This window comes from Drosophila santomea, chromosome 2L (assembly GCF_016746245.2).
Source record: "Drosophila santomea strain STO CAGO 1482 chromosome 2L, Prin_Dsan_1.1, whole genome shotgun sequence".
Classification (NCBI taxonomy): Eukaryota; Metazoa; Arthropoda; class Insecta; order Diptera; family Drosophilidae; genus Drosophila; species Drosophila santomea.
Window position 1 is genome coordinate 1558244 of NC_053016.2, and position 122285 is coordinate 1680528.

Below are 122285 nucleotides of genomic sequence, written 5' to 3' on the forward strand. Positions count from 1 at the left end.
TGTGGCACTTTTTTTAAGCCATTTACCTTCCACTTTCTAAATATAATTGGCACAATGTGTAATTTTAATGGCCAACTACTGTGTGAATATTTTTGCGGTTTGTTTAATTATATTTGCATTTCAACGGAAAATTTCCGACGTCATCTACGCAAATGTCAAATTGCTGTGTGGCCGGGAAAAATGCGAGGTAAATCAGAATTACTGCGGAAATGGCGCTAAAAAGTTCTCTGTTCAAATATGGTTTCACATTTTTATGCTCTCAACTGTGACAATACAAAGTGGAGTAAACAGCCAGGAAAAATACATTAAATAAAGCTGGTTAAGGCAAATAGATTTATAATGTTGAGGGTGCTTTGAATGCGGCGAATTCCATGGTTTTGGTTTTCTGCATCAATCATAATCATCATCGCTCGCTTTTGTTTGTTACCCATAACCACATAGCCACATACAACCAATGATTCCTTTACAACGGTCAGCTCTCGAAGGACTCTGGCTGTTTTTCATTTCCAGAGTCCTTCCTTTGCGGCCGCCGACAAATGATGCCTGTAAATGCAAGTATCCGTTGGTGCGTCCTGCAACACAGCGGCAGGACCTTGATGCATGCCACTCAGTTCGCTGTGAGTCGCATGACATCGATATGCCTAATGAAGTGATGCATGCACGTCCTTACATCTCAGTGGCAATCCTCCTGTTTTCGGCACTAATCCTACAATGGAGTCGCCAGACCAAAACTCAATCTAAGGCCGCGTGGATATTTGTATGCTTTGCTTTCAAGCCCCGCCAATCTTGCGTAATTCCAATGAGCTCGTTGCAGCAAGTACACTGTCACAAAAATAAATAAACAAATAAATGGGATTTAAGAAATATAAACACTTTTGTGAAATATAAGCGACCATTTGACAAAGCTATTTTGTGATAATTTTAGTGGATCTTTATTAAAGAGACCCGTTGCATTTCTCACAGTGTAGCTGTGGACATGGTCCAGGATAATGAAATCGACCACAACATTATTCGGCCGAGTGTTGCATGCGGCAGGTGGCAGTTGCAGGGGGTGGGGGGAACTCGGATGTAGGATTTCAGCAGGTGTAAGTGTAAGCTTATTGTGGGCGTCACCGGTGTGAGTGTGCGGGAAAGGGGGCGTGGCTGGGTGGAATTCAAAACATGTTAAGTGCACGACGGTATTTGGGTCCTATGCTCGACGGAGTTAACAATTTAATTGTCATGAAATATTCATTTTGCGGGAGTTGCGGTCGGTCCCCTAATACTGAAATAGTTTTTGCATGAAACGTCAACCTCTTTCGCAAAAGGGGTGGATACATTTGTATTTCCTAAAACTAAGCCATGTTAATATGAAGTACATATTTAGAAATTTACAAATAAAGTTTCACTTCATTACTGCAATGTAAAAGCGTTGAAAACGTGTTTTCCGACCGTAAGCTTAATGGTAAGGAAGAAACTTGGCCGAAAACAAAAGGACAGAAAACCCAGGAACTTCTAAATCTCCCCTCTGGCTGGCATTACTTCCCATTAACTATTTAAGGCGTGACAATGAAGGGGATACGCCATGTCCATAGCTGAATAGCCGAGGAGTCTTTAAAGTCACTTCGGGTCGCCATTTAAAACTTAGGACAGGCATTATCTTCCCCTTCCCACCACTTTCCTCTATTGTTGTTATTGCTGTTTATGGGGGCGTGGGCGGGGGCGTGGCGTCTGCTTTGTTTGTCAAGCGATTAAGTTGTAATTATGCGATGGTACGTGTCCAAAGACCTGGAATGAGCCTTGGTTTCTGAATGTTCTTTCGTTCGTCTTTTATTTGATGGTTGGATTTCCGTAAATAAAGGGATGGGATTATGGATAGCAGGACCTAATGAGTTGTCATTAATAGGTGTGGCGCTCGAATTTTATTCCAGATGGGCAGAAAAATGTTAATGGCAAAGGAAAGATAGTTCTCAAGAGTTCCTCAAGAGCCGAACAGTGTAGAAGGATTTTAGGGACAAAGGACGAAAGTAAGAATTGTTAAATGCCAATTAAAATGGATGGACGGCGAAAAAAGGAGTGAAAAGTGGAAAATGCCACTGACGACATCCATAAGTCAAAAATGTAGAGAAGAACAAAAAACTGCAGGACAAGATACATGAAATCGAGCCAAGATATACAATGAACAGAAAAGAGCCGAAAAGAAAAAATAAAAGAACGAAGGAAAACAAACTAAAATTGTTAGATCCAAAGCGTAAACGATGAGGCAAGAATGGTATCCTAACTAACCAAAGGGGCAAGTGAAAATGTAACCAAGAAAAGAAATGCAGAACTTACGTTTCAACTTTATTTTCCGATTTGAAGGCTGTGCAATTCGAAATTAAAAGTCACAATTAAAAGTATGAATCAGAAGCATGTCAACAAATTAATTCTAATGGACTAAGCGCAAAAGCGTAAGAGAGAAAAACAGAATGGCACATTTACCTTGCAAATTAATGAGAATTAAAAAATCATAGCATATCGTTTGGGTCTTCTGGGGATTGCTGTGAATTTCGTATGGCATTTTCAACAAATAACAAATTATCCAACCAACAGCCTTGTTGTAAATATTTATTATTTAAATCAACGCTGAAACCCGATTATCAATTATCCAAATTATTCACTTTTAAAACGATAAAATGCCGACTAAATAAATACGAGCATTTGCACCTAAATCAAATCAACCTGTCTCCTGTGCTTTAGATTAGATGCTAAATAAATAATCCACCAGCTAATTAACATATGAAAATTTCCCTGATTATAGCAAGTATGATGATAATTTTAATGGTAGCCTGAAAGCCGGACTTTCAAGCTTTAAATTTTCGAGTAAACAATTTGCGCAATTAAATATGAAATGTAAATATGAAATCAGCTTAATGTTGGCAGATTAGGGAAATTATTTAGGTCTTTGGGAGTGAGTGTTTCTGTCTGCGTCACGTTCGCCATATTAAGATATCGCCCCAGTCGTTTACATACATATTTAATGCGCTAATTTTTCAGCCATAATTTCGCAGAAAGAGAAGCAGCGACTGCGAGCAACTGAGATGGCAACACACGTGCTGTTGGCATTTCCTGCTGCCGCTGCTCCTTCAGGCGGATATCCTTTTGTTGTCGAGCGCCTCCGACTTTTATCGCCGCTAATAGGCCACGTCACCTGCGAGGGAGCGGAAAGCAAAGATGAGCCCGAAGAGCGGGCAAAGGCCAAAAAGACAATAAAAAGCGAAATGCAGCCTGGAGGCCTTGAGGCCTTGAGGCCTCCACTCAACGGCAGCCACAACTCACTCAGCCCAAAATAAGATAATCCAAGGCACAACAGCAGCAAAAACACACATTGTGACTACTCTGTTTATAAATTAAAAACTCAACAAATGTGAGAAAATATGATATTAATTTTAGATCGAATTTTTGGATTCCAATATACTCTGCAACTTAAGGATATGTGTACGTATAAAAAATCTGCGTATGCATGGAAACTGCGAGTTATGATTGGCATATTTGAAAAGTTTGAAAGTAAGACCATGTAAAGGAGGTAGCAAGGTGGTGAACTGTAGTTTATGGAAAAACGCATTCGCATAACTTGCAAATTCTCCGAAACTTGCCAAATCTTTGAAGCCCAACTCGAGCTGGTAACTGGTAACTGGAAACTGAAAACTGAAAACTGGGAACGGGCGATTATTTCAGGTATTTCAGGGACTTTTCTTAACACTCAACTATTTAAAGCCCCACATAATTAGTTATGCTTAAAGTTTGGTGCGTCGTTCCTGTTTTTTGTTGCCCTTTTAGTGGGTGCTCAATCCTCGATAGGATGAGGGTATATATACATGTAGGTCAGGGGGTAAGTAACGGTCTGTTTTTGATTTTACTTTTTATCTTGTTCCTGCGGTGCGTGGTCTCTGTTAGGAGTCGGGCTTAGCAGCTCTGCAAACACAAGCCGGTTGTTGCAGTCCTCTGTTACTCACGATATTCGCTTGTGGTTTATGTTAGTCAGCAGTTTACTGTTGCTGTGTTTTACGTTTACATACGATATTTCACAAAATAAGTAAGTAAGTCTGTTCTGTTACAGCTCGTAATCAGCTCCAATAATTATTTATTTAGGAAAATTAAATATTATTTTTTTAAATATTCAGTTAATAAGCTGACACCTGATAAAACATATTTTCCAGGTAAATAATTTAAAAATCCACAAATCGTGAAAATTATATTATTTTACATCCGCGACTTAGCAATTTCTGAATTAACCATACAGCTTATTGGCTAATGACATGGTTTGTGTTCATTCTGCATACTTTTGCTTCCTCTAACCAAACTATTACCACTTTGGTAATTTTGTTAGCTAATTGGAAGCCAATAAATTGGCCTGCATGTCTGGCCAGTGAAGCAAAGCGAAAACGTAGTTTAAGCAAGGGTTTAATGCACCCCCGAAAAAAAGCCGAAAAAATAACCAACTATTAGCTTGGCATGCAAGCAATGCCAGTTAGCCAAGTTAGCAGAGGGTTAAAAGCCGGTTAACACTCGAAGAGCCGAAGTGCCTCTGCTGCGTCGCTGCTTTCGCTTCGTTCGACGTCGCTGTTAAGCGCTAACATGGGCTGGAGCTCGATTCCGGAGCCCCGATTCTTGGCTTTCAGTCACCTGTTAAGGCCCAAGCGCTACGAACGTCGACGGAGTTTTTCCGGGAAATCGCCAGAGGAAAATCACGAGAGTGCGTGTGTGTGATCTTATGTGTTGCTTGTGCTTGTGTTGATTTCTGCATGCTTTTCCGCTTATCATTTGCACTTGCGAGCATGCATTCTATGCCACCAAGAAAAGAGAAAAACCACATCATTCCTGTTCGAAAACCACTTTTGTATTATTTTGGCTTTGATTTGGCGTCATCGACGACGGCGACTGCGAACGACGACTGCGAACAACGGTTTCCAGCTGGTCCAGAATTCCTGAACGCGCGCTATATGTACTCCATGCTCCATGCTACATGCTCCATGCTGCACGGTGTGGATTCGGCCAAGAAGCGACAGCGACTTTGGCCAAGTGGCTCGCCTCTATCAATAGAGCTTTTCATTTGGTTTACCGTTAGGCGGCGGGTCTAGCTGGTCGCCGTGGTTGTTGTTGCCATTATTGTTGTTGTTGCTCTCGAGTGGGCAGCGCCAGCGGAGCGTGCATCATCGGGGGGTTTAGTTTAGAAAGCCGGAGAACCCGAACCCATGGCATAGCACCTGGTCTCCCCATCTCCATCTCCATCTTTGGATCTCGAGTAAATCAAGAAAAGTTGGGGGAGCCAGAGGCGTGCAAGAAAAGCAAACCAGTAAGGCAGAATAAGGCAGAAGGCTTAATTAAATTTAAAGGCACACACACTTATGGCCAGACTTTCAGACTTTCAGACTTTAGAGATTGACCGACTTCTGCTGCTGCCAACAAAAGTGTATGAAATCCGTTAATTGATTTTTTTATTTGCTGTTTAAATTGTTGCGCAAAATTGGATAAATACTTCTGCCCCAAACGTAAATAAATCGAAATAACTTTGGCGGCTTGTGTGCATATAATTATGTGGCACAAACGATTTTCACTTCTTCGTAATTGAATGTTAATTGGAAAAATAATTTGGAGTGTGGAAACAGTAAAAACTTTTCAAGAACTTTAAAATTATATAAAAAAAGGTGAAATTTATTTATGTTTTCAATGTAGCTTGCACTGAATTAAAAAATCATTATATAATCCATTTACCTTTCCATATGAAGTTAAATAAACGAGGTCGCTTTGCATCTGAAAATTTTCCCCATGACCAAGGAATTTCCTTTGATTGGATAAATGCGAGCCACAAATAAATAATTGTGTTCAAACATAAAAGGCCAAAAAACTGGACCGGAAATTACAAAGATTTTCGAATGCAATCATAATTATTATTCGTGGCATTCCAGCCGAATTTTCATTCTTTGGGAAAACCACACGAAAACATTCCAATGGCAAACAGGTTGCCACAAAGCCGAGAGCAGCAGCAACAACAACATGGCCAAGAGGGAAAATCAAACACGTGCACAGGCACAGAACGGAAAAGGTTAACAACACAACAAAAGTAAAAACAGCAAACAACAAACAGCAGCGGTAACAGCATTACGTTATTCCTTCATTTTTATTTTGACCAAACACAGCGAAATAAACCAAATTTTAAAACCGCGCGCTAACTGAAAAAAAAGAAGATTCGAATATAAAACGGGGGAAAATAAAAACGGATATAAAGGAATTTCAAGCGTTTGGCATTTTGTCAACCAGTAAAGGGCCAAGTGACGAGCAACAAAAAAAAAACGAAAAAAACGAAAAAAATCGAGGGAGAGGCGCACAAGTGGCTGCAACAAAGGGGCCCGAACCACCGAACGCCCGCGACCTCTGACACCCCGAAAAAAACAACAAAATATAAGAATATCTACCTTTTGGCCGGAAAACGCTTGTTTCAGCACGCGAGCAAGGGAGACGGGACGACTGCGCGGGAGGGAGACAGGGGCAGGAACAACAGCAACAAAAACAACACAACAAACAGGTGAGAAAGGAGACTTGCATGAATGAATGAATGAATGCCTGGGTGAGGGGATGGGGTATTGCGGGGGGCGAGTATGGCGAAGTGGATGAATAAAAGCCACAACTGAAAGACGGAGGCCAGTACAGTGGTACCTCAAAGAACGCCAAATTTTTATTAATTAAGTTATGACAACAATAAATCTTGTAGGTTTGAATGTTTTGAGTATATGTTTATAATCTAACATATTTCTTAAATTGTACTATCCAAAACTATGAAACTTTCTTTGGTTGCCATTAAAACCGAAATCACCTAAGGAGCACAGTAACTGTACATCCTCTTTTAGCTACAAATTCAACTGGGCGAGTGCCCACTGTTTGCCAGTGCCGGTTGCGATACAGTGATTGAAACTGATAAAGAATAATAAAAAAGGCTTTCCTCATGCGCGAGGATTTTCCCAAACAATTCTTTCGCGCCGCGTTGCTTGTTCGTTTCATTTTGGAGGGCTGAGCAGGCTGCTCAATAAGCAATTAATATGCACAAGTGTCTGCCCTGCGAGTTTCCACCAAAATCTCGGAGAGGAAATGGGCGCGAGTCTCGACCGTGTGAAAATGGGGAAAGAAAGAAAAGCCGAGCCCAGCGTGGCACATTGTTTCGATTTCCACGCAGTGTTAAGAGCTTAATTTAATTCCGAAAAGGTTTTTCCACTTGATGAAAATTGAGTTTGGTTTCGTTTTGTCGAGGGTAAAATCTTTGTAAAAAATACAGCACTGCCCTCTGCTGCAATAATTAAATATATATATTTTTTTCGTTATTTTGTTAGTTCAAATTAATAAGCATTTTTTCTGCAGTTTCTGAATATGGTTAACACGAACCTTTTACCGAACATTTCAATGCAAATCAGGTTCTATTATCTCAATTGAAAGTTCCCTTTGAGTAATTTGAAACCAAATTTGATTCTCTGCTCGCAGGAGACATCCATTTTCCGCTGATATTTCTCCATTCTGCAGCTTGGCCCAGTCACGATTGCAACTTTAATCTATGGCAATTTATATTTGCCTTTGCTGGTACTAAGCAAATTCACCCCGGAACACACACAGAACTATTTTGGCGAAAAGGGACGTAGTCGGTGCATTTTGCGGAGGGGGTCTATCGGAATCAGCCATAAAACTATGACATAAATCAGAATATGCACAGCAATGATTTATCATTATTTGGTTTCTGCAAATGCAATTTGGCTCCCTTTTTCCTCGAGCCCCTGACCTTGGTGGAAACCCTGCGTGAAGTTGCAAAGTAAAAATAACCAGGAAAAGTTGCAAAAAGCAGCAGAAGGAATGCCAAAAATACGCAAAACAAAAGAACAACCAGTTTCGAAAGAAAAACACTCCCTCAGAAGTACAACGTATTGTTGTACTCAACTCGATTCCGGCGAGACTCTTGTGAAATATCGCACTTTGCTTATAGAAATGGTTATCTACGCTCGAAAAAGAAAAAAAGAAATTCAGGAAAAGTCCGAGTAAACAAAAACACAAACAGCGAGCAACAAAACGCATGGCAAACAAACTCGCACAGACAAAAGTAATGTGAAACACAATAAAAGTGTCTAACTGTAGGAAGAAATGAAAGTCAAATGCTGGTGCGTTTCCAAGAAGGGGGCTAATATTTATGTATATATATAGATATATATATTGAGGAGAGGTAAGGCCCCCATTTCCGCCTTACTTCTCACAGCATCTTCGGCGGCTTTATTAGCGGCCATACAGTTGGTATTCTCTTTCGTTGATCTTGAGCGTGATCTCGAAAATATTTAGAAAATGTGTTAGAGCCATGGCCAAGAATTCGAGAAAGGCGTGCGGGGGGATCGAGGGGGATTTCGAGACTCGTGTCTGGGTTTTGAGAAGAAAGCGTGCAAATTATGGAATTATGGTTTCTAGGAAACTGGGTGCCTGACTGAAGAAGACGGCCTAACACCACCACCTGTTCCATCATTTTCCGCAGGTACAGTGGTTGATATAGCAATTAATGGTTGAAATCAGTTTTGATTGCTCGGTAATTATCATTTCTTTATAAAGTCTACAGATCACTTCTTTATAATTTGGATGGCTGAGGCGAAAACCACCAATTTGCACACACTTGTTTCTTGATAGTAAATCTATAATTTTACACTTTAAAAGTAAGCCAGCTTTAGAACGATGATGATTCAAAAAATATAGTTTCTTGATAATAACTCACTTACGGCAAGAATTGATCCCATAACAAATGCATGTTCCTCATCTACTGTGGAATCAGTAGTAATTTATAGTTGTAACTAAAGCATTGTAATAGCTATTTTATTTTCTTTGAGCACCTTAATTTCCAACAATCCATCATGAGGCTCCCCAGCACTGCAAGAACCTAACAATCCACCTATCTGCGAGTCAAGCTGTTTCGCCCCAAAAGTCGTAAACCATTTCCTTTGGCCAACTTGGTGCTGGTGTTTGGGCCATCAAAGCCGCACAACCACTTCCTCGGATTCTTCCCACTGTCAGAGAGAGGGGTTCCCTCGCAGATAATTGAATTATGATCGAGGAGTGGGGCTTACTGGGCTAATGAACACAAGCTGAAGGGTAGTCGAGTGAGCCGAGCAGACAGGGCCCACATTGAGGTGATAATGATCCCAATGTTCATTATGATAATGCTGACTATGCTGCCACTCAGTGGCGAATGGAAAATGTTTGTGAGAGATGCACGGTGGAGAGGAAAATAAGAATGAGTCGCGGCAATGAACTCGAAAGAAGCACTGCAGACAAACTAACAAAAATATGTGGTGGCAGAGGCATGTGGCAGAGGCATGCATAACTAAGTTACTGCCACAAACAGAGTAAGAGAGAGACGGCAAGCGGCCGAGTGAGAGAGACAGCAGCTGGGCGAGCGACTGAGATGGCAGGACACGCAGCATGCAGTTGCAGTTGTCAGTGCATCATTATCCAGCTGAGATTTTTGTTGGCCTATTAGAAGGATGGCCAGTGGCAAAAACTTTTCGAGTCTGCAGCTGCATAATAATGCTGGCTTACACTGGGGGAAATGTATATCAAGAATACAGCTGCTTTCCATTAATTCTTCCTTGTCTGGGGGAAACAATCTCGAATCCTTAGTTTCTTTTATTTAACTATACTTTTTCCCTCTGTGTGCCTTTAAGATCCATCGCCGTCATCTGTTTTTGACTCAAAACGTTGTTGGCAGGAGGAAAAAGCAGAGTGCTATATAAAGAGAGAGGTCATTCATCCAGCGTTTATCACGTTATGCTATGCCTAACCCCCACCCCCCGGAGTTTATTAACATATTATTCTTTCCCTTTCTAACCACCTGTTTTTTTTTTTGTTTGTTTGTTACCAAGTGTGGCTTTGGCCTTAGTGGCTGTGTATTTGTGTGAAATTCTACTTTTTTTGTTGGTTCTTGGCTATCTACCTTCTTCTGAGACTGTCTAGCAATTCATTTTTTTTCAGATTTAAGGCTATTATTTATTGTACTTAGCTTAGTTAAGATCCCAGAGATTATTCATAATGCTTAGCTTAGTTTTCTGTCTTTTGGTACTTTATTATAATTGTTACCTGGAATCTTCGAACTTACGGGGAAAGACTTTCCCATTTGTAGTTTCTGTCGTACTGTGAAGCGTAGTTTATGTGTAGTTTACAAGGGTATTCCCCTGGCCATTCCAGCAGTTTTGCTCCTTTATTCTGCGGCCTTTTTTGTGCCCTCATTTCCTTAGCTGCGCCCACCATTTGGTGGCGGTTTGAAGAGTGGAAAAGTGGCAGGAGAGGTGGAAGCTGTCGGGAAAAGACCCCAACTTGGGTCCAGAATATCCCCTGACCACTGTCGTTCTCACTGTCGTTCCACGCTTCTTTTACTGCTGCCAGTGACGCCAGCTTTTATGCATGCCTGTTTTTCCTGCCTTTTCGTATTATTTTTTGCCTTTTTTGGCCTACGGTTTTGGCCAACAGGAAATAGCCGACATTAGACTGGGCTGGCACGTGTTTATGTTGCTTTGCTGTTATTTTATGCTTCACGCTGGGGCAGGAAATGCGACAGAAAAATGCATTTTCAGTTGCCATGGAATTTTCGCTCTTTCATTCGGGAAAAAACTGTTGGCAGTTTCGCATCTGCTTCTGCTTTTGCTTCTGCTCCTAGTTGCCTGGATGCTTTTTTTCTTCACCCAGGGTTTTTTAAGCGATCTGTGTTTGGGTTGCTTTAGATTTCATTTCCATTTCGGTTTAATCCCGTGCAGAAATACATCTTTTATATGTGAACAGAGCTGGAGGAAATTACGTTTTTATGCCTGCACTCTAAAGCCAAAACAAACGAACGATTTAACTTATTTTTTTTATTATTTTTCGAGCGAAATTGAAATTTTTATGGCCACTGCCACTATAAACCCGATCTAAACGGTAATATTTCCCAAATAATCTTAAATGCATGTGAACAGTTCACTTAAATGCATTGAAGTCTAATAAGCAATGCAGTTTTATGTGTGCGAAAATAGTTTAAGAGTTTAGGAATAGGAAAGAAATGTTTAATAAATGTTTTATTACTCTAACTAAAACTAAATTCGTTTTCGACTATTGGAGTAATTGTTTTCTTAATGGCTTCCTAATGGAGAACCTTATACGAAATTTTGTCCAATCTTTTTACCATATTTCTAACCACTCTGTCGCCGGGGGCGCCTTCAAAAGTCATTCTCCCGAAAAAGTGCAGCTGCATAGTCCACTTATCCGAGCATCCATCTAAAATGCTGCAGGGCATTTTCCTTCATCGAGGTGAAGAAACGAGAAAGAAGAGGCAAATGAAAAACTTTGTAGCTTTGTTATCTGGTATCTGCCTTCTGGTTTCAAGCCACACTTTGTTTGTATTGTGGCTCATTTGCATTATTTTAATTCATTCCATTCGGGTAATCCCCAAAAGAAACTAGATAAAAGTTCAAATTGATGTTCTGTATTAATAGATGAAAATGAAAATTGGGATGGTGATGGTTATGGTGATGGGGAAATTGTTACGGTTCTTGGAAGCAACCGTTATGCTGACTGCATACACTTAATTAATTTCCAAATAAAACGAAAAATAAAACCCACAAATTGAAGAGGAGCCAGCAGCAATCCATATGGCAAAACTTTCAACTTACAATTCAATTTATTTTTCAACAAGAATACAAGAAATCGCAAAAAAAATAACTGAAAGTAGAACAAGAAATAGGGAAGTGCAACAAAGACGGCGATAGAGCAAAGGTAGAAAGACAAATTGCAACTTTTTGAGGCACAAAAATCACAGTTAGCAGATAGTTTCACCCATTCAACCGCCCACCCACTTCCTCCAAGGACACAAAAGCATGAGGAGAAACTTTGTCCTGCCGCCAGGACACTTGAAACAAATTGCAATTTGTGCCTTTGCCTACGAAGCGGGGTTAAATGGTTTTCCTTTAGCTTTTTGCAGAAGGACGTGGGAAGTTCGTCGGGGTCTCCAGTGTTGCCTATAAGTTAAGTGCAGCAATTAATAAATAAAAAAGCGTGTTAATTAGAGAGCCACACACAGGAACCAATGGAAAAGGGGGTGATGGTGGAGAAAGACAGCACCGATGGAGCTCAAAATGTTTCGGCTAATTGCGATTTCAATTAGCCGTATTTCGAAAATCCTTTTGGGCCACTCTATACAATCCAAATCGGGTTTTAATGGCATTTTAAAGGTGGAAAATCGGTGAAATTACTTACAAATTCTTTTAGCTCTGGTAACTAAAGTTTTAAATTCATTTACCAATAAATTAGATACGTTAGCCAACCTAAACTCTAAGCCATCCTGGTATGAAAATCGTGTGAATAAATTGAGCTTGTCACATCAGCAGAACTAACTGCCTTTGTTATGCTTACTTATCCATGTTCATTGCTTTGTCTACCCGCAAAACAGTCTGTGCCATAAGTCCCTCCTCACTGGCAATGCTCTGCAGCATTGGCGGAAGGTGGTTGGTAACTTTTGGCCAGCACTGTGCTGGGTGTTCTGTCATTAAGGTGGCCATTCGGCTTCCGTTCGGTTAGTTTCCCCCCCCTTTTGCGCGCCATTTCATCTCCAAAAACATTTTTCGCTGACAATTCGCTTGGCCAAGTTAACTGGGGGAATCCCCGTGCTCATATTTCATTTCATTGTGCTCCATTTCTCTGGATATGAATGCACGCAGAGAGAGAAATGGCGACTGCTGACTGCTTAATATTTCACCGGACTTGGCCAAATCTTTTATTACATAACTCGGCTTAGATATGGTCAGTAGCGGTAGTAGAACCAATTCCCTACATATTTCTACATATTTGCACATACGCCATCGGAAATCTGAAATGCCCCTCACGTTCGCGGCATTTGCCTAATTTAGTTATGCATCCAGCCACTATATCTGTGTCCGCCCCCCGATTCATAACCGTCCACCCATTGATTATTCACAATCAATCAGCGTATTGAGTCAGCCTATTCCCGTTACTATCCAATTTCCCGTTGCGCCTCCGATTCTATTTCCATTGCCATATATATTGGAGACCTCAATTAGTCGGCCACGGATATTGTGTTCTTCGATTCGCCGAATTGCAATTGAATTTGGTTGTGCCAATTAGTTAATTAGCAGATAAGTGAAATATAGCAGCCAAGTGATGGGAATGGGCAATGAATAAAGGAGGGCTTATAAAGTAACCCATACAAGTCAGGGGATGTACCATGTCCTGAGATAAAAGTTGCAGGATTGAATATACAAACGGTTCTGTTGATCCATTTTACTTACTAAAAGGGGGCTCCTAATTAAATTGGTTAGAGTGGCTTTAGGTAAGCAATAGCGCGCTCTTAGCATCAAACTAATCAGCTTAGGCAAATAATTATTTTCAATTATTATGTGCGAAATTGCTTTGCAAATTGCAGATTTGTTCAACAACCGTGTGGACCCGCCATCAACTCAAGCTGCATGTTGTATTCATAAATCGAACCAACGACATTTAATCGACAGCCAGAACACAACAATGCCCAAAGCAAATCGAAACAATAGCCACTGTATTGGCTCAAACCGATTTCGATTCACACACCGACACGCAAAATAAAACAAAGGCTAAGCGGCTTTGGTTGAACTCCGGCCTGAAGTGCGTTGTGCAACGCTGCGTATGCGCAACAATTAAGTCAGCAATTCTCTGCGGCTTTTCGTATTTAATTTATTTCCTGGCTCACCTTGCCACAAACTAGAGTCGAGCTAAAACCGAAAAAACCTAGCGATTTTAATGAAGTACACATACCGAAAAGTTAGCAAATAAAACAAACGCAGTCTCAGAACTAAACCAATTTAAATGAGTTTCAAATAAAAAAAACCCACTGCCAGGAAAAATATGCGAGTCCAAATGACCCAAATGGAAAATCGCTAAAGGCAGCAGCCGCAGTAGCAGCAGCGAAAATGCCACAAAACATAGTTTCTAATGAGCCAAATTAAGCAAACGTCAAACAATTAAAGCGAACCCAGCGAATGAGCGTGTAATTATCTTATAATTAAATTCCATTTAGCCAAGACTCATGTCTCCGCGACCACGACAGTTGGCCCATGCTGGCCTGAAAATTTGTGTAAACTCCTGTATTTGCCAAGCGTTTGCAGCAGGTGCAACAGGTGTAAGTTACGACAGAGGCGAAAATCAAGAAAAAAAGGGTGACAGCCAGTAATCGTTGCAATCAACTTGGAAAACAACAGCGAAAACAAAAAAACAAAAGCAACTTTAAATCCGTTTCCGCCACTCAAAATTAGTGAATTTGTCAGCGGCAGTGGGTCAACAAAACGCCTTTTGGCCAGCACCTCAGACAAGGGTCAGTAGCTGGAAAAAACACCAACGAGTTGGCTGGAAAGCAAAGTTATGAAACGGAAATATTAGCAGGACAAGGAATTTATATAGAAACTATATAACCATTGATTTCCCCGTAAGCTCAATCGTGCTCAAAATATTCACGACGGGAAAAATAACACCACATCTTAAAGTCAAGGATCACAGGTGATCGTGAATTCAAAGATGGCCACGATTGTGTTGCTGATATAAAGTGTATGGAAAATTCCAAATCGAAGTGCTTTCCGCAAATAGCGTAGCACAAGGTAGGCAGCCCGATGCACTTGTTGTTTTCCCTCCGCCGTCTTTATTCTGAGTTGGCAAGACAAAGTTATAATTTGAGGTATTGTTATTCGCCGACTGGCTGCCTTTGTTGTTGCAATCGAAGCTGGCTCAAATTGGAGAAAGTCAGTCGAGTAATTTGGTCTTTTCGCAGTCGCTCGCATGCGTGCAGCGATTTTAGTTTTATTTTATTTCAGATATTTGCCGACTGTTTTATTTGCACAGCTTTTTTGTTTTTCTCTTTAGCTTATGCCTTGTGGGAGGTGCTGGCACTCGATTGAGCCTTCTAGAGTGTAGTGAACTAGTTTCCATTTAATAGTTATAGCCCAAGAGCCACTGGCAAAGAGAGCATGAAATGTGCAACGAATTGTGGCAGCAGCACAAAAAGATTTATTGAAGCCGTTGCTGCTGGTGCAGCTATTAACAAAATTACTTAACAAGCGGCCGAAAAACTGGAGAAAAATACCACATTCAGCTCACAGCAGCAGCAGCAGCAGGAACTCCCTGAGTTATTGCCAGTCGGCTGAGTTTCGGTTTTGGCCAGTCTAAAAAGGCCCAAAGGGTGGGCATTCTGCAGCCACAGGAAGCGGGCGACAGGCAGCAGGCGACCTTGTGAGGCAGCGATATATTCTATTTAATTGCATTCGCGGTCCAGACCAAAGAAGCCCGCAGAGCCCGGGACTCTAAGCCGCTGTCAGCATTTTGGGGGCTGGAAGCTCGGATTCGCCTTCACATGTGCCCGAATTGTGAATTGCAAACTGCAAACTGCGAACTGCGAACTGCGAATAGCAAATGGCGAACTGCAAGGCACAACTCGCAGCACAATGTGGAGAATGTTAAGCCCCGGATTACAACGGACATCAAAAGTGGGCGGTGACCGGGCGCCTTGATTTATGATTGCGCAATAGAAAGATGGAGCGGCGCACTCACATATAGTGGGGCCCAAAGAAAAGTGTATTTAAGCCCTGTATGGAGTGCAATCCGGGGAGTTGCAAGTGGGGGTTCTGGCCGAAAGAGGCCCATAAAAGCCTTATGAGTTCGCAGATTAGATCTCGTAGTGCTAGCGAAGTAACACGCAGTGGCAGAAGCAAATGCCTATACTTAAGTAGTAAGTACAACTCGGATTCAAATGCAACCTGTAACGTTAGGTGTCCCAAATCGATATAAGTAGACCGGAAGCACATAATTAAGCTAGAGCTTCTAGCATCCATTTCGAATCTGTAAGTTCAATCGCATTCCCAGCAGATGAGCGGGCAAGGAACCCATTTCCTGCACCTCACATGGGCCACTGATTGGAATTGAGCCGCCCATCGAACCCTCGACAGTCAGCCGCAGAATTGGTATCGCCGGCTCGCCTTTTCTATGTTATAAATTTTCGCTAACGACGCCCCTGGCACCGGGAGGAGTTGCTTTGTTTCGTGGCCATTTGCCACGTTTATTCGCCACTATTTCCTTTTTTTTCGGCTTGTAGCCCACTATCGTACAGTCGCAGCTTTGGACAGCAGCAAAATTCAGGAGCATTGGGCAGCATTCAGCAGCAGATCCAATTGCGGTTGCCGCCTGCCAATCGGCAAAAGTTGACGACCGCAGCGCAGCTATTGAAAGGCAATGAGAACAACAAAATCACATCGGATGCAGTGGATTCACTGGATGGGGGGTTTGAGTGGGATGCACTGGCGAAGGACACTGGCTAGCAATGCAATTTGTTATTTTGAATTTAGCAATTTTGAGTAGCAACTATTTTTGCGCACCAAAAGCAATCGGAAGCCGGGGCACAAAGCCATGAATGCGCTCATCCAGTTTTCCCTTTTCTCTTTGTTTTTTGTTATTTAATTAAATGTTCCGCGAATTTTCGAGATCGAACTGGGGAGGCTGCCAGTCATGGGAATGGGCGTGGCAGCGGCTTTGGCAGCTCTATTATTAGCTACAAAGAGCAAGGAATTTTTTCTGTTGATTATTGGTTCCATGGAAATGCAGAAATCATGCATTTCCCCCAACTATTTTTAGTGCCCATCATCATAATGCCTGTGCTTCACCCGCCCCGCCCCATTGCCACTCACCTTTCCGAGTGTCCTTTTGCACTTCGTATTCCTTCAAGGACGAAGAGGCTGGAACATTTGAAAAATTCCCAAGTCAAGGGCTAAATAAACTTTGTCGCTCGGGTGAAAAGAGCAAAAGTGTTTGACAATCGGACACTGCAAAAAAAATATTAAACCAAGTGGACACTTAGATCTCAGCTGCAAATTTAAGGCGTACTTAAACTTTATATTTATATTTATGCAACGCAGTTATCCGGGCAATCATCTACTGAAATGGATATCTTAAGTACCCAATTCTGGATTTTTATTTCCTGTGCAGTCGCATCCCACTTGGAGCATCTATCGCCTTTCCTGGCTCGCTATATATGTACAAATGTCTATCAATTTGAGCTGTTATCCTTGTGCATATCCTTTAGCCATACCTCACTGTCGGCAGCTTGTCTGCCCCGCCCCGTTTCGTTTACCGCCCACTTTCTGGCTGTCGTCTGAGTAGGAAATTTATTGAATTTAATATGCATATTGCACGAAAAATGTATGCATTTTCTTTTTTTTTTGTTTTTGCCATATGCCGGTAGCTTTCTTCTTACCCTTTTGTCATTAAGTGTTATGAAACGTCAAATTGTTTTTCTTGTTGTTGTGATTTTGAGCCCAAGATGGAAATTTCAATTTGGATTTTTTGATGGAGACATTTTCAAGTGGAAAATGCTTCAATGGCTGGGCCAATTTTTATGCAGATTTCGGGATCTTTTGAAAAGTAGAACAATGAACCATTTTTGTTGGCATGGGAGAAAATATTATACTAAAATTATACAAGGTTTGAGATTGAACAATAATGATTTAAGTAACCAAATATGTTATATTTTGTATTAAAAAAACATGGATTAATTTTCCTTTCATTCTTTTCTTTCTAGGTAAGCGCCTTTAAACAGACAGCTCCACAAAAAACAGACAACAGGTAAACCCTCTAAGCAAGTCCATTAAATTTGAACCAAAATTTAGACACAATCTCCACACTGACCCCAACTTTGACCCACTGCGAGCCCAAAGAGATTTCAGCTAATTACGAGTGTGTGTCACTTTTACGAACGTCTCTCAAATGACCCATTAAGCCGGGCCATTAATTTTTAGCCCAATGACCCCGCTAAGATGGAGAAAAAATCGTGAAACCCAAGAGGAAAACCAAATTAAAATTAGAAATATTCGAGCAACACTATAGTGAAATACTAAAATTGCGCATAAAACAAAATAAATAAGCAATTAAGGAGCCGACGACGGGATGTCGGGAAAAGCGCCCCGGAAAATCGAGTGCGAAATTCATTAATTAGCCATAATGGTCGTCCAGCCGCAGGGGGCGTGGCTTTCAAGGGGCGAAAAATGGGGGGCGGACATGTCCATTCACTATTGGCATATCAGAAACACATGTCGCTTGTCATGTGTGCCAAATGTGGCATGCAACATTTAACTGCAGAACAACAACAGAAGAGCAGAAGCTGCGTCAACGGCAACTGGCTAAATGGCCAAATGGCCAATGGTAAACTGGCAACAAAACAGAGCCATAAACGCGGCTAATTGCCAGAGGAATGCCGCCAGAAGGTCAGGTCGTGTCACTGCGGAATGGCACTTGGGGATTCTGAATCGAGTGCCAGGCGGCGATCTACACTGGCGAAAAAAGTCTGTAACTTACAAAAAAAAAAGAGTATCAGAAAAAATCAAATTAAAGTGTGTCTAAGTAGACCAATAACTGGTCATGGAAAATGGTTTCTAATCTGTTTACCTCGTAGTATAACAAAAGGCTACAAACCTAACCAATGCTTTCGATTTTCGCCCCAATTCGGCTTCGTTCCCCCCCTTTCGCCGAGTGTAAAGAGGCCCGCTCATAAGTAATATAGTTTGGTATGTGACACGGATTGGCAGATTCGACCGGCGTATGGCGCGTAAATTGGTGAAGAGCCCAGATTAACCGTTAATGGCCACGAGTATTGGATGCCACGCTTTTTGATTTCGGGTATTTTGGGTATTTCAGGCATTTCGTTACGCTTAGCAACTTGGCAACTTGCTTGTTGGTCAGTTGCTCGAAGCTCTACCCCCCAAACATACATACGTGTGCACACCTAAATACAATGCCCCAACTCGATTGACTCGTTTTTTTCGGGTTTTCTTCAGTTGAAGTCGGCCAAGACATAATAACAATGTTTGATGATGCGGTAACTGAGATGAGGATGCCGTGCCGCCGTTTACTCCACTGGCAATTTGCCGATGTTTATATGCCTATTTGAGGCCGTTTTTCAACTTGGCTTCATTCTCCGATTCCGATTCCGATTCCAATTTCAATTGACTTGTTCAGTCTGCCATTGGAAATGCGAGTCGAATGTATAAACACAGTTGCTCCGTCCGCCTGGGGAAGTTGGGCATTTGAAACTTGCAAGCCGACTGCACTTATTCCTGTGTATTTGGAACGACGGACGGGGACTCCAGAGGCCAACATATTCCGGAACGAAATGAGCTGGGGGAATGCAATTTATATGGCATTCATTAAGCAGCAATTGATATGGACGTCAGTGGAGGAATAAACAATTAGAATTAGAGGAACGTGGTCTAGAAATGAACTGAACGTCTTATGGACGTACTAAGTGCCCGGTAAATAAATAAATTGAAACGAAACTTGGCTACAAGAGTAGCTGGCAAAACTTCAAAAGTTTTAAATGAGCAAGTAGTAACTCCTTGGTTAATTTCATTAATTAATGGCAAAGATTTTACAATGCGGGTTTCTCTTTTGTTGAGTACCATGCCAAAGATTGATAGAGTGATTTAATTTAGCCAGTTTGCCAGCAACTGCGCTTACATCATCCAATCGATGGCCAAAAAGGGTTTCCAACACTTAATACAGACGCGACAGGAGTTACAACATACTCGTAAATAAATAACAAAGCCAAATCAACGAAAATCCAAGCTGAAGTCATGCGTATTAAATACCATGGAAATCGAGAAAAAATCAACCGAAAAAAACCAAATGCAAGGGGAGCCAACAAAAAGGCTGAAATCGACCAGCACGAACTAAATTGCAGGCAATCATTTGGAAATTCAAAAGCAAAACACTGAAAAACTAAAAAAAAAACTAAAAAATTCCCGAAACAAACCAGTGTGTGCAGTCACGATTAAATGTTTATGTGTATATGCACGACTATAACTAAGCGTAAACGGTTTCAGTTAGTGATTCATGTGGCTAAATACAGCTATATTAAAGCCGACACATTTATCGCCATCGATATCTTTCACCAGCGAAATGTGGCGAAGGGGGGGATGAAAAAAAACTGTGCCACTTGTGTAATTATTCCATTTGACATGAGCCATTCGGCGGGGGAGACGGGACACTCTTTGATTTACGGCGATCAGCCATCGAACGAAATCAGTGCAACTAACAGTGCAACCTGTTTGCGCCACGGAAAACAAGTCCCCAACTGCAGCGGCAGCCAGAAAATTGGCCTGCAAATTGCCCCAGAGCTCCCTGCCTTGCCCCTCAAAATCTTTTTTTCTTATGCGTCTGCACAGAAAGAAAATATTAGGTTATAAATACAAAGCCTTTAGTAATCAAGTAACAGTTTCCAATATTTTAAAATAATATCTGTGAATAATAAATACGCATCAAAGCTTGGAAAATATCATAATCATGACATAATTTAATACTAAAGATAGATTTTCTTGCGGTGCTGTCTTCCTGAACTTCCACAGCTGCCGACGGCGAACGGGACTCTCGACGTTTTGGGCCATTGACAACGATTAAAAACAAGTTTCCCCCCAACAGCCACGCCCTCCTGCGGCCGCCGGCCGCCCCCTTTTCGGGACACGGACCATGGGCACTGGCACTGGCACTTGTCCACCCAAGTTCCACTTCCCCATCCACTTCCACTCACTTGTTTGCTTAACCGTTCTCGGCCTCAGTCGACGTCGGCTGCATTACTGACCCACATACAAAAGACATTCAATCGAACTGTTTTCTTTCTTCTTATCCCCCTCTCTTACTGGCACAGCCTCTCCCTCTCCCGCTCGCACACTGCCCTCTCTCTCTCGCTCTCTCTCTCTCTCTTTTGATGGCCTTGAGTGGCTGGAGTATTATGGTTTTGATGGAGAGCTGAGCTCAAGTGGGCCCAGAGAAGCACTTGGTGGGGCAGCTAAGGCACTCAAAAGATAACTTTATCTTTCGACAATTTAAAGTTGCTTGCGAAAATATCACTATTTTATGGAATTTATTTAGCCAGCTTAGGAGAGCGACAAAGGTTATGACCTCTAATCACACTCAAATGCAGCTCTGGTCACACCAATTAGTATTCAGGATTCAATTTGTTGCCTACTTTGTGCCATTGGCCTGCTACAAATGTGAAATGGTTCCAATTATTCCTGAATATTTTGAGCTGTATAAGAGTATTAACTATTCGTGCTGTCTGCTTCATATCCTTTTTTCCTGTTATAAATAAACATCGAACAGCATGTAAAAGGTGATGGGGATAGTCGGTGGCAACTGGCGACTGGCGAGTTTTGTCGTCATCAAACCGCGATGTTTGCGTGTGTTTGTAGTTGAGTGCATCTCTGTGTGCGTCTGCGAGTGTCCGTGATGATTTACCGTTGTGGCCTTCTCTATGCACACACACACAGACACATGCACATGGCAATTCTGACGCTGAAATAGAGCCAAACTAACTGCAGGGGGTGGGGGGTTTTGGCCAAAAGTGGGAGTCTGCGTCTGGGTCTGGTCCCCATCCAGATTCCGATTCCGATGCCGATGCTGCTGACATTGCTGTTGTTGGCTGTGTGTGCCCATTTGAACGTTAGCTACACATAGTTGGCTTGTTAGCCATTTGCAAAGAGTACGGTACTCTGGCTCTCGCTCAGGTGCAGAAAAAAGAGATCTAGCAACGAAAAAAAAGGCGAGGAAAACCCAAGCTCTCTGTGAAAGCAAGTGGAGAAATGTTTCAATTTTGGGCAAAAAAAAAAGGGTTCAGGGCGTAATGGCTTAACTAAGGGAATATGTTCAGCTGTATTCGTTGCTGACGTTAGCCGAGAGTGTTGATTCTCAAAAACATTAAATCTTGGCACACTGATTCTTAACAGCTACCAGTGCCAATTTAGAGTTTTATAATGTTTTTAACAAGCTTTTGGAAAATACCTTATACCGAATTATGCATACCAAGTCCCAATTGCTGGCTTCCATTCGGCCTCTGGTCACTCTAACTACTCCTTTTACACCTGAGACTCACCTTTGGTCATTAGCTGATGTGGAAAATGCTCGTTGGCTGCCTCGAAGTGATGGAGTTGGACCATTTGGAGGCTTGAAACGACCGCATGGGGAGCAGCCTCCCCCACTCCCCTCTCACAAAAGAGCAAGCTAGCGAAATGAATAAAATGGGAACACGCACAAACAAAACATACACATATACACACACTTTAGCCGGGCGGTTGAATTCTCATGTGTTTGCCACGCCCACACAATACACCGGAGGGCGTAAACAATAGGTGAAAAGGCAAATGAAAAAAGTATGATGTGGATGATGATGATGTGAAGCCCGCAAGTCATCGCAGGTGAGGTATATATTTGAAAGTGGGGGCGTTCAAGGGGCCGGAGTGGCCCTAGTTGCAACTTGCAACATAAGTATTAGCTTCATTTTTGCAGCATTTAACTTGGCCATCCCCTCTCCCCACTCGTTGCTCCTGCGCCTTTGTAACATTGTTTGCCGTCTTCTTCTGCTGCTACTGAATTTTTTTTGTGTGTGCTCTGCCGAGCCTCAAATGAATTGAATGTGAAAAATTTAAATGCAAACAGCCGCAGTCGACGCAACAAAGAGAAGAAGCAGACGCAACACTGCGAGAAAATATAATCAATTATTTGATTTGTAAAAATCAGCTTCGAAACGAAATCTACGCTGAAAACGGTATGTCTAAGCGAACTCAAATGTAAGTCTGGTCACACTCGGACCTAACTTTTAACTGCAATTCCTTTTTCCTTATCAATAAAGTATTTCTCACAGTGCAGCCCTCCCCTGTTTGCGTTTTCGCGGGGCAACCCCTTTTTCTCTGTGCCGTTTCTGCTTGCCTTGCATTACACAAGTCGACAAGCCTTACCGCTCCTCCAGCCCAACGCTAAAGCCAAAGCCCTCCTGCCACCCCCCACCGAATCTCCCACTCGGCTCAGTCTAGCAAAGTTCATTGTACCATCTCGCTTAGTTGAAGAGTCTATGAGTCCAAAACAAACGATGCTTTTGATTGCCAACAAGCGGGTGGACCGAAGAGGGGCGGTGAAGAGGTGCTGTTTGCCAACGCCAACGCCAACAGAGATCGGGTCAAAGACTCGACTTTAGGCCTAAGTTAGACCCTTTGGTTGGGCGCCAACGCAGTGCTCTGAATTTCGTGCTCCCATATTTATTATGACTTTTTTTATCTACGCAAGCAAGTGAGAAAATAGTTGGTAACTACACAGTAAAAAGATTATATAAATGAATATCTTAGAGTGCCAAGTCAAAGTCGAATTTGATTTGTCTTACCATTTCTAACCACTTTCCTTTGAGTAACCCTTCATTTGCCAATCAAATTAGAGAAATCACTTTGAAGAAACGTTGTCGTCCAGTTGACAACTAAAGGTTTTTTCAAAGATCTTTTCTGTGCTGCTCATTAAGAAGACATTTTTACGCTGAATAGATTTCATCTCGTTTCACCGCGCGTTTCATTTGCAGAGCAAACATTTCAGGGCGCAGCTTTAGCAGCACCTTCACAACGATTTGCTTTTGAATGATTTTTTGTGAAACTTTCTCAAAGAATTGTGAGTGGGCCAACAGTTGGCCACAAAAATTAGCACTTGACGATGTTGACAAACAGCACAGAAGATCCGCAAATTAGCAAGTCGCATTCCACCCACTCAGCACTCGGCAAAGTGCGTAGCGTAATTATACATTTTGTAAACTGCAAATGTGATTTCGCAAGGTTAAATGCAAGGATCCTATTTTGCATTCGAGCTACCTTCGCATGAGTGTGCTCCTATTTCGACTGACAACTGTTGGCAAATAATTCCCCCACCCAGTTAACCCACCAGTCATCCCCCTTAACCCACTAACCATATCCTCGAAACTCTGTTCATTATTCCGAGCACGCATTCGCCATGAGTTTTGTGGCTGGGTTATCTGGGTGCCGTGCTCTAGTCCTCCTAGATAAGGACCCTCTTTCAGCCGCGTCCCTTTTGGCATATTTACTTTATTACAATGTGTGACCCCAGTGAAAACGCGACAGGATTCTTTTATGAGTCGCCAGTAGACTATTCATAACTATTACGGCAAATGCTGGCTTTTGAAAACAGAAAGATTTAGTGAAGTCTAATTCTATTTCGGAACTACATGTTGAAGACTTTTAAAGGATGTTTTTTCGATATTTCTCAATTTCCCTGCAATGGTCTTGTTAGTTGGCAAAAACGTTTGCATAGCGCCATTTCCCTCTGCAGTTTTTCACGCAGGACATAAATAACGTATACGCCGCATTGGACAGTAACCTGCCTCTCCCTTTCTACCTCCCCGCTCTCTGCCTATCTGCACCTCCCCTTCTCCTCCGTCTGCTGGCGTGTTCCTTCAGTCATTTATCATTTTCCATGGCGTTGACACTTTCACTTGTTTCACACAATGAACTGAACCACAACAAGAAACAAGAAAAAACACAACAGGAGACATGGAAAATAAAAACCAAAATGAACCATTGACAAGTCAATTTCTGTATGGGTCTCCGCCCAACCTGCAGCTCGTTAGGGCCTGTCAAATTTATTAGTTTCGATATAATTTGACAAAGAGTGAATTTGTACGGTTACATTTACCCAGCTTGGCCCCAAAGGCGAACATTTATCAATGGTTTTGACCTCTTCTCGACTGGCTGTTGTTTCTGCTGCCCTCTTCGGTGCTATTTTCATTTTTAAAGGCTGGCTTTTTGCAGAAATTTATGTTTATTGCGCGATGGCCTTGGCCAGAAATTATCATAAATTGCACTGTCATTACAGCGGAAACAACGTAAAAACGAGGCAAAATGGTACCATAAATATGAAAATACTGTTATTCAGCGTAATTGCGGCTTACTGTGGTTCATTTTCGGTTCACGGCAGTTCATCGCCGGATCACTGCGGTTCATCCGCAGTTCACTCTAGTTCATTTCACTGACACTCGGTGAAATTTTGCTTTCATCTTCGAGTCGCGGCGGTAGAAAAACAAAAGTGTAGCAAAAAGAGAGCAAAAGTGAACTGAAGTGAAGTGGAGTGGAGTGAAGTCCATCTGCTCCGCTTTGTATTTCTGCTATTTTCACTGCCTTCGCATCTTCTTTTTACTTTGCTGTTACATTTTTGTAATGCTTTTTGATGTCTTCATTGTGCGAGTCGGTCGCTTTTATTTTTTTATTGCGTTATTATTTTTATGTTACTGCTGAACTTAATTAACATTTGGCACGACTTTCAATGTCAATGGCAATCTCACTCTGGGCACAAATGCCAGCAAATTAGTTAATTTCTTTGATCGCCAGATAAAGAAATACTTTGCACTAATGATCCGACATAAGTGCGGCAAATGATGAGAGAGTTGCAGGTTAAAGAAAGTGATTTGGGACATGCAGATACAAATTGCAGCAGCTTTTTCATCCCAAACAGCACAGGTGCAAATGAACAGAGCTGTAAATGTTCAAAGAAGAACTAATATTTCTTTATTAATAAGTCATGTAAGATTCTCGTAGATACAATCATTAATTCAATTTCCTTGTCTTTGCATTAACTCAATTTGCCCAATTCGTGTGTCACCGATGACACTTACATCGATGTACTTCTACGCACTTCAGAACCAATTTAGAAGCTGCTAGGCAGCCCGAAATCCTACAGCTACCCCAACAAATGAACCCGAACGCATTTCCGACTCTAAAATATCTACATACATACATATATGTATACTTTACATTTAACAAGCACTCAAGTCGAGCTGAAGCTTACGAGCCAATGCACTTAAGTTTATTTGCTTGGGGACAGCACAGGCAGACCGAGAAGGTATACAAAAAAAAAAAGAGTTGGGCTGCCAGTTGGATAGATAGCGGGAAACCCGAAAATATCTGGAACAGCATCTGGAACATAACCCACTGGGCAACATCAGTCCGACTTGGGTACTTGTCATAAGCACAAGCGGCAAGGTGCGGCCATTTGCTTGCAACCCACTTGGCTGGTCACACTTGCCACAGCATCCCAACTACGAGTCCTTTCCATCTTTATCGTTTTGGATGTTGAGTTCTCCCTCGAGAGACTTCACTCAACGGGCAGCATAGTTTATACGCCTTTTTGGCGATGACTCGACTCTACAGTCCAATATTGATTAGTTGTCATTGATGCTTGTTACCTGTGCTGCTGACCTTGGCTCGTCTGCTGAGCCAATCGATAAAGTATTCCAACACTCACGTTTCGGGCACTTCCTCAAACTATTTTGGCTACAGTCAGTGGCGATATTGTAGAACTAGCAGTATTAATTTCCTCTTAGTGTCAATTTTAAAATTATTCGATAAACATGCGACTATCTTTTTAACAACACGACAGCCTGTAACCTTTCCCGAATTTCCATTTTTACACAAGATACTTGTTGTTTACTACATCAACCTAACAGTATGAAACGCACTGTATTAGCATGTAGCTTGTGATCTGCCCACATCTTTTCGGTTCGTCATCGAAACTGACCAGCATCACAAGTCTTCAAAGACCCATCTTATTTTTAAGCATTAACATCACATACCATATTTCAGTTGTCTGTTATTTATTTGGCTTTTGTTTTTTGTTTGGGGGGCCTTTGGCATTTGGTCAACTTTTTAGTCGGTTTTTGCGGCTTAATTAAATCTGGTTTTTTTCTTGCCTCAGCTTTGGATACGTTATACGCTTCATTGTGAATGTTTTTCCATTAGCATATTTTTTGTTTGTTTTGCGACTTGCTCAACTCTGCGACATTAAAAGTTTCTGCGATTGCTGGCAAGTTTTTCCCTCGCCTTTTTTATTAGAACTCCATGAGTTCCGATTGGGAAAAACTTTGTTGGCTTCGTTGCATAAACAGGAAATCGAATGCCGGAATGTCGATTCGATTGTTGGTAAACATAACAATCTGTTATGATTATTTATCATTGCCTGATTTGTTCGAACAACATTTGTATTGTAATATTCTTCTGCGGGTTAAGGGGTCTGCTGGTTAGATGTTCGGTTTATTTATAGACGCCGATGATGATTATGATTGTATTATGCATAATTTGGCACGGAACTGGTTAAATAAAGGAAATCGGACATCAAACAGTGATTGGGTCTTCATGTCTGAGGCCATCGAGTGGCAGAGCTCTGATATGAAACTTCAACTTTTTCGGGGAACTTTAGCTTTTTATGGTTCCTGGTTGATTGCTGTTTACTGTTATTTATCAGAGGCAATTCCATTGTAAGATTTTATTTGCATAAACTTTTACTTTTTTACTGACCAGACAAATTGGGTCAGGTTTTAAACGGGTCGTTTCAAGCTTGTTCTAAATGGTCAAGTTTTGGGGGAACATTATTCAGTTGGTATTAGTTATAGTATGTAAGCTAATGATGGGATACAGCATTTATATCTCACTTGAATGTGTAAAAACTATTTATTTTAAGTTGTCAAGTTTGTCAAGTTTACACATTGAAAGCCTGATGCCCCATGGGGTCTAATTAGAGCAGCAGTCAAATGCAGCATCAATATATTATTCCGTTTTGGACAAAAGCTCTCTCGCTGAGCAAAAATAATACATCTTCTGTCACATACTGTACATATATCAATATAAATCATCTTCGGCTGTCCATCGGCTGACATCGAATCTCTTAATGTATACAAATCATATTTTCCAATTCTATCGCTCGCAACCTTCAACTCCAACCAAAAATAACCCATTTTACCCAGATCCCAACGGCATCGCCCAATTCACGTAGCAAATCACTTTACAACTGTCAGACAAACAATGCCAAAAGTTGATGGCCAAGAGAGGATTGAGCGGAAAGTGTTGGCCAAATGTGGGCGAACAGCCTTGTTGGGCAAAGGGCGTGGCAGATGAAAGATATCCTTCACCGGATGCTGTTCGGCATTTGACTTTATCACGCAAATTGATTGCTTTGACCCGAAACGATTGACGAAATTTGATTGATAACTTATTAAGTTGCCCATTGTCTGTGCGAGATGTGGGCGTGGCCCGCCCCTATCTAATTTTTGCATGCTGGCCAAAAGTTTGTGCTGCTTGTCTTGCTCACATTTTGAGTCACGCATCGGTGAATGGCTAATAAAGATAAATATACAAGATGCCAGATGGCAAAAGGCACTCGCCCCCCAATACGCCTCACATTTTATCTGCACTTGCTCAGCAGCAGCAGGTTGCGGCCTGAAAAAATAACAAAAACACAGATTTAAGTCCACGAATATATCACTCTTGTGCTGCCTCACATAAAAATATGTAAAAAGAAAAAAAACGAAAGACATGCAAGTTGGCTCGCTGAAATATTTTCTAAAAGCAGCCCAAAGGCCAGACAAAACACCAGAGATGACTGGCCTAAAGCAAATGAAATTATTGGCCGGACCTGAACACCCAAAAAAGAGAAAAATAAACATCAGCGTCAACAGCAAAAAATGCTAATTCAAAACAAGCAGATTTTGCGGTTTATGCAAATGGCAAATGCCTCTCAGACCAGAATAATACCCAAACAAGTCATAAGAGCCAGGGCAGCAGCCACAAAGATGCCACACGTTTGTACAACTTTGTGTTTGAAAGATAAAAATAAATAAAGATTTCACGTTTCTTGGGAGAAGTGCAGTCAAATTTATATAAGCTGGAGTGCAGGTTTCACACAGTGCAGCCACTTTATGCTTACTCCTTAAAGTTTGGGTGGATTTGGGCATTTAATTAAAGATTATATCCACAACCTTGCCATAAATCATGCAGCTATCCTTTGTTTAGGTAAGAGTTGAAAAAAATATACTTATATTGGCAAGCAAATAAAACAACTTTTTGTTGTTTTAGAAAATACATGAAACACAAACATAAGCACAGTAAAATGCATGATGCTCAGCTGCGTCAAACTGTGCAGTTCAAGGCTATTTCGTCTTAGCCCCAAGTCATTTTACTTTGGGCCACAAAAAGTTGAAAATAGCAGGCCGAGATAATGCCGAAAATGCCTTTCTTTTCAACTACGACTTCTTCTCGGCCCTCTTATGTTTATTTAACACACTCGCACACACACGCACATAGTCGTAAGAGCCAAAATGAGTTTGGGCCAAGAGCAATAATTCATTTTGACTTCCATTCTTGGCTGACTCTGATGGAAAACCTTTCTCCTCGTTCTATCGCCTCCAAATTGAATTCCAACTTAAACATCATTTGGCTATTTTGGAATGGAAACGATTTCGCACATGCCGCAGTGTTTGTGCTTGTGCTCGTGTTTGCTTATGTAAGCTGCCCTGCTGCGCTGCGATATTGATTACACTTTTTACCAGCTTTTTAGACTGCTTTTATTTGGCCTAACATCTTACAATTTTTGAACACATTTATATTATTTTCTGATTTTATATTGAATATGTAACTCACTTTTATATGTTGCTTTTTGACTCTTTATATACCACTTATCCTTTATTCTTAAAATTGTTAACTTATCGACCGATCAATTGTAAACTTTTCCATTACCAATATTTGTACTTTGTTCTACTTTGCTCAAATTGTTTGTCTTTTTTATTTGTTTATCACCATTTAATTCCAAAATAAGTTTCCTAGAAATTTCGGAATTTAGTCGCAAAACTTTTCCTGGCCATTTTTATTTGGGTAATGGTTGGAAAGAACCGCAGAACGGAAATGCGGGTTAAATAGTTTTCAAGTTTATTTAAAGCTTTTTGCTTCGGAGTATGATAATCAATAAATTGCAATTCCCCACTACCATATTTAATAACTAAATATCACTTACCTTACTTTCAGGTGAGTCTGCAAACTTTTGAGCCGACAAGTCATTGGATCTCGGGAACACGCACAGAGATAACAGACTGCCGCAATCAAAGTTGGTTATGGGGTAAGTGAGACGTGGAAATTGGCCCAACAATTTGGCTCAAGCTCAACACTTTCCTCGCCACCACCAATGCCGCCGCCCCCATTTTCCGCCCACTCCAAGTGTGACCTTCAAAGAGCGACAACAATGGCTCATCTTCTCCCATGTGCTTTTTACCCGACGCGGTGTCTGTCTGACTGCCTTTTTTTTGGGTCATTTCCGCGATTTGGTTTTCGGCTTTTGCTTTCCACGATGTCGAGATCGAGAGACTTCCGTCTTAGCCTTGCACTCAGACCCCAATCTGAAGTGTTTACTGTTTGCACTCGTTTTCGTTTAAATTTGCATTTTAATTTATTTGCCCCACGTCTTTGTTTTTCTCTCTTTGTTTGCCTGCACCTTTTCTTTTCGCCATCCGCGGTGACCATTGCACAATTCATGAAGTTCCATTTCACGTTTTTGGTGCTCTGCCTAAATTTGCTTTCAAAGCACAGAGTTACCATGCATCCCAACGGTATTTCAGTCACTGTGCAAGGTCACACTGTCTTGAATGCTTTACGTATTTTTAACGTTTCTATTTCATTTCTTCCACTAAAACACTTTGTTTTTTCTCCGTGTAATGCTTCTGTTGCACTTAGTTATAACTATTTGCTGTTATTGCTGCCATTTGCCAACTGAGTCCATTTCTGTTTACATTTGGCCTTTTTCTGTCTTCCGGCTTCGCCCGTTTTACTTGCAATTTATGCACTGACCTGTTTTCATTAAAATTTCGTTGGCGTTGTCTTTCTTTTTCATTCTGCTCACATTGCTGTCTCTAATTAATTTCAACGTTCACTTATGAGGCTTTAATGGCCAGCACTTGTTTTTACCATTTAAGGGAACTTAAAACATGAAATGCAAGTTGTTTGCTGTAGTTTGATATGCTAATATATACAACTAAAAAAAATCATTTATAATACTTGTCGTTGGAAAAAATAATATGGCATGCATAGGGTGTAAAAATCCATTGCTGTTTGAATTTTAAAAAGTTGTGTAAAGCGTTGTAATGATGCTTAAATATGCTCAGTTCAATTGTTCATGTTCATGTTCAGCATGTAAATGGCATCTGACTAATATGCTGAATAATTTAAAATTTATGCTGAAGGAAGTCCGCCCTTATTGTTAACATTTGAATAAAGGCTAAATGACAGTTTTGCCATATCTGCGGCACCCTTTTTTCCATTTCTGTGATAGCCATCCACCGAGCACTAAAAGCAATTTATTTATATTTTGTTCCCGGCTTGTTTTGCAACTGTTAGCTTGATTCAATTTATGGCACTATGCATTTCGCATCGTTAGCCTATTAAACGCGTCCTGACAGTTCATACAAGTCATTCACTTAAAGAGCAGGAAACTGGATCAGAATGAACTTGCCCCCGATGCGGGCAATAAAAAATGTTTATCAATCGCTGCCACAAGCACGCTTCGAATGCAGCAATGCGAAGCCAAAATTTAAATGAGCCGCAAAGCGAAAATAAATGTTTAAAAATATATGTACATATATGCCTGCACATGCACTCATGCACTTGCTGTAGGTAACTGCGTCAATTAAAATCGGGCAGTTAAAAGTGCAATCAATGATTATTTCAAAGTGTCGCACACAGGCATGGCAACTTGGAAATTAATGCTCTTGGCCAAAAAGTCCATTAACATAAATCGCTTACAGTCAACATATTTTATTTAATTCTCTTATGGAATTATACGGTGATGCAATGAATATTAAAGTGAAGTGTTCTTGTCCGGACATGCGATCTAGAGCCAGGGAAACTGTGCAAATTAATTATTTTTCCAGGCCAAGCCTTTTGTAGCCAATATGGCAATATGACAATAAGACAATATGACAATATAGCAAATAAGTAGCCTGTTATTGTCATAAGTACTTTGTAGTTCATAAAGCTAATTTGTATTTTATTTGTGCTTTAATATTTCATAACGTACAGAAATCTATACAGCAATCTCCACAATTTTGTTCAGTTACCAAAAATAAGGATGATGCATTAACAGTAGCTTCAAGCTATAACTAACTGAGCAGTAGTCTCCCTATGTCCATCCGCTGTTCTTCTTGGAGAGAATGACCTTCTGCATGTGCTCATCCGCCGTGTGGGTGGTGTGACTGCCGCCCGCGTGACGCGGAGTGCACTTGACCATGGGAACACCGGTGGCTCCTTTGCTCCAGGCACTGGTGGAGTGTGGGAACTCGTCCTTGCGGTAGTAGCCCATGATGCCCGACTTGCGGATCTGGCCCAGTTCGTAGGTGACAATGGGACCCAGGCCGGTGGAGCCCTTGGCATTGGGCAGCGAAGGCACCTTGGATCGCTCCACAGTTCGCATTACGCAGGTGGTGTCGCAGGCCAAACAGGCCAGATCCTGCATGACCTTGACCCTTCCGGCAGCGGCGGCACAGTCATCGTTGGTCATCTCCATGTACTTCTGGAGTGCCTCGGCTATGATCTGCACCCGTCGCTCGATCGTCTCACGGAAGTCCTTGAGACTCAGCTCCAAGGAATCGATGCCCAGTGTCATGCGGAGATTGTCGATGATCTGCAGAACGTTCTTCTCATTCAAACTCACAATGTGACGCACCTCACAGAACATCTGCTCCAACCTGGCCTTGTACTCCTCCAGTTGCTCGAGGGATACTTTTGTGGCCAACTGCTGGAAGTCCACCTTCTCGGCCAACAAAAGCTCCACCTCCGTCTTGTCAATCTTGACCTCATCCAAATGGGCAGCCGATTTCTTCAGGACTTGTATCTGGTATACGCAGTCGTTGAGGCGAACCATCATGGTATTGGTAACCTCCTTGTTGCTGGACATGTAGAGCTTGATATCCCGCACGACTTCCGATAGATCCTTCATCTGGTCCATCAGTCTCTGGGAGTCCTGTTTCAGCAAGGCCGCAGCGAGTTCATTCACCTTGTTGGTCAGCGCACAGAATTGCGACTTGAGATCCAGAAGCTCAGTGAGCATTTTCTCTGGCGAATAGCAAAGAGGCTGTTCCAAGCCCAGTTCCTCCTCTTCCTCGGGCTTCTCCACCTCTGTGGGCGCACTAGACTCCTCCGGCACCTCCTCCTCCGACAGGCACTCCTCTTCCTGAACGCCCACTAAATCACCACTGGACCAGCTCATGGACACCTCATCACCGGTCGTCAGCATCAGCACCCTCAGCTGCTTAGCTATGTGACGGAGTATCTGGAACCTCTGCGGATTCGGCTTGCGATCGATCAGCAAGTGGGTCATATTGTTCACCTGCTCCATGGTGATCTTCAGCTGGCTGGTGAGGTTGCTTACAAACTGCTTAACCTCCATGCTGGCCTGCTCCTTTTGCAGTTCAATCTTGGAGAGGCGTCTTTCGAGACGCAACAGATTGTTGTTGAGAGATCCCTCCCGCGACTTCTCGCGAGCGGATGATCTCGAGGAGACCCGTGAGGCCTGCGGAGCTAACTCTCCCTCTCCCTTGACCTCGGCAGGATGTTGTGCTTTCGAGGCATCTGCCTCGGGCTCGGAATGGGGATGCTCCTCGGGAGCCGGAGTTGCGGCTGGAGTTGGCTCGTGGGTGGAAGCCACCGGTTCTGGAGTGGCTGCGCCTGTCTCCACAGGAGCTGCTTCTTCCGGCGGTGCTTCCTGTGGAGATGGCTCCTCGGGAGCAGGCTCTGGAGCAGGTTCTGGAGCTGGCTCTGTTTCTGGTGCTGGTGGTGGTGCTGGTTCCGCTGCAGGAGCCTCCTCGACTGGCGCAGGTGGAGCCTCTGTCGCCTCGGCTGCTGCCTCTGCCGCCGGCTCAGCTGCTTCTCCCTCCTCGGCATCAGCGCCGGCAAAGAGACGGAACTTCGAGGTGTTGCCCAAGGTCACTATTTAGTAAAACAATATTGAGCTGCATACTGCGGTGCGATGCAAATTCCCACTCACATAAGCTGCTCTGCAAACGCACATTGGCCACCATATAGTCCTCCTGCTCGACTACCTCATCCAGGACCTCCAATCGCTGGGCAAAGCACGTGAGCAGCACGTGCAACGCATAGAAGTTAACATGTCCTGATTCCGGGGACCCAATGGCAACGTCTATAAGTTCCTTGTACGTAAAAGTCATTTCGTGTAAAAGTGCTCGAATTTAGTGGCAGTTCCTGCGAAATATTTGATCAAATTTTTGTCCCACAAATGTGAAGCAATACCAAAAATGCAGAGTAAACCAAATGTGAACTGAACCGAACGAGCTTGTTATGTGAATTAGGAAAAGAGTACAAAGTCTTGATAGGAAATTCACAGCCTGGTGTTTTCGACCAGCTACAGTTACTCGTGGAAATTTGATGAAAAATATGAGTGATTTTCCGTCAAGCTGAGTGACACAAAAAACCAAATTAATATTTTAGGGAGCCATTTTCCATATCCAATCCATTAAGTAAAATGTTATAGCAGTCATTGGGGTAAACCGAAATTACTTGTGTATCAGGGAAAATAATGCTATTAATTATATTCGCTTAAACGTGGTTACTCAACACCCCTAAACTGCGCAGAACCGATTTAAATTATTCCTTATTGGGTCGGTGCGGGTAAATACAAAATCTGTTTTACTTCAGCTCCGTTTTGTGGCTGCGAAAAATGCTCCACAGCTATTAGGGCTTAATTAATTTTTACACCATTTCGTGTTTAATATTTTCTTCCCTGGCTGTTATTATGATTGCGTTCGGTTAATGAACATCATCAACACCATTAAGTTTAATTTTATGAAGCGGCTTCTTCGCTTTTATTTTTACTTTTGATCCAGCAGCAAACGAGATGCAAAATGATTGCGGTGTGCGAGTGAGGATGATGCAATTAAGTGAAATCGACGAGAAGTGTCTTTCGAATCGTGATTGTTCTCAATCCAATTGAGACACTTGGCCGTTATTAATGTTTCAATTAGTGGCAAGAAGGCCCAGAACGTGCAGATTTATACTACCGAAGACCGGGACCATTGGGTACCTTGCCAAGGACACCAGAAACCTGCAGACGTTGAGAGAGAGTCGGGAGTAAAATCCCATTTGTCATGCTCGCATTGCAATCCACTCGACTTTTGCGATGTGCGGGGCAATAGGCAGCCCTCAAATTGGATGGTAGTCAATGTTTGTGGCCTCGTAAAATCTAATTTAAATGCAAACGCAAATGTCAAAATTGTAGAATTAAAAATCACACTCGGTTTGATTCAGGCAGACAGGCGTACCAGCATCCAGCTCAACTATTGCTCATGGCGAGTGTCTGTAGCAGCACGCGGTAGACGGGGCGTATACGCAACATATTTTCAGCAAACTGTCACATCGCGTATACGCAATCAGTCGGCAGTCAGTCAACAGGATGCCACATATTGGTAAAAATTCACACGGATAGTAAAGTCTACAAAAAAATAAGAAGCCATGAAGGGAAATCGAAAAGGGGTCGTTGCTGAGATACCCCTTAGGTACAACTTATAAGTGCCTTGACTAAAAATCTAAATAGGTTTTGCTATTATTCATATTCATGTGTAATACAAGTTGGTTTGACTATATATCACATGCTGTTTTAGCAATCATTGACCCCAACATACCCGCGGTTCAGAAGGGTATTGTGAAAAATAACGAAAATCCCTGGTTATCTGCGAGATGCGTTTGAAAGGTTTTTACATCAAACGTCAACTATGTTGATTGAACTGCCTGATAGCTGTACACCTCTCATTCTCATCCCCTGATCCAGGATATACTACATATGTATGTATGGACCCACTAGCCCATTTTGGGTGGCCATCAAAAATAACAAATTTTTTTACCAATGGCAAGCTAAATTTCATCAATATCAAATGCTGAACGACCTAAAAAGGCTCAGAGAAATATTGAGAACATTAAAAAAGTGTCAGGTTTTTGCTGTCATCGGATTATAAGCTTCATGATGTCGGACAACCGGTTTAAAGTTGAGAAGTTATAAATACATTTTTAGCGAATATCTCATGGTTACTGCAAATATTTCATTACAATTGAAATTCGTAAAGTTTCATTTATGTGCCATGCGGTTTGTGTGCTTAAAATGTATACCTTTAATTTATGCGCAGACATCGAGCGACAGGAAGGCAGCCAAAATTGCAGCACGGGTCGCAAAAAGAGTTGCCAAAGAGTCCAGACAGACATACCCATACACATACACGCCATACATACACACACACACACATACAAGCATGCCTTTGCACAGGAAACGGAAACGGAAATATGCGCAATTTCTCAACAAGACTGTGTCTGCAGCTAAAACAAAAAGGGAGCTGAAGCGCCAGCACAGGAACTTCTCGTTGTCATTTTCATTTCTTCAACTTTCCGTTGAAGTCAGAAACGGCCGAAGTTTTGCTCAGTTTTCCTCGGTTTTCCTCACTGTTTGAGTTTGCCTCAAATGTTTCTTTGTCTTGAGCGCATTTTTAATATCAAACAGGATTTGCCGAATGGAAAGTAAGTCATAGAGAAACTTTATATAATTATGCAAGTGTCTGATAAAACTGTTGGATGTTGGAAGTGTGTGCCGGCAATTTATGCATAATTAAAACTTGATTATGCGGTTTTCGAGCCGGCACTGCGTTGGAGTGTACTTTGTGAATACTTTTTTAAATGAGTTCGCAAACTGTTTTGTTGACTCTGATCAAGATTTAATATTATTTTCCATTAGCTCCATTCTGCTTAAGCATCGATTGCAGTGCATGAAAAGTCTTTTCGTAAATCGTTCTCAATTGTTTGCCCTTCCACTTGAGCAAATTAATTGCATTTGTCAACGGCCACTGGATAGGGTTTATGTGATTTTATGCTTTTGTCAGCCAAGTAAAATTTTGCTTTTCCAGCAAATGTGCAATAAATAAACTGAGAATCATATCTTGTCAATTATTGTGCAGCCAAGACTTTTCATCTTTGCCAAAGCGATGAGCAATTAGAGATGATTTGCCAACATTTGCATTTGGCACTTGGGTCAAATGCACAATGAAGAAGTTAATTCCCGCACTGCCTCTGCCACTACCATTTTTCCACAGCTTCTTCTCTCGTTACAATGGGTCGTAAAGCCAAGTCAAGCGATTTGCTCGCACCAAGTGGCCAAAAGCAGAAACAGAAGCAGAAGCACCAAAAGCAAAAGCAAAGGCAACTCCAAGCCGCCGGGAATCTCAGTTGGTGGCGAACAATGGACGGCGATAAATGGCAAGTCGCAATAACATTAACCGTTAGCCAGCCAGCCCCACCTCTCCCCTCTAATTTCCTAACCCATCCCTCTTCCTCTTCTTCTTCTTCTTCGGGCCAAAAATGCCCAAGCTGACCCAATTCGAATGGAGGCGCGTTCCCAGCCAAGTCTCGACTTCAACTCTTTCAAACGGATCGGATTCAATCGCCGCAGCAACAACAGCGCCGATTCCATTTTGTCTCTGCTCCCATATTTGGAGCAAGCGCACACACACACACGCTCAGAATGTTGGGGAGACAGTACACTGAGAGAAACTAAAGAGGAATGCTAGATCATTCTATATTACTCATGGTTCAAGCTTGAGCAGCACAGCATCTTTAAATTTAATAAAGAAATATATCAGAGCACTTCTTAACATTTTCTAAATATTATGTATCATATTTGTATCAGTTTTCGCCCAGTGTAGTGTTGTATGCTTTAAGCAGCCCATGCTGGCACTTATTCCACATTGTCTGCCCCCCACTCCCTCCGCTCCCCCCTGGTCCACTGTTTGTGTGGCAAGCCGCTGACGTAATTTACTTGAACATCGCCAAATGCATTTCCTATTAGAGATGGCCAAGTGCCTCTGGTAAAATGGCAGTAAGGTGCGTTCGTCGTTACGCAAAAACTCAAATGGCCAAACTGAAAATGGGTCAGTGATGGAGCGAGTTATGATGAGTTGGTTTTACTGGAAGTGGGTTAGGCTGTGATTAATTGGATGATTTGATCTTAATGCACCGTTTCATCTAATAAGATCTTTTATTTTGAGCACGAATTTAAAACAAATGCTTAAGTATAAATAATAAATATACCAAACATTAGGTTCCCATCGCTGTTTAATAACAGCATTGCACAAGTAGCCGAAAATCTGACCGCAGTTAACTTGGCGCAAATGTTTGCGAGTTCCCTTGGCCAACAGTGCGTATGTGTGATGTTGAGCTAGTACATACATACATATGTACGAGTATATTTGTCCACCGCCGTTGTTGTTGCTGCTCGGCTCTTCCAATTGGTTTGCCAATTCCGTTGACCAACTTTTTCATTGAGTTCTGGGTCCGGGCAATTTAAGCCTTAACTTCTGATTTCTGCTTGCCAATTTAATTAGCCATTAAAAATGAAGAAGTCGTGCGTTTAAGCGGCAGCGAGCGAAATCAACGGCCACGCGCCGAATATTTTCCATAAATATTTTGTCTGTTCCGCTGGCACACATTTACAATATTTTTTATCATTAAAAAAGAGCGTCTCGTCCTCGCGGATAATTTATATTTATGCCGCATCGGTCGGATGGCAGCGAAATTTACGCAGATTTCTTCGTGCCGCCGCTCGACACTTAAATTTATTTATGCTGATATGTGAGATTCGCTTCATCATCATTTCTCCTCCTCCCGAGTATCTGCCACTTAACACCTTTCTGGCAGCATCTGCCGCCACGCCCAAGCCACGTTAATAAATGTCGGCCCCTCTGCCCCTCCAGTCACTTCTCCTCTCATCCAGCAACCAGCACCCATCTTCATCCCATTTACCATGATATGGCATGGCAACCTCCTGACAGATGGGTTGATCTGCGTGGCCTTAACTTCGCCCTCGGTCTGTCTGACAAGGAACTGGCGAAACTGGCGAAACTGGCGAAACTGGAGGCGATATTACAAAGTTTTTAAAGCTTTAAGCCGAGCGTACGGCTCCCATCCAAATTGCAAATATTTGCTCCAGGCGGGGGTGAAACAGCAAGTAGAGCAAGATGAAGAGCAACCAAACAAACAAGGTTTACAAGACTCATATCAATAATCCCATTTTGGCAGATTCTCTGTGTTTCGCTTGAGAAACTGGAAAATCGGTTGAGCACGGAAAAAGTAATGTTTCGCCAGCAGTCGAGCCAAATTAAATTTGTTTGGCACTTCAGCCGTCATAACAGCAGCATAATTTGGAAAAAACCTTAAAGGTATACACTTTTTTTAATAAGTATGAAACTAAGTAGTATTCAATGCAGCCTGTCAAATCAGGAAATAGCTAATAAGCTGCAAACGTTTAGTCCAAACCATATTAGTTAAGGCCACTTACTCAAGCGGATGTTGCTTTAAAAAAATATTAGCAGCCAATATGTACATTTTTGATAGCCCAACCCTGTTTTACATATTGCCATATAAAGAAATGATTTCATCGGAGTCACAAAAAATGTTCGAAGGCCAAAACGACGAAGGCGTCCAACAGCAGCCCCCACAAAAAATACCCATTGTTCAGCATACATCATTACGATATATGGTATATATGTGCATATGTATGTAGACCCATCGGAGGGGCTAATTGCTGGCAAACAATTGCCATCTTCAATTACAATTATTTGCCATCACTTTGCAGAGCTCAAGTGGCAATAGTCTGGCCGAAAATGAGAAAATACGGGTGCAGGTGAGCCACTTGAGTCTTGAGTCTGCCCACGAGTATTCATAATTTAAGCCCATCTCCTTACTTATGCATACGACAACAGGTAAATCGGTAATAAGCCGCTTAAGACGCGTGCTCCCCCAGATTGCAGTCACATATACATACGAACTTACACAATATACATAAGTATATACAGGTGCAGATGACAGAAAAATATGTAGGAAGACATTTATGAATCCCACCTGAATTTGCCGCTTCTTGTTGTTATGGCTGATTTATGCTTAATTTTCCTTTTAATATGAGTTTTTCCGGCAAGTTCCTATGGTTCCTAAGAGGATATCTGTAGAAATTGAGAGCCGATACTAAACATAATCCGCAGATAAAAATCATATAATGAGTCTTTAATAATTTCCTTTTTTATAAATTCCCAACATGAGCTTAAAGAGTATGATGTACTGGGAAAACGAAGGGTATCTAGAGTGCCAGCACTTCTTGTCTCCCCTCTTTTTCCGTGAGATTTTCTTTTTATTGCTTACTTTTAATTATTGAGTGCTGAAACTTATAATCCGCCTCAGTTTTTCGGTTTTTTTCCGTTTTTTCAGTTCGTTTTCTGCAATGAATATGCAAATTTGTGCAGCTTAGCGGCCTGCTGGATGTGGCTGGGCTCACTTTGCTGGCTTCCCATGGATATCCCATGGATATCCCACTATGCCCTATTATTATTTAAGGTCTCTGGCACTTGGCAAGGCCTTTGCATATTTTATTATGAATTTAAGATGGAATTTTCAGCTGAATTATGGGCTGTGGGCAGGGCAGTGGAAGAGTGCTTATCATTGCAGTTTGTTGGCTGAATAATTCATGTACCGGAGAGCAGTGCAATCGCCCCTTGCTGGAAAAGGACTTTTATGATTTTCTATACTCCGATTTTCTTCATTTCAATCCCGTTTCCCGTCGGTTCAATAGAAAATGGAAAATCTCAACGAGCGACGCTGAGTATGTGTCTGTGTGTGTGGGCTGCTATAATTCAATTTGCTGCGCATAATAATAAAAACAGAATAAAAAACTGGAAAATAGAAAAAGTTTCATTAAAATCCAACTGCATCAGCAAGATTGTAACATCCACACACAGACAAACGAAGGTGGACCACAAAACCGCCAGCAAATCAATTGGAAGCGAACTCCACTTTTCACTCGCCCTTCGAAAGCGAACCATTTCATGCCAAATTGATTGCAAGAATTTAATTAAGCTCGTTTTTCCTTTTTTTGTAATATTATTTTATTGCACATAAATAGAGCACATATAGTATGAATATCGTTTGCAATATGTTTGGCTTACTTTTGTATGCACAATTTGTTCTTTGATTTATTGAATGGCCACTATTCATTCATGGTTCGCACTAGCAGCCAACAATATATTCATCGCGTTCGTCCTTCGGCGATTCGATTAATGGCGTCATAAAACCATTTGCAAGGTGTCACTGCCACAAAGCGCAAAACAGGACAATGGAACTCCAGTTGTCAATGAGAACTGATGTATCCACAAAAAGCAAGATAAGCTTTTGCTTTGATATTACAAGTTTCACAGTGTTAATGCTAATAAAAATCAGCCGTCCTTGAGATTACTTCCTGACTTGGCAGTCTTACGCATTTTCCCGAAATAACCACTTAATCTGCATCTAAATTCTGCACTATTACCAACAAGTTTAAGCCTTTAAATGGATGCCAGTGCGGAATGTGCAAGCCGCTTGGTTTGCCACTTACAGCCAGCAGATGCCCTGCATTTGAGCACCGAAATGCCCTGGCACTCACATAATTCCTGCCCTCAAATGCAGTAAATACAAATTTATTTTACACTCTTGCATTTTCAGCGAGAAAGGGTAGTTTTTGGCAATGGGGATTGGGGGGTGAGGAAAATAGTAGTGCTGGAAACATTGTTGCCAGCTTTATGGGGCAACAACAGGCGCAACACAACCGACATGTACACAAAACAATTATTGCCCGTAGGTAATTTAGTGGAGAAAACATTACCAGCAAACCCGAGGAGCAAACGAGCCCAATGGAGAAATGTTTTATGTCTGCCGAGGTCCCTCAATGCCGCCTCTTTCTCCAGCGCATTTCTGGGCCCTCCTCCTATTTCTTCTTCTTGGCTGAAGTGTGCGCTTAAAATAATTCCAGTTAAACATGGCCCACAATTTGCTTATGGCCCCAACCGGCATTTCCTCGCATTTCGGCGATTGCCTGGCCAAAGTTTGCTGGCCCAGGAAAAGTAGCAGAAGAGCTTTCCTCGCTTTCCTGGCCTGTCATTCAAGTGGAGTTTCCATGCGGATTTCTTTTGGCCCCCAGACTTGCGGCTGCAGAAGTGATTATGTGATTATATGAGGCCAAGATCTCGGAGGGCAATTCCCCGAAAACGATGGGGCAAGATGTAGCTAAAAGATTGGTACGAAATGTTGTTCCACAATGTAGTTGCTTCTACTGTACTTTTATTTCTTTACATAGCACCAATAACACCATTTTGAGTAGCATGATTATTATATGAATTATGAATTATTATAATTATATGTTTGGATGTCTAATTTGATTAGTTTTATATAACTTAACTATATATGATTAGATGGATAAAACATTTGTCTTAGACAAACGCCGTACTTTCTGTAAACGCGCCACAAAGTCTCAGTTTCTCCCCGGTTACAATGGCCCTCATGAACTGTGGCCCCAAATACAGCCCCTTCTCAGTGCTCTTGGTGTCCCCATCCAATCGAATGATGTAATCCTTGCTGATCAGCCGTTCAGCCATGTCCGCCTCCAGTTTGGGTATGAGTATATCATACAAAGTGCCATCGCCAGCTGCCGTCAGTCTTCGATTTACAATCGTGCAACAGTTGTCATTGCGAAGGATCTCCTCGAACTGAAGTTTCACTTGCTGCAGAGAGCTTTTCTTTGGATATCCCGATAGTCGCTCGAAGCACTTGAACTGGTAGAACCTCCGCTCCAATTCAGCCAGGTCATCCAATAAGGGTTTTATTGGCGGAAGTTCATCCGAATGAGATCGTGAGAGGCGGCAGAGGTCGCTAAGAAGTTTCTCAATCTGGGAGCTGAATAAATCATCCAGTTTCGCATTGCTTAGAACGTCCTGTAAATAAGTGTTAATTAAGCGAGATTCTTTTCTGAGTTGAATATTACTTACAGCAAGTTTCAGTATAGCTGAGTGCAGCAGGGGAATTATGGTCAGATTGTAGATCTCGTGCATTTTCCGAGTTTCCATATAGTGCAGAACTTTCAAAGCTTCGTTGGTGTCGTCGAATAGCCTCTTCTGTCTGCTCACAGGGACGGCTTGAGCCCGTTCCCACACCTTCTGCCAGGTGTTGCCCTCAGTGGTCATTCGAATACTTAGTTGCTGCTTCACTTGGCCCAGTTCTGTAATAATATATGATGTGCATAAATGATTCGTTTTCATCAAATTTAAATCACTTACCATCAGTGACCTCCTCCCAGTCTTTGGGGCTGTACCAGCGTATAAAGTCCTCCATTGTGCCCCTGGGATTGGCGGCCTTGAAGGCCTCCATATCGGAGAGCAATGAAGTGCACATCATTTGGGTGGTTAGGCCGGAGCCGGGTCCCAGTTTCAGCATAACTTCGGCATCGTCCTGCAGCTGATCCTCGGTCTTTGGAACTGGTTCCTGGGTCTCTGGGATATACAGATACTCATCGGGCTCCTCCAGCAAACGCTCGTCGTTCAAACGCCTGAGGCGACCCTCGGGCTTCAGACTGAGAACTGCTTTTGTGGGTGAGCCCGCACCGGCAGTCAGATCATCGCAGTCAAAGAACTCGCCTTCGTCGTCGTCCTCATCCTCTTCCTCCAGCTGCTCCTCCTCGGCACTGACTTTTCCCACCAGTCCCTCAGATTTTCTTTTGCTATTCGCCTCCCGTTGCACGCGACGCTCCACGCAAACGTTGAGCATCTGGAGCTTCTGGTGGAGGAGGCAGGTGCGCGTGTCGGGAAAGCCAGCGGAAATTCTGGGGGAAATCCAGAGCATTCGAAGGTGTTAGCACGTTGAGAACAACAACGTAGGTGTTGATACATTCACTTAATTAATTAGGTTTATGCTGTTTGGTTTCGTTAATGTGCCTTATTGGATTCTTTCCCTCTTACATATTTCACTCTTTCAGCGCTCTAAAGAAATTGCCTTCTTCTCTGCGATTGCTTTCATAAAGAAGTTGGTGTGTAAGAGTCATAATCCTAACTTCACGTCTTTGTTGAATCACTGCGTTCAAGTTTAAGATTTCATCTGAGTCTTAATTTATGCTCCAACCTTTTCATGACTGGGCCAAATCTACCGCCGCCTTGTGGGCATATCATTCACATTCTTGGGGCCAATCTCAGTCGCCGACTTGACAATAAACCCGACAAAGGCGGCCAAAAGCGAGCTCTCTCGGCCAAGTCGCCAAGTCGCATACATGAGGGCAAACTATGGGAGGGTCCCACGTACGGACACATATAGTATCTATCCCCTCCTGGTAAACCAATTGATATTCACGCTCATCATGGCTGTCAACGCGTGCGTGGCCCTCTGGTCTTGCATAGCCAATGAGCCCGAGAAGTGGAGGAGGTGACTCAGCCCCAAGCCCCAAAGTTCGCTGAACTCTGTGGAGTAGCAGAGTAGGTTTGAAGCAGTATACTCGTACATGGGCTGCATTACGGGGGGAAGTGAGTTATTTGGACCGCGACAGTGGCTGCCTGTTGGGCAACCGAAAAAAAGGGGAGCCCTGCAGCTCCTGCAGCTCCTGCAGCTCCTGCACTTGGCATTTGCATAAAAGTTACCTTATTAGTGGCTGCGTGGACAGCTGCAGTGGAGGAGCAGCTGCTTAAAAGGTTTTTAAAGTGGCTAAAATTGCACTCAACTTGGCAGCGGGCGACCGAACAAGCTAGCTGACAAATGGCTCTTGGCTTTTATTGACCTAATGCTGGCCACTTGACAATGCCCCTCCTTCTCGACACTCTTATTTTGGCTGCTGTTAAATAAGAACATCAAGTGCGCTTCACGTCATTAATTCTATGTCTATTTTTGCCGGGTTTCCCTCAGCCAGCATCATCATCATCATTGGGGGTGGCCCAATAAACTAGACCGACTTACGTTTATTTTTGTGTGGCCAACAGAACAATTCAGTCGGCTCCAATGGCCAAAAGGATAAGCTGCGGTTAAATGGCAATTGTTTTTTGGCCTCAGAGCCAAAATGGAATGCTAAAGCCGGAATATTTAAAAGGGGATTTTGGCAGGGGATTTTCGAGGAATTTATTGGATAATACAAAAGCTCACAAGTGCGACAACGGTATCAATTATTAAATAATTTAAAGTGCTTTATTGGCCTTAACAAATTAGTTCAACTCAAAGCTTTGAGACCCTTTCAGAGCATTCTAACCCTTTCAACGCCGCGTTAAAGTTAATTCTACCCTGTTAATGCAAAATTAATATGCCCCGAAACGGCTTCAAACTTCATCGGTTCAAAAACCAAAAAGCAAACCCAATTTATGGTGCTGCTCTCGATTTAATTCCTGTGGCTAAGCTGACCCAAAAAGTGATCAACCCACGCACTCACACCTTGCCAACCAGCCAGTTCTATATATAATCCCATCTATATATAAACTTTTCAATTGACAACTTTCTCCACGAGAGCACTGAACACTGAACACAAAAAACAAACTCACTTTTTCGGAACCTCAGAAATTCTAATCCACTTAAATGCTTAACAGCATTATGTGACCTTAAGCCCACCGCCGCCCCCGAGCCACGCCCACAAGAAGAATGCCTGGGTTTTGCCGAATAAAACTTCAATTAAAACATTTCTGTGCCTAGAGGTGTGTGCGATGGGACCAGAAGATTGCCCAACTTGGCCAGCAAGGCAGGTGGCTGAAAAAAAATCTAGCAAAACAAAAACGGAGAGGAAAAAATTAACCGCTCGACCATTGTCTAAAAATGCAAATTTGCCAAGCCACCGACCGCCGAAAAATAAAAAATAAAAAATGAAAAAGAGTGAATAATTATGCGGCCACAACAAAAGAAACAGCCACCGAGTGAGAGGAATAGGAAAATCATTTGCACCTCTCAAGTTGTTCGCTTGAGCAGACAAAAAGGTGCACTTCTCGCAATACCCTAGGATTTTCTGAGTTAAATGAAAAATATTTTAGTTATTTATAAAGATAGTGATACACAAAGGTCTGGAGAAAACTCAAGCCTCTGCTTAGAAGTTTATATAAGCATAAACAGTATTTAAATAGCCCATCATTTGAAGAGGAAAATGCAATTTAAGTTGTCTTTCCGATTTTCATTTATTCGGTCGCACTGCATTTCCCGCTTTGTTTTCCCGCTGCAATTTTCGCACTTTCAGCGCATTAAAAAATTTAGTGATGCAATTAATACGCAGAAGAAAACAACAAAAGGCGCCTTGCCGCGAATGAAAGAAAGGGAATAAAATGGTGCAAGAATTTTTTAATTAAATTTGTGGCCAGACAGCTGAGTGAGAAATGAGAAATGAGAAAGAGCCGGGCGACTGGCGAGTGGCAAGTGGTGCACAGTGCACAGTGGAGCTTGAAATATATTTGTGGCCGCTTCATTTTTTGCGGATTTAGCCACGTAATGCAATTTATAAGTTGAATTAAGGAAGAGACAGACAGCCCAGCAAAAAAAAACAACCAATTGCCATGAAAAATGAAGTCAGGCGCATCGGACAATTGAGACTTCAACCTCAAGAGCCTCCGCCGCCCGCGGGGATTTATCTTATGGATTTCGGATTTCGGGTTTCGAGTTTGGGGGTTTGGGGTTTCGGATTCAGGGAGGCGTGACACAGCTGCCCAGTTGGAGGAAAAACTATCAATCAAAAGACAAAATGTTGATTATTATTTGCGATGCAGCGGAGCGTGCAGTTTAATTATTACTCTGCGGTTTGCCCGCCAGTTGCAGAGGAGCGAAAAAGTGGACGGGGCACTTCAATTTGCAATCGAGTAACTTCATCTCGAAAAACTCCCGCTTTGATTTGGAATTATACGGAAAATGTGTACTGTAAATGGAATTATTTGATTGATTAGGGCACGGCATTTTTGTTTCTCAAAACGATTATTCAGCAATGCAACATTTTTCTTCGTTCCATGATTTGATTAATTCATTTTGCATTTTTAAACTCACTCAATCTGCATTGATTTGGCTACAGAAGAATAGCGGGCAGTCCATTCACCTGTGCCATCATCTCTCATCTCAAATTTCTGCTTGAAATCACATAATATAACAATGATCTGCGGGAATACAAATTGTCTCAGACAATAACAAGCAAAAGAGGAGAAAACTGTGTGTCATCATAACTCATGATTATGCAAAAAGGTCAACAGCTTCTTTGCCGACCCTTAAGTCATCGTCCATTGTTTGCATGGTGCCACATTTTCTAAGGGGTTAAGGGCGAAAGGGGTTAAAGGCAAAAAAAAAAAAAAGGGTACGGTGAAAAGGGGGCAACATCACGTGCTTGGCTTTTTTATGATGCGGCCAAATTAAATTAAATGGCCAACAAAAAGCTGCGCCGCGCAACACTTTTTTATTTCGAGCGTTTCTGAAAAGGAGTCCCCAAAGGATTTACTTTCGCTACGTCTTGCTTACCCTGTTTTTATGCCTATTTTATGGCCGAAAGCGAAGCGACCAACTGAAGCACCTCGTTTGACAGGCGCAGCCAGGCAGACGGGCAAATTAATCAAAACTAAACTGCCCCAAGGATCTCAGATCACTGGAATGGGATGCCATGGGTTGGCATGGGTTGGCATGGGTTGGGGCTCGTCTTTCACGCACTGTTTGCTGTCTAACGAGCATGAAAATGAAATTGAAAGTAGCCTGCCAAAACTGATTGATAAAGCCTGCCCACTTGCACTTCCCCAGCAGCAGTGAAAAAAAGCTCATGTCACTCGAGAGCTAGTAAATGCACAATCTATCGCCATTGAATTGAGACAAAGGCAATATATTTAACTTCATTTTCTTGCTGTGTACACTGCTACTCGTAGACACTTACCCCAATGCCAATCCTTGACCAACTGACCAGTGGAAGATACTACAAAACAGGGGGCGATTTGCTTGCCAGGCGACAGTATTAATTGGGTAATTTATTGCCGGACTGGCCCAGACAACCTTCACTTCACTTTTTCATTGAGCACCAGGATTCACTCTCTCTCTCTAACTGAGCACCGTGTCTTCTTCCATTTACTTGCAGCTCTATGCCGGCACCAAGATGAGACCAGGCCGAACGACAACAGCTTTACCAGCAGGGAGCACGCCCCTGCTCCTGCTCCTGCTACTGCCACTCATCCTGGGCAGGCTCCACTTGGCCCACGCCCAGTGTCCTTGGCAGAGGGATGTGCCCGACCTGCAGACGAGCTGCATCTGCGCCTACAATCTGGGCAGGGAGCTATCAGTGCAATGCGATCAGGTGCGAATAGATTCTTAGATCAATGTGAACTTACTTTAAAAGTCTTATATGATATTCAAGTGCAGATAAATTCTTTCTTTTGGACCAACAATACTTAAGTATTCGTTTTTACAACCCTTTATTCCCTGTTATCCATTATCCAGGTGGACTTTTCGCAACTCCTGGCTGCGATGAACACCCACGCCCGCCTGAAGCCCGTGGATTTGCTGTACGTGAACAACTCTACGATTTCCGAGTTGCCCAATGCCGTTTTCAGCAATTTGAGCCTGCACAATGTGCAGCTCTCGAGCTGCGGCATCCAGAGGATTGCGACGGGTGCCTTTAAGGGGCAGGAGTCGGTGCTGCGGAATCTCAATCTGCAGGACAATCTGCTGGCCGACGTGCCAGTTGAGGCGCTCAAGGTGCTGGGCAAGCTGAATCTGCTGGATTTGTCCAAAAATCAGCTCACTCACATTCCCGACGACGCCTTTGTGGGCCTGACAAAGCTCTCCACCCTCAAGCTCAACGATAACAATGTCACCCTGGCCAGCAATGCATTCAGGGGCCTGGAGCAGAGCCTGAAGAACCTGAATCTGAAGGGCACCAAGCAGCGAAAGGTGCCGGAATGTATCAGGGGTCTGAAGAGCCTAGCCTTCCTGGATCTCTCCCAGAATGGCATCAAAGAACTGCCGGGTGCGGGCGGCATTCGGGTGTTCGATGGTCTGGACGCTCTGACTGCCCTAAATCTGGAACGGAATCTCATCCAGAGCATTGGCGAAACAGCATTTGCTGGCGTGCGAAAAACACTGAGCTCGCTGAGTTTGCTCAACAATCTGCTGGCGGAATTTCCCATTGGAGCCGTGCACTCGCTGAAGGAGCTGCGTGTCCTGGACATTGGCTTCAATCTGCTGACCAGCCTGCCGGAGGCCGCCTTCCGGGGCAATCCGGGCATCACCCTGCTGGCCCTGGACGGAAATCCACTGAGCAGCGTGCCCGAAGGCGCCTTCGCCCACCTGAATGCCACACTCCGCGGACTCTCCCTCGGCGGCAGGTTCCTCCACTGCGACTGCAAGCTGCGTTGGGTGGCCGAGTGGATTCGCAACGGCGACTTGCAGGTGAGTGGATCCCTTTAAAATGCCATGCAATTCGGAACTGGATGCCACACAAATTAAATTTAACCAATCTTCAATTTGCTGAGATGCCAAACTCTTTGTAGAACTTCAAACTTTTACATAAATACCTAATGGACTAGTTGCCCGATTTTCCTTATGTAATTCAATGATTTAAACTTGATTCAATTTGATACAGCTACCAAGAATTCCTTCAATAAATATATACGACAAATTCCAGCATCCCTTGCTGCCACAATTTTGTTGCTTGTGACGATAAAACTTGTTGTCAAATGGGCCATTTCCGATTGGATCTGTTTGCAAACTTGCCAACGTTCGTTTCATTAACTGTGTTTTGGTTTTGGCCACACGCCCTTAGGTTACATCGCGCGAACGGAATCCCCAGTTCTGTGGCACCCCACCACGCTTCCGGGACCGAGGCTTCTACTCCATTCAGCCGGAGGAGCTCAGCTGCCCGGACATTGCCGATGCGGCCCTCCGTGGACCCGTCGGCCTCGCCGATAACCTGAAACCCACGCTGCCATCGTCGCCCGACTCCGTGGAATATGAAACTGACACGGGCACGGGCACGGGTACAGTGGGCACTGGGACTGGCACTGGCACGGCAGCCTCGGCTCCGGTGACCAGTAGTGTGAGCAGCTCCACCTCGACAACGACACCCACAACAACCACAACGACAACCACAGCGGAGCCAACGACCAGGAGGAGCACGGTGAGTGGGTGGGCAGGTGATAAAACCGGGCGGCATCGTTAAGTTAACAATTGCGGCGAAATAAAATGCAAAAAAAAAGGCGGAAGTATATCATGGTGGCATAAAGTGTCCGTACATTGGCGGTCTCTCGCCTCCACTTTGTCAAATAAATCAAGAGACATTATTCGCACTCAGTTGATGGTTCACTCTTTAAGTACTCTGGAATCAGACATACAAATTTAATCGCGTTTAAGTGTAACTTTTGAACTTATACAAATGATAGCTATGCATTTTCCCTTACTAACTCCAACAGACGCGTCCGCCGACCAAGTCGACTACAACGATATCGGCCAGCACAGCCTCGCCAGCTGCCAGTGCGCCGGTGAATGGAACGGGCACAGTTCAGGCCACCTCCATCACGACGAGCAGCAGCTCCTCCTCCTCCTCCTCATCCTCCACGTCCACGTCCACGGGTCACGGCAATGGCAAGCAGGCGCCCGGCTGGCGCCAAGGAGTGACCAATGGCAATGGCAATGGTGCAGGAGCAGGAGGGCTCCACAAGCCGCAGAGGCCACCGCTGGTCCTGGGCTATCCACCGCAGCGGGGCACTCGCATCGACGATGCCAACGAGGTGCAGGTGAAGCACGCGTTCCGCCAGGACAGCTCCGTGATCATCCAGTGGGACTCGGACACGGCGAATATCCTGGGATTCCGCGTGGTCTATCGCCTGTTCGGCGAGAAGGCCTTCAAGCAGGGACCACCGCTGGAGTCCAGCGAGCGCGAGTTCAAGATCAAGAATGTCCCCGCCCAGGAGTGCATCATCGTGTGCGTCATCTCGCTGGAGGAGCTGCACGTGACCCCCGAAACGGTTCCCTACCAGCAGTGCCGCGAAGTTCGCACTGTCGCCTCGCAGGCCTCCAACATGGACAAGATAACGATTGCGGCCAGTGCGGCCATTTGTGGCACCATCATTGTGGCCGTGATTGTCTTCATCGCTGCCAGCAGGTGAGCTTCTACTCTTATACACTTTGAATACTCCCCTCTACTCCTCTTTCCCTTCCTTTTGGCCAAAGAGTTATTGCCCAGCAACTGAGCCACGGACAAAGCCAATTGCTGTGCAAAGTGGCTGGCTGATTTATCGCAGGTCCTTAAGTCGTTGCCACTTTCCTAGACAGTACTCCTATATTCTTGCCCCTTTGCACCGCGTGGAATTTGTTACGCTCTGCACTCTGCAAAGTATCTTAACACTTCATCATCTTTCGGTGCAGCCCATTGTACTCTGCTACGGGTTATTGTAATTTGTTTAGGAAGGTTGTTTAGATTATCATTGGCATAGCTTGCAAGAGAAACAAAGGGTTGTGCTTATGTCAAAATTGGAGAAACTGTGATGGTTTCTTTTGTTTCATATATATTAGCCAAGCCAAGCTAAGTAATTTATATTATCTACAGTTATGCGAAATGCAATGTAATTCCTAACTAGGTGAATCGCCGTTTATAACTATAAAACGCTTGCCATCTAATTGTGCCGAGATAAATGTTGCGATTACTTGTTTGGCAAGGGTATTTAGAGCCCCCATTTCTTTTTTTCGATACTCATCCTTGCTCCGTTTGTATCTTTCCCAGACGCTCCCGCAAACTGCAGAGCAGCCAGCAGAAGAGTCCGCTGCCAATTGGAGGTCTGCCCGTTAATTGCTGCGGTCCGACCGGTTCACCTGGACCACTTGGCTCCATTGCAACGCTATCGGCATTTAACAATCACAAGGTGAGTAGTCCCCAATCCCCACCCTCTGTTCCTCCACTTGGCTAAGCTCGAGGAGGAGCTTGCCAAGAAATTGTTGCCACCTCTGGCTCCCGCCTGGCTGGCCAACTAAATAGCTGCCTCTCTGACTGTCTGGCTATCTGGCTGACTGGCTGACTTTCTGTCCAGATTGTCGGATAGCTGACTATCTGGGATGGGGGACTTAGTCCATGACTACGGGAAATTGGCAGCGCAGCTCAGATAAATAATGCCAGTGCAAAAGTATTTCAGATTGGTCATCTTCCTTTTTATTGGTTTTTTTTTTTGGCAAGTCTGCTTGCAAAATAATTAAGAGCTGATAAGTGGAAGAAGGTGGTCAGCATCGCTAGTTGAGTGTGCAAATGCAAAGTTGAGTAAAAGAGTTAAGTCTAAGCCTCGAAATCTGCTTTGCAGGAATGGGATCAAGTGTCGGCCTACAGTGGTCGCTCGATACCGCGGCCGCGCATCTATCCCGTGGAGCAGCCGGACGACATGAGGAGCCACTTCTCCGGAATGCCCGGCAAGGTGGGCAAATCGAGGTGAGTGGAGCCTTTAACCTGCTGCAAACATTTGCTTGCCCTGCATTCCGTGCCTGCTGCATTATTTACACTTATTATTTATTTCGTTCGTTCGATTCGATTGTTTCATTGTTTGCATATGCATTACACACACACACACGCATGACCGCGAACCACGCCCACAAACCGCAACCCACACACACACACGCAACTACAGTAGATCCCTGGCGGACGGACAGTCGCAGCACAGCTTCTCGAACAACTCGCACCGCGGCTACTTGGGCAGCGCCTTCCCCTCGAACCTGGTCAACTCCCGGCCGGAACTGCGGCAATCCCGCCAATCCCTGGCCGCCGCCTCGGAGCGCATGTCGCGTGCCTCCTATGCGGGCTCCATTCACGGCGGCAACGGAGGAGGCGGTGGCCTGGGCGGCAACGGAGGAGGTGGCGGTGGCAACGGACTGCCCGTGAGCAGCCTGATGGCCATGAGCGGAATGGTGGGCGGCGGCGGACCGGCCAGCATCGCCTCCAGTGCCCGGAGATCGCGACCGCGCTCCAGATCCCGCGAGCAGCTGAACACCACCCACATACACAACCATCGACCGGGAAGTCGGTAAGTGGAGCACACAGCTCACCACAGACTCCAGACTTCAGACTTCAGAGTCCAGAAAACAAACTAATTAAATGCAGCTCACACCCACTGCGAAATAATCGTAAAACGCTTATCACGGCTTACAAATCACACAATCCAAACAACACTTTCAATTCTTTCTTTTATGTTTTTGTGTTGAAAGTTTTTAATTCAATGGCTTTCGTTGGTCGTCATTTTAATTAGTTTTTTTTTATGAATGGGCTGGGTCCGTCTCCCAAAAATTTCAATGCCAAATTTTATCGCAAGTTTCGCGGTAAGCGTGAGAAAAATAGCCAGATATTAATTAATGAGCCAGTTGTTTATCGATTCTGCGTCACAATTCACCTTGAACTTGGAGGATGACTACATTCTCATACTTCTTGATTGATGGTTCCCCTCTTAAATTCTTACTTCTGCTTACCAATAATTTAATGAATTATTTCTGTAATTTCTACCCAATCAGAGTACAAAATAGAGCTTATTCTACGCTGTATACTGACTTCTTTCAGAGCAATTAACGTGGCTAACTTTTCCAGACCCGAACCGAAACACTTTCGAACTCCTTGCTCGCTTTACTTTCAGTCTTGATTGGCAACTATCCATCGCCGCAATCAAATCAAACTTTCATTGATGTGTGTACAAAAATTCTGTAACTACAGCGTGTACATGCATTCCTTTCACCATTCCGCTAATACCAACTACTAACCCAATGGCTCCCCTCTCTCCCTTTCCCATTGCCGCTGTATAAATTTCCACTGATTCCATTAATTTTAATTGCGTTTCGCTTCGATTCGAGCATTTTTACTGTTTTGCTGCACAAACGCATTGGGCAATGCGTCAGTGTTGCACGAGTGAATCTCTGATATAATCGATACCAAGCGACGACTGACTTTTTGTTTGGCTGGCTTTTCGGTTTACTTTGCAGATACTCGCAGGCGGGATCGACGCACACGCTGAACAACTACTGCGATACATCGGACAACTGGACGGATCACGACATGGACATCTATATGGCCCGCAATCCGACGACGCGCAACGGTTTAGTGCCATTATGAGGGCGACTCACGTTGTCCTGATATTTCAATGTTGTATTAAACTGGGACGGCATCTTCTGACAATATCTGACGCCGACCACTGAGGGGCACGGGGGCAGGGGGCATGGTCGGCGTCAGCAGCAACAGCAACAGCAGCAGCAACAGCAGCAACAACAACATCAGCAAATGCAACATCAGCAGCAGCAGCGGCAGCAGCAGCAGCAGCAGCAGCAGCAGCAGCAGCATCAATTGCAACAGTGGAGGAACGAGCGACATCAACAACGACACAGAAACAATCAGCAATGGGAGCAGCCATATCAGCCAGCACAGCAGCAACATCAACGATTACACTACTATATGCCGCAGACGGAGCGCTGCACCTCGCCCCCCGATGTGGTGCCCCGAGCAGCCAATTTCCATAATAGCAACACCACCACTACTGGCCACACCGACAACAGCAACAGCAACAGCCACGGCCACAGCAGCAACACAACCAGCAGCAGCAGCAGCAGCAACATCGCCCAGCAGCAGCAGCAAATGCCGCTGGCTTCGATGACAGCAGCGCTGGGAGATGCAACTGCAGCAGCAGCAGCAGCAGCAACAGCAGCAGAGGCAGCTGCAGCAGCAGAAAGTGGCATTGTTGTCGAGAACTATTTTAACGAATATGAACGTCAGGAAATCATCTATCATCATCCCACAAGCAGGAGCAGCAGCAGCAGCAACAGCAGTGGCAGCAGTGCAGCTGCAACACGCCACGCTCCCCGCAGCAACGCCTTCCGTTTACAGCTACCCGCAATGGCAACGGCCACGACTAACAATATTTTATATAATAATATCAGTAATAAGCACGATGCAACCGGCAGCAACGGCAGCATCGGCAATTATAAGGCGCATACGTTTAGTGATAGCTGTAATTGTACATGTAATTGTAGTCTAAGCGAGGAGGAGCAGGAGGAGGAGGAGATGAACCAGGAGACAGCCGCACTGACAGCAGCAGTAGCTGGAGAAGATGGAGAGGATGGGGAGCTGGCGGGCTCATCCTTGGCCAGCACCTCAGTGTCGAGCATAGAGCAAGTGCAGCAAGAGCAGCAGGGACAGCAGCAGCAGGAAGTGTCCTTGTCTGTGAACTTGACATTGGCTGAAGCGGGGGCAGCAGCTGCTGCGGATGATACGGATGATGCAGCAGACGCATCTGCAGACAGGGCCGAGCTTTGAGTACAGCTCCTTGTCACCTTGCTGTTGTCACGGGGCCTCTCGGAATTCTAGGATCTGCATAATGCATAACAATAATAATGATGGCATGGCAGACGTTGAGGAGTAGTACAGAGGAATAGATATTTTTATACGCTGTTTAGAGTGCAATAACACAACACTTTTCCCAGTTCTTGCTGCATGAATCGAAGAACTACAACTTAAGTCAATATGGTACTAAACCGCACTTAATAGCTATTAACTATTAATTATTTTAACTATTAACTAATGACTAGCGCGTAAGGGGGTCGTTGGCGCTGGGATAGACAGGCATAGAAGTCGCTGAGAGAGCACAAAAAGCAATATGTACATAATCTAGAATGAGCCACAGCCAGTCCTATAAGGTGTAGTTAACCCGAACGTAATTCAAAGTTTAACGGTTTTCAAGGTAGTTAAGAGCCAAATAACCAATTGTAGTAGGTCGAATTAACTTCTCACACACCCTTTCTAAGCATTTCTAAACTGTAGAACTCTTATCATTTCCCTGAACTCATTTACTTTCACTTTCTATGTTCGTCTGTCCCAGCCACGAGCTGATCAAAAAACCAAACCATTTACTGCCTGAACAGCTTTAGTTTAACTCACATTGAAGTCAGCTTCAGTTTCAGTTTCAATTTCAGTTTCAGTTTTAGCTTCAGTTTGAAATCGATTTGAAGTCTCGACTTGTTTTCATTTCGTTGTGTACAGAAGCTTCAATCGAGACTTTGCGTGCTAAGTTCTGTCTTACGTTTATGATTTCGACTTTTAGTAAGATTTTAATAAAAGAATACATTAAACATCTTTCGTTTTATTTACACTCCTTTTTTGGTTCGTATGTCTGCTTGCTAGTCGAGCGCCTGTACATCGATGTATATAGAAGTTCGTAGGCTTAAGCGTTCGAAACGATTTCGGTTCATCATTATCATAGCTTTACCATTATCATTGTCGTTGGAGGGACGGGTCCGGATAAACAGTCCGGGTCAGTCCGGGCGAAACACAGTTGACAGTTAACAATATTTAGTGCCCGTGGACCGGATACCCGGATATGGGAGCCACAACAAGTCCATGTCTGGCACTAGATACTTAGTGCAGTAAGCTAATATCTACTCTATATTCTACACACTAGTCGTAAGTACAAGTTATAGGCGAGGCTTTGAGCATTAGACCAGTAAGCACAATTTAGGTGGAAAACGGGAGCAATTATTTAGAACAAGAACTAAGCAAATATTCCAATAAACATAGGCAATAAATTCAGAGAAAGAGCAAACTAAATATGTTTCCGTTGAACGTTTCACTTTAAAGCAAGCCAATGCGAAGTAGAGGAACAAATATCCACAATTAGCCTAAGAAACTTTAAATCAAACTTAGTGTTAGCAATTACAATTTAATTAAACTGCCTTAGCACACTGAGAACGATGAAACGTTGATGAAACGAGAGGAGAACAGAGCACGTGCTTGAATTTAGTTTAGCTGCACTGAAAGAAATACGGCAACCGAGGCATGAGCAATATTAATGATAATCGGTGACACCAAAACTGCCAGCCACAAAAATATATATGTACATCTTTCAACTACGGAAACAGTGGAGCACGTCCTTCGCAGGAGCTCTTCTCTAGGATAACACTGAAAACGAAAACACCAACCGATTCTGAGGAAGATGATGAGATGACACCACCAATTCAACGCAGTTAGAGTTATAGTACACGATCCCATAATTAATGTGCGTTATACTGTTAAATGTAAATCCAATTCAAGTGTTAACTTTGCGGCTTCACAGATTAGCAACTAAATTTACTAGACAATTTACGAAACGTTTCGTTTTTGGTCCTTAGTTCGTACGCATCAAGTTCCGAATAAAGCATATTTTTGTTACTATCTGTCGGCCGACATGGCGTTTTACTCACCCGGGAACCGTGAGCGAGTTATCCCACAGAAAGCGAAGCTGGCGGGTGAAGGCCGCCCACACCTGGGCCATGCCCTCGACGCTGCCCAGGTGGGCGTGGCAGGTGGCCAGCAGACAGCTGAGGCGACAAACCAAAGAATCGGGTACAGCGCTCTTAATTCGCATGGGGTCGAACTGAAAAATGGCAAAAAATAAATAAGAAAGGGATATTGGATTGCTAGACTAGGTGCCTACACTCACCTTATCCGTGAAGCTCTTTTTGGCGTAGGGAAACAACGCCATCTCGGGATGCATATCGGGGAACAGATATGCCAACAGTTCGCTCAACTCGCTTTCGGTCATGGGACCAGGTAATCGCTTCGTTAATCCCGCCTGCGAGGGCAGCTCAAAGCTGCGTTCTCTACGCTTGCTCAGCTTGTGCTCCGTGATGCGGTCCAAGGGATTGGATGCGGCCTCTGCTCCGCTGCTAGTGCCGGAGAAGTTTCTGCCCACAAAGGACTCCAGAGACCTAGTAACCTCGGCCACAGATTGGTAATCCCTCAGGCAGCAGGAGAGATAGGACGAGGCCTCAACCGAGAGGTAGACCTTGCCCAGCGGAGCTTTGGAGGGCACAAAGTCGCTCCTCTGTTCGCTGTCAAAGGCCACGTGTTCGGACAGCTCGGGCCAGGTGTAGACCAGGTAGATTTCCGTGCGCGACTCGGGAGTGTAGCCATGTGGTAAGGCACAGAACTGCTGCACTTCCAGGTGTGAGACTTCTCCATCCACTACGATGTCCTCGGAGCTGAGGCCGTGGTCGAAGGGCACATACATGGGCATGCGGATGCGCATGGTGTCCAGAGCGTAGGTGGTGCAAACTGAGATCATGGCCGCCTGGGAGTAGGAAGTGGGCACCTTTTCCCGGAAAAGGGTAAGCAGACCCATCAGAAAGCGACATTCTGGCGGGGCTTTCTCCAGTCCAATAAGCCTGAAATTGGTTCTCAGCGCAGGTGCCAGTGCCACGCCCGTGTAATAGTTCCATTTGGGATCGTAGATCTGGACGAAGATGGGTACCACGCTCTGAACTTCGGCGGAAACAACGGCGACGGCGCTCAGGAAAAAGTTGAACTCCGAGGTGGACTTCATGTAGTTGAGAGTGGCATTCACGGGGTGCAGGACAATGAATCTCCTCAGTCCGTAGATCCTGGCCAGAATGTGCAGATCCTGCGAGCTCCTTATTGGAGGACCAAAGCTATTGCCAGTGGACATGAGGTCATGGTGGCAACTGGTGCGTTGCAGGCAGGTATGCTCCTTGGCCTCCTCTTTGGCGAGTTCCTCGTCCTCCAGGATAGCCTGGTGATACTCCACCTCAATGCCATTCCTCAACATGTCCAGCTTCTCTCTCTCCACCTTCCAATTGCAACTGAAGATTTCCTCGGATTTGAGATTTCGGGATTCGGAATCTGCGGATACGTCCCATTTCTGGAGGATTTCGCCCAGCTGGGCGTTGAACACCTCCCAGTCGGAATCCGCGCTGAAGTTCTCCCGGTAGAATTCGTTATCGTCGATTTCCTCGGCCATTTTAAAGGAATTTAAACGCGTAAATCAACAAAAGACAACAAACTTAAATCGTAGACAACAATGGACCAGCGTTGCCAGAGATTGTGATCGGCCACATCAGCTGATTGAAACAAGTGTTGGAAAGGAGCACCTTATATTTGTCATTTCTTTAAAATTGTATTAAAAGTGTATTAATAACAACTTATTTGTTTAAGTTGTCTCAAATTTTTTTTTTAAGTTTACGAGTGTGTTTTGGTGATTTAATAATTTTTTTATCCGAACGGAGCTTAGTATTTTTCATAACAGTACTTTTCTTGCGCATCCCTGCGAGTCCTCAGCGATCTGGCAACTCACGACCAGCAACCAAACATATTTTTGTTTACCAAACTTTTAATTTTATATTTGCTAAAGGGGAGTTGACAATTTGCGCCATGTTTGCGGGCAAGCGAGTAAGGGCCCGTGCGAAGAACTTCACCATCGAGGAGGAGGAGATCCTGGAGAACCTGATCCTGGCGCACCGCGACGTCATCCGCAGCAAGCAGAAGGATCCGGTCATTTGGAGGAAGAAATCGGAGGCATGGAAGCAAATTGAGGCGGATTTCGCACTGCAAACCGGAATGGAGCGTCCCTGGCAGGCGCTGCGGGAGAAGTACACCAACAACCTGCGGATGATGCGCAAAAACGGCACACTGAGTGATGAGGAGACACAGACTGACGATGCACCGGAATCTGGGCAGAACTTGTCCATTTCGGGAGTTTCCTCGCTGGCTGGAGCTGCTAACAATGAAGAGAGTGAGTACAGGATGGCAGGATCAGCTTTTAAGTTGACCAGGTTATGTGCCACCTGACCAATTCAAAGATTATCTTATCACGAGGAGATTTAAACCATGATAAGTTCTTCTGCATCAGCAATTCAGTGCTATTTTGAACTCTACTAAGTTCTAAAACCACTTTATAGGTAGCACCGACTTCGATCCGGAATACAGCCGCAGGGAGAGCCCGAGAAGCGCCTCAAGCGAAGTTAAATTCGCGCCAAATAACTCACGCTACGCAGCAAGTAGTCCCAACTATGCAGTTCCGAGTGTGAAAGACGAGTCAGACGATGATGAGCACTCGGAAGAGGACACCTCGAATAGCCTGAAGGATGAGAGGCTCGTGCTGATCAAGCTGCAGCAGGAGTACTACCGATGTGAAAACGCCCGGGCAGCCGAGAAGCACAAGATTGAGATGGAAAAGCAGAAATATGAACTGGAGCAGCGCAAGGTGGAGCTGCGAAATATGCGCCTTAAAAGCGAACTTCTCGAAGCGGAAATTGTGGAAAAGCGACGAAAAGTCGGGTCAAAGCAGGCTTCTTCCTAAGGAGTTTCTGTCTAGGATAGTTAAATTAATTGCAATGGCTCTCCGAAATTACTATAAGTAAAGTCCTAGTTTACGATAAACATCAGAAACTCAAGCTCAAGTGCACTCGATGATGTCAAACCAGAAGCAAAAAATTACATCTTCAAAAGATTTAATAATGTCTGTCATACTTCTAAACATTCGTCTACAATTTAACAAGTAAGCTGGATGAAAGCGGCGATCTCCTTTTCATTTATCCCTCCTCAGTTCGAATGAATTGCTCGTTTATGCTCGGTCGTTCTGTTTGGTTGTATTTATTAATTTACATCGATCCATTCACTACGCAGTTGGGGGCTTAAACGATAACAGCTCCTCTAGCCGACAATGAGCAGGCCCTCGTTGGGGAACTCGTGGGTGGGCACCTCCAAGTTGAGGGGCGCGGGTCCCTTGCGGATCCTTCCGGAGGCGTCGTAGTGGGAGCCGTGGCAGGGGCAGTAGTAGCCGCCCCAGTCGCCGGCGTTCGCGATGGGCACACAGCCCAGATGCGTGCACACTCCGATGACCACCAGCCACTCGGGCTTGATCACACGTTGCTAAAAGAGAATTGAGTAACATGAGTAAAATTCTCAAAGTTTTGGAGTCAAAGTGGATAGTGGGTTGACTTCTATGGCTGGCTTAGAGGATTCTCCGCATACTCTAGGTTTCTTAGCCACTCGAATGGACCCACTCCACGGTACCTACATCATCAGCCTCAGGGTCGCGCAGCGTGGATGTGGGCACATTCCGCTCGGTCTCGATTTCCGCGGCGGTACGGTGGCGGATGAACAGAGGCTTTCCGCGCCACTTGAAGGTAACCGACTTGCCCTCCGGGATGTCGGCCAGCTTGATCTCAATCTTGGCCATGGCTAGCACTTCGGCGGAGGCGCTCATCGATCCGATGAAGGTGTTGACCAGACCCTTGGCCGCATAGGCACCGCCCACGGCTCCAGCGCCGACCATCAAGTAGGAGAAGGCCTTGCGCTCCTCGGCGGTCTCGTTGCGGCGACGACTGTCCTTTACGGAGTCCCGGCGGTATGGGGAGAAGTCCGGCACCTGCAGGTCGGTGTGTGCCTGGCGGTTGGCTGCAAGGAAAGAGGGAGTCATTAGGTATCCATTGATGTGGGGGAATAGTTGTTTAGTAGGTCTTTCGGCTGGTTTACAAAGCAGTATTGCTTCTGAAGAGTGTAAACAATATGGTTTCAAGGTTGCCAAGGCTGAAGCTATGTTCCGTATAGCCGACACAGAGTATCTGGGTTGAACTTGGCATAACTCGGAGTCCCTTAAAGGCACTAGTGGCAAACTTCACATGATGCTTTCCTAGATCCCAGAGATAATGCATTCCAAGTTTGGTGGAAATCGGATGACTATATCCCATTGATCCGATGTAAATTGCAGGTGTGCTTGGGAGCCAGTGATTGTTGTTATTGTACGAGGTTATGTTGAAATTACGTAAGGAAAGTTGGCGAATCCCTTCGATGCTGAGTGCAAATCGAGTCCTGGCGGCGTTTGCAAGCTTTTATTCAACTTTTTCCGCCTATTTCGCGATCCATTCATTATGTAATGGCTGTGTTTTCAGCTGGCAGCTCGACGAAAGTGCCTCGCGGAGCCTTACCCATCGAGTTGACGGCCACGCCGCTCGCCTTCAATCCCGTGGAGAGGACCTGGGCTCCGCCTCTGACGTAAGCACGCGACACGGCGTTCATCATTTTGTATGTTTTCCTATCAAATTAAATGATCACGAAAATTTCGACGTTTGTCGTTTTCGTCAGTGAACCAGTGTGACCGCACTGGAGTGCGTGCAAAATACCAGCCAGCCAGGTGAAAATACCGCAATATACCAGTGTAGTCACGAGAAATATTAGGGCTGCAGCAATATTCTAGTGCTCCAAGCTGTTTGTATTATAGGAGTTGCCACTACGATTGCTTACTGTTAGGAGCTTGCTGCTATCACACTTTAGTAACGGCTTTTTAAATATTTGTTTTTTATTATAAATTCTAATTTGAACAAAGAATACCTGAATTCATAAAAAAAATATATTCAAATGTTAGATTGTTTAACTGCTGAGTAAAAGGCATACATATAGGAAAAGAGTACCCAAGTAGAACAGGGAATACTTTCAATAAACATTACAACCACCCCACAGAGTATAAGAGCTTTTATTTTAATTTGAATTGCTATGCATCTCATTGTTTGAAAAGAAAATCCTGCGTCGAATTAAATTGCATTTGTTTCACCTTGCCATTCAATCCATTCATCCCCTTTCGCTTTCCCTGAAAAGGTGAAGAGGCTTAGCTTCCACCCTTCGCATTCAAGTGAAAACTACCTTCCTTTTCAATTGGAAACTGCAGTGGCTGAGATTTTCACCGAATGAAAAGGGGTTTCCATGGCAAACCGGTTGGTCAACGCACCACCGAGTCACCGAGTGGAGGACAAAAGATGATGTGTCCAACCACCGGACTTTCACCATCCAGTTTTTCCACTGCACTTTTCCATTTTGCCCCGGGCAGCATCACAATGATGTCATTGATTGGACTTCGTTTGATGTTATCCTACTTTATTCGGGGTTGTTTTCTCTCAGCCTAATTAATAGGCGAACCTCTTGAGTTGGAGATTTTCCTGCGCTGATCTCATCCAACGCATAAAATGGCAATAAAAACTGCATAAAAAACCGCCGATGTAGGGAAATTTGTTATGCGCATAAAAGTTGGCCAAACTTTAAAACCAAAAAAGGCGGCCGTGTCAGCGGGGAAAACGAGGAAAACGGGGAAAACGCTCCCGCAGCCGGCTGAAATGTAATTCCTCTGGCGCCAGTCCTGTGATTATCGAAAGTAGTTCTTTTTGATGTCGAAACTTTGCTGCCATCCCACTCGCCTTCCGCCGCTTTCTCCGGCTAGGTGGCAAGTGAAAGTGGGGCCGAAAGTGCGCCCCTGCTCCCTCCGATGTGTTCATCTATTCACCAGCCGGAGGAGGAAAATCTGCGCACATAACGGCGCCTCTATGTACTTGGCCCAAAGCACGCACACTTTGAAAGGGGGCTCCTTTGGAAAAGTGCTTGAAATGTTCGCAAAAACAAAAAAAAACTTCAAAATTTAGTTGGGCTTTGGACAGGGGGATACTGTGTAAAGGTACACAAAATAACAGAGTTTGCAATGAAATGAATTTATTTATTTTTTTATTAATTTTTTATTATATTAACCATTTTAAAATCTAGGATACAGCTAGTAATGCAACAGTTGGTTTGATCCAGTATTTTGCATTTACTTAAGCATTTCTTCTTCAATCTCATCTACAACATCTCCCAGTTCAGCTAACCATGATTTCGCACAGTGTAGAGGCCTGAAAAGTTGAAACTATGCCGCGTAGGCGACGTGGCAACGGCATCTGCCCTTTCCCTGGATTTTCCGCACCCACACACCGAATTTTCCAGCCACCACAACGGGCCCAACTTCGAAACTCGACCGCATCCCCACACCGATTTAACTCTTGTCAAGCTTCGACTGCGTTACACTTTTCAGCAACTTTTACATGGGAAACTGGCGCCAACTACAACAGCAGCAGCAACAACAATGTTTCAACCCTGCCCCAGGGCAGCTCCCCCCTCTCCATTCCCTTCCCCGCCCCCTTTACGCCCATCTCCCCACCCGCTTTTCACCCATTTCTGTGCGGCGTGTGCAGCGTTGCGGCTGCGGCAGCAAAAACATCAGAACAGCAGTAGCACGAGGCAAAGTACACTCGAAAAAGTATTTTTAAGTAAAAAATGTATTTAGGGATATTTACTTTTGCGAAAGGTTAGCTTAGCTATTAACTTTTAAGCTAATAAGGTGCCATTTTGGGACTATGAGTGGTATAAGTCTTATTTTCATTTATTTGAAAATACTTTTGGCTGTGCATCGGCGACGACATAGCCTGCTTATCGCAACATCAGCCAAGCATAAAGCTGAGCCCATCCAGAGCAGCGCAGCGCCACCCCTTGGAAAAGTTGAAAGTGGAAAATTGTGCGTGGCAGGCAAAAGTTTCTGAGGTTCCCCGACTGACTGGCTGACTGACAGTCCTTCGCAGCTGCGGAGGCGCCGCCACGCCCACTGCCAGCCTGATATCCTGCTATCCTGCTATGCCATACCGCCCCTTCCCTGCGCCGACCATTTACCCATTTGCGAAAACGAAAATTAAATGAACAGAATCATCTGTGCAGCATCAGCGCGGCAAAGGAGCCGCAAGGATCTCTGAAAACTGGCGTAGGACTGCCGCATGTGCAGCGGTGCTTGGAGCCGAGAATTTGGCACAGCTGGCGGTCATTTATGGACCCATCTTGCCGACTTCCTTGCCCTCATCCTCATCCGCATCCGCATCCCCATCCTCATCCATTGCCGGCTTGGTTTTGCATTTGAAATGATTACTTGCCAGCCTCCGGCTTCCGTTTCTCGGCCAAAAGAGGCTCAAGTCGCCCATTTTGGGCCAGTCGGATTAGGTGACCATGACAATGGCCAGTGCTTTGTTTTCATATTTTAGTATTGGCCCTGCCCCGAAGGACCTGGCCTTAAGGCGTGTGAGTAATGATCCTTCATCGGATATTTTAAGCAGTCCGTCATCTTTCTTGGTATTCGCCTGTGGTATTCCCATACTTAAATGGCACAGGTCTTTGCTCAATTAGTAAGTTTAGGATGGAATTTTAACTATACAACATTTATAGGAAGATATCCTTAAAAATATGGAAAATATTCCATCAGCTACATATGTATATCCTTAATTCTTCTTGATTGCTAGCCAATTAAGTTTCTGTCTGTTGAAACTATAAACAGTACTGCATAATAGATTTGTTAACCCAATTTCCCAGAATTTAATCAAGGCTATAAGCTGACATCCGCGTCCACTTCCGATCCATGCCCATATGTCCTGTGCTATATCCTTTTTTATCCTCTTCCCGGCCGGAAAGTTTGTCAACAACTCTCGCCTTGCCGCTGGCTAAGTGGAAAGACCAAAGTTCCCAAGGCAGGATTCGTTTTTATTGTGGATTTAAGCGCGAGTGAAACCTGCCCTAAATTCGAGCAAGCGGCTTAAAAGAAAAAAGCGAGGAAAAGCGGGAAAAGCGAGAAAAGTCGTGTGGCACGCGCAGCAGGAAGCATCCTGGTGAAGGAAGGGCAGGGGAATAAAAAGGAAACGACTACGTTGCGTTTTCCCCAACCGAAGGAGGACGCCTTTCCACTTGCCACTTGCGAAGGCGCAGCACGCATAAATCTACGGGCCCAAATTACATTATTTTGTCATTTTCCTTCGGCGGCCAGGCAGCAGAAAGGCGACTCCCTCGCCGTTTTTCTCGACCCTCGACTGCAGTGTCCTGTTTTGGTGTCCTGCCCGCCATCGCCCGCCAGGCACATAAAACTCTGTCGAAAATAAACTTTCAAGAAAGCGCCAAACAACAACAAAATGCAAAAGCTCTGGGGCAAAAGTTGTTCCCAAAACAAAAAAGGCAAAGAAACGAAGCAGCCAAGTACATTATATGCAAGCAGTAAGTGGGGGGGGGCTCCCCCAACTTTTGCGCCTTCGCTGTCGCCGGAAAGTGAAAGTAAGTAAATGCACGACGCCGACTGCGCTGCTTTCCAGCGCCACCCCCTCCCTGCTTTTTTATCCAACCACCCAACCCACCCTGCAGGCTGCCAAGGACATTGTGGCCATTAAAAATGTAGCAGCGAAAGCTTCGGCAAACCAGCGTTTCTTGAGACAACTGCAACTTCTCTCGCTCTCTCACTCGCTCGCGCCCTCCGTCTCCCTTGCTCTCGCGCTCTCGCTTCGGATTTTCTGCATTGTTTATAACTATTTGCGTGGAAATGCGCCTGCGCTGGCGCTCTCAGCTTTCACTTTCCTCGGCTGCCTTGTCCTTTGCCTTTGACTTTAACTTTCACTTTCACCCTGAAAGTTCGCCGACATGGCTGCCTCTCTCTTTCTCTGCTCCCTCTCTCTCCCTCTTTCTCTCCCTCTCTCCCTCTCTCTCTCTCCCTCTCGCTCTCGCTGTGGCAACTTCCTGTGCGGGCTTCCGGTTTTGTTTTCACAACTGATAAGGCCTCCTGCCGGCGCTTTGCTCCTCCTAACCGCACCGCCCCGAAAAGTATGCTACGCGCGCTCTCTCTTTATTTTTCCAAGGCGACCAGCAGGCGCCACTCTGCCCCACACCCTCCCGCTCCTCCTACCCCTGCTGCTGCTTCTTCTTCGGACTGTTATTATGGCTGTGCGTTGCAAGGATCAAGGACGTTCAAGAAAATCCACGGCCAAGAACGAAAACAAAAACAAACCCAAAAACGCAAAAGGAAAAGCAAAAGCAAAGTTAAGGCAAAGCAAAGTAAATAGAAAAAAATGCAGGGCGTTTGGAGTTTTCTGGGGGGGATGACTTTGACACGGGTTGCCGGGTTTGAGTGGGGCACCCCCCCCCCTGCCCACTCACCCTTCTCGACAATGTTTTTTTCGGCTGCAGCTTTTATGTACTCTTACTTTGCCATACATAGATTTCGGATGTGCGTGCGCCGGCGCCTATATACAACTTTCTTTTGGCGGCGGCGGCAAAGAAAGGGGCTATTTTAGGGTGTACTTTTCGGGGGGACGTGGCATTTACTGCAGTCCTTTATGGGTGCCAAGCAGAGGGAAGAGGGAGAAGAGAAGAGCGGGTGGCAGGATAACTCCCACTCAGCCATTAGCAAAGTCGACCACTCGCTGCGTTTGTGATTTTGGCGCCTTTGTGCGTGTGCAGCGCTTGAATTGGGGATAAGGAATGGGGCAGCAAGATGGGCTGCTAGGAAAAGGGAAGTGGAAATGGAAAGTGGGGGAAAATGGGGGAAAATGTGGGTTGCTGTACAGTGACAGAATGTAATTTGATATATTTTCGTGTAGGCATTTCCGATGCGTAATGGCCTGGGCTATGCTGCAAAAATGTTAGATTACTTAGCGCTTAATCGATAGTTAATAAGCTGAGTGGAAATCGAAGTGTTTGCCGCTTGGCATACTTTAATTTAAAGATTATAGAAAGAGTGGGCAGTAATGCAATAATTGAGATAAAAACTTAATCATAACATTACAAATCCAATTTTTAAGGGCTAAGATGCTAACTATAAATTTGTCTTGCTTGACATGCTTAAATATTATTTGAAAGAAATCTCGCCGTATAGTAGGCTATATCATAAACAGGATTGTTTAAATGAAGTATTGCTTACATATTTTTCGCAGTGCATCAGGCATATTTTCTCCACTGCTATGTGAGTGACGTTGCCTCCACTGCGGTTTTCCTTGCTTGGGTTGCTCTATGTGCCACATGCCACATAGCTCAGGGAGCAGGAGTTGTGGTACATAGAATTTTGGGTTACTTGGCCCTCCAACTGCCAACTGCCTACACCCACTTTTACTTTTCTTTTCTTTTTCTTTTTCCATTTTCTTTCCCTTTTTCTTGTTCTTCTTCGTGTTGCAGGCCAGCTATTGAGCAAAGTGCGTAGTTGGGCGTCTTTGTTGTTTCCGCTGCTGGAAATGCAAGAAAAGCGAAAACATTTTCCCCGGCCCACGGCTTTCTTATTGTTGGCATTTCTCGCCTGCGGCTGTTTTTCGCCTCTTTCAATGTGGGTCGCCTGCTGCTTCTTCCCTGCGTTTTCCTCATCTCTACAGGCTTTTCCCGCAGTGCATAGTTGTGAGTGTGTGCTGGTGTGTGTTTTCTTTTGCGTTAGTTTAAAGTTTTTTGGGGGGGCAGATGTTTGGAAGGTTAAATTTTCCGAGTTGCGGCCGGAGCCTTCTTTTTTTTATACATCTTTTTCTGGTCTCCGAGAAGCGCTGAAAATTCTCTTTGAGGTTTGAGGTTTTATGTTGTCAGTGCTTCCGCATCTACTTCCGTTTCCTCTCTAGCATCACATCTTTGCTTTTTTGCAAACAGTTTCTACGGTTTTCTAATAAAGTGCCTTCCTTGCGGCCAAGCGGAATGAGTTGTAGGCTTGGTTAACTCGAAAATTAATTGCAATTTTAAGGCTTTAATGCTAACTGAGCTGCTGGAGGTCTACTAAATAGATGTGATCCAAAATAAAGTGATTTCGAAGTTTGCTTGAAAGTGCCTAAATATTTACTGAAAGATATATATAGTAGTTTAATTTCCTATGAGGAATTCTTTATATCTTTATGCCATACTTATTATTAAAATAGTTTTTGGGCAGCAATATCTCTAGCTTATTTAATAGAAGTTCTTTTTACACTAAATGCTTAGCTCAGTAAACTAAAGTTCCTATAATTTTAATTAATTAAATGCTCGCACTTGTAGAACTAATGCATTTCGCCTCCAGCATCCCTTGATACCCCTTTCTGAGAACTGACAAGCCGACAGCTCAGCTTTTCCTGACTTTCCACTTTCACTTTCACGTAAAATGTCAATCACAGCGCACTCCCCCCTCTCCCTTTTGATCTCAACCCTTCTGCGTTCCATCTTCCATCTGCAAAATCGAGGACAATTAAAAAACCGTCAGGATTAAATGTATTTGTAATTATATATTAGCTGAAAACGCTGTGCGAGTTTGCCGCAGTCTTCGCTTTTCCTTTCGCTTTTCCCTCGAGCTTTGATGCTGCGACTCAGGTTGTTGTTCTTGTTGTTGTTGCTGCTGCTGCTGCTGTAATTGCTCTTGTGCTGATAACAAACACCAACACAACTGCAGACGCACAAACACATAGAAAATCCCAGTGGCATGTACAAGTTCCTTGGGCTTATATAATCGCAGCAAAGGGAAGACAGGAAACACAAGGAGCCGGCTTGCATTGACAAGAACGTGCACTTAGAGAAATACCTTATAATACTTTTAAATACGATACAATTTATACTATATGATACTATACAATCAATGAAGGATTATACCACAAAAAACCCATAAAATTATAAACTAACAGAGTAAAATGACAGGCAAGGACTTTAGTTATTTACGCATACTTTTTCTCTCAGTGCAGGCTGCTCAGCCTACGCACACGCACACGCACAGCAGCATCGCCACTCACACAGCTGCAGAGTAATTATGTTTCCCAGCAGCTCCTTGCCCCGCCCACTCATCCCCATCCACCTCCCCCTCCCACTTGAATCCTTGGTATTTTTAGTTGCGCCGCCTTGTTTTCAGTGCATAGCCCCATCTCTTTCTTCACTCTCTCTCCCTCTCGCTCTCGCTCACACTGCCCATTGACAATGGGCTGCGGCTCAATTGAAATTTGAGGATTTTTGTCTCAGTGCCCTAATTAATTTTACGTACCATGAAAATCATTGTTTGTAGCCTTTGTTTCTATTTCGTTGTTTGCCGTCGTTGTTCTTTGTTGTTCGTTGTGTTGTTGTGTTGTACACACACATACTGTGAACTTGAGTGTGTGCGTCTGCTGTTGGGAGTGTGGGTGAGCCCGTAAAGAAGGTCAAGGGTTATAGATGCTTCCCTGTTGTTTTCTACTCTTATATTTTATATTAAATATTATTATTTATATTAAAACTTGAATCTGAATAGGATAATGTCTTTATGATTTTTATATTTCGCCGCATTGATTTGTTCTTCAAATGAATTGATTTTAAACTTATTTTTTATCCACTTCCACTGATTTGTATTGTTCCATGATCACTCTCCTAGTCCTCCCTTTGTTTCAATTCAATGCCCACTGCCTTCAATCACTTTTTGTTTGATTTCTTTTCAGAAAACACAGTCCAACGGCTCCTGTTGAATATTCATTGGGTGCATTTGCATTTTCAGCACCCCAGAGCACACTGTTCCACAGATTTGGCCAGCGACCAGAGCTCCAAATCTGGAATTCCGAGGCGGTGGCAAAACTCCTGGCCACTCGTTGCTTGGGAAACTCGAGAAAATTAGGTTATGCCTTTGTTGCCGCTGTTTCGTTTTTCCCGCTTTTCCTTTTTCCCCTCACCTCACCTGAACCACGACGAAGCTCGGTTTCCACGTTTTTTCTCCAAGGTAATTAAATGCTGGCCGGCTGGACCGCAGTTACCAAGGTGGAAAGCGAAAGGGGGTGGAAAATTGAGGGAGGGGGGTTGGTGGTGTTTGGGGACTGCTAATCAGCAATCCCAGTCGATCTGGTTTCGTCTTTCAGTGGGTGAGTTGCTGAGTGGGTGGTTGGGTGGTGGAAATTATGCAAATACCCAGCGACAGCGTAAATTTTCTATAATAAGGAATGTGGAAAGTGTTTTTTCATTGCTGCATTTGGGAAATATGTTCACGGTCACAGCGAAATTTTAATTAAAACTTGACGGCCTCCAGCCTTGAGTTGCATTACAGATTAAGTTGGGATTTTATATATTTCAATTAATTTCACAAGCTTGCTTTTTGCCTTCTTTGATTAGTTCTCAGCTGTTTCATCTTCCTCCCATTCAGAGCACTCTCTATGACAACCACATTTTTGTGGTAACTCAGGTGGATGTCCTGCTTTCAATAGCTTTCTTTGCAAGGTAAGAATTTTGAATTTAATTCATTTTGATTATCCATCACTTTGCAGACCAAAAGCGGACAACATTCCACTGCAGCATACATGATTTATTTAATATCCGCAATGTCTCTTAGCTTTTTTTGGTGGCTTGTCGCTGTGACCATTAAATTAATTGCAATTTATCGATTTCCAAATTGCAATCTCAACGGGCCATAAAAAATATCAGCCCTCGCACATTGCCCATATGAGTTTTAACCCAAACTCCAGCGCATATCATCACGCAAAATGCCGCAGCACGACCAGCTAAAGAACGGGAAAAAAGGAAAGCCGAAAGGAATGGGGCAGGAAAAAGGACGAGAGGCTAGGAAGCCAGGACTCGAACTGGGAACTGGGACTGGGTCAGGATTCGGGTGCGGGTGGCAGCTTGCCGGCGGCCCCAACGCGTTGCATCCACATCCACTTGGCAGCTGGAAAAAGTCGCGGCCTCTGGTGTATACAAATAAATTGTTGGTCCTTGCTGCAGGACGGGGAAAACAGACACTGCGTATACGTAATGTGAAAGGAGTGGGTGCAAGTCAGAGTTGGAGCTAAACACAAAGTTGTAGTTACTACGCCTGAACTTTTGGAGCCCATCAAAACGAACGCAGCACTAGCAACCATTTAGTTTTATTTCCCTTCTACATTTTAATTACTTTTGCGTTAAATTACAATTTATGTTATATTCCCAGAAGGGGTAACTTTTCAGTCGATACATTTCCGTTTGGCACACGGCGTTTGCCTGCTGGTCAACAGGCAGCCAGGGCAATAATGAAAAATATATGTGAGCACCATTAAAATACATCAGATAGGCATAGATCACATGCTCAGCGGGTCGTCCTGCCTGTGTTCCTGTGTGTGTGTGTGCGTGCGTGTGTATATATATGTGCTTGTGTGTGTGTGATGAGGGGGGGAAGTCCTGCTGCTGGTCATTTGCTTGCCACATGCATTGGCATTGCTGCTGTTGTTATTGCGTTATCTTTGCTGTCACAGCAACGTCAGCCGTCGTCCGTCCGTCCTCCTTTTTTTTCGAGTGTCTCTCCATGTGTGTGTGTGTGTGTGTGTGTGACACCCTCATGGGGATGCGCGTGTGTGTGTGAGGGGTTGGGGAAGTTGGAGCTAGCTGGGTTGGCTATACATGCAGGCCGCAGTGAATGGCTCGTTAGTTGGATGAGAGACGACTTCAATGTAACTTTAATAAAGTCTTGCCTGGATTACGGATTATTATAAGATACATTCATTGCTTCCCCTTAAATACAAATTAAGAACTTTTAAGCTTGAGAAGCCTAAAGATTAATATGAAGATGCCCAACTTGACGTCGACTTTCAGCAAGAAGTGTTTTGCTGCCCACTAAGAGTTATAGGCTTGCATTTGCAGCCAATATTTCTCTAAAATCCCCTAAACTGCCAGTGGCCATTTCCGCGCAACACACGCCCATTGGCAGACAAATTTAAGTAGCTTATGCCACTCGCCTCCAGTTTAAACTTGTTCCAAGGCAGCGAAGCCAAGCTCAAGGGCCACTCGACGTGTCCCACTTGTTACCAAGCGAAGAAGCCAACGGAAGGGGCGCCCCAAACCTTCGGCCAGGAGCAACTTTAGTTCGCATGTGTTGTGGTCTTCCATCACCGAGGAGGAGAAGGAGGAGGAGATCCCAAAAAAAAAAAGAATGTGGCAGGGGAAGTACGATGGCTGAGGCCCATCAAGTATGCGCACTGTTGGCCCTGCCAACCGAACGAAGCCTACGGAAAAAGAGCAAAAAGTGAGCTACGGCCAAGTAGCCGTTGTGTTGTGAAAAGTGCCCCACAACCTTTTCCCTTCCCCTCCCAAGTTTTGCCCATTTTTTTTCTTTTTTTTGTGCTCCAACCAAGTGCGTGTGTCTGCATTGTAAAAACTTTTAATGGCCAAAACAGCCAGTGAGCACTCCTCTTTCGCATCCAAGTCGTCCTTTTGGAACTCCGGTTCGCTGCATATGTGAACCACAGGTGCCGCAGTCCAAAGGCGCCCCACTCCCATTGCTGGTTTAATATTTCGGCAACAACTTTACAGCTGTTACCTCGATTCCCGACCATAATCATTAACATTACTGCCCAGATTGCCGAAGCGAATCGCTGGCTTGGAGCCTCTCATTTTCCAGCTCCTTTTCGCTTTTTGGGCAACTTTTCCCCGTTTGGCGCCCAATGCATTTTCAATACACAGTTGACAACGTCGACAATTTATTTGTGCTGGGCCCATAAATCAAAAATGCGTAAAAATTTTTACGTCGTACGCAACGGACAGGATGGGGCACGCCCACCAGCGAACGCCCGCCCCTCCCAGGGATCCAAGCAAAATAAGAAAAAGTGTGTGTATGTGTGTATATATAGGGGAAGGCCCATTATCATCATCAACAGTCAGCAAAATGGCCCGGGCGGAGGTGGATTTTCTGGCAAGGAGCAGGGGCAGAGGCAGGAGCAGCAGAAATAGCAACAAGCAGGCGCACCTGAAACTCACAGTCGCCAAGCGAGGGCTGTCACTGAAGTTCTGGAAACTGTCTATAGTAAAACATGTCAAACTATAGAAGCTTACTCGATGTTAAGTTATCCCTTAGCTAGGCAAACCATATGAAGTCAAACAACAGGCAAAGCAAATCCCACAACTCACCAAGCAACCCTCGCAGTGCCACCCCTTTTTGTGAATATTTTCGGCAACAACGTTGCAATAACAACGCACACACACACAGCGCACACACACAAGCACAGCGAAGCGACTGCCAGGAGCAGCAGAAGCTGCAAGGAAGCCAAGCGACGAGGACGAGGCTGCGATGGGGGAAAGGGGAGAAAGTAGGTGGGAAGGGGCGTGGCCAGGGCAGGCGGCGGGTGAAAGCAGAAGGGCAAGGGCCCCAAAGGTGCGTACAATCATTTTATTGATTTATATGCCGAAGCTATTACAACTGACATTCGAATTTTCCAACAAAACTTTGGATGGGGCTCGGAAAATGGCAAAGGGAAGCGGCAGAAGTTGCGTGTGGCAAGTAGCAACCCGAAAATGCCCGAAAATCGACCATTGTTGCTGCTGGCTGGCTGGCTGAGCTGCTGTTGTTTTTGCATCATTGGGGGGCGGACTCGTGGCCGAAAGTCCGTGTTGCCCCGGCAACGTGCAACAACTTCGCAGCAGCAGCAAGCAACGATGAAGACGCAGCAGCAGCAAGAAAAGCAGGAAAAGTGGCAGCAACAGCCGAAGACATGGCAGTGGCAGCTTCTTTATATACCACCCACTCATGGGGCCGCCCCACCACCCCCTATTTTCTTTATGTGTAGCACACTTTTAGGCGAGGCCTTTGTCTTTTTAGTTTACTTACTTCTGCCAGCAGCGGCGCGCCGAGTGGTAGGCGTTCTCGCCAGGATGAGAAAGTTGGGCAGTGGAGAAGGTGGAGAAAGTGGAGAAAGCAGGCAGATTCCCGAGTCCTGACAGCCTGACAGCCCACTCGTTACTTTGACAACAACTACCCACGCCACTTGAAAAGCAGCAGCAGCCACGCGACTCCCTTTCATCCCCCAGCTTCTCGTATCTCGCAGATACTTTTGCGCGCTGCGCTCTTGCACTTTCACTTTTACTTTCACTTTTGTTTTCGTTCTCCGCCTTCGCGGTATATACTCGCAATAAGGAAAATCAATTTCCCGCCCCTCCTCCTCCTCGTCGTTTGCACTACAACAATGTCACTGGGCCAAAAATTAATTAAGGTCGCAGTAAGGCAAAGTATCTCCTGCCCATTTCCCATTTTCCATTTTCCAGCTGCCTCTGTGTGCGCGAGCTCTAATTAAAATTTATATATTTATGTATGCGCGATAAGTTTTTAGTGGCTTACTGCGACTTTGACTTCCCAAGAATTCCTGAAATTGACAGTGGCAGCAATCCGGAATCAAAGTGGAATAGCTTTACATATTTCCCAATCGAATTTCGAGGGAAATGGCTTTAAATAGGCACAAATTATTTTATAAACAAGTTGTGGTGCATATCTAATGAATCTTTACCTATCTATATATAACTCCTTTAACACCGCTTGGCAACATGTTATATTTTCTAATTAATTAAGAAGCGATTTCCCATATGCGATAATCTCTAATCCCAAAAGTTCGAATCACGCCCCAAATGCCCAAGTGAAATCACAGCCCCAACAACTTGCTAACCTCGGTCGAAAACACATAAAACTGTCGTGCAACAAATATGACAAATTTTTAGCAAATTGCGAGCCAATTCGAGATATTAATTACATACATCGTTAATTTGTGGCATTACAAGCACGACAGCTACAACCACAATTGTGAGGGGGGAGGGGGGAGCCAACCCTTAGAGAAAAATAGCGAAATAAGGGAAAATCCATAGCCCAGTTGCACACACAACTCCAACTGGAAAGTAGTGAAAGTAAAAGCCATGGAAAAACTTTCTGACACACTTCGCACACACACATACATACAGCGAAAAGAAGACGCTCTTATCCTGGCGCAAAATTGGGATAAAGGACCAAACACGCGTGTGTCTGTGTGTGTGGGTGAAAAAAGCGCTCGAAATAAAGAGGATAAACATGTTGAAATTTATTATATTTAGTTGTAAATATGGGTGTGCGTGCATTGGGGGCAAACCCCCAAAAATCCCATCGTAGTTGGTCTGGCGTTAAATGAGATATTTAAGTCATTCGGATGCTGTTGCCCGATAAGCAAATTCAGGTCAAGCCTTTTTGCCCATCTTTTCATCTCTGTGTGCGAGTGCGTGTGTGTGTGTGTGTCTGTTAGTGTGTGTGGCCCAAAGTAGGTGAATAATAATGGGTCCGGTCTGTTTATAATTTGTTTTTATATAGGGCGGCAAAAAGTTTTATTTGTATACGTTCTGCAAAATGAAAGGATAATTACGTGCTACTCGATGTGTGCGTTTAAACTAAAAGCTTTATTAGGTATTAGATTAAATACGGATACTTTGTTTTTAAAAATAAGTTTTAATTGCTTGTAGGTCAGTGTAATCAAACTGCTTGGTGTGCGTAAAAAATTGTAGCATACTTTTTGGATCGGCGAAACTCAACGAAGAATCTGAATCTTTCACTTGAAGAGCTGTTACAATTATTGCATTATTAAAGTGTATATATTCATTAAAATTCAAAATAATGTATTGTTGATTGCCATGAGTGCAGAACTAAAATAATATCATTATATATTTTTTTCAAAATTTTACAAAAAGTCATCAATGATTGTGTTATCCAGCGCTTACATACACACATTTTAGGCCTACAAACAACTAACCTCTAATTGCATACAATTACCCTCAATTTATCGCTATCTGCCCGACTGTCTGTCGTGTGTCTCTGCCTACTCAGCCCATAAAAAAGTGGTTAATATATGTCAAAGCAACGCCGGCCAGAAACAACAACACCAAAAAACTAGATAAAAATACCCAGCGGATGACATTCGCCAACTAGCATACGCATAGTTGGTCGCTGGCCAGACCTAGACTAACATAATTATCATCACAGATTATGTATATAGAATCAGCCACACGCTTCGCCAGCCAGCCCAAAAAAAAAAAAAAAATAATAAATAACAAGAATAGTATAAAAGCTAAACAAACTATGAGAACACACACATTTGTGCACACATGGACACACATGCGTTTGCCCGAGAAATACGAAATCGTTGTAGTTGTAAGCGAAATGGAACGCACGATCGCCAGATAAGATTCGTTTCTTATAGAGTGACTTGTTTTTACTAGGGAACTTCTGTGGGGAGCCAAAGCTTCGATCGCCACTCTCTACACTGAGAAAAGTGAGACTTACAACATGTTGCTCATTTGGGATATAAGAAAACCTCTATATATTTGTAAAATTTGGTCACTTTTAAAACTATTTGTATGATATAGTATAGCATTGTTTATAGATCACTGGCACCTATCAATGGCTCTGTAATCTACTGCCACCCTCTCTACACTTGCCGAAATATGTGTGCGTGTTCTTATCTAGCATTATACACATGAATAGTTCTTTCTGCCTGCCAACAATAGTTAGAGCTCAATTCTTTCGTAGTTCTCTGGCTGGCTTTTTTTTTGTTTTTGGTTGTTTTCGGTTTAATGGCACATACCTTGAACTTCACCGAATTTTGCCATTTGTTTTGAACACTCGCACAATTTGTTGTTGCTGCTAATTTGCGCTTTTTCGCATTTCTATTTCGCGAACGCTGATAGTTTGTTATTGTTTGGCTGCCCATGTGTGTGTGTGTGTGTGTGTGTGGGGGTGTTGGCGAATTTGTTATTGTTTTTCCCCCATTCTGGGTCGTAATCAATCGCGTTGCTGCTGCGAAATAGTTGCGAATGATTTATGCTCGGTAGTTGCCCCCGTTTGGAAAAGGGGAATACGCGACTTTGATTGGGGTGACTCATAATATATACTATTTGTACTATTTTATTCCTAGAGAGATTCTTCTGCATCCCAAAGATGCCAGATGTACAAGATTTGAGTTGAGAACACACCTGAAAGGTGCCCATATTTAATATGCCTCATTAACTAGCACAGATCTTACAGCAAACTACTGTTTGTTCAAGTGTTGGCCATAAATCTAGAAGTCGGCACTAGTTGGCCACAGAGAAGCTTACTAGAATCGAGCTAAAACTGATTCCGAGAACCGAAAGTGTTTCTACTAGCCCGATTCTGGGTTCTTGGAGCTCCAACTCTGCCGCAGGGCGAATAAAAAATAAAAAGCGGCCATAAATAGTCAAACGGAATGGCCGCACAAAAAATGCGTATATATTTGCATTGGAAATGTTGACCATCCAGCCATCCCCCATCTCTTTCTGCCGCGACCATCCCTCTCTCTCTCTCTCTCGCACCATCTGATGTGCGTGTGTGAGCGTTTCTTACTTTTTTTGCGTGCACCCCGAAAACTGCGAGGCCCCAAAAAAAAAAAAGAATAGGAGAAAACAACAACAAAGTCCGGCGAGAATTCTGCGTCCAAATAAATTATGTTATTTTTGTGCAAGTTTTTTTGGACTTGGGACGTTGCGTTTGGCGTGAATGAACTTTTCAAGGTGAAACTAGAAAGAATAGTCAAAGTGAAAATAAAGAGAACGTCGGCAGAGGCAACTTGCAAAAATCAAGAGAACAGGAACTGCTGTTCCTCAGTGTGTGTGTGTGTGTGAGTGTATGTGTTGCGGTGCGTTTGCAGTGGTGTGTGTGTGCTGGGGAGCGTGTGATTGGGATTGAATCAACAACAACAGTGCCCACACGCATGTGAGCAGTGCCAAATGCACAGCAAGAATCAAAAAACAAATTCATCCATAAAAGCAAGGTATAACTATAAAAAATACTTAATTCATAAGGCTTAACGAATTTCTTAAATTATAATTGTATTTGTATGCCTTTAGTTTCTTAGCTTTACCTGCAACACATGGCGTATGATTTATTTTGGCAAGTCCACACTGCGTATGATTTTTTTTTCCAGTGCGTTGATGTGCTGCCTGCTTTTCTGTTGGTTGATTATAAAGAAGAGTCATCGCTTGCAAGTTGATGGAGGATGAGGATGGAGGATGGAAGACAGAAAACGATGGAGACCACGCACAGAGCAGCAAGAATAGAGAATGGTAAGCGAGGGGAAGAGAAGTCGAGGGGAGGGGGGAGCAAGAAGAAACCAGCTAAGAATTGCTAGAAAAACTTTGGCTTGGCTTCGGAATCGCTTCGTTTGGCTTTTGCTTGTTATTCTTTTGGTTTTAAAGTCATTCTTGTGGGCTCTGTTGTTTGTGCGTTTATTCTTGGACCTGTGCTGCCCCATTCACCAGTCCCCGTTTCCCGATCCCCCCACCCTCATCCCCCCACTGTTTTTTTACTGGCTGCGGATGCTTTGCAATACCCATTCTTCTGCGTTTTCAAGCCCCAACAGCAGCCAAAGATTCTGGTTTCTCATTTGGCAATCATTCACCTTCAAGTTTATGAAAAAAATTGAAAATGTCAATAAAGCAATGCACAAAACTATGAAAAATCCAAAAAAAATCCTTAATGTAAAATTTTAAAACTCAAATCTTAAACTAGAACTAAACTTACATATAGTGAATATATTTTTTTAACATTTTAATGCTGATTTCAATAATGCTGCTAATGATCTAGTCACTGAGGCAGCGCCATATTCATTTGCTTCACTGCCAGAAATATTAATTAATTTAGAATTGCGTTCAATTTTTTCAGGTTTTCTAGCTTTGCCACTCAAGAACAGCAGAAATTGAGAAAATGGCGTTGCCCACGCATCTGAGACTTCCTATAAACCGCACTTTTTCGATTCGCTGCCTGTCAATTTGGCAGCGTAAAAAGCTGTTGGTTAATTAATTGCCCAACAGCCCCAAGAACCGAACGCAGCCGCAAAGTTTATCCGAACTTCACGCACTTTCGAGTCTCGAGGCTCCAAAAGGCCCCCATTGTAGTTGGTATGCATAGAGTGGAATGATCGGCTGTAGTTTTCAAGGTTATCGCATTTTGAGACCCGAACTCGTCTTCTTGGCCTAGGCCTACGGTTCCAATAGAACCATTTAGCTATATGCAAATTAGTTCGATTTGTGTGCAGTGTAGGGGAAAATATTAATGGAAACTATATGGAAATATATGGTTTATTTGTTGGGAAAGTAAAAGTTGTAGGGCAGAACTTATTACTTAAAGTTCAAGCACTTTTGATTTTAATTCAAAGGAGAGAAACTTGTTTCCATTTACGATGTTTTTAACGTTTTGAGGCGGGAAAAAAGTGTTTTGCATAAATGTGCGTGAAGTCATCTGCGGCCACAACTTGATTGTTTTTCTTATTGTTTTTGTGGGCGTCGCACACAAATTGAAATTTATGCCTTGCTAATAGCCGGCGAATGAATCTATCTGCATAATGAGAGGCATTAATTGAATGCCTGTTGAACGCCGAGTGTTGCAAGAACTTTTTAAATACCATTAGCACAGCAGAACAGTATGTAAGAGAGCTTAAATATATTTAATGCGAAAAGCCGAATTTATGTTAAGGATATATCTTTAATATCTAGTTGGGAATAATATTTCCTATAAAATAGGCCAACTTAAGTGTTAACTATCTGGCATTTGGAAAGGAAGTGCTCTAATGCCGATTGCTGCAGGCCAGCAACAAAGTTGGCGAACCCACGGCGAAAATAACTATATATTCGTACATGTGGGTACATATATATAATATATATATATAGATAGAGAGAGTGAGATAGAGAGATATGAACACTCAGACTTGTGCACACACATGTGCTGAATGGCGGGAGAAGTCAATGAACTTTCCTATGCACGATGCGGTAATTTGGGGCTCTGCTTTCGCGAATTTCGCGCTGAGTATTATCTTTTCCAGCGCCGATTTATTATTGCCGTGTTTTTTTTTCCTTTTTTTTTTTTGGCGCTACTTTGGTCAGAGTGCATTGACTGCTGACACAGCAAATAGCACGATCAACATAAATTAGTATTTTGACACGAGCGTGGGAGACAATAAATTTCAATTAATAAGTGGCACCTTAAAACTACTACTCTATAAATCATTGAATTGCTGCAAAATGGTTCATGGATCATGCTTTACTTTATCATGGGCGATCACAGGAGCAACTAATTCAGTTAGATATAAACACAACTATAGATCTTTTTCGTATTCGCCGCCGTTTTGTGTGCGTGCGAAAAGTAAAATTAGAATTTATGTGCGTACGTCGCGAATGGCTAATCATAACAAAGAACCTGAGTAAAAGTTGTTTTCTATTTCTACACACTCCCCTTCGCCCCGCCTCATCCCCCCCTTATTAACCCCACTCTATCGCACTCTTTCTTTCTATCGCTACCTCAACATGGAAATGGGAACTGGGGGGGGGCCTCCATGATTCCCCAAGGTCACGGGTGGAAACTGGTCGCGCATTAAATCATTTTCGATCTACATTAATGGCGAAAGTCTATGTGGAAATTAGTTTTTAATACGAAAATATTTTGATATATGGTTTAATTAATAAATCACACTAAGGAGGTCTATTAGCTGCTGATGGTTTTTAATTAAGTAGTGACCTAGCTTCGTTATGTTACTATTTATATTTTATATCATTTTAGTTTTGCTATTTTACTGTTTATATTTTAAATCATTTTAGCTGCGCTATTTTACTGATTATATTTTAAATAATTTTAGCTGCGCTATTTTACTGATTATGTTTTAAATAATTTTAGCTGCGCTATTTTACTGATTATATCTAAAGTTTTTGATTTTTCCTAAGAATCTGATATTGATGGCCTAAGAACTACAACCAAGTTCATTCTGTCTTTCAACCCATTCCATCCATTCCACTGCCTTCAAAATTTCTCTACTTTATTGTGCGTCTTTCAAATGCAAAAAACTTGTTCAGCTCGGACTTTGATGAATCGCCAGCGTTTCTAGTGCGTTCGCTGGCCATCGCGGCAATTATTCATGCTAGCCACCCCCACATTTTCCCAGTGTAATCAAATACACTTCTCGCCCATTTTGAACTTGAGTTTCGGAGGCTAGAAGACAAAAGTCACAGAAGCCAAAGTGCAGAAGGCAGCAGAACTGAAGGCGATGAACGAGTTTTGGGGGATATACAAAAGTTGAAGGTGTGTGTGAATGGCGATGTAAAGGCATACATCAAGTAAATTACAGACTAAACTATAAGGAACGAACCCAAAAAACTTAAAGTTAACAAATAATGTACATAAAGGGTGAATAAAAAGTATTCAATTCAAACGGTCATAGTATTATATATCTATCCATCGTATCCACATAAGCAGACTACGATAAGCGAGTACCGCTGGTTCGCTCTAGCGGAGCTCCACTGTGCGCGCCACTTTGTTGCTGGCGGCATGGCGTCGGCAAAATGCGTGTATTGCATCATCAAATTTAGAAAAACAAATTCCGCACACCACGAAAGCCAATGAACCACTCACGCACACTAACGCACACTCACGCACACTCACGCACACTCACGCACACTCACGCACACAGAGGCGAAGAGCTAGAATTTGCCGAAGGCGTGTTCGGCAGTAAGCAAGAACACTTCGGCTTTCGTGCGTTTTCGTTGCGCTTTTGCTGCTTTTATTTATTGCTTTTCGTGTGGCTGCGTGTCCGTGTGACTGTGTGCGTGCGCGTGTTGCGTATTTATGCTGATCATGGGTGGAATTTTTTTCATACATTTTGCACCAACACTGAGGCAGAACTTTTGCCGCGCTTAATTGCGCTGCGTCGCCTACTGACTTTTTTCTCCTCCTCATTTTTTGCCGCTTGTTTTTTTTGCGTTTTTTTCCCGATGGTTCTATGCTTTATTGTTGGATTTCGGCGAGCATTAGAAAGTGCAATAACCTCGTGGCGAAATTTTCGGCACTCGAGCAGTCAGCGCTTGACATTTGGCCAAGTGGTTCGCTTTCTGGCCGCATTACTTTGCTAATTTGTGTGTGCAGCCAACGCGGCGTATGGGTAATTTTCTTCCTCTGTAAGTTCGTCTGTACGATATTATAAAATTTACAAATAATTGGGTAAGAGCACTATTATTATCACTGTATTGGCCCATAAATAAACATGCCGTTCAACCTGTCGTATGCGTGATACCGATGCCACTCCTTTTGCGACATCGCTCATACGCCATGTGTAACAGCGATGTATCGCAAGCAATGCAACCCATTGACTTTACTAGAGTTAAATTTTAATCACTTTGAACCCATCTTTCCGGGAATAGTTCATGCTAAACGCATAGAACAGCGCAATTTGTTTTGGAAATGAGCTCACTGCGATTCATTTTAAGCAGCACGCATTCATCACAGTCACATGATGCTCAGCAAAAAAAAAAAAAAAAACCGAAATTAAAGTCCCCCTTCATTTTTCACTCCCTTGCACGTATGTACGTACATATATGGAGTTTGGAGTCCGGCGACCATTTTGCACTAAGCGAGAAAAGCAATAGCTGATATTTGGCTCCCAAGTTGTTTACGAAAGTGCGTGTGAAGGGAGGGCAACGAGAATTATTCCAGTAAACAACAACAACTGTTGGGGGGAACAAAGCAATATCTGCTACCTGCAGCGTCCCACACACACACTCACACACACTTTCGAAAAAACTCATAGACAAACTACCTGTCATTATTATTTGCGGCAGATTCTGCATACCCTGTAATCCCGCGCCATGGAGAGTTGCTGTGATTTTTAGCTACTGGAATTCTATTTACCATTGGCAATGGTCATGATTTGATGGGAAAGATAAGACATTCCAACACTTAACCCACATAAATATAGATTTTCTTTACCATTACATACATACATATAAGCCCATATCTATGGTACTTCAGATTCGAGCAGTCCACTTTGTGTGCCTACGATTTTTGTAGTTACCCCCCATTTTGGCATATTCTCTGGCGTTTCCCGTATCTTTTTGCTGCTCTATGACATTTGGATGTTTTTATTTTTTATTGCTATTTCTTTCGCCTGCTCTCTTCACGCACTGCGAGTGAAGAATCGAAAATGCGAAAAGGCTCAATTAAATTGTTGTTATTTCATTTGCTGCTGCTGCTGTTGCTGCTGCTGCTGCTGACAGCAACTAATACTCAAACACAAATGTAGACAACAACAAATGAAATTGCCTCTATCGCATTCTCAAAGTCAGTAACCCCCCAACCTTGGAACTTCTGCGAGGCCAGAGTGCGTGTGATCCATGATCCGCGTGTGCGTCGCTGCTTTTTTGATAGTGGAGCGCAGCGGGGTGCCAAAGCACAAGTAATGATGAATATATATATAGTTTATATATATACATATATCCGCAGGCATTTCTGCGCTTTGCGTACGGATCTGGATAAGCCGGAAAGCGCAAATCGGATATGAGTTATAAATTCGACGAGCACTTATCGCAATTATCGGGCTGCAACTCACAGAAAAAAGCATGTGTTCTAGAATCATTAAAAAAATAGAAAATAAATGCGCTGACTAATTAATTTCCTATTTTTCTACCACTTCCGAGTAATTTTTTGACATTTTTTCAATTCGAGTGTGCAAAGTGCGTAAGCTGCATGACAAAAAAGTGTTGGAAAAAGATGACACAAGTGCGTGTCTCCAATGACAGCTGTCAAATCTGTTGGTTAGTTTTTGATTAATGCTTTTTCCGTTTTCATTTTGCAATACTTCACCGCATATTTTTTAATGGCTATTTTTAGGAAACTGCCCAAGTGGCTGACACAACTGACAAAATATTAGAAGAAGGTGGATAGTGTTCGTCTGTTGGGGGTCTAGATTCGTTTATTTTGAAATAGGCGTGTGACATAGATCAAAAAATTTGTCAAGCTGCTTGGCTGTTTATATTTTTAAGGAGAGGGAAACTATTTCTATTTTTTTCAAATTAAATACCTATTTATTTTATATATATTGCAGTATAATATAGATGCTTAAGCGTAGATACGCGTTACATCTTTCTAATTCAACCTGCACTTAAACTTGTCAGTGGTAATCAAAATCTGGGAATGAAGTGAAAAGGGTTTTTGGGCAGGGGAAGCCCACAAGATGTGATAGCAAAGTGTGGGTGGAATTAGACACACACACACACACAAGGCTCTGTCTTTCATAAAACTTAATTACATATTCACACTTGCCTTTTGCTTTGCATACTTTTGTAGGTGTGACGAGCACGCGATTTTCCATCTTTTCCCACTTTTCCCCCTCCCGACAGACAGACATGAATCCCATTTTTGAGCTTCTGTTTCGCGGCTACTTCATTTCGACTTTGATTTGTTGAGCTTCGCTTTGGACAGCGACATTTAATGGTGACAAATGTAGGGGTATATATGCTCATATTTATATTCATGTGCGTGGGCAGATTCCTTCAGCGGCCGAGGTCTTCGTGTCTTGGCCCGGCCAAAATGCATTGTTTTGGCGCTCTTGCTCTTTTGGCTTTTGTTTACGGCTTAATTACGGGCCCACTAATTACGGGTCGAGTGTCTGGCTGAGTTATGGCTTTTTGATTTACAGTTGACATCGCTGATGGAGTCGCGAAAAGGGCGCGTTCTCAGTTGGGGCTTCTAAGTTTGCCTTTCAGAGCTCGAGTGGAAAGAAAACGCCGGGAAATCTGAGTAACTTAATGGGGTGATAAGGCAAATTAGGAAATATATATATCATGCTGTATCTATCTTAATATCTTGAGTATGCAGTGAGATAAATCATGATAGCTTATGATAGCTAATCAAGATTACAAGCGATCTAATGATCTTATAACGATTCTTGGCTCATAAAAACCCAAATAAAAGCTGACCTTGCATTGAAAATATATTTGTAAAGTGACTTCATCGATGTTTGGAGCTGCAAGTTTGCTCAGTTTGCTTGTTGTCTTTGTGTTTGCTGCAAACGCAGCCAGAAAACGGAGGGCCAACAACGAAGTGACCTTGAACACCAACACACACACACCAAGACACACACACACACACGTTTTTCTTAAGGGCCCCCAATCTATATAGCGCCCTCTCGCTCGCGCTCACCAAGTGCCATATAAAAGTGCCCTTCGCAGCGGAAATTCAACAACGAAATTAAATCAACAGAAACAATCGACAGTGCGTTGTGTTTTTGTTGTAGCCACGCTATCAATGCGTATATCAATTAAAATTTGTTGTTGTAGTTGCTGGAGACCTTAGCCCTTCAATAAACCATATTTGTGTGTGTGTGTGTGTGTGAGTGTTATTTTTAATTCGGACCTACTCATTTCCGCACTCGGCAACGAACACGTTTTCAAACACGATCTTTTGTTGTGCGAGATTAGAGCCGTTGAAAAATTATCAACACAATATTTAATAATTTTCGATGGGTTTTCAGCTGGAAAAATGCCTCACAAAGAAATCGTTTCGTTTGACCTGCCAAGGCCAAAAAAGGCAAACTGAAATCTATCTTGGTCAGAAGAACCCAAAATCAGATGCATATCTAAGCGGTATCTAAGATCGATGGATACAGATGTACTAGCTACCGAGTTTATGATCACAACCAGTAAATTGGAAATCAAAGACTTCATTTATTCCTCAACATGCATAACCATTATAAATAGCTGTCTTTAGCGAGAAAAGTAAAGTATATCCCATAATTTCCTTGGGAGCCAAAACAGCTGACTGGGAAACGCCTTTAAAATGGTTTGGTTACCAACATTCGTGGCGTGCAGTGATTTGAAGCTGTTAAAATATTTAAATTGAGCCGTAAACTTGTAACCTGTCGGCTGTTTTCAAGGTTGCCATTCGATTGGCCTCTTGATGGCTTTTCGATTCGATTTGTGACCTCTGGCGATGCAGGGCCATTGAAAAACCGTTGGAATGCCCGATGCACGTGAGTTGTTTTCCATTTCATTTTTGAGGTGTTCAGATATCAGTATCTGAACTTCAGCTAATGCGCCATTCGATTAACTGACGCTTTTGTTTGGCCGACTTTTATGATCTCATGCATCTCATTACACGATTTATGATTGAGGAAGGGAATTTACAAGTAAACAAGATTTGAAAATCCCTAATTAGGCTTGTAAGATATAGTTGCAATTACAAATGGCAGTTTGGGAAGTGGATCTTTGGAAAAGTTAGTACCACAGTTACTCTTAGTCACAATAATAATATTTCTCATCAATATTCTTATTCAAAGTTGTATTTCATAATACGCAGCACTTGATCAACCTCTTATTAACTGGATAATTAGAATTTTAATTGAACGCCCGACCTGAGTGCTCATATTTTCCGTTTTCCATTCCAATTAAAAGCCAGAATTCAAAACGTAATTAAACCCAGCATGTATATTTCCAAAGTGAACATATTAATGACATGGCTAATTGGATGAGGCACATATAAAATATCATACGATATGCGTTGTTTCAAGTATATACATATAGTTAATGGCAGCCAAAGTATATAGTTTGCAGTGCAAATACAAATCAGTTGCGTAAATAATGCGTATCGCTGCGAACTGCCACAAGCAAAAAAACTAGCAGCTTGGGCATTTATAAATTACAGTCGGTCGCCAGCAAAACCAAGAGCATTAGGCATTTTGATTAGCAGCTGCAAAAACTACACAAAAAAAATACATATATATACATACATACATATATGTGTGAGTGAGCAAAAGTCAACGAAAAATGCGTAAACGCACTAAACAAAATCCGACAGCCGACGAAAAAAAACAAAAAAGGCGACTGAAATCCATTCGACGATGCGATATAGCGATGCGTATAGCCCTGAACATAACCTTGAGTTGGGCTGACTTATGTTTGTTGTAGGTGTTGTTTTGTTGTTGCTCTTTTATTTAAAGATTCGTTAATTTCTGTTCATAAGTTTTCTCGTTTTTTTTTTTTTTTGTATTTTTTTTGTCGAGCTTTTTTGTCGAACCAAATGCGTTAGAGCGGCATGGCGAGTGAAAAATGCGTTACGCACATGAGCAACGCACACACACAGCCGTGCACTCGACACTGAGATAGACGCGACTCACACAGATACTCAGCCCCACACACAGATACACTTCGCAGCCGAACAACAGCAGACCCCAAAACCTATGCGTCGATGGAGCTTTGCGTTGCGGCTAGATGAGTAAACCAATGCGCTGCGAAAGTGTTACCTACTATGATCTTACATTAAATATAGATCATTATTTATGTAATAATTATTTGGTTCTATCGGATTAGAAATCTTTGAAAGTCTAGTTCTTCATTTTGTATCTACAAGTAGCCTTTATAGGTATTGAATATCCAATTTTTCATTTAATTTATATATTATCAACATGTTATAAACTTTCTTAACTCCATTAGCTATCCACTTATTTTCCTAAAAATATTTTCTAATATTCATAAAACTTTTTGAGAAGCTCATGTGCGAGGCACCCAAAGCCGAATTTTTCGACTAGAGGCCTATGAGCGATCTACGAAAATGAGGCGCAAAAGCGAAACGCGAATGACGAGGGGGCAGTAGAGAGAAGACTAAAGACAGAAGACAGAAGACAGTAAACAGAAGACTGAAGACTGGGGACAACGAAATCGAAATCTTTTGCCGAGCGCATAAAATTCTGCTTGCGGTTTTTCAGCTGCTCCTCGAGCCCAAAGTCTCTTCCTCTTCCAGCTGTTTGTTCGACCTGAGATTTGGGTTTTAGGCCCCCAAAAGACAAAAAAAAAAACAAAAAAAAAAACCAGAAATACATTTTGCGCTCAAACATTTGTGTTGCCAAGCGTCAGTGAGTTTGCCTATGCGAGAGGGGCCCGAAATCAGTTGGCTTTTTGTGGGCCCAAAAGACTTTATGATTGTTGTATTTTTGGTTAACACAACACGCATTTTGTGCGTAAGGTCGTCGCAGCTTCAGCGCACAATAACCGGTAATTATATAGCAAAATATATATACACACGCACCTAGTCTGCTGCGTATGACTGTGCGCTGCAAACTTTTGGGCCTGAGAAAATCTCAAAAGTCATCAGCACATAAATCTCTCGCCATTTCCGCATTTCAATTGGCCGCCGATTTGCCATCTTAATTTTTGGGCTTATAACAATTGTGCCCGAAGATTTTCGAATTTCCAACGTTCGCAACTTATTCAAGCTGCAAACCAACTCAACGAATGCGCAGCACGCTTCTGTTTCGTTCAACTTGACGAAGCACACTGCACTCTCAGATACTTTTGTTCTCTACTGAATTGTTGGCAAATTTCAAAAAAATTTAAAGAGCTCTACAAATTTATTTGGCTGTTATATTAAAAAACAAACATTGTAACAAAATTGAAACATTGTAAAGCTAAGACTCTTGTGTGTAACTCCTCTTCCCTTCCTTTAAAGTGAATCCCAAAACAAAGTCCTATTTCATTATCCTTATTGATCAACTGACATTTTGTTCTTTTTTGGGGGGATAAGTTACTATTCGATGCCCCCGCTGTTTGTAGTTGTCATTGGCATTATTAAGGCGACAATTTGCGAGGCGATGGACACGAGAATGGGGCCAAGTTGGTCCTGAAAGTACTTAGTGTATTGGCAACCATAACTGCGCCACTCCCCCCAGCCCCCAATTGAAATAAAGACTTTGTATCCCTCTGGTTTATTTTGCCATTGACTTTCGCTTCCTGCCTTTGGCGGTCACTGGGAAATGTGGGCCACATGTTAATGTCTTTGTGCCAGGACTTCTGTGAGGACCCGAGATCCCTGAGAACTGTCAGCTCAACTTTTGCCTTTGACAGCCTTGTTTTATTGCCATTTTATATTTTTGACATTTATTGGCAAGTTGTTTTTTGAAGTGTCCCCTCGCCGAGTGGAAACTTTTAAAAAATATGCCGAGTGGAGAGGTTGGCTCTTCATTTCAGTTGATTGTTTTATTGCGTTCGCCTGGCTGAGGATTTAAGATGTATTTATGAACTTTAATTCTAACAAATATATTCAATAAGGAAAGTGGAGTGTTTCTTTACTATAGAATCCACTTAAAGCAGTGTGACTTTCATTTGCACTCAACTGTATCTCAGCTTTATGGCCCATCTTATTTACCCCCCTTGAGTTCCAGCTGCCCTTTGCTCTACCTCTGAAGAGCAGTTCCTTCGCCTTGCCCCAAAACTAGACTGGTATCTCTATCAGTCGACTGGCATCGAACCCCTCGTTCAGCCCCCCTTCATTTACGAACCCCTTGTGCAGTTGGCCGTGGAGAAGTTCTTGCTTGCGCTACATTTTTTGTTGTTTTGGCCTTTCGCTTATCAATTTAATGGCCAACTGGCGTCAACGGGGCAGGCCCAAAAGCGGGCGGCTGAGAGGAAATCTCCCACAAATGTCACAAACAGAAGTCGAGGGCAATGTCAAAGGACACAGTGCACCACAGACACAGAAATACATATCGAAGTATGTGTGAGTTAACCATTAAACCCCCAAAACCACGGAGCCTGAAACTTGGCAGCGTCGCCAGAATGCAATAACATTGTCTGGGGCCCGGAAAAGTAGGCGAAAAACAAGTCAAAGATTAAAAACAAGCGCATGAAATAGAAAGAAAAAACCCACAGAAATGTATATAAACTACAGAGATGAGATTTGTGCTGTGTTATTTTTATGGGCCGTCAGTAGGCGCCAGGATTCCTGCTTCCTATAGCTTCCTATAGCTTTGTAGGCCTGATAGTTCCTCGGCTCCTCTTGCTGCTCCTTTTACTGGGGCTTTCCCCCCAAAGTCAGCGATTTTCTCCTTCACTTGCACATTTATTCCCTCTGATTGGATTGGTTTCTGCTCGCTTTTCAGCCTGAATTGGATGGCCTGCCACTGGCTTTCCCTTTCAGTGGCTTGTTTTTCACATCATTTGCTTGTTTTCTGTTTGGGAGGCTGCCCATCTTTGGGCTAATTTGAATGAATTCGTTTCCTAGCTGGGACATAAATATCGCATTTTTCATAACTTTACTATTATTATATTTTTGTTCAGCGAGATTTGGTAGGGGAGGTTGGCTGTTATAATCGTTAAATATTCTAGGAAACAGCAAACGAAGGAACCATAAAAGTCTGATGGAAAATAACTATTAATAGGAACCAACATAGCAATTTATATATTTAGAATAACTGAAAACAAAAGTGCTTCTTAAAATCTCTCAAGTTAACTTATAACTTAAAAACTTATTTCAAGTAATTAAAAGCTTTATCTTATCAATAAACCGATCAAAATCTAATTTCGATTGCCTTTTGCGATAACGTGTCACCAAATACTTTTGTTTTTGTCATTGGCACTACTTTTTACCAGCTGGCAATCAGCTAAAATGACCACTATCCCAATGCCACACCTCCTTTGAGCGAAAACGATGAGGCACGACAACAAAAATGAATGTAAATGAAAACGCAATTTTCCTATAAAAACATCCATTGGCGCGGGCCAAACCCCGAAAACGCAGCCAATAATTAAATTATTTAATTCTTGTAATGAATTTTTATTTCACTTGTGCGCATTAACGCAGAAGGAGGCAACAAGAATGGCGAATTATGCCATGCATGTTGCCGTTGCCCCCAAAAGAATTTCCATTAAAATGCAATAAAAACGGAGGGTGGCGTAAACTAACTACATTTGGTGGGGCACATACAAAAAACTGATGTGAAAATAATAAAATTAAAAGGAAATTTTCCGTGGGCTGGCCGGCGTTCCACACGGCGTATGTGTGCCTTGATTTTGAATGCCATTTGGCCATTAACTAATAATGCCAAGAAGTGGAAAGTGGGAGGAGTGGGCGAATGTCCTGCAGCAGCAGGTGACCTGCGTGCTTAGACAAAGAATTATATTACGTATACGCCGCCTTGGTCTCGGTTTTGTTTGGGGTTTTGATTATAGTTTCGTTTCTGTTCCCGTTTTGTGGGCGCAGCCACATATGTGCACGTACTAGGAAAACCTTTTGCTGAATGCTTGATATATGATTTCGTGAATTAAGAGATTTTTTACGCACTACTAGGGTTCAAGTGGGTATATCGACTGCGACACTCACTACGTCAATGCACTACATTCAACTGAGCAAGAAAAATTTATCGCATGTTAGTGTTACTTTGGAAATTTGTCATCAATGATTAAAGCAATGATTTCCTTGAAATTTTGTATTTTAGTAAAATTATATTTTCATTCCAAATGAGTCCAATGTATAAAGCACGTTCCCATAATTATTTTAATGTTTCATTGGAATTTTGTTCTTACGATTACTGATTAATTGTCTTGAAAATTTGAATTAAAGAGCAACTTAAAAACGACGACATACGTTTGCATGCGATTTGTCCCCACTTGTTTGATTTATTATTACAATAGTTTTTACGCAAATTTTCCACATTTCATAAGCCACCTTCCTAGAAATGGAAATTAGTGTAATTATGTTATACTTTCCGCGTCGCGTGAATTAAACCCAAAAAAGTTATGAGTAGCCGATGAAAGCTGGTCAAGGAGTGCAGCTGGCTCACACACCCTTTTTCTTTTTTTTTTTTTGTGCGTGATTTATGGGTTTTCTATGCCTTGCGGCGTTTTTGATTAATTGCCATTTGACCGCAGAAAACAGCGAGCAGTAGTAGCAGTAGTAGTAAAATGCAAAATGGTCAGGCAAAAGGCGAATGTAATTGTGGAACTTGTCTTGTAATCACAACTGAAATTACAAAACTGTAGTCGCAGAACAACTGGCTACATTTCCGGCATTTACAAGGCAGGCGGAATGACCTACCCCATATAACCCAAACCCGAACCCGAATCCAAAAGAGCAGGGAAAACATCGCGAACTGGCACAAAACGATGGCCAACTGGCAGCCGCGGTGGCAACAACAATGGATCATTAATTCAAAGGCTGCCTGGACCAGTTCCAGTTCTTGGGCTCCAAACTTCCAAACTTCCAAGCCTCCAAGCTGCCAAGCTGCCAAACTTACAACAAAGCCAGAGAGCAAAGCGAAAACGCAGAAGCCAGCCACATGGAGATCGCAGCAGGCAGAACGCACAGTCGAGGGTCGAAAAGTAGGGCAGGAAGCGCATAGTTCTACAGGCTATACAAATATAATGTGCAATAATATGTAAGCTGTTGGTCAGAAGTTAGAAGGAGAAAAAAGAGAGATAATGGTCATTTTTGCTGCATAAAAAATATATTAAAAACCATGCAATTTCAAAAAATCATTCTTTAAACATAATAAATAGTTCAAATTTTGTTTAAATTTAAATCTTGAATTCCACATTTGCATCAATATTACAAGATAATTTGCTAGTACATATGATTATGGGCATCACTGTGAGCATGGCCTTTGAGCATAGACCCCCCCCCACCATAAGCACCCCACACACCCGCCACCCCCTGGCCCAAAATTAATGCGCACGCATTCCAAGCCAGTGCTTTGCTGCTGTTGCTATTCTGCTTTGTGCTGCCATTGCTGTTGTTGTTGCTGTTGCTATTGCTGTTGCTATTGCTGTTGCTGTTGCTGTTGCTGTTTTGCTTTGTGCTTTTGTGCTGACATTCGCTGCGATGAGGTAATCGGCAAAGTGCGTGCGTGTGCGTGTGGATGCGGATGCGTGTGCGTGAGTGGGAGCAGGAGAGGGCGAGCGAGTGCGTGGAAAGAGAAAGAGTGCGGCTCTCGTTGCACGCGCCAAAAAACCAACGCACCCTGTCCCGCTCGCTCCCCAGCAGATTATACGGCCCTTTGACATCCCATAAATTTCATGTCCACGCGGCTCGTCGACAAAGATTAACAAAAAAATAGAAGCAACAAAAATAGCAACAAGCAGCTACAACAACAAATTCCAAGATTTTGTTTTTCTACAATGTCGAAAACGTGTTTGTTTTTTTTTCTCATTTTGGGTTCAACACTATTTTTGCATTGCGGGAAATTCGGTTTAAGTTTTGTTTAAGTTTTTTTTAATCTGATAAAGCACATCTAGTTTTGTTTTTGGAGATCGCCCCATTAAATATTCCATTCTTTTTACGGCGATTTATATTAGTTTTCTGTTTGCTCGACTGAAATCTCAATAAAGTATTTGATAAATGATTTTTAAATACAAATGGATGAGGCACTAATTTGTTTAATCGATTAAGTTGTAAATTTCTGCGGATCACGAGATCTAGCCATTTTTATTAGCCATTGACAAGGCTTTAAATATTTATAAGGATTAAAGTGTAATTATAAAATAAAATATTATTGAATTTAAAGTTTTTCAAATTAAATTTGTTAGTCATTTAATAAGATTAAGTTTTCTTTGTATTAGCCAGTGGAGTTCAATTTTGCATATTTTCGCTCTCGATCCATCGCCATTTTTGCGCATCCAATGAGAATCGCTTGTTGTTGCGAAAATGTGCAAAAAGCTCGCTCGCACACTGATACAACGGCGCACCACTACACACGCGCGATCAGCTCGCTACACACAGATGCAATTCCCAAAGAGATAAGTGGGCCAAAAAGAGATAGCGAGTGTGTGCAAAAACTGCAATTTCACCCGTCTCTATAGCCATCTCTTTTCAACCAGTGCAGATCGCTGCGAAAAGAACAACGCAAGTAATTAACTACAAATTGACAGACATATGATAGCAATATAGTTTTTTTTTTTGTTTTTTGCTGCTTACTTGAGGCATGTAATAGACGAAATGATTGATTAACCGGAGGCCAAGGGCTATGGTATCTTAGGGATGCGCAAATACTTATAGATATACGCATGTATCTTGTAGTTCTGCGCTCGCCAAAAGTCATTAATTTGCAATTAGTTCGCAGGCGTAAACTGTGCACGCGTGGGAATCGAAATTGCCTGCGATTTTCCCCAGTCGCGGCGAAACTTTTACTGAATTTTCGGGCGTCTCCACCCCAGAAAGTATGAAAATGAACCAAGAAATTGGTTAATCATATAGTGCGTGAAAAATTAATAACGCAATTTACTCTGTGGGCTGAGTTCCCCTACCCTCAAAGTGGAAGTCACTTAACATTGGCTATTTAAATGGGTGCGCTTTCATACTCATTACTTTGCTTAACTTGTTTGTTGTGATCTTGAAGTAAAGCAACATGAAAATGTATTTATTTATATGTTGGTTCTATGGTTTACAACTCTGGCCAATAGTAAGTAATTATAATAATAAAACTATAATCATCCGAATTTGCGTAGGGGCATGCAAATAATGTGTTTCTCAGCTGAGATTTCCCGCCCCAATTTTAATATTCACGATTGCCTTTTGCCGTATGATGGGCCCCCCAAAAACCCCTCGCCAATATCCTAAGTATCTGACACACAATTGAATTCTTCCGGTTGCTGTTGCAAGCACAAAACTTTACGTCATCCTCCACCACCCCCCTCCCTATCCCCCTCCCCTCCCTGCGAGTCTGAAGACCCGGCAATTTGGCCCAACATTTACAATTCATGCATAATAAACAAATAAAGAAAATGTTGAGAATTGCCTATGAACATTTGTGTGGCTGTGTCTTTGATTCGGAATTTCTGCTTTTCTCGGCTGCTCGCGTTTCGTGCCCATTAAATTGTGCAATTCTTTTTAACTTTTCTTGTGCATAAAATAAATATAAATAAAGGGCCGGGGGGAGGAAGCGAAAAAACAAAAGCAGCCGAAAGGCAAAGTGGAAAACCTTTGACAATTGCGGCTGCCAAGTTGTTATTCGCTTTTCTCCATATTATGCGAATTTTCTTGTTTCGGCCGCTTTGGGTTTTTAGTTAATTTAATTTATGGTTAATTGGGTCGAAGGTCCTTGTTTTCGGCCACATAATGTGATTTTATTATTAAGTGACAAGCCTGAGAGGATTTTCTATCTGCTCTTAGCGGATTTGGGAAAGTGCTTTCTTCAAGGCAGTTCCTTTTTCCATGAAGAGCGTAGTTTTGAGATGTTAGGTTTTATTCATATTCATGTTAGTGGTACATTTTAGGATAATCTCATAGAAGGTCTTCTTTAAGTGTGTTGATTTGCCTGCCAATTGCCATTAACACGTCCAATTGAATAGCTTTTCCCGCTGAAATATGGCTCTTGCATAACTCGCTCAGTGGTTGCACACAGCAGCAGACATCGCCATCGATTGATAGATTGCATTCAGAACGTTTCCCAACCCGCCCAGTGGGAGGCAAGGGCAGCGCGAAGGAAAAACAACAATTACAGCGAAGATCAAAGGGAGAACTTCCATACAAGCAACCTAATCATCATCATCATCATCATCAGCAGCAGCAGCAGCAAGTAAGGCAACTGAGGCAGCGCCATCGTTGCAACATCCAAGCACCAAGGGAATAATCATAAGTCTTGGAATGTTTACAACTGTAAGCATTACTAAAGTTTTAAAGTAGAGTTGGGATATTAGAAATTCTTTTGATTAAGCTGTTGTCATCTATATAGATCGCATCTTGTTATTACATAACCACTGTGCCTGGGTTCTGATTGGCATGTGCCACCACTCGAAAAACTCACCTCTGCACCACCCTGCAGCACATTCCCCTACCCCGCCCCTCTCCCCTCACAATCGCGTCGCATTGTCTGGGTTCTTTTGGTTTGGATTTGGTTTGGATTTGGATTTGGTTCGGCATTTCGGTAGTCAGATAGTTTGGTAGTTGGGTAGTTTGGCACTGCTGATGATGTGTATCTGTATCTGAACGGGCGACGTATCTGCTCATCTAGTTGGAGTGCGCGTGCTTTGTTGCTGCAGCGACAACATGCGTGAGTGACCCAGTTTCCCTCGACGCTCATCATTAAATTACATTACCCCGGCCTTTTTTTTTTTTTTGGGATCCATCCACCCGCTGTTTGCTCTAATTCACATAGCCCTGCGTTTCATTCAGCGAATTTCGAACATATTGGGTGTTCTCTGTGCGGCAATTCCAATGCTTGGAATGTTGTATTAATGGGCTCAGTTTTGTATTACATTCTGCAGTGTGCAATAGTTATTCCTCTCAATTTGATTTCATATTTACGTTCTTAGAGATTCTTTACTTCTTAAATTCAAGGTAGTAAGGGTGCTATAATGTTTCCATATGCAAATAATCCTTGTCAACCCACTCAAGTTCATTCACCCAAGTCATAATAATCGATTCACGGGTCGCCGAAGGTAAACAAATGAGTTTTCCAACGGAGTGGGGTTATAAGGAATGAAGCCTTTACATTTTGGCTGGGAGTTGAAGGTGAAATAGCAATCAATGTCGTCGCCCTAGAACTTTTCCCCGATATCCATTTCCTCCAGCCCGATTTCCCTCTTTTTTTACTACTTCGTTCGCGTCGATTGCGGGTAATAGAGCATTCAACTTGGTCCCAAAATCAGGACGAAAGCAACAGGAGTTTCCCTGCGCAAAGTCGAGCGCAAAAATTATTACATTAGCCGGGGCTTTTCCTTTTCACCGTGGTCGTCTCCTGTGAGGTAGTAAAAATTATGTGTAAAATGTCCTTGAAACCCTTTTTTATCTTTTGTTGTCTGTCTTCCTTTTCGCCGTATTGTTTGCTTTCCCTCGCTCATTTTCCTCACATTGCCTCACTTTTGAATGAATAAGCGGATTCAATAAGAGGCAGCTTAAATACGCAATAATTTTCGGGACTGCGTCGCAGTTTTAAATTTATTTGGAAAAACTTTAAAGGGAGTGGAAACTGGAAGTTCGTAATTTGTGCTCTTTTCATAAGAATAATATTCCCCTACATCTCGGGTTTCCCTATAAACTAAGCATTCTAAGAAAATATCAAAAACCATTGCAGTCGACAAAAGTTGATAAGTTTTAGCTGAAATATGACCAACAAACTTATACTCATATGCACATATTCAAATACATACGCATGTATGTTCACACACACATGCGAATTAAAAGTGCTGGGAATGCTACAAAAACAAATGATATCATCTTATCTGAAAACGCAACAAAAGTGATACGAAAAAAGCGGGGGGGGTGGAGATTTAAGGGGTGGTGGGTGTAATAGGGTGGGGTTTCCAAGTGGGTGGGATGTGTGTTGTTTGACAGTCATTACAAACACAAATGTCAAGCATAGCATTTATTATGGCTGCAATTCTAAGAAAAGCCAAGTGGATTCGATTTGAAATAGCACATTTTTCGATAGAAATTTACGATCAAATTTGAAACCCGAAAGTACAGATATTTGGCTGATTCTATAAACTAAATATTCTGCAGGAAGGCTTTGCCTTTCCGCTTCTTGCAACCACTAACCATAACCCCAAAATGTAATATCTTCTGCACGGGCATAAAAATGCAGTATACACACATAAAACTGTGTTTTTTTTGGCGGCTCCAAAGCAAAAGCGAAAAGCACAAACAAGCAAACATATTTATGTACAAAATACACAAGCAAACAAACAAATATAGCCGTGCAAGTGTACATAAATACATACAGGCGAATGTAATTGCCAAATAGTGTACATAGGCGAGCCTACGCACTCACGCACACAACAAGCGGGGGAGAGAGAGAGATGGAGAGAGCGAGCGAGAGAGTGAGAAGGCGAAAAAGCAGCAAAAGCAGCGCAGCAGCAGCAGCAAAAGCAAAAGCAACTTTGCAGCGACGTCAGTTTGAGTACATAACAAATAAATGCTAAAATTTCACGAAATACCAAAAAACGCACACCCAAAAATGCGCGCACACCAATGCAAACACCCACACAACCACACGCACGCGCCCCACACAAGCACACACACACACACACACATTGAGTGTATGTGTGTGTGTATACAAGGCATACAAACGCAAGCTGCAGAAGTGCGTTCGAAAACAGAATTTTGGGGCTGTGGTCGCAGGCCCAAAAAGTGGAGCATATAACGCACAGCCACCCACTTATTCCACTCCCCCTCCACAACCCCCCTCGAAATGCACAGAAAACAAAGCCAGCCTAATATCAATCAAAATAATCACATGTTTTATGCCACTTCAATGAGATGAACTTTTTTATAAGTTTAAATTTCTTTATGCAAATGAATCATAATGCAGATAAACTCGTTTATTCGTCATTTTTAACTGTGTTTTCACTATTATTTTGTTTCAGTGCGCTGAACAAAAGTTGTGTAGCTAAGCAAAAAGTGACGAAGAGCAGTGGAAGACATAGGCCCAAAAAGTGCGTGCAGTACTGCAAAAGCAAAAGGAGAGCCAACAAAGAGAAGCCCAGGGGTGGATTTAGGGGGTGGGGTGGGTTCAATTTGCGCCCCAACGTAATAATGCACTGAATTCTTCGCTTTGGAAAGGGTATTGGTCTAGTCATGTTTTAAAAAAGTAAATAAAAAAGAACTGAATCTATATTAAACAATTGTAGCAAGAGTTTTGCGTTTTTACCGCTACCGCCTAAAATAACTTCAAAGTTGGCTTTAGAATAATTAGGCCTGCTTCTTTAGAAAAATCCAAAATAAGTAACAGTGCACTTTTATTATGTTCCCTTTCCGAAACAATTCGGGTTCGCAATTTATTTAATGAACGCTTGCGGCTTAAATCCGCTCTGCAATCAATTTCTTTATTAATTGCCCTGCAATCGGAATTCCGTCATATACTGCGTCATATACCAAAATGCCAAAAATACACACACACACACACGCAAGCACACATAGGCGCGTGCATGCACATAGGCGTTGCAATGGTGTGCGCGAGCTTTTTGCCTCCACGTGTTTCTTGAATTGCGTAAATTTTTCGGTTTCCCTCGCCGCGCCCCGCCCCTTGACGACCCACAAGCTTTCATTGTCATTGTGTGTGCATAAAATGGCAGCAGAGAGAGAGAGAAAGAGAAAACATGCGCAAAATAAGCTTTGCGCGCTCTCTCTGTCTCTCTCTTTTGCTCACTGCAAAACGAATGCGCATTGTTATTGTTTTTGGCAGTGCTGCACTGGAAAAAAGCATTGAATCTAAGTTAAATTTATTTGTTGTTTATTTTTTGGATTTTGTGATTGTCGTTGCTCTTGAGAGTACTTTGTTTTGCAGGCAGTTGCTAATCAACTTTTAATGAATCGAATATAAAGGAATAGTTTGCTTGGACTTATTCAACTCTTTTTTTTACTAAAATTAAGTGGTTATTGTTTGATTGCTCAGGAATCTGATATTTTCGATGGGAAGTGCACTCAGAAAAGGGATACTGACACTTGTGGGAATAGGGGAAGTTTTTTGGGTGGAAAAATGCAAGGCATTTTGAGGGTTTTTGTTACAATTTTGATGATTTGATCGGAAAGTTCTCAAGGGATATGCAAATTAAGCGAGAACTTTGCTGAGTAGTTAGGGAATTATTGTTCTTCATCTCGAAAATCAAAGAACAATTGTAAGAATTTTCCAAAGAAATGTAATTGGCTTACATATACCACTTCATTCAACATTTTTTCAGCCTTTACTATTGTTTTTCACAATTTTAAAGAAATGTAACGCGTTCTCTTGCATTTAAAGCTGTGCAATTAACATTTTTCCCATCAACTGGGTGCTTGTGCCGATCTTAAAGTGGTTATCCATTGTAAATCGCCTCTTGCGAACCCTATTCCTATTGCATCTAGTATTCGGAGACCACCTGGATGGATCCCCCGCTGTTCGAATAGGTTAAGACCAAGTTAAGGTTTGCTTTTGCTATTTCTGGACGAGATTTCCCTAAACATTTTCCACTTGAGCGGAGCTCCTCTAAATTACCTCATGTCCTTTGCCTTATGCAATTGCGCCTGCAAAAGAGAGAGTGAAAGAGAGAGAGTGAGAAACTCACCCTCAGATTATGAGGATATATGTAATTTTTATCCTGCGGCGGCAGTGCATACACACAGAAAAAGGGGACATGCAGAGCGCGGTTGCAATGCGCTTTATTTCCACACGTCTGAGTAAATTGTGCTCTAAAAATCGTAAAAAATATATGTAAACTATTTTCGTACAATATCCTGTTATCCTTTTTAAAAAATCCTTATTGGACATGTCCAATCTGACAATTGCAAGTTGCTCGCCTGCATTCCAATTGGATTAAAAGCTCGCTCTCCCTCTCTCTCTCTCTCTCTCCCGCACACACCACTGCACAACTTTGCATTTGCAATGGCAGAGCAAAAACAAAAGCACACACGCACGCACACAAAAAGCATGAGAGAAAATCATTCCGAATTCGAACTCGAAGTCCGAATTCACATGCGCCGACTGCGACTGCGACTTCGTTCGCCGCCTGTTCGAATCGAAATCGAATAGGCAGTCAAAAAGAAACTGCCGTGTTGAACGGACGTGTTGAAGTGTCGCTAGGTTTCGGTGGTGCAGCAGCGTTTGTGCATTCGCATTCGCAGTCGCAAATTCGCATCGCCTCGTCGCTTGTGCAGCAGGATTTCAACTGCAGGCAATTCAAATTTTACACGTAAATTCAGAGACGAGGAAGCACGGAATCGAAACCGCTTGGAAAACAGTTATTCTCTACATTTTTCGAACTAAAAGAACTGCAGCGGATGAAGTGCAAAAAGCGGAAAGTGCTAAAAGTTTGCGGCATTGAACACTTTTAATTATTATTTACGTTTTGTTTGTGTTTCGTCGAGCAAAACCAATGCACAAACTAACTGTCCAGTGTGCATGTGTGGGTCAAGAGTGCGTGTGTGCGTCGTGAGTGTTGCAAAACGGCTGTTCGTCCAGTGATTCAAAGGTAATTTTGAGTGAAAACCGATCGCATTGAAGTGCAAGTATATTTCAAAACTCTAATAAAGTGACATAAAGCAAAATATAACTTATACCCTTGCAATTGTGCGTGTGTACTTGGTTTTCCCGCACACACAAAATTCTGGGGTGTGTGTGTGTGTGTGTTTGCAACTCGAATTTCAAACGGTACAAAGCGCAGCATAAAAAGAAGCGAAACGCAAAAGCAAACTGAGAAAAAGTGAAGCAAAGACTTTTATGCATAACCAAAACGTCTGCATTTTTAATCAAGCAACAACAATAGAAAAATAAGCAAAGGCAATAGCAACTACAACAACAACGGCGAGGAGAACATGGAACAATAAACAACCCTCCCCGTTTTCCGCCTCCCCCTGCAAATAAACAAGGCGCAATCCCAGTGAACTGAACCCCTTTTTTGCACTGTGTGCTTGGAGTGCCAGTGTATGTGTCTGTATGTGTGTGTGTGTACGAAAGAGCAATTAAGGGAGAATAGAGGAAAGTGCAAGAAGTGCAAGGATCAAGGAAAAATGCAATTAATCTCCAGGACACTTGTTCCAAAAGCGAAAGAAAAACGTATATTAACGGTGAACAAGTGTTGAACAGATAAAAAAAAATGCCCTAAAAAGTGTGAAAACTGCTTAAAAAGATTTTTGAAATAAAATGCATAAATATGACAATTCACTGCTCGAGTAAACGCACATGTCCCCTTACCCAAAATGTCAAAATCCCAACGGCTTATAAAGTGTTTTTTTAAGTAGAATAAAAGACATTTGCCAGAAGCAAAGTGGGAATTATGGTCCCGAAATGGGAATTCTGCGATAATAAAATCATTAATCCAATTCCACTTACAAGAGCTCGGGCTGATAAGAAACCAGAAATTCTGGGGACAAATGAAATCAAACTTATTCGGGAGAGCTGTGACCACATACGTATTTACAAATAATATAAAATTGAAAAATGTCACTCTATATCCCTGAATAAGATTTATTTACAACCAGCCCAATTCCACTTACATTTTTTAATAACCATTTTCCAACCGCTTTTATATTTGCAGCCAAATGTCACTGTGAAAATGTCTCAACGAGCAAATTTTAGGAACGTCAAGAAAAACATTCAACGATCACAAAACCGGCGAATGCTGCAAAATGCGAATCAAGAACATTTAACCATCTAAATAAATGAATTCAATTTAATTGAAACAAATTTCGCGGAAATGCAACAAATCAACTTAAAAATGAACTGAACAACATAAACATTTCGAAAAACAACGCAAAATTCTAAAATTGGCAACATAAGTTTTGGTCTTGAATTAAACGCAACAAAAATATAAATCAACAAAAAACGATTTTTGGCAACAAAACAGCATAATAACATACACAAATTGTAATTATCTCAAAACGTCCACACGTGAAAATGTTTTGCAACTAAGATGAAAATCTAATAAAATCAATGTAAATTTTTAAAACAAAAGGAAAACTAAAACCGTCAGTAAAAACCAGCCCAAAATCAGTTGAAAAGCCGAGGGAAATCTTTTTAGAACAAACGCAGAAAACCGCAAAAATTTAAGCCACCAAATTGGTAAACTCTTCAAAATTATTGGTTCGGACATACGCAATACTAAACACAGCAACACAACAACAGCAACAACAACAGCAGCCATAGCAACTACTACAGTGATCACTACAGTAAAAGCAACCGCAACAGAAGCAGCAGCATAAAACGTGTGTGTTAGTTTGCATAAAAATTTCGTTTCGATAAAAGCAAAGCAAAATCAATTAAAAAAGTAAATCAAGAATAAATTAAAAATTACCAATCGTAATACATGTATTTATAAAATATATATACCTATACATATATCTATGCTTACAAATTATATCGAAGAATATTTGGTAAACAATTTTTGATAAAAACAACTCGAGTATATATCCTAACTAATTAGCAACCAAACTGCACAAACAAAAAGAACTAGAACATTTGGCATAAGTGTAAAAGTGAAGTGAGATAAACTAAAACAAAAAAAAACTTATAAATTCAAAATTACCACTTGTGAAAAGATTTTACAACTGAGGATTCTGGATTTGGATTAATGCGTAAATTTGCAATTGAATATTAAGGTAAGTTTAAATGTTATACCTATGCAAAATGCTAAACTTGTCATTTTTTCACACATCTCTCCGTATTTCTTAATGGCTCTCAAAGTTTCCCCACGCACGAAAAAGTGCGTAAAATAAAAAATGTCTTTTTAGAAAGTGTCCACAAACATTTGCAAACAATTACCGCTCGAAAAAAAATTAAAAAAGCAAGCTCCGCCTCTAATTACAATTATAATTTATGCAAAAAGTAAGGAAAACATTTTTTGGTCAAGAGAAAAATTGTCTACGCACTTTGCGTATGATTTATGACACTCAAAACTTGGCGTTGCATATTAATACAGTGAAAAAAAGCAAAAGTTGCTTGCCTGACACTTTTACATGTGTATCTACACACAAACACACATATACAAACGCACGCACGAAAAGGGGTGTAGATACTTTTTGGGGTTGTGCATAAATTAAAAATATATTACTTCTGCTTCTTGCCGCTGCACAACAAAAAAATGCGTCGCAGTTGACACGCAATATTTCCCGACTGCGCTGCCGGCGCCGCTGCCACTTTGACCTACTTAGCAAACGCAGCGTGTTCCAAATTTTGTGCGTTGTGTACTTCTTTGTACCGCTCTCGCTCCCTCTCGCTCGCACGCGTTGCGTTGGGGTTGGTCTGGCATTGCGTGCTCTTCAAATTGTAGTTTTTGTTTCAGTTTTTGTGCCGTTGCTGTTGCTGCTGTTGTTGTTGTTGTTGTGTGGGGTCTTCCGCATTTAATTAAATGCACACAGTTTTTTTCTCTTCAAGCTTTTACACCTAAAACAATTTTAACAAACATTTAAATACAAAACAGATCCTATAACCTCACCTAACTGTTCTAAATTATTTTAAAAAAATACCTAAAAAAAAGTAAATAAAGAAACAATCGTTAAAATACAAAATATACACAAGATACATTTTAAAGCCTGAAGATACAAAATATCTACAAGATACATTTCAAAACTTGAAGATAATGTAAAAGTCTATACGTAACCATTAAAAATATTACAAAATGCTAAAATAATAATATTTATTGAGTAATTAAATCATACTCTTTGATAAAAGGCGCATTATTGTTTTCAGTGCAGCGCGTTCACTGGCGCTTTCGTCTTAGTTTTCGTCTGCTGCATTTTCCCCTGTCGGAAGTGCGCTCTTTCCCATTTTCCTCGCCTTCTCACGTGCATTTGCACAATCGTTAGGTTTTTTTCTAAGAATAACTTGCCTTTGGAGCAGACTGCGCGGCTCTCCCTCTTCTTCTTCTTGTCTTAGCCATGTTGTAACCGACGCAATGCAACCGACTTTGTTGTTCCCCTTTTTTTATTTGCCCTTGTTGTCGGCACTTGCGCAAAGTGCCTATGATATGCTCCGAGCCCCCCTCATTCCCCCTCCTCCACCACAAAGGCGAACGCATTTCGGTTCTTCTAACAAAATGTTTCAATTTTATGACTTGCCACTGCAGTTGCCTGAATTTTAATGCGACTGATTACCAAGAAGGCGAAAACGAGCAACAGCGTTGCAAGCATGTCAGTTTTCCCGATTGTTAATACAGTGGTTATAGCCCAGAATTTTGAAAAGCCGAAAAGACGGTCAATTAAGAGGCCTAAAATGCATTTGTGATTGTTCACAGTAGCTCAAATGCAAGTTAAAGCATACCATTATTTATAGAAAACTCATATTGACAGCAGCTTAAGAGAAATACGATCTTATATTGTACCAGGCAGTAGTCGAAAACCTATGATACTCTTACATATGATTGTTACTCACATATTGCCAGTTGTTGGACGGAGATTATTTTATGATTTTATAAACCATTATGACCAGACACGTACTTCTCATTCAAGGGCTGCTGAAGAAGTTGGCTTGGAAAATTAGAAAAAATTCAACTTACACGAGACTTGACCATAAAAATTCATATGTATGAATTAATCGCTTTTATGATCCCATATAAGGCTTATCAAAAAAAAGAGTGAGTAGTTTTTCGGGCCTGCAAAATTTGGCTGAATGTAGGGCTAAAAACAAAACGGGCGATGGGGCAAGGGGGCGTGGGGGCCGGAAACCTGCCAGTGTCAATCGAAGTGACATTTTTCCCTTCTGCGTTTCCACGCCACTTAAATGTTGACTATTCATGGAGAAAAAAGTTAAGAGAGAGAGAGAGAGAAAGAGAGAGAGAGTAACATAGGCCTATATGAAGTTTTTGGGAAGTACAGCAGAGGCAATTTTGTTATACTTTTTTTATTTAAATATTGTAAATTTTGGGGCGATAATTTACATTTACTTACATTTATTTATGGATAGATAAATATCATTAGAAACATTTAAAATATTACATCTATTGGACACACCTGTGTGACCGCTGCTGTATGTGCAATGTTTACTAGGGTTTGGCAAAGTCAATTCGTGTTTTTTCCACAGTTTTTCGCTAGTTTTTGGGTTTTTTTCTGGCCAATCCCCAGCTGCTGCTAATTGCCAGTTGCCTTTTGCTCCACTTCGCCACACGCAATAAAAAACGAAACTTTTGCATGCAAGCGACGACGTCTGTGTGTGGGTGTTATCTTCATATGTGTGTGTGTGCGTGCGTGTCTGTGTGAAAGTATGGCCGCCAAAATAGTTTGCACAAATAGAAAACGCATTTCTATCCGCTTCTCCCTCGCACTCTCAACCCCTCCCTTTTGCGCCTTTTTGGGCTTTGCTTTATCTGCAGTGCACAGTTGGAATGTCTAAAGTTTCATGGCCTTTTTTTTCAGTGCTTGTGTGGAAGTCGTAAATATGAATGTATATATTTTACATGGATGTCAAAAACAGCCTGTTTTATAGTTTTTGCCAATTTTAAAAAAATAATATTCAACATTCCTACAACCTCTTTATTGGAATTGTATAAAAATTTTGCTCTTCTAACAAACATTTTTTTATAAAAAACTCACCGTAAAAATTAAGTAGAATTGCAGGCAGACAAAAATGTCGATTTAGAGGCTATTACATCATAACCCAGAACCAAATGCTGATAATTCCCAAAACGCGCACAAAAAGCGATCACACACGCACACAACCACACACACACAGCGAAACTTGCAGAAGGGCGCAACAAATAAATAAAAAGCAACAAAACATAGACAAAATTGTAAAAAAGCACTGGCAAATGGAAGTCTGTGCTATGTACATACATACATACATACAAGCAATGAAGAAATGAATACATAGGCCTACATACATATGTACACACACTTGTCGTTTCCCCTTCCGTCTCGCTAGCCCCATGTTACCCGTCTCTGTTGCTCTTTCGGCGAACGCAGCGCAAAAAAAATTCACAAGTCGCATCCAAAAAAAAAAAAAATAATAAAAAAACTAAAATACGGCGTGGCCTACAATTTAATTGGCTCAAAGTGCGTAAGGGGCAGCCTGCACAGCAACAAAAATAAAACTACGAACAAAAAAAAACGAAATAAACCAGCAGCAGCGATAGAAAAAACCTTGAGCTGGCACAGCATAATTAAAAATGTGCGTATACGCACACCGCGAAAGGCCCAAAAACACCCATACATGCATACATGCATACTTTTGCAGTGCGTAGAGCTTTCCTGCCTCACAACGAATGACATTCACGCGCAATAAATATCAGACTCTAGTAGCCCAGCAGCGAACCGAAAAAAACTCATAAAATCAAGAAAGCTTCACTGCAAATCCAACAACAAAACGAGGAAGTCTAAAAATGGTCTAGGCTAACAGCAACAAAAACATGCGATTTGTAGGCCTAGGCCAATGCAGTGAGAGCGAGGGAGATGGGCATAGTTTGGGAGCTTTTCGCACGCACTCTATGAGCTTTTGTAGGCGCCACGCACATGGAGGGCAGAGCTTTTCATTGCGATGATCAGTTCAAGATACAGATAGATTGGGGATCAAGGCAATGAATTCCTGGAAAAAAACCTATTTCAATTAAAGCATCTAATGATCACATTTTCATCGATTTCGATCGCTTTTGGATCCTACAAATCTATTGTACAACGAACTTACATTCAATGAAGTAATATTTACATTTAATCACCAACTTCCCATATAGATTTTTGATTCATTTAAACTTAAACACTTCCTCCTCCACTCCAAACCGAAGTTGATCTTGCCACCAAGCTGCAGTGAAATGCAACAGTGACACACTTTGCATCTCTTTCCAACGCTCTTCGTATCCAATATCCAAATGAACGGAACAAAAATGATTATTTAATTGGAGAACCGTTGGTCCCCCAATTTCCTTTTAATAACAGCTAATTATGTCAAGTATTATACACGCAAACACTCCGAAGAAACACTCAAAGACACATGCAACCGCACATAATTCCCTCATAATTGCCGCAATCTGGAAAATCTGTAACTTCTTTGCCACACGAGACGCTTGTTTGTTGTTAAACTTGACATTTTTTCCCCACAAGGGACATTGGTTTTGATGCGTTTCCACCTTCGATGCTTCCACTTCCTCCTCGCGCCGGATTTTCCCTCATCTTTCCGTCTCCCTTTCTCCAAAGCATCTTGAAGAGTGCACTCGGCGGTGGAAAAAAGCGAGAAGTGGAACAAAAAGCACAAAAGAACATGGTTAAGGAAATTAAAAAGCATAAAAACAACAACAGCGCCAGCTTCCGTTAAAACAAAGCGAACTCAAGTGGAAGACGGAACAAAGAAGGCGAAAAAAGGGTTAGCGAAGAGGAAGAATGAGAGAGAGAGAAGAGGGACAGAGAGCACATATGCAGCATTTACCGTTAGAGCCCTTCGAGGGCGTTCTTTCTTCCTCCCCATTCTTGTGGTTAACTCTTTTTTTACGTGTTTTTTTTTTCGTGCTTCCTTCTTTGTTGCCTCTTTTGCTTTTTCTGGTTCGTTTGATATGCAGAACTTTGGATGGTCTTGATGATGCACTTGGCTCCATGGGAAAATAATCCACGATGGGGCAGGCAATTCGCCGTCAAGTGGCTAATTTCGAACAGGTTGCAATGCGTCGATATTGATAAATGGATCAATTAAAATATATTAAATATAAAGCAAAAGTTGAAATGGATTAAAACCCTTTATCCAATATCACATATCTTGAAAACAACAAACCAACAGAACTGATGTTAGACTCTATGTTCCCATGGGAAACTGGGGATGCAACATTGCAACCGCTTGCTCGCTCTATAAAGTGCAGTCAAGCAGGAATTCCACCCCGGAAAAGCAGACTTGCGTATTTAGGACTATGACATTGTCTTCGTTGGCATACGCTTCGTTGAATCATCATATATGATGTACTATGTGGTGCAAGTCACACTTTTGGGATTTGTGTGGGGTTCCCCCGAACTCGAATCCGAATCTCCTCCAACATTGTAACAATGCACTTGCGCAAGTCTTGCACTTGCCCATCCGCTGATGATGATGTTGTATGCCAAGCTTAATTTATGGATTTTCTCAGACTTTTTGGGGGCTCTTTTCATGCGGCGTTATGCGTGGGTGATTCTGGTTCCCTCGCCTCTTGTGCAAGGTGTTTCATTTGCGTTGCGATGACCGCTGATAAGACACATTTAAGGCCGACCGCCTGCAGCGTGGAGTCTCATTTTCTTTGGGTTTTTGGGTTTTTCTTTGCTAAGTCTAATTAAAATGCAGCAACTCGAGTGCAACAGTTTTATGGACGTGATTTACACAGGAACAAGCCACGAAAAAGAGTACTCTTTTTTTTTTTCATCGTTTTTGTGAGCCGTAAAGAAGGGGGCGCAACCATGAAATTGAATTGCTACTTTGAAGTGCACTCGATGTCAGTGGATGGGCCCAAAAGGGTTAACTGCACACATGGCTGCACGGCTGATAGACAGCCCCAAAAAAAAGGTAGTTAAAGAAGGGGGGAAGGGGGTGGGGTTTAGGGTCGAGGTGTTGGAGCCATCACAACCGACGGGCCACCTAGTTACCCACACTAATTAAGGCGAAATGCAGCCAGGGCAACGTCACATGTGGTGGTTTCCCCCCCTCTTCATTATTTTCTTTATAGCCTTTTTCCACTGGCTGGATAGACCGGGTTCATTAGAAGTGTATGTGGAAAAAGCAGTTGCTATGGGCGCTCTTAGTTGCATTGCACTCTTTTGATTGGCAGAAGAAAATACAAGGCGACTTATCTTAAATTTATATACAAGGTAAAACTACCATAGATTAAATTGAAATCAGTTTTGAGCGTACAAGATTACCTATAAATTCCTAATAAAATATCTTCATTGCATTTTGTCAAATTTTTGCCTAATTAATGCGTACTTTAATCAAATGTTTTCTCTATTTTTTCAGGTAAGCACACTGATGTCTTTGTTTGAACTAATTAGGCCGTTGTGTATAGCGTAAGTTAAGTTGCTCCCACGAAGTAATTGCATAAAAAATGCCTCATTTCCATGGCTCACTTATTTTTTCTGTCGCATTTGTTTTGCATTTAAGTCCAGCACCCCTTGAGGAATTTTCCATTTGCCGGGGTTTTCCTTTCAGCCACCACACCGCCCCTTTCTCCGGGATTCCTGACCATAAATTTTGCAATTAACGACAAATGTCACTTTGTCTGGCCGTTGGCGACGTAGTCGACGACATCCGAGCGTTGCAACCATTTGCAGAAAGGGCATACCAGCTCTTTTTCTCCCTTAATTTTTTTTTTTATATTTTTTGTATTTTTTGTGTTGTATTATTTCTGGGTGGCCAGAAAGGAGGAGCTCAACTGGTCGAATGCTTTTAGCCCGGACCAACGGAGCATGGCGGGCCCACCATCCTTGCAGCACCACCCACTTACGGTCTGCTCGTCCTGCAATTGCATTAAAAAGCATAAATTTACTTTAGCCCAGGCTCTGGGAACGTTATAAAATCCATTTATGCACTTCACTTGCTCTCTTTTTTTTTTTTTTGCCCACTGCTAGCCAGCCAGCCCACTGGGTGGTGGCAGGAGGCACTCCCACTTTTTGGGTGGTGGTTGCATGCTGGTCAGACTTCGGGTAGCAAGGACCCAGAGTCCTAGCGGCCAGGACCTCTGCAATCTACAATAATTTCTGATTTCTTTTTTGCGCCTTTCCCATTTTATATATTTTTGCTGCCAATTTCTGCAGTCCACGCTAGCGTAAAAGCGAAAGAGAAGGCACTGCACTATACTACACATAAAGTGGGTGGCAAAGCTATGCAATTTTTACAAAAATTCCTAACCAAACTCCTAGCCAAACCCACGCTTTTCCTTTTGTTTTCTGCCGTGGCCGTGGCGATGATGAAGTTTCATTTAGACACGACCCTAGTCCGAGCCTCCGTTTGTTGGGGTTTTCCATTTTATCCTTTTTGCACCACCCGCATGGCACCCTTTGCACCACTGCAGCCACTCGGAACCACCCACTCCACTTTTTGGGGTCGGAAAACTGGCGGTGCATGTGCGGAGCAGTTGGCCGAGGAAAACTTTTGCAAATTGTTTATGGAGAATGTTTTCAATGCTGGTTTCTGCTGAGAATTCACGTTGCATTCCTCTAGGCTAAATTTGAAAATGCTATAGTCTTGATTTATGTACTGCATTATAGTTAAAAAATCTAACGAAATATAGGTGTGCTTTTTATACATGTTAACAGGCTGTTTTCCTTTAGTTTTTCAATCACTGCCTGGGATTTCCACATCCAAATGCTTTTCATTTGCAATCTGCAGTTGTGTGTTTGGTTTTTTTTTTTTAGTTTCCATTTTGTTTTAACTGTTTCTATGGACATTGGCCATTCATTAATCTGGCTGTTGCGACCTTTCTCTGTGTGAGTTTATCTCCTGGGTCCATCTCACTATATATTCCACCTCTGCCTATGCACACTTTTTGCCCATTTCCGTTTGCTCCGTCGCTCCTGCTCTAATGTAATTTCGATTTTTCAACGCTTTTCCAACCCACTGTGTGTGTGTGTTGGCTCAAAACTTCATTTCCTCTGGCTTTTGGGGCGTGGCGGAGAATACTGCAGTTCCACGCCCCTTTTCCTCTTTCCCCTTTTCCCATGCCTCGTGAGATAAACAATCAGCAAACTGCAGCAGTAGCATAAAATAATAAAAGGAGCAAGACTTAATTTCCATTTTTTTCTGTTGTACTCGTATTTCTCCTTTGAATGTTTTTGTTTGCCGATTTTCTCAGTTTACATGTGTTTGCGTGTGTGTGTAAAGGATGTTTTTGCTTGTGTCTGTTTGTTTGCATGCGCTTTTCTGCCGAATTTTCGGCAATATTCCATTAATACTTTTCGGACCACCGTTGGGGAAAATGCGGGGGGAGGGGAGGGGGGAGGGCACTTTGTTTGCTTTGCCAGTTGCGCCAAAGTTTTGTTGATAAATAAAATTTTTAGCGATAAATTTGCAGTATGCAGAAATCAATTTTTACCCTTTTGTGTTTGCACTGCTGCATAAATAAATCATCAATGCAATGGGGGAATTGCGAGTTTTGCCTTTCGGGGATTAAATTGCAGTTGGCTGTGTCCACAAAAAAAGTGCCGTCAAGCGTGAATGAAAATCTAAATGGAAAATCCACATGTCAGTCTGTATTTTTATACCCGTTACTCGTAGAGTAAAAGGGTATACTAGATTCGTTGAAAAGTATGTAACAGGCAGAAGGAAGCGTTTCCGACCATATAAAGTATATATATTCTTGATCAGGATCAATAGCCGAGTCGATTTGGCCATGTCCGTCTGTCCGTCCGTCTGTCCGTCTGTCCGTCTGTCCGTCCGTCTGTCCGTCTGTCTGTCCGTATGAACGTCGAGATCTCAGGAACTACAAAAGCTAGAAAGTTGAGATTAAGCATACAGACTCCAGGGACATAGACGCAGCGCAAGTTTGTCGAATCATGCTGCCACGCCCACTCTAACGCCCACAAACCGCCCAAAGCTGCTACGCCCACACTTTTGAAAAATGTTTTGATATTTTTTCATTTTTGTATTAGTCTTGTAAATTTCTACCGATTTGCCAAAAAACTTTCTGCCACGCCCACTATAACGCCTACAAACCGCCAAAAACTGTGTTTAAGACTCTCCTTCTCCCTTCCACTAGCTGAGTAACGGGTATCAGATAGTCGGGGAACTCGACTATAGCGTTCTCTCTTGTTATCTATTGCAAAACTAAAGTCTATTTGCGTTTCATCTCTGCCAAAGGGAATTTATTCCACAAATGGAATTTCGAATGGGATTGCATATTCATTTTGATCAGCGATGGTGTGGCAAAAGTTTAAATTGTGAATATTTATCTTACGGCTTAAAATTAAAATATGTTTGCCATTTTTATTCAAGTTGTAATTCCTTTAATGAGCGGAGTTATCTCTTTGATTCGTCGAATGTTTGTAGAATTTTAATAGGTTTATATCCTGTTCAGTGCAGTTGCACTTGGTGCATTGAAATGTTCGAAACTGCCATTCACTCGATTAAACCCCTTGAAAACCTATTGATACCCCTCATATATTCAAGAATTCTCGAAACAAAAAACACTTGGTCTGAAAAACTATTGATGGATGCCCAAACTCGCACAGACGGAAAACTAAAACCTTTTATCAAGATAAATAAAATGAAAAACGAGTGGGCGGAGGGGTTGGAGGGGTGGTTGGAAAAGCTGCATGCGACAAATGCAGGCAGAAAAAGAAAATGAGAAAACCCAGACTCGGCAGCATATGTGCAGAGATGTATGGGAGAAGCAGGGAAAAGCGAGGGAAAGCCGCCTGCTGGAAAAGCCAATGTGCAGTGTGTATGCAAAAAGGGGGTGGTGATAGTCTGTCTCCCTTACCCACTCTCTCTTTCTCCATCTCGCTCTCTATGCGCTCCACTCACTCTGCGCCCCGTCTCGCTCACTCCCAACTGCAATCGTCGAATGTGAAATAAATTAAAATATTTTTATCTACACTCGTGCACGTAGCCTGCAATGGAAATTGCCAAAGTCAGCTGCAAAAGTTTTCCCAAGCTCCGGAGTTTGCACCAACCCTCTGCGGCAGTTTTCCCATCACCCACCACCCACCGACCGACCCCCATCACACTCACGAATTTCCTTCTCGCTTTTCCAAAGTTTCGCTTCTGCAGACTTGCATTTTGGCTACAAACAATCTTCTTTTTTTCGACTTTTTCCCATTTGTTGTTCGAGAATTATTGCTGCATCGCGCTTAAAAAGGGTTGCAACTGCAGTTGCTCCTTCCTTCCCTCTCCCTCTCCCTCTCTCTCGCTCTGGCTGCCTCCGTCTCTGTCTAGCCACGATTTGCCTACTCTTTCTGGCGCTGTGTCGTCTCTGCTTTATGGCTTATATGTACATATGTGTTGTCTGCTTTTTGGCGCATTGCACTAACCGACTATAAATGAAATGCCGCATGACGGTGCCCCATTCTCCCCCCTCCCCCTTTGGATTTCCTCCGTTGTCGTGCAAAAAAGTGAAAGTTCGTGCTGCTCCTTTTTTGTGTGCTCCTGCAGGGGAGCAGGACAGCAGAGAGAGAGAGAGAGAGAGCTGGGGCAAGAGAGAGAGAGAGTGGGTGGGTGGTGGGGAGGGGGGCTTTTGTGTGCTCTGCACTTTGCTTGGGGGTTGCACACCCCCCTTTTTGGGCCAAGTGTGCTGCAGTCGAGGGTTGTTGTATGTATGTTTCATAATGATGACAGCCCGAACTCCTGATGCTGCCCCATCGTCAGCAACGCGATGATGATGATAGCGCTGATGATGATGATGATGATGATGTTGGTGGTGGTGTTGGTGGCGATGATGACGTTGCAGGGTATACAACCCTCGTGCAATGTTGTTGCTCATTGATTTTCCTTTTTTGCCGCCCGTTTCTCGTTCGCCTGCTCCTCTTTCATTTCGTCCGGGGAAAAGTTTTTTCCAGGCAACAGAATGCATTTTTTGTGCGCCGCCTGCAGACAATGCGACAGACAGCGGGTGGAAAAGGGGGTGGCAAACGGGTTTCGCAGTCGGTGGTGTGCTGTGTGTGTGTTGTATGGTGTATGGTGTGTTTGCCTGCATAGAGAGAATTCATTTGGCTTGTCTGCGTCTGGCCGAAAAGTCTGGCAAGGAAATCACAGACGATAAGGAAATGAGTGAAAATTCATTTCAGCCTGCACTACCAAAACCCCGCACCCCCACCACCCCCTCCACCATTTTCCGCTGTAGTATTTCATAGTATTTCTCTGTTTTCACCATTTTACTACGGCCAAAGTTTCTTGGCCTGACACATTCAGCCCGGTTGTGGCTATAATTTGCCTGCATTTTGCTAACCAACCCCCCCGTTTTCTGTATTTGAGCAATTTATTGCCAGGACATCATCCTTGTCAATGGCTGTTGGGTTTTGCTCCTGTTTTGCTCCTTTTTGCCGAGTTTTTTGTTTTGCTGGTGCTCGCACAACTTGAACTCAAATGAAATTTTCTTATCTCCTTTTTTTTGTTGCCGACAATTTTTCATTAGGACTTCTATGCTGTCCTGCGGCAGTTTTCTCTAGTTAATTTGTGTGATTTGCTGCACTGACCGAGGGAAAATGGGAAAAAGGTTCGGAAGCTAAGAAAAAAGCAATTAATCACCAATCATGTTGGCTGAATGCATGCGGAATTGCAAATCTTAGAGGTAGAGAAATTAAATCTCAAGAGGCACATACTTCTACGGAATATTCAGTAGTGAAACATTTTCCAATTTGAGTAATAATTATGCCATCTGCAATTTGCAGATACGAATCTCAAGACAGTCCACCAATGAAAAGGGGAAAGAAAGGTGCGTTTGGGGGCAGTGTGCCACCCACACAGCGACACTAAACACTTTCGACTTGGCTGCCAAAATGTCATAACTTTCGCTTTCGTTTTGGCCGCGAGTTTAACCCCAGACGGCCCCCACTCCCCCCATTTTGCTATTCCGACCCAGTCCGAGTCCGATTCCGAGACTCGAGTCGCGGATTGTCGCAGCTCCAAGTTGCACGCAACCGAACAGAAAGAATTATATGTACAGAATGTACTGGATGTGTAGACGAGCTGAAATAAAAGTAAAAGTCATGGGACAAAACACATTTTTTGCACTAAATTGCATGCGACATTCGCTGTATTTTTTTGTATCTTTTCGCCTTTTGTCGTGACAAACGCTGTCTGGAACAATTTGAGTGTGACTTTGTGTGGATATATGTACATATACATATATACATTCATAATGTACAATGTTGCGACTTGTGGGCGTCTGGAAGTGTAAAAGAAATTCAATTTCTTCACCCGTTTGTCTTTACTTGATTATTTGCTCGCTTTCAATTGCTTTCATAATCATTTGACATTTTGTGGCTAAATTAATAAGGTGGCTTTGTTTTCTATGGTCTTTATCTCAATATTTCGGTGGGCGATGTGTAATGGTCACGATAAAAATATACAGACTTTAATGCGGGGGCTTGGTTTTGATGAAAGTTGCTCAGATATTTATAATATTTCTTTGAAAAATTATTAATGCTGGCTTTAAAGTATCAACAATTGTATGCATAACACACACTTTCTATGACATCTTGGTGGCCTTTCGTGTATTTCCCTTATATTGATCCAAATAAGCACTGTTTTGCATACAAATTCTGACCTTCAAAGCGTTAATCTGCTGACACCATCCATAAATTTAAAGAAAACCCTTCCTCTCTTTTATTCCACTCGCTTTTATGTGAATGAAAATAATTTTATGCAAAACCCAGATACGCACACACACACACAAAGTGTGAGAAACCTCCGAGTATCTGTGTCTGTGAGTCATGTAAAAAGTAAAATAAAAGAAAAAAAAAAGCGGACGGGGAAAGAAAAAACCGAAAAAAAGTGAAATGAAATCAAATTTATCTTGAACTTGAACTTGAAAAATGAAAATGAAGACATCGAAGAGCGTCGACAATGTTTAAGGTTTTATGGCCTCTGCTGGTGTAAAACTGTGTTGTTTAACATTTATTGGATTTCATGCTGCTTTCCATGTGTGTGTTCATACATATCTTTAAAGACTATTCAAAAATGTGTTACCAGAAATGTATGAAGAGAAATAAATACTAATAATTATCGCGTCGCTAGCATATTGCAATTAATTTGCTACTCGCATTTTATTATTTTTTCTGTGTCCGCTTGTCGTGAATGTCAGCTGTCTCAAAGTCAGCTAAAATATATAGATATATAGATGTATACATATATGTTCGACTTTGAAGCGCTGAAACTGCAATAACAAACGATAGAAATAACTCGTATTTTTGCAAGGGGATTTCGTGAGGGGGTTAACTGCGCAAAAGAACATTGAATGCACACAAAATGTGTTTTAATGAGATAATCGCCGAAAAACAAAAAATGGGTGGAAAAAAGTTAATCGTGACAACAATCGCTGTGGCAACTGAATAGCGGCTAAAAATAACCGAGAGTACATGCGAATACATTTCCATATATAAGTCTGGGGATCGGAGAGAATAAGTGGATAATGCATGTGCAAAAAAAGTTCGGTTGCACCGCCAATGAGAGAGCACACAGTTGAGCTCGTCATTTAGAGACTTTTAATTAGTTTAGCATGGCCAAGTTTAATTGGATAAAATATATGAGTTTCTAGATTTACACATAAACAGCCAGCACGCGCTTGAGTTATGGCACAGAATGTAGTTTATACCTCCGCGGAATAATAACAAATAAATATTATTCACTAAAAGTATCAGTATCTCTTTTCTCATCTTGTATTAGGCAAGTATCTATCTAACCAGTATCAATTAAAATCAGAAATCAGCCAATGCATTCATTATTAAATGTCAAATATCGTAGAGGCAATCGAGACAATAACAAATTCTTAACGCTTCCGTAAATAAACAAAAATCCAGCAACAAATTCGACGTCATCAGATGAAGTCAAATGAATTGCGCATAAATAAAGCGGCGAATAAAGTGACATAATGGAGCAAATAAATATACTTATATACCAATGGAAAATACTCTACTCTGAAGGGAATAAATAAACAATTTAGAATGCAAGTTTCCAATGATGATTAAAGAATGAGAATATTGTTATAAATTCAAAACTTAATTTAAGATACAAGTGATCCTCTAGTGTGCTGGCCAAACTAAGTGCTCTACTAAGTTGGCAAATGTATCTGTATCTCTGCCATTGTATCCCTATCTGCCTTTGTATCTGTATCTGTATCCGCGCTCGCACTCGTATCTGTATCTGCGGTCTAACTGTTTGTCGTTTTTTTTGCAGCTCTTGCTCGCCTCTTATTATTATGTATTAGCATTATTATTTACCCGCCTCTGTTTTTTATGCGTCTTTTTTGTGGAAGCAGCGTGGAATGGCAGATTCGAGGAATTGGGACACTTGTGTGCAGTGCCAGCGGATTGTTGTTGTGTCTGTTTCAAATATTTTTTTGCCGCTGTTTGCTTCCCCTTTTCTCGGCTTTCTTTCAATGCAAAAAGACTCGCAAAGTGCTGTTAGTTTCTTTTCTTGCGATTTTTTTTGCGCGTGTCCGTCAATGTCAAAGGGAACAATTTGTTTTTATCTTGAATTTTGATAGTGCGAATTGTTTGGGAAAACATTTTGACTAAGCTGCACTTGATTTTGCAGTAAGTTTCCACTCATCCCATGCGGTATGATTAATATTTTATGCGAAACTCATTCGCTTCCGTTTTTTTTTTGTCCAGTTGTTGCACTTTATCGCAGTGAGACATCTTCTTCTTGGTAAAACTTAAAATGCTGAAAAAAGAGCAACAAATCGTTGTTGCTTTCGGCTTTATATACGTGAAACTTGAAATGCGCAAGCAAAAATACCCAAAAAAATAAAAAAAAAATCGCGCAAAAACTCAATTTGGCGAGCAAACAAATACACTCAAAGATTGCAACCAAGGTCACTGATGAATAACAGCAAATGCGCTGTTCTCTCCATATATTTGTGCCAGTCGGTGGAGATCTCCACATGCAGACCGCCTGAGTGGGAGCGAGATGGGTGGCAGTGTGCGACAGAGAGGGGTGGAGCCCCAAAATGCGTTCTTTATTTTTCCTTCGCCTGACTTTCTGGGTTTGGCGTACAAAGTAAATAATTTGTTTGACAGGGAATTTTTGTCGGGTGGCGTCGGGGGTGTTCGACGTCAGTTCCACACATAGATCCGCCTCGAATACACTGAATGCCCGCTGTATTTTATTTTAGTTGAATTCATGTGTGCATTGTCGTTCTGTGAGTGCGCGAATCCGACTAGAGTTTGAAATCCGCTTCGTGTCGGCAAAGTAGCTAAGAAGTTTGCATTTGATCACTCGTAGAACAAGCAGGTGTTGTGTTTTTATAATAATCATTATTCACTGGCATTGCGGAATGCACACAAAGTGATCTAGCAACCTTGAAAATTTCCATACAGTTTTTATGTATAAATAAGATACACACTCAAATTCTATATAAACCCTTACTGCAAGCGTTGTAACATTTTACATACATATGTACATATGAAGCGCCCAACAGGAGGCATAAAAAACTGGCGCCCAACGTTGGACATCCAGAGCAAAGCTTTAGCTTTAATTCCCACATAATTGTGGTGATCGCAGCGCAATAGACTCCCATCGTTTTGCATATGTACATCATGTGCATTAATTGCTTAATTGACTCACATTTTATTCAATTCGCTCAATTTCGTATTCACTGCCAAACACTTCAGCGCGCACACTCGCACACACGCTCTCCTGTTTGCTGAGATCCGAGTTCGCGGAGATCTCCAGAGAATTATTCTCACCTTTTATGCATGCGCGACTAATTCCTGGAATTCCTTTGACTGACTAACCCAAAAGTTGTTGTTCTCACACGCGCAGAATACAAAAGACCAGAAATGGCGCCGAATATCCTTGAAAGAGGCAAGGCAAGGAATAAAAAAGCCAACAAAAAATCAAGCAAAGTTGTCGGCGCAGTCGCAGGCTGCAGAACCAACAAAAACAACACAACTAAAACGGAAAAGATAAATCAAAAAGTAGCCAAACACACTCACACTCACAGATGCAGTGCAAAAAAAGGCGAATAAAAAAAGCGAAAAAAGAGAGCGAAAAAAGCAAGCAATAAACAGTTGATCCGCTTTTTGTCTTGTTTTTGAGCAAATAACTGCATTTGACCTTGTTTCGATCTACCTTTGTATGGGTTAGCTTAGAACAAGCAAGCTACACAAACACACACACTCATACAATCCATACACACGTGTGCCAGAGGGAGAATGCGATAGCATGCTGTGTGCATGCGAATTCATATTTGCGAATTTTTGGTGCTTGTTTGCTTTGCTTTGCGTTTTCGCTGCGCACGAAATGGGGAACTAAGGAAAGAGAGAGGCAATAAAGTGGCCAAGTGTTTTTCTTGGCTAAAATATTGGGTCTTCCATTTGGGGATCGCTGATACCAAGCATTGGAAATAAAATAAATTTTAAAAATTATTTCATATATTATATCTCTGTTATAGGGTATTTCGTAGTCTTGGTAAATGGACTTGTATCTTGTTGTATGTGTACATACATATATTCTTTGCATTTAATTCAGCTGCGCATGGCATTATCAAATTTAAAATAAGCCAGAGAACTTCCACCAGAATTCACTTTTAATGGGATTTATCAGAAATGAACCCCCTATCTCTCCCTCTAACTTATTAGCGCTTTCTTTCTTTTAAGCTGGCCAGTTCTGTTTTGCTAATTCTTGTTGTTCGGCCAAAAACAAAAATGAAGGCAAACCGAAATGTAGGTTAAATTTACGGAAATTGCGACGAGGGCAGACATACATATAGAAAAAGTATCTGTATCGGTGTGCGTGGTATAAAAATATAAAACAGCAATAAGGCAAAAACAAAGCACAACAGATACGAACTCAGATAGCGCAAATAAAAGTGGTTCTTGTTGTTGTTGCCATGCTGATGTTCTGTTTTTAATTTCTGCCAGTGTATGCGTGGATTATGCAATAAGCGAACGCAGAGAGACAAAGTAAGATAGCCCAATTGTGGGTGACTAATCATATGAATTTGGCTGCAAAAAGGTGCAGAAAGCAAGATATAAGTGCTTCAGTAGAAAGCAAAGTCTTACTAGTAACTTATCTCTTATTGGAGTGCGCAAAATGAACAGCTCAGGCTCGCCATTTGCGCGCATCCAATCAGAATGCATTCACTGCGGGGGAACGAGATGGTTGCACGATCGCTGCATTCTTCTCATTCGCTCTCTTGCGGCTCTCTCGGCTTCGTTGCTGTCGTTGCAATTTCATTTCGCATGCGCTTTCGGCTTCGTGCATTGAATTCCAATTCGTCGGCTGGTTTTTTGCACACACGAAGTGGCTTCGTGATCGATTCCTCGGATCTGCATTGTTCTTATTGGACGAAGCAATTGGAATGCACTCGTGTGCAAAGCTTATATATATTTTATTATAGAAATACTGAGTACTTATTAGTGCACTTAAAAAATCCTTAAAAAACAAAACTAATGATTTTTTCGCTTTGTTTTCTTTGCAGGTAAATACTTTCAACCTCCTGGATAAAATAGCACCCTTAGTAAGTGGTAAGACCCAATAAGATTTAGTATCTTCAGAACATTCTGCTAGTCATGGCTCAGTTGCACGTAGGACATGCCACGTCATGGGCAAACAATTCCGCAGTCTAAAGTGCGTTAACCAACTTAGCAGACCACCCCCGCCCACTTCCAATCACCATGAAAACCAGATCCATCATCTGAGCAGATGGAAAGGGGGGGAGGGGGAATTGAAGCCACCACCAAAAGCGAAACTTCCTCCCGGCTTTTGGGATGGCTTTCCGCTTGCAACCAAAACAAGAATGCAATTTCTGAAATCTCGGCGCCGGAAAAAGAGGAAAAACATCCTTAGGGCACGTGCTGATAATGAACCCGACCCTTTGCTGCATGCACAACCCCCTTTTTTCCAGTGTTAGGGGTAGCTCCTTGCAGTCCTTGGTCCTGGGCCTTTGGTCCTAATCCCCTGACTGCAGCCCAGCTGCTGCTGCTGCTGCATCAAAGGATTTCGCATTCGATTGGGCTGCGTGGCGCCCAACCCTCGAGTGCAACTGCAACAATTTTCAGCGGGGTTAATTAAGCGTTGCGTCTTTGTTGCAATCGCCACGAATATTTTTCGTTAGGGGTTGCAACGCGCGGTAAGCTGTCCAAATTGCCAATGTGACAGACGCTGCGCGTGTGCCGCCTCACAACTAATTGCAGTTCCTGTTCAGGAAATCCCAACAAATACAAAAAATAACCCGAAAGGATAATGGAGACCGAAAGAGTTGGGCGAAAAACGGGTTTTGTGTTGTGGCCAGGAGTTTTCGTACAAAGTTGCTTTGTAGTGATGTTGGTCCTTCGGATTCGGAAATGTGAGAACTAACTGCAACACGTAATTTTTTGGATTGATAGCGCTGCATAAAAATATTAACAGGATTACCAAAGATTTAAGTAACAAATCACACGTAAGCTGTTTGGCTTATAGATCGAGGATTAGTGGAGTTTATCAAATTAAAGGTGGTTCCACTCTGGTGAAGTATGTGAAACTCGCACCTGAAAGTTTTGCGCCTTGGAAAAGTTTCTCAAGCAGCAAATAATTTGTTGTCATGTCCGAAAAAGTCCTGTTGTTTCCCTTTTTTATTGTTGTAGAGACCTAGGGAAAATGGACAAAAGCAATCCTGTCGAATCGACTCGAAATGTTGCTGCCTCAATTTGACACATTTTCAATAGTCACCCTAGGGGCTCCGTTTTTCGCCCCCCAATTTTCCTCGCCAACGCTGCAGCTCCCTCATCAATCTGCAAGGGAAAAAGGAAAGGAAAAGGAAAAAGAAAAACATTTATCCTGTGATGCCTATGTACAGGAGAAGGAAAACGGCGAGGAAAAGCCGAAGGAAGAAAGAGTCACGCCTTTTCGGGGAAAACTTTGTTGCAACATTTTGTTGCCGCCTGTGCTCAATTGCCGAACAACAACAACAATAGCACGAAGGGCATGCTGGTGTCCTGAAGGACTTTTTTAATAACAGGCGAAAGGAGAATTTAACTTTTGTTGCTTACGTCATTGGAAATGCTATTTTTTTTTTTGGCAAGTGCGTGACTTTTTTGGGGGCAGTTCTGGTGGCAGAGGAAAAAGTCACTTTAATGACATTTTGTTGTTACAAAAAAAAAAAGGATGAAAGTAGGAAAATGTGGAGTAAGGGAAATTGTGCAGTTCAAGTAATGTTTTGGAAAGCGCTTCGTTGGAATAATATTTAAAACTTCTCGTTTGTGCTAGGAACTTTTGCAAGAGCTTTAAAATAGCTCAGACACTTCTGCAAGTGTACCCACCTCCCCAAGGACCTTCTCGTTTTCCTTTCTCGTTTTTTGCGCCTTCCTTTGCACCCTTGTTGCTGCTCTCCTCATTCACTGCACGTCCAATGAAAATGATTGTGTATACGCCTCAGTGCCCCGCGGCAAATGCGTGCGGCATGAGTAATTAGCAGACGCAGGACACTCTGCAGGATATACACACGCACACACACACACAAACATAGCCATAGCTGCTAATAATTGCCTAATTGCGTTAGCCCAAAATTATGCTGCATTTTTGCACTTCAAAGACGGCGTGGAACATTTTCGGCCATCTCACGCTCACGACTTTCTCTTTCATTTCATTTCATTTCGTTTCTTTTCTTTTCATTTCATTTGATTTTTTTTCTGGCCAAAACTGGGTGACAATTCGCTGCACAAGTGCGTGACAAGGAGTGCGTGAGCTGGTGTGTGTGTGTGTGTGTGCGTGTGCAACCCCCAAAAACGCACGAAATACATATAAAGTACACATCCCACCCTTAGCTGGAAATTGGGCCCGCAAGAAAATTGATTTTTCCGCAGTTTTCCCGTTTCCCGTTTCCCGGCTGCAGTCTGCGTTTTATGTGCGCTCCTTTTTGGAGTCCTGCGAGTGCTTTTCGGGCTCTGGATCTGGATCCTGTGCGGCTCATCTCCTTGGGGTCCTTGTACATAGGCATAAATTTTGTGCGTGTCTGGGTGAGAAAGGTGTCTGCGAGGGGGGAGTCGTGGGTGGTGTGTGGAGGGGAGGGGAGGGGCAGGATACTGCGCCTGTGCGTTTTTCGTATTGTTTTGACACTTTTACTCGAGGTGATTTGCAGCAGCATCTGCAGGAGTGAAGAGGGATTTA

At 42.7% G+C, this 122285-nt stretch overlaps 5 protein-coding genes across 8 annotated transcripts; 2 read left to right on the plus strand and 3 right to left on the minus strand.

Annotated features, from left to right (window-relative positions):
- The first annotated feature begins 4657 nt into the window (after window positions 1–4657).
- Window positions 4658–101867, plus strand: LOC120454328 (leucine-rich repeat-containing protein 4B). 4 transcript variants are annotated; one of them, XM_039639544.2, is made up of 10 exons: window positions 4658–4714; window positions 6159–6544; window positions 47608–47823; window positions 47967–48917; window positions 49291–49644; window positions 49937–50628; window positions 51247–51385; window positions 51815–51939; window positions 52136–52528; window positions 53472–53622. In XM_039639544.2, the coding sequence occupies exons 3-10, from the start codon at window positions 47626–47628 to the stop codon at window positions 53599–53601; spliced, it is 2982 nt and encodes a 993-aa protein (XP_039495478.1). In that variant the 5' UTR covers window positions 4658–4714; window positions 6159–6544; window positions 47608–47625; the 3' UTR covers window positions 53602–53622. The 4 variants fall into 4 exon arrangements, with proteins under 4 accessions (XP_039495478.1, XP_039495504.1, XP_039495486.1 ...); XM_039639552.2 differs by lacking the exon at window positions 4658–4714 and having other exon boundaries at window positions 6174–6544; window positions 52139–52528; XM_039639570.2 differs by lacking the exons at window positions 4658–4714; window positions 52136–52528; window positions 53472–53622 and adding an exon at window positions 101146–101867 and having other exon boundaries at window positions 5938–6544.
- Window positions 31674–34035, minus strand: LOC120454371 (rootletin). The gene is made up of 2 exons (XM_039639607.2): window positions 33700–34035; window positions 31674–33641 (listed from the first exon to the last, which is right to left on the minus strand). The coding sequence occupies exons 1-2, from the start codon at window positions 33878–33880 to the stop codon at window positions 31837–31839; spliced, it is 1986 nt and encodes a 661-aa protein (XP_039495541.1). The 5' UTR covers window positions 33881–34035; the 3' UTR covers window positions 31674–31836.
- Window positions 41812–58354, minus strand: LOC120454357 (rab3 GTPase-activating protein catalytic subunit). Its single transcript, XM_039639581.2, has 5 exons — window positions 56954–58354; window positions 56715–56887; window positions 42839–43380; window positions 42551–42780; window positions 41812–42496 (listed from the first exon to the last, which is right to left on the minus strand). The coding sequence occupies exons 1-5, from the start codon at window positions 58268–58270 to the stop codon at window positions 41996–41998; spliced, it is 2763 nt and encodes a 920-aa protein (XP_039495515.1). The 5' UTR covers window positions 58271–58354; the 3' UTR covers window positions 41812–41995.
- LOC120454383 (myb/SANT-like DNA-binding domain-containing protein 4) lies at window positions 58518–59763 on the plus strand. Its single transcript, XM_039639631.2, has 2 exons — window positions 58518–59041; window positions 59208–59763. Exons 1-2 carry the CDS (start codon window positions 58681–58683, stop codon window positions 59606–59608), a joined length of 762 nt encoding a protein of 253 aa, XP_039495565.1. The 5' UTR covers window positions 58518–58680; the 3' UTR covers window positions 59609–59763.
- Window positions 59886–61408, minus strand: LOC120454390 (cytochrome b-c1 complex subunit Rieske, mitochondrial). The gene is made up of 3 exons (XM_039639644.2): window positions 61239–61408; window positions 60329–60708; window positions 59886–60180 (listed from the first exon to the last, which is right to left on the minus strand). Exons 1-3 carry the CDS (start codon window positions 61330–61332, stop codon window positions 59962–59964), a joined length of 693 nt encoding a protein of 230 aa, XP_039495578.1. The 5' UTR covers window positions 61333–61408; the 3' UTR covers window positions 59886–59961.
- Window positions 101868–122285: the final 20418 nt, after the last annotated feature.

Bases quoted from the DNA above. Each gene is read 5' to 3' on its own strand.
- LOC120454328 (XM_039639544.2), top strand. From the start codon at position 47,626: ATGAGACCAGGCCGAACGACAACAGCTTTACCAGCAGGGAGCACGCCC. The intron at 48,918-49,290 runs GTGAGTGGATCC...ACACGCCCTTAG, and splicing joins TTCGCAACGGCGACTTGCAG to GTTACATCGCGCGAACGGAA. The intron at 51,940-52,135 runs GTGAGTGGAGCC...ACGCAACTACAG, and splicing joins GGCAAGGTGGGCAAATCGAG to TAGATCCCTGGCGGACGGAC.
- LOC120454390 (XM_039639644.2), bottom strand. From the start codon at position 61,332: ATGATGAACGCCGTGTCGCGTGCTTACGTCAGAGGCGGAGCCCAGGTC. The intron at 60,709-61,238 runs GTAAGGCTCCGC...CTTTCCTTGCAG, and splicing joins CGTGGCCGTCAACTCGATGG to CCAACCGCCAGGCACACACC. The intron at 60,181-60,328 runs GTAGGTACCGTG...ATTCTCTTTTAG, and splicing joins GCGACCCTGAGGCTGATGAT to CAACGTGTGATCAAGCCCGA.
- LOC120454371 (XM_039639607.2), bottom strand. From the start codon at position 33,880: ATGACTTTTACGTACAAGGAACTTATAGACGTTGCCATTGGGTCCCCG. The intron at 33,642-33,699 runs GTGAGTGGGAAT...TTTACTAAATAG, and splicing joins GCGTTTGCAGAGCAGCTTAT to TGACCTTGGGCAACACCTCG.
- LOC120454357 (XM_039639581.2), bottom strand. From the start codon at position 58,270: ATGGCCGAGGAAATCGACGATAACGAATTCTACCGGGAGAACTTCAGC. The intron at 56,888-56,953 runs GTGAGTGTAGGC...GCCATTTTTCAG, and splicing joins AAAAGAGCTTCACGGATAAG to TTCGACCCCATGCGAATTAA. The intron at 42,781-42,838 runs GTAAGTGATTTA...ATATTATTACAG, and splicing joins CTGGGAGGAGGTCACTGATG to AACTGGGCCAAGTGAAGCAG.
- LOC120454383 (XM_039639631.2), top strand. From the start codon at position 58,681: ATGTTTGCGGGCAAGCGAGTAAGGGCCCGTGCGAAGAACTTCACCATC. The intron at 59,042-59,207 runs GTGAGTACAGGA...ACCACTTTATAG, and splicing joins AGCTGCTAACAATGAAGAGA to GTAGCACCGACTTCGATCCG.